A 128,021-nucleotide genomic window follows, 5' to 3' on the forward strand; every position below is an offset into this window, starting at 1 on the left:
GGGTGACAGGGACCAGAGGGACAGCTGTCAGAGGGAAGGGGGGATGAGGGGATGGGATCAGAGAAGGTGAAGGGATTAATGAAATTATATATACATAACACGGAGATACAGATAAGAGTGTGGTATATCCCAGAGGGAAAGGGGGGAGAGAGTCAAGGGAAGAGGGCAGAGGGGTATAATGGGGTCACGTTGTTTGGGGGTGGGGGTGTTATATTGAGTGGGACACTTGAATCCATATTAACACAATAAATTAAAATTAATTTTAAATGAAAAAGTAAAAAATGTTTATTTTCTAAATAAAAATTTTAAATTTACTAACAATATGACTAAGATCAACTCTTTTTCTTCTCATGTTGATTTCTCACGAAAAAAGAAGTGAATCTTTTCCTTTTCCCGTGTAACACTTTGCTCTCGGTATTTCTAACGTAAAATCTCAAACTTTTCTAGTTTAAATATGATTTATAAATGTTTTCAACCTGAAAAATAAAATTCCATAAAGGGAATCATTATGGGGCCAGTAGGGGCATAGTGAACTGGTTGTGGCCCCAGAGATGCAAATTACCTTGATAGAGTTTTCCACCTGGGGAAAGAAACCTGAGAATAAAGGTACTAGAAGGCCTTATACCAGGACTGAAGGTCTGTGAATGAGCTCCACTATCAAAAATAAAAGCTGAGAGTACAAGTTTTTGAAGTTCCCTGCTGATGTCTTATAAGTCTCCTTGAAATATCATAAAGTTCCCATATTCTGTTTTCAAAGAACTTTAAATATTTCATTGTTTTGCTCTGTGAATATTTAGCTAACATTGGCTTTCCCAACTGGACTATCAAACTCCAGGAGGGTAACTCTCCTGCCTATACCCTCCCCCACTCCTTTCAACCTATTCTGGCCTGGTACAGGTATGATTGCACTCAATAAATATTATGTATTAATTTCTGTCATTACCACAAACTTTATGACTTGAAACACAAATTACATTATATATGTAGTTCTGTAAGACAGAACTCTGACATAGGTTTCACTGGGCTAAAATTAAGGTGTTAGCAGGCTACTTGCCTCTCTAAAGGTTATAAAGGAAATCTGTTTCTTATTTGGTTTGTTGGTAGAACCCAGTTCCTTGAAGTTGTCGGTCCTAGGCTTGTGGTTTTGTGAGGCTATAAACTGAGGGCTAGTCCTAGCCTCCAAAGGCCACTGGATTCTTTGGTTCAAAACCCTCTTCCTCCATCTTTAAAAAAATGGCAAGGGGAGTCCTCACATTGCATCTTTCCAATACACTCTTCCATTGTCACCTTTCACTTTTAGGATTGGGCCAGGGCAATCTTGCATCTCAAGGTTCTTAGCCTCAATCTTAGCAAAGTCCCTTTTGCCATATAAAGTAACATATTTACAAATACCAGGGATTAGGATATAGATATCTTCACAAATGAGGAGAGTTAGGCCTGACCTGTGGTGGCGCAGTGGATAAAGCGTTGACCTGGAAATGCTGAGGTCACCGGTTCGAAACCCTGGGCTTGCCTGGTCAAGGCACATATGGGAGTTGATGCTTCCAGCTCCTCCCCCCCCCTTCTTTCTCTCTGTCTCTCCTCTCTCTGTCTCTCCCTCTCCTCTCTAAAATGAATAAAAAAAAATGAGGAGAGTTATTATTCTACTTACCACACATTTATTGAGTAAAAAAGCCAGAAACTCTAAATTGGTAGATTCTTTCTTCATACATTGTGGGCACTTTGTAAGCTTTTGTAACTAGTTTTAAAATTTGTTGTTACATCATTTCTGTTCCTTTTAAAGAGTATTCTTACTATAATTGGGGGTGACACCCTTAAAAACAAAAGATGAAAGTGTTCTGCTTTAGAAAATCAAATGATAAAGCATTTATTAAACTAAGATATACCAGGTATTTGGTAATTCTTCAGTTGCATCACTTCATTTAAATTTCACAAACCCTAGGAAATGAATACAAGTATTATGCCCTTATTTTGCAGATGAAGAAGCCAAATTTTAAATGTTTAGTAAGTCTCTTAAGTTCATACAGCTAGACACTAGTTGAGGAACTAGTATTCAAAACCAATTCTGACAAAGCCCAGAACAGAAGCATCTACCCAACGAGCAATGCGGTCTGGCAAGAAAGAGGTTATGTAGGGAACTCCAGCATTAGCCCTTGGTTAGTCTTTTTGAACTAATAGCCCCAAGAGATGCAACGGATGATATCTAACTACCAACAGAGAATAAAGAATCCTCTGTGGCCTGAGAAAATGAAAAAAGAAGAAGAAGAAGAAGAAATGAAACAAGGCTGAAACTGGGAGTGAACAAGAGGAGCTGAGCATGAGAAAAGACCCAGTAACTGACATCTGCCTCTCTATTGAAATTTTATATATGTATTAAATTTATTTTTGTCATTTTAAAATCTTCTTAGCACTTATTCACCAGCATTATTGAGATATAGTTTATATGCTATAATATTCACCTTTTAAAGTGAGCCATCCAGGGGACATCAGCATCATGGCAGAATGAGAAGACATTTTTGTTTCTCCTTTTAAATTTACAAGTCAGATAATTATAATTCAATAAAGGATCCCCAACTCAACAGATAAGCACATCTGCAAGACCCATGCATCAGAACATCTGAAGGTGGGTGCACTGCCATGAGGAGGAGAGGCCAAATGGGAGGAGAACAAGGACAGTGGTCACAGATGCAGTTAGGGACCCACTGCAGCAACACAAGCATGTAGCAGTTGAACAGGCAGGCTACAGCCCTCACACTGTATCCTATAATGTAAGAAGGGCTGAAGCACTGTTCTTTCAGAAAAAGCCCCCCCCCCCTTCCCTCTCCCTATCATGGCAGACACAGAAAGAAAAGGTTGAGAAGCCTGAAACAGTACACAGCCTTTTGCTGGCCAGGGACAAAGCTGCAAGACTGTGAACTTGTCCCCTTCGCCACACCAATCATAGCAGAGGCAGTAAAGATGACTCCAAAAACACAGTGGGGTCAGCAGCCATTAGTGAAAAGAAGATAGCACCAGGAGATAGCAAAACCAGAACTGAATTACCCACCACACTCCCCCACCACAGTGGTGCTGTCCCATAATCAAAGTGAGCTTGTCACAGAGGGGTCACTCACCATTCCAGTGGGTTTGCAACATTTTATTTAACTAAAGTGACTCCAATCTATTGCAATCACAGAGGCACAAGTTGTGTAGGTATGAGAAAACAAAAACTTGTCCTCTAACACTACTTACTGGAAAAGAAATAATAAAAGTACCACACCTATCAAAATGCTGAGTTGCTGAGAGCAAAACTGTATGTAAGCAAGAAAAGAGTTCACTACGTCAAATGTGCAGACAGAGAAACAACCCATCAAATACCACAAACAACCAAAGTAACATGGAGCACAGAAAGAAAGTGAAAAGTCTCCAGATACCAAATTCAAAGTCATGGAGGACTGTGACTTCAATTTAAATTTTCAGTTATGAAGCTCTTCTTAGCACCTGAGTCAGAGGCCATGGAGCCATCTTCAGTGCCTGAGGCCAACTGGCTTCAATTGAGCCATGGCTGCAGGAGGGGAAGAGAGAGAGAAGCGAGAGGGGGAGGGGTGAAGAAGCTGATGGCCACTTCTCCTGTGTGCCCTGACCAGGAATCAAACTTGGGACATCCACACACCTGGCTGATGCTCTACCACTGAGCAAAACAGCCAGAATCTAAAAATTTCTTGGAAAAACATCATTAATCCAAATTTGAAAGAAAACAGATTTTAGCCAAGCAGAAGATTGAGTGTTTTCTTTGTTTGTATTCTTGCCCTTTGTCTTGTTTGAGAGTATTTTAAAATTTAATGCTGTATTGTTTTGTCCTCTGACAATTGAGGTCTAATTACAATTAAATTGCTAAAATTCTATTAAAGAACTTCTGTCTAGAAATGAAAAATCCTTGTCAAATGATATCAAATAAGTGAACAAAGTAGGATGTAGGGCTTACAATATCTTGAGACAAGTTTTGTCCCACAAGATTTACTTTTTTGATAATGTACTCCCCATTCCCTCTAAATAGCCCTTAGCCTTGACATTTATGGTGAGCTGCAGGAAGTGTCTCCCACTTGCAGCGTGTGAGCTGAGGTAGTTAGGGTTGAACCTCAGAACTGAGCTGGGTCTTTTGACAGATCACAAGACACATCACAGGGCCTCTGCAGTCATGGTGACTATTCTCAACAGAGCTTTGAAGTTTAGAACCCTTACAGGATAGACATCTTCTCTTGTGCTGTTGGGACTATCGGGTCCTAGCTCCTGGTTTCTCACCTTCAAGAAGCAACTACGTTAAGTCCTAAATTGCTGTCCTCTCCAGCGGCTCCCATATTGCTTTGTGTTGGGTAATAAAACATCTACTTCTTCCTTTCCATCTTTCACCTAAGTTACCTCAGTGGGTCCACAGAAGACTTGGTAGTACCGTAAAAATGGCTACCCATTACTACAAGCATAAGTTTTCCATAGGCTTGTGCTTGTAAAAAAAAACAAAAAAAAAAACCCTAGTTCAAGGTCTTTAGGACTGGAAAGGCAGCCCTGGGAGATCTGGAAAGGCAGAAGGTCACTGTGAAGCCATGAGTCTTAAAAGTGCATGAGTATGACAAATATATGCTACTCATACACTCAAGAACATCCAACTTCTTTCCTAAGTGAGCTATTTCATAAGGTTCACCTTGTTCAGATCATTGAGTTGCTGTTCAGGCACTAAAACTCTAATCATTTTAAACAAACCCTTTAGATTGCATTACAAGTTTTCCTGCCTTCTTAAACAGAAATGATGTATTGAATATGATTTGAACATTTAATTAATGGCTTGAGGTCATCAGTTTCATTACCGCTACCAAAACCATAAAACTTTTTGTTTATCTCAGGAAAAAGGCCTTTGTTTTATTTGTAGGCAGAATCAAAGTGTATTAGAAAAGTAATGTTCAGATCTGTTCAGGAAGAACTTTGGGGATGTCATGAAGTACTTGCATAATTATTTCAATTATATGAACTAAGCAGTCCCATTTGTATAGAAATGGCCTCATCATGTGAGAAAGGAAAGAAATGTTACATGCTGTCTCTTCAACTTACTGTGGGCACTTCTAGAGCAAGGACCATGTCATACTCTGCTTTGCATCCCTGATACAGTACATGAAACATCATAAATATTTAATAAATGTGGTTGAATGGATAATGATTACTGTTATTTATAAATTAGAAAATCATGTTTCTATTTAAATAAGCCATAAAATATATTGAATATTTACTGAAAATATATGTTAACATAAAAAAACACTCAGAAGGTGTGTGTGTCCCTGGTATATTATTATGTTTATAAAAATAATTCATTTTGGTTTCAGGAGAATAATTAGAAAAATTAATTATTTTGAGGATTTGAAGAAAGTGTTCTTTTTGTGCTGTCACTTTGTTCAACAGTAAAACTTTATTTTCAATGTCTCTACTCTGCAATGTTTACATTTTTGAGGACTTTTTAAAATCACCTGCAATCTGTAAAGAATGTATATATTCTCTGCGGCATCTCAGTTTGAAAAGACAAGGTTAAACTTGACCTTTTGATAATCACTGTCTGTTCTAAGGGTAAATTGTTAACGTGTACTTCATGAATGTGTGGCTCTCAGTCCTCAGTTTGTCCTATGGTATTTATTGAAAGTCCATATAGTAATGGTGCACAGATATTTTTTTCCATAAGTCTTATGATTGTGCTGTAATTCACTCTTAGGATTTAACTTGAAGATTGCTGGTATGTGATGTTTAGCAATAAAAGAATAAATGTGTACTAGCACTCTATACCTTATCATCAAAAAAGAAAAATAAAAGATATATAAAAAATTTCCTTTTTGTAAGTAACTCTTTTATTTTTCTGGTTCTTATATTTACCAACTCCTTCTCCACTTCTTTGATCTCTTTTTCCCTTCAGTTTTATTGATATATAATTAACATATAACTCTTTTTTTTAACTTTTAGGTGTACAGCATAACAATTTGATATATGTATATGGGGTGAAACTATCAATACAATAAGTTTAGTTAACATCTATCACTTCACATAATTATTATTTTTCTTGCGACAAAAACAAATATTTTTAAGATTGTATTTATTGATTTTAGAGAGAGGAGAGAGAGAGGAGTGGAAAGTATCAACTTGTAGTAGTTGCTTCTTCTATGTACCTTGACTGGGCAAGTCCAGGGTTTCAAACAGGTGACCTCAGTGTTCCAGGTTGATGCTTTTATCTACTGCACCACCACAGGTCAGGTGTGATGAAAATTTTTAATCTATTCTCTTAGAACTTACAAATATGCAACACAAATTTTTAACTATACTCACCATGTTGTACATTACATCCCCAGAACTTACGTACTTTATAACTGAAAATTTGTATCTTCTGACAGCCATAACTCATTTCTTCCACATCTATTCTCTGTTGCTATGAGTTCTGTTTTTTAGATTTTTACACATACATAAGATCATATAATATTTGTTTTTCTCTGTCTGACTTATTTCACTATATCCTCAAGGTCCATCCATGTTGTTACAAAATTAGTATTCTTTCTTTTTAATGGCTGAATAATATTCCATTATATATAATGATTAATATATATAATATAATATATAATGAATAATATTTTATTATACATATATTTATATGTATATATTTACATATATACACATATGTTCTTTATTTATCTATCAATGGACACTTAGGTTGTTTTCAGGTTTGGCTATTTTTAAAATGCTACAATGAACATGGGGTGCAGCTATCTCTTCTAGATAGTGATTTTATTTACTTCAGCTATATACTCAGAAGTAGAATTGCTCAATCATACAGTATTTCTATTTTTAATTTCTTGAGAAAACTCTATTCTGTTTTGTACTCTGGTTGCACCAATTTATATCCCACCAGCAGTGTATAAAAGTTCCTTTTCTCTACATCTTTGCCAGCCTCTACCTCCCCCCCTTTTTTTATGACAATCATGCTAATATGTGTGAAGTGATATCTCATTGTGGTTTTGATTTGCGTTTCTTTAACTATTAGTGACATTGAGCATCTTCTCATGTACCTGTTGGCCATTGGAATGTCTTCTTTGAAAATAAAAATCTGTTTCCTCTTCCCATTTTTTAATTCAGATTGTTTGTTTTATGCTGTCGAACTATATGAGTTGTTTATATTTTTTGAATATCAACTCTTTATCAGATATACTATTTGCAAATATTTTATCCCCTTCTATAACTGCTTTTTTATTTCATTTCTATGCCTAGAAAAAATAAATTTACCATGCATTTTGTATATCACTCTAGAGTTTATAAAATTAAATAAATATAAAATATGAAAGCACCAGAGTCAGAATAGATTCAATTTTTCTTCAACAAAACATTCCAATGAGAATAGATTGTGATTTGTTGTACAAGTTCACATGTTGATAAGTGCACTATGTTAATACCCCACAGCCAACTTACCAACTGGATCTCTGATACAGACCCTCTCTCCAGAATCCCCTGTGCATATAACTGCAGTTTTCAGTGATAAACTGGCAATAATAAATTTTAACATTTTTCAAGTACTAGTGTAAAACTTTACTCATACTCTTTATATTTTTTGGTAGAGTAATCACCAGACATGCCTCGCATTGACACATTAATTTTAGTCCTCATCAAATGAGTTAGTTATCCAAGATGAGAACATTAATTTAGTGAATGTAAGTCAATATCATTTCAAAAATCTTCTACCAGTGCAGTGTGTTAGCTAGTATTATCACATAATAAAATCATGACACAGCCACTTAATCACAATTTTCATTTTTAAGTGTCCTTCTTTAATGTAACAGACATCTCTTGGCTAAAGGTCCATCTCATAATTATTTTTTCTCTGAGAATAGTCCCCAGTACACAAAGTTAGACTTTCAGAGTTAGTCCTTGTATGTACTAACTGTCCTTGACCTCAGGGTCAGAGTTGATCATCCCAGAAGTGGGCACCTGACCTAACCTCAGCCAATAAAATGGTTACTCAAAGGGATCTAAAAATCTGGAAGTAAAAACCCAGAGATGAGGATGAGGAGTTGGAAGAGAGCCAGTTCATTGCAGTAGCTAAGGAGAAGCTTCACGAACACCTGCTGCTCAGGTTGTTGGAGATTTGTCGGGTATTTCTATTTCAACTTTTGGTTGCTTTATTTTCTCTTGGATTCTGTGATATAACCCATTATACACTGCCTACTAACTGAGATTCTTTGCTTCAAAAACCCAGGTATTTTTAATGATGTTCTCATGAGATAATGTAATTGCTAAGACTTTCAAAACAATGTAGTTAATCTTTGCCAGTTACTTTACTTTTTATTTTTTTCTTGCACCAAGGGTGGCCATATGAGCCACTTAAAACTAAAGATACATAAGAGAAGTTTGGGAGAGGAATTCAGGACTACCTCTCCCTACTGGCCTTGAATTCAGATATAGTGCTTAGAACTGCAGCGGCAACAAGCCAACACATTAAATATGGTGATGTAGAAAGAAAAAAAACAAACCAGATCGTTGATGGACCACCCAAACCTGATTTCACTGTCTCCAGATTTTATTTCATCATAGAAAAAAAAACCTTATTTCTTTTTTCACTATCAGTCAAGTTTTCTACTTTCAGCTTCAAACAATCTGAACTAATGTTCTATATGGTAGGCAAAATAACATTCTTCAAAAACAATTACAACTTAGCCCCTAGTACCTATGAAGAGGTTGTATTACATAGAAAAAAGAACTTTGTAGATGTTTCTAAGGTTAAGGACTTTTGGATAAAGAGATTAATTGTCCTGGTGCAATCTAAACACATGAGTGGAAGATGAAAGAACATTGGGTCAGAGAGACGCAATGTACAAAATACCAACTTGCCAATGCTTTGAAGATGAAGGAAGAAATCGAGAAAACTCTAGAATCGGAAAATGATAGCCAGCAAGACAACACAGGCATAAGTCCTACAACTGCAAGAACTGAATTCTGCCAACAAACCAACGAGGAGGAACAGATTCTCAACTGCAGTCTTCAGAAAGAAATGCAGCCTGCCAACATCTTTTCTTTTCCCCACTGATGAGTGGGAGAGAAAGTATCAACTTAGTTGTTTCATTTAAGTGTGCACTTATTGGCTGCTTCTCATACACGCTCCAACCAGGGATCAAACCTGCAACCTCATTGCATCAGGAGGGTGCTCTATCCACTGAGCCAACTGGTCAGGGTCCCAACATTTTCATTTTACCCTGGTGAAACCCATATCAGACCTCTAACCTATAGAACTGAAAACTAATAAATTTGTGTTGTTTTAAACCACCAAGTTTGAGGTAATTTGTTAAAACAGCAATAGAAAGCTAATATATACATATATTATCATTTTATTAAATTTAATTTATTCTCCCCTAGAACTAAAAGAATATTCAGTAATTGAAGAAATTAGGTTCTTAAAATTAAAGCCATATAGTCTCTGAATGAAAAAAATATATAGGTGTTGGCTGGGTGGCTCAGTGCATAAAGCATCAGTCAAGCTTGCCAGAGGTCATGGGCTCAACCTCTGGTTAGAGAAGTAGGAGGAGCAATCTGTAAGTATACAACTAAATGGAACAAAGACTTGATGCTTCTTTCTCTCTCTCTGCCACTCTAAATCAATGTAAATTTTTTTTTATTTTCTTTGTTAGTCCATACTCTGAGAAGACAAGTTTATATTGCTAACTATTCTTCAGAATTATAACTGGAGTTGTGGTTCCTCTTTGTTGTTTCCTCCACCGACTCAGATAAACTTGGCAAGCAAAGACATATTTAGCAGGTGTTCCTCCTTTAACAGAATTAGAATCACAGTAGATGTCTAGAAATGTAAATATATGAAATTTAAAAAAACTCAAAAAAATTCTAATTTTTGATTTTATTAATCAGTTCAACATATGGAAACTTTGTTAATACTATTAAAAATTTAAAACAATTTTATTATTCAAATAATAGTTATAAGAATTCTATGTGGGGTTGTTCTGTGGTTATTTTTAACAAAATACACTATAGTGAGTAAGTATGCATAATACAGAGAGTTCACATTAGAGTAAGGTTAAGTGCTGGTGCTCTGAAGTCACATGGCCTAAGATCAAATACCACTCCTTCCACTTACTCAGTTCATGATTATGAGGAAGTATCCTCTCTTAACTTTCAGCCTTTGATTAGTTTAGATGGGAGTATAGTACTTGACTTGTAGCACCATAAACATTGAATAAGTAAATATATTTAAGGCACTTAGAAAAGGTCTGGCCCATAGTAAATACTTAATAAATGAGATTATTTATTACACTGGGGAACAAATTTTTTTCCATTTTCTATTGTTTTAGAACTGTTTCTATATATTTCTGCATCGCTGATTCCAAATCTGAAATCTGTTTTTTGGTGCATGCTCTAGTTTTTATGCAATTTTAATTTCTTTTTGTTACAGTGAATGGCATGCCTTGGTTTTTAAATTGGAGTTAAAGGGCAATGATTCTTGGATTGAACATAACCACAAAGCAATTAATGTTTTACAAACATCACTTTTACATAATTGTAGTTGTTTTTAAATGTAAAAAATTGTTATCTGATAAAAACACCCTCTTATTTTGTTTTAAGATTGAATCGTGGCTTCTTCGAGTAGGCATAAATGTAAGAATAGTTCTGACACCTTCTGTTATATATGTGGCTGTTACACACTTCAACGTCAAAGGCACAATATCTCATCATTTGTGACACGTGCATATATTGCCTATTTTCAAGTTCCCCTTGGTGATCAAGACAAGAATTGGGTTCCTCATATTGTGTGTCATAATTGTGAGGAAATGCTTCATGACAGGACAAAAGGAAAACGCAAAGGAATGCCTTTTGGTGTTCCCATTGTTTGCAGTGAACCTAAGGACCACAGCAGTGACTATTATTTCTGTTTGATCCATACAAAGGGCAATGGCAAGAAAAAACGGCATATGATCGCATATCCTAATATTCCTTCAGCAATACAACCTATCCCGACCACTCCCGGTTCTAGTTTTCAATGGTTTTATTTCTTCTAAGGTTGAAGAAAGTGAACATGGTGATCAAGTGTATTTTGGTAAGATACATGAGGAAATGGTTGTAGAATCTGAATGGTCTTCTTCTGATGCCAAGTAGTCATTAACCCCTCAGCAGTTTAGCCAACCCGAATTGAATGACTTAGTAAAAATGACATAAAAATTGTCCTCGACTTTCTGAAGTATGAGGAGCATAACTGGATCATTTGTGTGGATCTTAAAATGGTAAATTTCCTGCTAGGACAACAGAGAGGATTCACGAAGTATCCTTGCTTTCTGTGTTTGTGGGACAGCCGAGCTTGGGAGAAACACTGGACACAGAAGGAGTGGTCAAAACGTGAAGCTCTGGAAGTAGGGATGCAAAATATTGTGAATGAACCTGCAGTTAATCGAGACAGGATCATTTTTCCTCCACTTCACATCAAACTTGGCTTAATGAAGCAGTTTGTTCAGGCTTTGAATAGAGAAAGTGAATGCTTTCAACATATTATTTCTGCTTTTCCTGCCTCATCTTTCGAGAACATAAAAGCAAGTGTATTCGATGGACCTCAAATTTGAACCCTCATACATGACGAAGAATTTGCCAGAAAGATGAATAAGGAGGAGAAAGCAGCATGGCAGTAACAAAGAACTTCCTTGGCAACAAAAAAACAGAAAACTATGAAATTCTGGTTCAAAGGATGCTGTTGGCTTTCTGCGACATTGGATGTAACATAAGTGTTAAGATTCACTTCCTGAACAGTCACCTTGATAAGTTTCTCGAAAATCTTGGAGCTGTGAGTGATGAATAGACTACTGCTGGAGCATCAAATGAGATTGTCCTCAACAAGTACACAACACAAGAGCTACAAACACAAATTTTTGCCTGAATAGAATTTAAATACATTTCATGCAAATTTTATGATTAAAATAAATGTTTTAATATGTTCTATTTTGAAATTGTAGACAAATTCTGATGCAATCATATCTTTTATTGTATTCGTGTATTTACTGCATTATATAAATTATTATATTTTCACAAAGATGATGCCCAAGAAGACATTCTACTTCATTATTTTAAACTAAATATTGAAAATTTTACAATAAGATGAAAACCTAAAATCTTGAATTGCAAAAAAACTGTAGCTTATAGAGAAAAACTAATGTCAGATTTGAGATCAGCACACTCGAATTAGGTAAGAACAAGTGTTTTTGTGGATGCAACAAAAAAATTGTTCCCCAGTGTTATTATTCAATGAACATCTTATGAAAAACATATTTTAAGTGGATATTTCAAGTATCTTCAATGAGCTTTATCATCCTGGATTGATAAAATTATTTTATTTTACATTTGGACATCATTACGGAATATTGTTGTCAAAACTGTAGCTTTCCTATTAGTTAGGATGCTTTTAGCTATAAGTGACATAAAATCCAACTACATGTGCTTAAACAATAAGGAAATGTATTCTTTATTCAAGAATGCTAGTTCCTTTGTCTTTCTATATAAATTTTAGGACAAGCTTACTGATTTCTACAAAGACTCCTTCAGGGATTATAAATGGAATTGTATTAAATCTATAGATCAACTTGGGAGCATGGGACATTTTAACAATGTTGGGTCTTTCAATTTGTGAACATGGTATAATCCTCCATTTACTTAGGTATTATATGATTTCTTTCATCAGTGTTTTGTTCATTTTAAATACATAGGCCTTACACATATTTTACTAAGTTTACATCTAAGTATTTCTTGCTTATTGGTGCAATAGTGTAAAAATACTATTTAAAACATTTTTAATTCCATTTTTTCATTGTTATTTTATAAAATAACAATTAATATTTTATACCAGTCCTGTTTTCTATAGCCTTATTAACTTTGCTTACTAATTGTAGCATTTTTTTTTTGTATATTATTTGAGATTTTCTACATGGGTAAGTATGTTTCCTGCAAGCAGAGACAGTTGTATTTCTTCCTTTTCAATCTGTACTCTTCCCTTCTACCCCCACCCTTTTTTTAGTGCACTGGCTAGCAACTTTAGTATGACGTGAGTAGGATTGGTGAGAGTGGACATTTTTGCCTTTTTCCTGATCTTAAAGGAACAACATTTGGTTTTTCACTATTAAGCATGATGTTAATGGCAGGTATTTAATAGATTCCCTTCTTCAAATTGAGAAAGTTCCCTTGTATTCCTAGTTTGCTGAGAGTTTTATAAGAAATATTTGTTGAAGTCTTTAAAAAAAATTCTGGGCCTGACCTGTGGTGGCGCAGTGGACAAAGCGTCGACCTGGAAATGCTGAGGTCGCCGGTTCAAAACCCTGGGCTTGCCTGGTCAAGGCACATATGGGAGTTGATGCTTCCTGCTCCTCCCCCCTTCTCTCTCTCTCTCTTTCTCTCTGTCTCTCTCTCTTTTCTAAAATTAATAAAAAATAAAAATAAATAAAAAATAAATTATATAAAATATTTTTTAAAAAATTCTGGATCTATCCAGAGGGTCCCTTTATTTTCTTTAGTCTGTTGATGTGGTGAATTATTTTGGTTGATTTCTAATATTGAACCAGCATTGTCACTTATGAGGTAAATCTCAGTTGGTCATGACATACTTTTCAAATATCAGCAGATTTTACTTGTTAATATTTTGTTCAGGATTTTTTCATTTATATTTATGATAAAATTGGTCTGTAGTTTTCTTTTCTTATATTGCCTTTGTCTGGTTTTGGTACAAATGCAACACTGGCTTCACAGAATGTTGAGAAGTGTTATTTCTCTATTTTTCTGAATACTGTGTGTAAACTTGGTACTACTTTTTCATTAAATGTTTGGAAGTCACCTGAGCCTGAGAAGTTTTTTTGAACAATATCAAAGCTTATTTTTCATGATAAAATATACATAAAATTTACCACTCTGACATGAAGGAGTACAACAGGTAGACAATAAGACCATCTTGGATGTCCCTAGGGGCCAAACTTAGATATGCTTTAGACAGTTTAGTAAGTTTCCTTTATTTCCTTTATTTAATGTTAAATGACATTTAAATGTAAAATTTAAGTAATAAAGTTATATATAATATATAATAAAAAATTAAGTACATTCACAATATTGTACAACCATCACCACCCTCCACCCCGACACTCCACCCCAACGTTGCTCTTGCACCTCACAATCTACACATGACTCTTTCACAAGTACCCCTGTGTGGGAAGAGAGTTGGCAGCACATTGCATCCAGATACCACCAAAACAATATAAGCTGTGAGCACAAACAAGCAAAAGAAAAAGGAAACTTACTAAACTGGCTAAAGCATATCTAAGTTTGGCCCCTAGGGACGTCCAGGATGGTCTTATTGTCTACCTGTTGTACTCCTTAATGCATGAGCTGGAAAACTTGCCTCTTAGTCTGATTAAATGCCAGTTCAGTGGTGTTTCAGAGACTAAACCAGGACGAATTCATGTGCTTCCTAGGATGAGTCAATGGTAAATGTGGGGAATTCAGAGTATAGGTAGCAAACACATCGATTCTGGACACCCACAAAAGAACAGCCCACTGCAGAAAGGAGCTGTAGGCACCTGTATAAGTGTGGTAAGACAAATGAGAGAAAGGAACAATGAGTGGAACATCTTTGCTTCTGGCAGGATGCACACTGTTGTGCATTTCTGCATCAAAAGGGTCACACTATGTGGGGCCTGGCCAGGCTTACAGTACCAGGCCCATGCCTGCCTCCTCCCTATCCTGCTTCCCTGCAGAGAGAGAGAGAGAAAGGAGGAGCTCTGATTTGCCATACAGAGGCAATATAAGTGCCCCTCAGTATTATGTCTGAACCAGGATTATGACACCAGATCATGGTGGGACATGTCTCTGAAACAGTTGGCTGTAACTGCAGGTGTTATGCCAAACCCTCTCCTGAGGGGGAGACCAGAGAGCACCACTTGGGGCTGCTTTGCACTGTCCAATCCCAAGTCAGAGTGAACCACCTGGGGAAACATCCTGAGTAGTGGGTAAGAGCATGTTGTCTTGTTGTCCCTGTCCCAGTGTGAGGTCTGGACTGGCACAAACCTGAGTACAAATGGGCACCACCCACAGTTGGGTTAGCAGCACTAGTGTGGCTGCCTGTCCTCCTCGTGGTTGTTCATTTAGCATCTGAATGGCATCTGTCAGTCATGCTGTCCAACCCTGGAAGGACTCAGTGTCAGTCTGTAAGGCATTCTACAAGAGGCCATTGTAACACTGTATGAGACCGGCCCCTGTTGGGTTGAATGGGAGGTAGAAATGCCAGTCATTGTGGAGGGCTTGAGCCCATTCTTGTATTAGATGAACTGAAGTGGGAGCCTTGGTCACTTTCAATGACTTGTGGAATGCCATATGAGGTACACAATCCCCCAAATAGTTGCTCTTTGGTTAGCCTTTCCATTTGGGTAGGCCTGTAGAATACCCGTGCTGATGTCAACACAGGTTAAAGCAAAATGAGGTCCCATGCTATGCAGTAAGGGTCCAATGTAATCCACCTGCCAAGTGGTTAGGGGTGTCCCACTCAGTGTATCTTCCCACTGTCACAAGAGAGGTGGCATGGCGCTTTGTCAGCACACCATGGGCTTTACTGACAGGTAGTCATCACCTCTGTGTATCTTAGTGGGAGGTGTCAGGCCTTAACACATGGTTCTTTGACCATGTGGCAGTTTCCCAGATAGCCACCCAGCAGTGTCTACTCTTGGAGCGTCTTCCAGTCCACGAACTCAGGCCAAAGCATCTGCTTCGTTGTTGCCTTGTTGCCTGGACTCTGCAAGGGTTAGTGACCTCTGATGCGGAATATAGTCACAGTCTTTTTGTGGCACATGTGCCACAGGCCCGCCCACGTGGCCTGTGCACAAAGGGGTTTCTGCTGTATTTTCCATCCTGCGCATTCCCAGGCAGGGGGCCAAAGTGTCGGTTCTCAGTGTACTGCTCAACTGTCAGTACAGATGGCTAGTGGTCCGAGCTCCCACGTGATGATATCTATGCCACTTGGAGTTCAGCCTTTATGTTTAATACTATTTTCTACTACTGACAATATGACTTGACTGGGATTTATAAATAGTTCACATCACCAAACCTGTTCAAGTTGAGAATTTTGAGATATACTATGAGCACATTTTTTGTATACTTAACACTTCCATCCTTTTTGGGTTATGCCTTTGTCTTATTTTTGGTACTCTGTCAACTTGTCCTGGAAGTCTCTGTCTTATTCAGCTTTTTCTGTTACCTTCCCATCTCCCAACACTTATTTTGGTACTATATGCAAAATTAGAACTTAATTAATGGTTTGTTTAAAAAATAATTAAAATAACATGCCTATAATATGACTTAACCATGGTGGTGTTTGCTTATCTCTTATAAAAAATGTAGGAAAAATATAATTTTTTCAAGAGCAATCAACATATTGCAATTTATGCTATAAGACACTTAATAAAATTTAAGTCATCATCATTGGGTTTTCTGGGTTTTTTTGTATCACTTGGCTCTATATTTTCTACTTAGATAACCTAGAGGCACCTGACATTCAGCTTGGTTAGACAGCAAGGATCATTTTCCCACCAAGTCTTTCCTCCTCTTGCATTCCCAGCCTTTGTAGATGACATGCATGCAGTTTCCCAAGCTAAGAATCTGGGAGTAGCCCTTTGCTCTTCTCCTCATTTCTCATATCCAATTAGTACTCAAGTCCTATTAACTCTCTCTCTTCCCTTTCCTCCAACCAGCCCTGAGAATCTTTATTTATAGCCTTTATTATTTCCAATCTAGCTTTGTTCAAAAACCATTTAACTGATTTTTCCTATCTTCAGTCTCATTTACTAGAATGTGGCATCTTCCACAAAGCCAGCCCTCAAGATGCTTATTCTAAAATCAAAAACCTTCAAAAGTTCTCCAAGTTTTCCAAGATGTCCAAACGACCTGGCATAGCATATGAGGATGTTTTTCATCCTGCCCCGCCCCTTTCTGCTCACATCTCACCTCTCTCTCCCTTTGCACTCTATACTCTCAGTTTGGTAAACCACTTCATGAAAAATGCCTTTGTGCCTGTAACATTCTCTTTGAAAATGTTCTTTGTCCAGGCTTCATTATCTGGCTGATGACTATACCGTCAGGAATGCCAGGCAGCCCTGAGTGTGAAAACTAGCTTAGCCATTTACTTACCTTTTGGAGCCTAATTTTCTTATCTGTAGAAATGGGGAGAATAATATCAGCTTCCCCAGATTGCTAGGAGGAACTAAAAATAATAAATAAAAATGGGTCTGGAGGTGAAGACAATAAAAATACCATACATAGCTCTTATTGTGGGCTAAGTAAGATTATGAATGCTTTATTCATGTTCACTTCTTTGTTATCCTAGATTCAGTTCAGGAGTCGCTTCCTCTGTGTACCGTTCTTGGTTTCTGAAGACTACATGGATAGCTTTGTTGATTATTTTCTATTTATCACCTCTCCTAGCCTGATCTAGTCATACACTTCTCTGTACTACAAATGACCTGGGAGACTACATACACAAAACACATCATATGGGCCCCTTTGCTGGCAGGTGGTTTTAGCTTTTGAATGATATCAGAGAGTAATTGGGGAGAGAGACCAGAGCATCTCTTCCATATGGTCTCCCTGATCAAGTCATGTTTCTGGGAGAGTGGTGATTTCTTTCTTCATGTTAGTTTGCTAGTGCTGCTACCTTAATAAAGTACCGTATTTCTCCATGTATAAGACACACCCTTTTCTGAAAAATTTGGAATCTAAAAACTGAGTGCGTCTTATACAGTGGTTGTAGATTTTCTACTTGCATTTCCTGCTTTTTTGACAGTGATGAAGAGTTGTATAAATTTTATGATGAATAAAACTTGAGTTCAATAACTTTATGTAATACTTTTTTTCAAATTTCAGGCCCCAAAATGAAGGTGCATCTTATACATGGGAGTGTCTTATACATGGAGAAATACTGTACCATAAACTGGGCCAACAACAACTATTCTTTTTCATATATATATTATATATAATTATAATTTTTATATATTATATATAATTATAATATAGTGTGTCCGTAAAGTCATGGTGCACTTTTGACCAGTCACAGGAAAGCAACAAAAGATGATAGAAATGTGAAATCTGCACCAAATAAAAGGAAAACCTTCCCAGTTTCTGTAGGATGATGTGGCAGCATGTGTGCATGCGCAGATGGTGACGTAACACCATGTATACAGTGGAGCAGCCCACGGCCATGCCAGTCAAGATGTGGACGGTACAGAGAAAAGTTCAGTGTGTTCTGTGGCTCACTAAATTTGAATCCATGACCAAAGTGCAATGTGAACATCAGTGCATTTATAACAAAGCGCCACCACATAGGAATAACATTACTTGGTGGGATAAGCAGTTGAAGGAAACCGGCAGTTTGGTGGAGAAACCCCTTTCTGGTAGGCCATCAGTCAGTGACGAGTCTGTAGAGCTATACAGGATAGCTACCTAAGGAGCCCTAAAAAATCTGTGCGTGAGCCCACATCAAACTGCACTGAGTAGGTATGAAACTGGGAGAGGCCCTGGCCGGTTGGCTCAGCGGTAGAGCATCAGCCTGGTGCGCAGGGGACCCGGGTTCGATTCCCGGCCAGGGCACACAGGAGAAGCGCCCATTTGCTTCTCCACCCCCCCTCCTTCCTCTCTGTCTCTCTCTTCCCCTCCCGCAGCCAAGGCTCCATTGGAGCAAAGATGGCCCGGGCGCTGGGGATGGCTCCTTGACCTCTGCCCCAGGCGCTAGAGTGGCTCTGGTCGCGGCAGAGCGACGCCCTGGAGGGGCAGAGCATCGCCCCCTGGTGGGCGTGCCGGGTGGATCCCAGTTGGGCGCATGCGGGAGTCTGTCTGACTGTCTCTCCCCGTTTCCAGCTTCAGAAAAATACAAAAAAACACACAAAAAAAAAAAACCCAAAAAAACAAAACAACAAAAAAAGAAACTGGGAGAGTTTTCCTTTTATTTGGTGCAGATTTCACATTTCTATCGTCTTTTGTTGCTTTCCTGTGACCGGTCAAAAGTGCACCATGACTTTATAGACATACTGTATTTTATATATAATTATATATATATAGTCTCACAGTCCTGGAGGCTGGAAGCCCAAGACCAACATGTCATCAAGGTGGGTTCTTTTTGAGGCTTCTCTCCTTGACTTGTAGATGGGTGTCTTTTTCCTATGTGTTCACAGGGTCTTCCCTCTGTGTCTGTGTCCTAATTTCCTCTTTTTATAAGGACACCAGTCAAATTGGGTTTGGCCCACCTCAATGGCCTCATTTTACCTTAATTAAAGATCCTATTTCCAAATACAGTCACATTCTCAGGTACTGGGGGGTTAGGGATGCAACGTATGAATTTCAGGGGACACATTTCATCTCATGCCACTCGTCAACTACAGTTCTGGCCATGACTTCAGCTTCTACTGGGGTCTGATCAATCTATTCTTCCTCTAACCACTTCAGGGCTAGGGTTGGCAACAGTTTTCCACGATAGTCATCTCCTGCTGCTCAGCAGCTACTCTGGGTTTTCTCAGTCCTGACACGCTGTTTTTCATGAGATAATTCACCATTGCAGTTACCTAAACTATTTTGTTGGATTCAGTTACCTGTTAGACCCTTTTTGCCTGTGTTCCCTTAACCACTTTATGCAACTGTTCCCAACACTTGGGATACAGTATAACAATTATCTGACTCATTGCCCATGTTCCCTATGGGATTACAAATTCCTTGAGAGGTGAAAACTAGGTCTTTTTATTTTTGTATCTTTAAGGCCAAGCCTGGTATCTGGTGTATAGAGGGTGTTTGAAGTTTGTGATACAATTTAGTCTCCTTGCCCCATGGTCCCCATCCCCTTTACCCAGTCTTACTTCTTTGGATATCTAGTGCATCACCTCTAGACAATGGAAATAGCTTCCTAGTAAATCTCACTGTTCCCCGTTTTGTCCATCTTCAGTACTAATAACAGATTAACTTTCCTAATAAGTGATCTTCAGAGAGATGGTGCATTCAAGGCCTTAACCTCCCTTCAATTTCTCGTGGTCCCACTATAGCCACCATCACCATTCACTTTCTAATCTGGCACATACCTCTGCTGCCAGCCTTTGTACCACTGCTCACACACATCCCTCCACCTGAAGCAGTTGTTCTCCTTGCCTTTGGTTGGAATCTCATCCTGCTTTCTCAGGGTCAATGGTCAAAATACTATTTTATCATGATTACCGACCCTCCCAAATAAAAGCAACTTGAAGTAGGATCAGGGTTTTAAATCCCAAAGGCTTTGACTTGTGCTGACAGTTGGTTATCTAGTTGCTAGACGTTGGGATAATCCAGAAGAGGGTCCTGAATAATAAGGGGAGAACTCGGAACAGCAAATATTTTCTGATACTTACTGGGTGGCCCTAAAAAAATTATTTAATGCTTTTGTGCCTCGGTTGCCAAGTGGCTTAGATTAGAATCTTATGATCTTCTAAGTGTTTCAAGATCTGCAATTCAACTTTCTTCTATATATGCCAAATTGATTTGCTGATTTAGCTCATTACCAATCATCTATCTCTTGAGGTCAAGTTTTCCTCAAGAAATACAGGTGAAAGTTTTCCCTTCAGAAGGCTGAATGTTTCCCAACTGCGTATGAGTGTAATTATATATAATTATACTGATTTTATTTATTTGCAACTTTTCTAAAGTTGAAAGCTTTCCTTGAAAGTGGTATCTTTGAGAATCCCATAAAGGGCAAAGGGAGGGGAGGGATGGTGAGAGGTAGGAAGCCACTAAAATCAGTTTTGACTAATAAACAAGAGCACATTCTGGTATTGCCTTTATTATGTCTAGGATAAAGTGCATACATCATTCCCTACATTACAACACTCTTGGAAATGATACCCTATGAACCAAAAGTCCCAGAATGTGGTACTAAGACAGGCTGATCTTATATTCCTGCCTTGAAATAACCGAAATCATATTTGAAACACATGATTGTATATTTTGAAAATAACCTGCCTACCAGAAATGCAGAAATATAAGGATGCCTACTTTTACAGAACAGAAGAGCTAGCTGAGGAAGTTCGAAGAGTATCCTCCCCTAAATTCTAAAAGCAAGGTTTATATTCAGAGTGTGCCACATTACATGGAAGTTACTTACATAAAATCCTTCTTTCTCACTGACTTATAATAGATGTGAGTTAAGTGTGGGGAGTTTTATTTTTATTTCTGTATCCTCAGCTTCCAGAAAAGGCCCAGACATAATAGGCTTGCAATCAATTTTGGTTAAGCAAATAAAAAAGCCAACCTCAATGCTCGGAGATGAGGAGTGTGCATCAATCATCCAAGACAGCATTACCTGAAGAACAGTGACTGGGATGCAGGACAGTGGGCAGGAAGTGGATTGAAGATGAGGAAGGATTAATATATTTATGTACCCAAACCTTACACACTATGAAAATCTAACCACTTTCTCCATTTCCTTGGAAATAAGCACTTAGTCTTTCAAGTACTGTGATCTCTTCAATCTAATATTATAAGAAAAAATCTATTAGGCTGTCATGGTTATTCTGAGATAGTTTCTAAGGAAGATATTCAAATAGAACCTAACACAACTATGACTTGGTTGAGGAGAGATCAAACTGTATTTTTCTCCAGGGAGAAATACTGACATTGACTTTTCTGCGGCCAATATTTTCCTTCTGGGAAAGTATCAGTTCCCCATTACAACATTTTAAGAGGGAATAGTTCCTGCTTTGTGTGCAAGGCAGCTGAAAACTGCCTGGTCCTGCCCAGTAATGAGAGGCACCTGCTCCTTTTTGATATTTCATTCACAGAACCATTTGCAAATATAGAGGAAGGTGCTTTAAATAATAATTATTTTTCTCATTTAAAACTGATGCATATTTCCCCCCAAATACACCCTAGCTGTAGGCTAATCAGCTGTCCTGGATTGCTCAGGACTGAAGTGCTTCCCAGGGCACAGGACTTTCAGTTTTAAAACCAGGAAAGTCCTGGGCAAACTGTGACAATTTGGTCACCCCATATAATATATTGTACCATGTGAAAGAATCAAATTGCTTCCTCTTTTTATATAATGAGTAAATATCTTAGAAATAAGAAATTCTACAAAATTAAAAAGAATAGAAAGTGATTGATTCAAACAATGACTATATATTTCTTTAGGAAATAGGTAAAGAGAGATGAGGAATTATTATCTTAATTCTGTAAAACCATTACACTTAATTGATAACTAGAAGGAAGAATGGTCTGTTTCAAAGTAGTTTTGCTGACCATGTGCTGAGACATTTTACTTCTGCAGCTTATTTATGATAGTCAGATATGTAACTCTGGCAATCAGAATCAACACTTACACTGACTTGGAAGTTTTACAGTTGCTATTACTCAAAAAAAGAAGCTTCATCAATGGCTTAAATAAAATAACCACAATGCAGAGATCCTCCTGCTTCATTTGTTTAATTGTTATGACTGCAACAAAAATAATGAGACTTTAAAAGCAAAAGTTCATTTTAAGTTGTATATATTTTAAAAAGCATTGCAGTGGTCCTGGCTGATTGGTTCCATGGATAGAGCACTGGCCTCAGGTGCAGAGGATGGTTTGGTTGGTCTGTCAGCCTCAGGCACTAAAAATAGCTTGGTTGATTTGAGCACTGACCCCAGACAGGGGTTGCTGGGTGGATACCGGTTGGGGTACATGCAGGAGTCTGTCTCACTATCTCTGCTCCTGTCAATTAAAAAAAAAACATTGCATGAGAAAAGATGTCCACATATCACATTGATTTATATGCCTTTCTTTCTATAAATCCACAGCATTTGCTCACCTGTGAGGCTGCCAGAGAAAACCTTCACAAGCAAGAGAAGGAACTGTCACTTAAGACACCAGTTTTTTGCCTGGCCAGTGGCAGCGCAGTGGATAAAGCATCGACCTGGAATGCTGAGGTCTCCGGTTTAAAACCATGGGCTTGCCCGATCAAGGCACATATGAGAAGCAACTACTATGAGTTGATGCTTCCTGCTTCTCCTCTCTCTCCTTCTGTCTCTCCCTCTCTTTCCTCTTTCTAAAAATCAATAAGTTTTTAAAAAATTTTTAAAAGAGACACCGGTTTTTCTTTCTGTAGAGATAGAGATCTCATATCACCTTTTAGACAAACTGCCTTTCATAGGGAAAAAGCACCTGCATGGACCCTTTAATTACAAGAGGTAAAATAAGCACTCCCTTGTATTATATTTTGAAGCAGAATGGGGGAGAAACTGACATAATTATAAATCCAAATACAAATGAGTTTAGATTGAGACATTGTTATAGACTGTCCAGTGTGCAAGTTATGCATCAGTGAATCAGAGCAAACTTTGGCTTAGATTTTCTACCGCCTTTTAGGGTTTACTGAATATGAGATGTGAAAGAGAAATATACCCTAACTTCCTGTGAACCAAATATGTGCTCCAGTGCTTATCTTCTTTGTAGTTGTTCTTGTGTTCTTGTTTGCACACAGATGTGACTAAGAAAGTCAAAATACAAGCCAACTGGCACTTAGAGGATGTCAGTCTTTGAATACTGACATGTAGCTCTGGGTGAGACGTCTTGTCTGGATAGGGGGAGGTGGTCTCCTATAGACCAGTGAGAAAAATACAAGTGCTCTGGTGTGGATAAGAAAGAAACTAATCCTGGTCTGTGGTCTAGCCTAAGAAGCACTTTATTAATGATGGCTTTCTCATAATTCACAGGGTTTTAATGATCAATGATTAATCAAAATAATGGTAAAGAGTAACAACTGTAAAATCCAACAGAGTGTTAAATAATGACACCATTATGTCATATAAAATGGGCTTCCCCTCTCACAAGTGAAATTTCTCCTGGGGCATTCCATTCTCTGAGGAAACCCCCCTCTCCCAGCAGCCCCCTACCCAGACATTTTTTAATGTCTTCAGATATAGTTCAATATATTTTACAAAAAACAAAACAAACCAACATAAACTCTTCACTAGGGAACAACTCTAAACAACATTTAGCAGATGGTTGTTAGGTTGTCTAAGGAGAGCTGCTCTTGACCAATCATTCCCCGAAGCTGGGGCTTCCCTTGCTGTTTTCCCTTGTGTCTTCACTTCTGGGCTGCCCCCTGGCCCTTGCAGGCATTTGAAGAAGCAGAAGTGCGCCTCTGAAAGAACATCTGGTCTGTGCAGGTGTGGTGAATGCAGAGAGATGAGATCCTCCGACCAAGGATACTTAGGGACTATCCCACTCTACACTAGATTGCAAGCCATGTGGTCACTTTGAATAAGGTTTTATAAATCTTTGGAGACCATGATCATGGTACTATACAGAAAGCAACTAGCAAGGGTTGCTGGGTGTGTTTCTTTGTGCCCAGGTGAATTAGGGAAGGAAGCAAGGCCCAAACTGTATCTTATACAGTTCTGTCAGACCTAAATGAAAAAGATGACTATTCTACTGAGTCCAAAAAGATATTACTAGTTCAGATTTTGGCAGCTTACATCATCAACCATGAAAAAAAATTTTAAACCATGAAAAGTTTTAAAGGCCCTGTTTGCTATCCCTGGTAGACCTTCCTTGGCAGAGGTAGGGAAGTACATAAGTCAAATCAAACTACTCCAGACAAGGAAAATAACCATAGCCAACCTACAAGATGGGTGTTTATAAACCAGGAATGGTTTCTTAACTAAAGATCAAAGCACAACATAATGTTAAGGATACAATTACAGAAAGTACTGGGCTCTGCCAATTACAGCTATGGCTGCAGTCAAGGGACCAAGTGCAGGAACATGACATACTGTGTGCAAAGTCTCTCTCTCTCTCTCTCTCTCTCTCTCTCTCACACACACACACACACACACACACACACACACACCAGGGTACACTGCATCAGTTTTAAAGAAAACAAAGAACAACAGAACTTTGGTCACTCCTAGACAACAGAGCCATCCCACGTGGACATTGCATTGCTCTAGAAAAGTAAAGGTAAGTCAATGCAGTGTTGATGTAATACCTGGCGTGTAAAAAAGGATGAATTACTGGTGAACTTAACTTCACACCTGGACAGATGTAACAACTTCCCAGCTGAGTGCTCTTTCCTCAAGGAACCAACATCTGAATATTTCCCCACACTGCAGGAACTATTTTAGGGGCTGAGTACAAAGGCTGATGACAATTGGCCTTGCCCTGTTGATACTGATGATTTTGGAAACTAAGTATACTGATGATATAAAGGAACGTTATGACCTGTAAGCTGACAAAAATGTCACCTTCCACCCAACTTTTAGGAACAAGGGTTATGCCTTATTTCCCCTTTGATACTCTGCTCTAAAATCTGCTTAATAACTTCGTTCCTCCCAGACTGGTCTGGCTTCTGCAAACTCTCCCAGAAACTCTACATACTGACAGACCTTAACAACTCTCCCACTAAATGCTTGCTAGCATCTCTCGATTCACCTCCTCCCAGATTGTCCAACCCCATAACTGCTCTGCTGGCTTACCTAGATATCTACTCTTCTTGCTGTTCTTCTCTGTCCCCACCATCTTCAGATTTCTGTGCTCTGACATTCAAGCTCTCAAAACCTCTCATATATATATTTGGGATATATATATATATATATATATATATATATATATATATATATATACATATATATATTAATATATATATCCCAAATCTCTTGAATGTAAAGAGGAAATCAACTTCATAATCAGAAGATACCTTGGAGGGCTGGAAATTGGTGGGTGGTCTTTCAAAGGTTGAGGTCATTGAGAGGCCCATCCTCATGGTTAGGCTGCTCTGCATGGCCTGAAGCAATCAACTTGGAGCCCTCTTTCTGGACAGTTCTGGGGAAACAGAAGATGTGTTATGCTTTTACTTTGGTACTTCTAGACACTGCCCTCTTTTCTTCTTTCCACATTCATTAGTTTCTGGCTTTCTGTTACTTTCAGTCATGCTTTGGCTAGATTAGCTCTTCATTTCTTTTTTTTTTTTTTTTTTTTTTTTTTTGCTTAGCAGTCCAGTTACCTTGGAGTTTATTTAAACTAAGAAGAAAAGGTCATAATGTTTTCATGCAATACATACTTGGTTCTTTAAATAACAATTGTGACAAATAACAGAAAGAAGTAAGGAATGCTGCACTTGTGATCCATACAAAACACCAAAAATTTGGGTTGTACATAATTTAAAATGTTTCAAACACTTTTTGAAATACTGTTGTAGCCAATGCTTAGAGGCATGCCTTAGGTGGGCATAGGAATGCAGTTTAGAAAAGAAAGAAAAAAATCACACTGAACTACTCAATTTCTTCAAAATCACTGAGCAAGAAAAACAACATTGAACCATCATACTGATTTCACACAACTTCTATACAGTACCTTGACTTAAATCCAAGAGCAAAAGTTAAGACTCTCCTCCTCTATTTTTGGTAAACAACTGCATGGTAAACTTAGATGACTTTTCCCCCTGGATTTCACCTGGGAGTGGCCTTTAAAATTATTTTATTTAAAAGAGGGCAGGTTTGGCACTTTTATACTGATGTCACCAATGTTAATATTTCTTGGGATCTCAGGAAGATTCATATTCTTTACAGCTGATACAGCACGGGCTGGAGCTCCCGCTAAGCCAGCCTCAGATTTCTCCAGTTTATTTTGTGCATCAATTTGTGTAACAATCTCATTCATGTTGGTCTCTAACACCATTCCCCCCAACACCATTTCTGCAAGAATATTGTGAACCTTGTCTACATGGAAAATTAAATCCATTTCACAGACATTTTCTAAACACTTGTCTAATGTTTTCACAAATACTTGAATTAGATCTAAAATGCCAAGTTCACTTTCTGAAGAATCCAGACAGAAGACAAAATATAACGTTGCATAATGTCTATAAGTCAGTTTGTTGTCAGATCTGCCGATTAATAATCCTCCTTCTAGGAAATTACAAATATTTTCATCTCTCTTAGATACCAAATGGAAAGTCTCCCTGATGATCTGTTGTTGTATATCTTCACTGTAAGGCTGGTAGAACTTAGCCGCGGCTTCCCGCGGTTGTTGAAGATAAGGATCGCTTTGATCAAAGCTGAGCGGGATTGACCCGGTGGGCGCTGGGGGCCAGGGCGGAGGCGGGAGCTAGAGCCTGGCCTCGGGATCTCGCCAGCGATCCTTCCCCGCCCGCCCCTTCCCGCGCGCGCGGCCCCCTTCGTTTCAATTTATTGTTCTTCATTTGTTTTTATTGGATAGTGTAACCTAAAAATTTTGCAAAGAACTAGTGTCTGTTAGTGTAGATTTAACTGGCTATCAAGTGAGAAAAAGATAGAGGGAAAGAATCACAGAGAGAAAGCATGAGAGATTTCATTTCTGTGGCCCCATTGTACATTAATACAACATACAGGTGGTACAGTTTGCTCTTCAAGGGCTGAAGAAGACATTTCTGGTTGTCATAATTGAGGAGTGCTACTGACAAATAGTAGTAGAGGCCAGAAATACTGTCAAATATCCTACAATGCAAAGGACAACCTCACAATAAAAAGAATAATAATTATTCAGCCCAAAATGTCAGCAGTGCTAAAAGTTGAGAATCTCTGGATTACAGTATGTTCAAGGGGCCAAGAAAAATTACATAACTAATTCTCACTTGGGCAGAAACTTATTTCAATTCTCTGAAATTATCAGTAACACCCCTAATGATTTGGCTGACTGTAATGGTTAAGCTTCTGCTTGTGGGGTTTCACACATTCTCACCTTAAAGTTCAAAGAATTGCTCACTAACTAGTTATCCTTTACCACATATGTATAGACCTGGCCCACATGACTGACAGATCACTTCTCACTGGGCACATAGGAAGGCTTAATTCTTTAGGAGTTGTTGCCAAAAATCTGTAGTGTTGGGTGTGCCGAAAGACATAAAAACGGCAGGAAGGAAAGTGGAAGTAAAAATCTTACATGATGTAAAATTTCACTAGGCTTATCATTTCTTAAAAATTTTATGAGTGAAGAAATGCAAATATATTCTCCTTTAAATAACTCTAAAGGAGATTCATGCCAGCTTTGACTAGGAGATGCCTTCCTTCCCTACTTTCTATCACCAGGAGCTATGAAAGAAGAAAGAAAGGAGCTTGGAAGTGGGTAGGCTATCAGGTCAGCAGGAGCTTCAGCTCCAACTGGGTACTGTGAAAAGAGAGACAACCAGGAAAAGTTGCCAAATTGAATTGGACTTTCCCTTTTCTTTTTAAGTCATAAAAATGAAAGACTTGACAAGCTGATAACAGTGAGGAACAAATTTTTTTTCATTTTTTATTGCATGAGGTTTTAGAACTGTTTCTATATATTTCTGCATTGCTGATTCCAAACTGAAATCCGTTTTTTGGTGCATGCTCTAGTTTTTATGCAATTTTAATTTCTTTTTGTTACAGTTAATGGCATGCATTGGTTTTTAAATTGGAGTTAAAGGGCAACAACTCTTGGATTGAACATAACCACAAAGCAATTAATGTTTTACAAACATCACTTTTACATAATTGTAGTTGTTTTTAAATGTAAAAAATTGTTATCTGATAAAAACACCCTCTTATTTTGTTTTAAGATTGAATCGTGGCTTCTTCGAGTAGGCATAAATGTAAGAATAGTTCTGACACCTTCTGTTATATATATGTGGCTGTTACACACTTCAACGTCAAAGGCACAATATTTCATCATTTGTGACACGTGCATATATTATCTATTTTCAAGTTCCCCTTGGCGATCAAGACAAGAATTGGGTTCCTCATATTGTGTGTTATAATTGTGAGGAAATGCTTCATGACAGGACAAAAGGAAAACGCAAAGGAATGCCTTTTGGTATTCTCATTGTTTGGCGTGAACCTAAGGATCACAGCAGTGACTGTTATTTCTGCTGTCTGATCCATACAAAGGGCAATGGCAAGAAAAAACGGCATATGATCGCATATCCTAATATTCCTTCAGCAATACAACCTAACCCACACTCTGAGACACTCTGGTTCCAGTTTTCAATGGTTTTATTTCTTCTAAGGATGAAGAAAGTGAACATGGTGATCAAGTGTATTTTGGTAAGATGCATGAGGAAATGGTTGTAGAATCTGAAGGGTCTTCTTCTGATGCCAAGCAGTCATTAACCCCTCAGCAGTTTAGCCAACCCGAATTGAATGACTTAGTAATAATGACATAAAAATTGTCCTCGACTTTCTGAAGTATGAGGAGCATAACTGGATCATTTGTGTGGATCTTAAAATGGTAAATTTCCTGCTAGGACAACAGAGAGGATTCACGAAGTATCCTTGCTTTCTGTGTTTGTGGGCCAGCCGAGCTTGGGAGAAACACTGGACACAGAAGGAGTGGTCAAAACGTGAAGCTCTGGAAGTAGGGATGCAAAATATTGTGAATGAACCTGCAGTTAATCGAGACAGGATCATTTTTCCTCCACTTCACATCAAACTTGGCTTAATGAAGCAGTTTGTTAGGCTTTGAATAGAGAAAGTGAATGCTTTCAACATATTATTTCTGCTTTTCCTGCCTCGTCTTTCAAGAACATTAAAGCAAGTGTATTCGATGGACCTCAAATTTGAACCCTCATACATGACGAAGAATTTGCCAGGAAGATGAATAAAGAGGAGAAAGCAGCATGGCAGTCTTTTATGGCAGTAACAAAGATCTTCCTTGGCAACAAAAAAACAGAAAACTCTGAACTTCTGGTTCAAAGGAACTTCTGGTTGGCTTTCTGCGACATTGGATGTAACATGAGCGTTAAGATTCATTTCCTGAATAGTCACCTTGATAAGTTTCCCAAAAATCTTGGAGCTGTTAGTGATGAATAGACTATTGCCGGAGCATGATAGGAGATTGTCCTCAAGTACACAAACGCAAGAGCTACTAACACAAATTTTTGCCTGAATAGAATTTAAATACGTTTTGTGCAAACTTTATGATTAAAATAAGTGTTTTAATATGTTCTATTTTGAAATTGTAGACAAATTCTGATGCAATCATATCTTTTATTGTATTAGTGTATTTACTGCATTATATGTTATTATATTTTATCATTCACAAAGATGATGCCCAAGAAGACATTCTACTTCATTATGTTAGACTAAATGTTGAAAATTTTACAATAAGATAAAAACTTAAAATATTGAATTGCTAAAAAACTGTAGCTTACAGAGAAAAACTAATGTCAGATTTGAGATCAGCACACTCGAATTAGGTAAGAACAAGTGTTTCTGTGTATGCAACAAAAATTTTGTTCCCAGTGTATTGTTGTGATGGAGGGAGGTGGGGTTAGGTCTAGGTTAGCATGGAGGGGAATGCAGGGGGACCCCTCACACACACACACGCACACACACACAAAATAAGAAATTTACAAAATCTGAAAATTGACAATATGAAATCTAAAGTTGAGCCTGTGGCTCTTATAGGGCCATACTGAACACAGGGCAGAGTGCCACTTTGACTATTAGAAAATAGCCACAGCAGTTTCTGAACCTCGAAGAGATTACTACACTGTCGATCTGAATTAAAGAAACACATTGAGAAGAACTGAATAAGAGAAAGGACATGCTCAAAATAAATGACAAAAGAAAAGTTGGAGAGGGTTTGTCACTTATGGGCATGTACCAACTTAAGAAGTAGTTGTGTTCTCGAAAGTTCTACTGGCTACTGGAAGCAATAACAGCACACGTAGAGTGATGGAAAACAGAAATCGTTCAACTGATCCCTGGATTGGACATTCAAAAATTCATTGTCCAATGCCTATATTAAGGAATAAGAAAATGGTCAGAAAAGGTGGTCATCTTTCCCACGATCACTCTGAGATTTGGGAACAAAGGTGAGTCTTGAAATTCCGCTGGCAGTCAAGAAGGAAGCCAGTAAAAGTAATGACAGTGGGGAGCAGAGGCGTAAGAGGTTGGCTGCCCAAGTGAAGAGGAAGTGAAGGTGGTAGGAAAGAAACACTCCAAAAGCAAGGGGCACAAAGTATGATGCCTGGTCTGGGTCCCATCTGACCAATAGTAGACAATTTGGGTACACTCTGAGTGGCAGCTTCCTACATGCAAGGATTTGGTACCTGTTGTTTCGTACCTGTTGTTTGGTACCTGTATGATGTGGCATACAGGAGAGAAATGGCCAAGCTGGAGTCTGCAAGTTCTTTTCCAAATGTCAGCATTTCTCACTGCTGTTTTCTCAGCCCCCGAAATGTATTAATTTATTCAACAAATATTTACTGAACTCCGTTTGACTAGGTACTGCCTATAGTAGTGATAAGATGGGCACGGTCCATTTTCTCTGGAGTTTGCTTTCTAGTGAGGCAGAGAAAAAGTAAGCAGATAAATATGATGCTGTCTGATCACATTAAGTGCTATGAAGAAAAGACTACAGGGTTAATATGGTGACTGGAGAATCTACTTTAGATGGGGGGAGGGGGGTGGTCAGGAAAAGCCTCTCTGGGGAGGTGACATTTGGTGGTATGCAGAGGTAAAGATTGAGATGTCTAGGTAGAGATCACAGCAAACACAAAGGTCCAAATATGTGACGAAGCCTGCTAGTTTCAGGGAACACATAAAAGCCAATGTGGTTGTAACTTTGGGTGAGTAAGGAGGAGCAAATGAAATGAGGTCATCAGTGGTGAGCTTAGACATAGTAGAGGGATGCACATGTTCATTTAACAAATATTATTAAGCACCTGCTATGCCCAGGGCATTGCTGAGTATATAAAAATGAAATTGAGAAACCCCAATATCAAGGATTGTCCCCAGAAAGTTCAAGTTTAGGAAGGGTGACGGAACACTCAAAACTGCTACAGATGGAACGTGCTCCATTCTCGACAGACACTATGTCGCTTAGAAAGGACAGGGGCTTTCCAAAAGCAAGTGTCCCAGCACGACCATCCACCTAGACTAGAGACACTTTATAATCTAAAGAAGGGGAAACACGGAATCCAAAGCCAGGGTCTGAGATCGGCCCTCTGCTCCCCAGCGAAAGGACGTAGGGTCATTCCAGACATGACTAAGCGAGCCCCCCTTTCCTAAACGGGTGCGCTTCTCGGTCTCCGTGGGTGGGGGAGGGCCACAGGAATCCCCCGATCAGGGCCTAAATCTGCGCTTTCAGAAAACCCGGGGCGGGCGGCCGCGGTGATGAGCACCTGATTCACCCAGGCAGCCCGGGCGGGGCGGCGACTGCCCGTAAGAGCCGCCGCCGCCGCCGCCCCCGCTCCACAGGCCCACTCCAGGGGAAAAGGTCTCCCGGGAGCCGGCCCGCTGACGCTCCGCCACCGGATGGGGGCGACACCTGCGCGACCCCCGCGCCCCGCCCGCGGCTTCCCGGAATGCGCGTGCGCGCGCGCGCGCCCGCCCCGCCGCCCTGACTCCAGCCCGCGCCCTCCCCTCCCCCTCCCTCGCCCCCGCCTGGCCGCCAACCCCACGTCCCGCGGAACCGGCCGAGTACTGCGAGCGCCGCGACCGGGTGTCCGGGTCAGCGCGACATCGTTTCCCCGCAGGGACGCCGCCGTTCCGTCCGCCCGCCCGCGCCGGGAAGTCCGGGGCGACGGGCGGGAACCCCTGGAGTCTGTCCCGGGCTCCGGGAGCCACCCCGCCGCCCGGACGTCCCGGATTGTCGTTGTTGTTGTTGTTGATACTTAGCACGACATTCCTGCCCAGCCTCCTCCCTCCGCCCCACCTGCTCCTCTTCCTCCTTCTCCTCCTCCTCCTCCTCCTCCTCCTCCTCCTCCTCCTCCTCCTCGGGTGGTAACGCCATCGGGGAGCCTGCGCCCTCTCTGCCCAGGGTGCCGAGCGCGCACCCCGCCACCATGGGGAATGGGATGAACAAGGTAACGTGTCTTTCTCTCGTTTCTGCCCTTTCTGCCTCCACTGTCAGCCTTCCCTCCGGCCGCTGCGTGTGCGGGGAGAGCCAGGCCCTCAGTCGCCCGGTGCGCGCCCCCTCTGCCTCGCGGGGTGACCTGGCCGTGGGGGAGGGGCAGGCATGGGGGGCGCCGGTGAGGCTGTGTTTGGAGGCCCCTCCGGCCCCGCCGCTTCCGGGCGCGCCGCGCTCTGGGCTGGCAGCCCGCCGTGCCCTTTAAAAGCATTGGGAGCTGCTCTGTCGACACGTCGGCTTTGCTCAGAGCACTGCGGTTTCTTCTTTCTCTACTCCCCGCCCCTTCACTCCCAGACGGGGCTCTTGAAGCGTCACCACCCATGCACTGGAGTAGATAGGTGTCTTCCAGTCTAACTTCCTTCTCTCCTCCAGATTTTGTTTTCCCCTGTGTGTCCAGATACCTCTTTCTGGTGGACAGAGAATTTGACGAGAGACTTAAGTCCTAAGGTGTTTTTAAATACCTGAGGTTGGTGGTGGGGGCTAGGGGACAAGAGAAGGGATTCAGGGCTAATTTATCCTGGGTTAGGTGGCTTCTGCAGCAAGTGCAGCCTGTTGGCCGACTTCTTGTGCTGATGATGCGTTCTAGAAAATGCAGCGCTCTTTGTTCTGGTCACCACCCTTTGCTCTCATTTCTACAGACACCCCCCCCCCCATACACACACACACACACACACACACACACACACACACACACACACACACTTTTTAGGCTTTGGGATAGTCTTTTACTTTTCTTGCCACGGGAACGTACCAGATTCCAGCTGTAGCAGTTGTGAGTTGCCTGGAATGTATGTATTCCTGTAAATCACAAGGTTAAAGGGTTTCTGATCTGATACTGCTGATTTAAGGGAACAGACTTAGAAAACTTTTTTTAAAGCCCTCAACAAAGACAAATTCACAGGTCTTTGAAATGGTTCTTGGCCAGAGATTAACTTCTGGTCTTCTGCTTCTGTTCCCTCATTGAATTCCACTCACCCACTTCTTCACATACGGTGAAACTTGCATATTGGGTGGATGTAACAGTGGGCTTTCTATTTTGATTTGTCTCAGCACAGGGATCAGCACTGATTTGGTTCTTTCAGCTGGAGGGTTAGATGTGGAGTAGGAAGTGTTAGGCGACAAGGTGGGGAAGGAAAAAAGTGCAGTAGAGATCATCCTGCGTACTTACTTAACTCTTTTAACTTGCCCAGTTTGTATTTCGTGTGTTCTGCAGATCCATTTCATGAAAGAACTATTGTGTGTTTTGGGCCTGCATAAGGTTTTTTGGCAACCAAAATCATTAATTGTGTGTAGGGTGTTTTCGTATAGTGGGGGTGGGCATAATAGGTGGGCCCTGATCAAGTTTGGAAACAGACTATGTGTCTTTTGGATAAAGACTTGCATCATGTCCCCATTATTAGTATGGGACTCCATCAGCACCGTGAGTCTTCTGCTTTTCAATCAGAACAGAACAAAAAAACTGCTTTCCCAAGTTTGTGGGCCATATCTGCTTTCCCATTAATGGTGGTCATACCTCAGCTCTCCTTTGGTTCTTTCTACCGTTTTTTTTCCCCACTTAAATTGTTCGCGCTCCACTTCTTTCAATATTTAATTCATTACGTTTATATTGTAATTCATAGAACATATTTCAAAATACAAATGATTGATTGCCCAGGGGTTCAAAATTAATTTCAGGGTTTTCAGCAAAAGCCATCATAGTCACATAATAATCTTACCTTTCAGAGAAAATAATACATTCCTTGATGGTATTATTATCCTAACCACCTTGTATTGTAAATGGAACCACTGTCTCCAATGTAGAGATGGAGAAACAGATGTGCAGACAGATATAGAGACATCCTTAATTCAACAAATATTTATTGTGTACTTGCTATTACAGTGGTACCTTGAGATATGAATTTAATTCATTCTGTAACCGAGCTCGTAAGTCAGTCAACTCATATATCAAACTGCTGATACTGGACCCATGCGCCAATGTGCCAACTAGCTGCAGCTTCCCAAATCACGACTCGTATCTTGGAATTTCGCTCGGATCTCGAACAAAAATATGGATGGAGTCGCAGCTCATATCTTAAAAATATTTTGTATGTTGGTCTCTTCGTATCTCAAGGTACCACTGTATAGTCAGGTGCTGTGAGAATATACTGGTAATGACACAGAACTGGTCCTTCACAGAACTCCAGTATAGACCTGCAATTGCCCAATAGAAATATGTGAGCCAGCCTGACCAGCCAGATAGAACATTGGACTGGACTCAGAGGACCCAGGTTCAAAACCCCAAGGTTGTTGGCTTGAACGTGGGGTCGCTTGCTTGAGCGTGGGATCATAGACATGACCCCATGGTCACTGGCTTGAACCCAAAGATTGTTAGCTTGAGCCCAAATGTCGCTGGCTTGAAGCCCAAGGTTGCTGGCTTGAGCAAGGGGTTGCTGACTCGGTTGTAGCCCCACCTCCCCCATCAAGGCACATATGAGAAAGCAATCAATGAACAACTAAGGTACCACAATGAAGAATTGATGCTTCTCATCTCTCTCCTTCCTATCTATCTGTCCCAATTTGTCCCTCTCTCTGTCTCTCTTTGTGTCTCTCTTTCTAATATATATATGTGAGCCATATATTTAATTCAAATTTTTTAGTAGCCACATTTAAAAAGTCAAATTAATTTTAGTAATTATTTTATGTAACTGAAATATATGCAGAATATTGTCATTTCAACATGTAACTAATATATAAAATTATTCATAGAATGGTTTACATTTTTTTGTACTAAATCTTTAAAGTCTGGTGTGTATTTTTTACTTAAATCATATCTCATTTGGGAATAGTTACATTTTAAGTACTCAGCTACTGTGGCTAATGGCTACTGTATTACACAACACAGGAGAAAGAGAGCGAGCATGCTGACACAGGGTGGGGAGGAGTGGAGACAGCAAAGGATAAGACAGGCAATTTCAGGATCCTGGGGTATGTAGATGTGATGAGAAGAAACTAGCAGTGTCATTCAAGCCAGGCCAAGGATCCTGCTGGGGTACAGATGTTTAAGCTGAGATCAGAATGAATTGCTCGAAGTTAGAAGGTTAGTGGCAAAGTAGGCTGCTGGAAGCCAAGAATTAAAGTCTTCACTAAATTTGTTCATGTATTACTGTGTGACTTGGAACTAGGCTTCATAGTTTCCCTGTATGTAAAAAAAAGAAGAAGAAGGGCTGATTTGTATGTAGAATCAGTGGAATTATTATATGGTGCTCACTATAGAAATGCTTTTCCGAGAACTTTTTATGAGCTACATACAATGCCCTTAGAAGTAAACACATAATTACAGTATGTGTGTCATGATGTTACTGGAACAAGATTTCTTTCCAACCTTAGTCAAGTTGGTTATCCTTGCAAAAGGAAACTTAAGAACTAAACAAAGCAGATGCTGTCCTGACTGCTTTGAGTGTAGCAGTTTTTATATCTATTTCATGCCCCCCATGGATCTTATCCATATGTTCAGTCTCCTGTAGGAGAACGTCATGACTGTCTCAGATAGGTGTACACAGTGTGTTATGCAGAGATTGTAAGAGAAAGAGGCTTCTGGAATTCTCGCCAGTTGAAGGTAATGACATACAGAAAAAAAACAAAGCAGTTGTGACCTATTAGTTTTATAAGCCTCATATTATGTGCCTGCAGTTTATAAAATCTAAGCCGCACCGCAGCCCTGGGAGATCAGTCTGTCTTTCCTTTTTGTACAGATTGGGAAATGGAGAAGTGGAGAGATTTAATAGCATGACTAAGGTCTGTTGGGGACCGAATAAATAAACGGTATTTTTGCAATCTGGACAGAGGTGCTGGGCCCAAACCCCACCTCTTTTGCCTAGTTAACAAAGAGCTACACCTGATTCTCATTTGTCTCACCCATGTTCTCCGGAGGAGGCTGTAAGCTAGTTTCTTATTAGTGTAAAGTAGATTTGGATGGTATGGTGGGGGTTGTCTTTGAGTTACCTTGGAAACTTAATTGAATTGCTGATGGACTATATTTTTTCTATAAATAAAAGTGGATGTGTTTATGGGAGCAGGCGTGTTACGGCTAAGGAACAGTAGAGACTGTTTGCCGTGGCGTCCTCTTGAACCCATCTGTATATATATATATATATATATATATATATATATATATATATATATATCTTTAAGTCCCTGTCTATCATTTATTTCAATTCCATACCTTTTCCTGTTCGAAGACCCCGTAATAGACTCGTCGTGGCTGGACTGTGACAAAGGTCCTAATGCTAGGAAGTGTCAGAGCTGGGTTGGGAACCCTGTTCCCACTGATTTTAAAGATGGTAGAAGTCTTTCCTTTGAGCTCAGATGCAGGTTCATCCCACTGCTTTCATAGGGTAAGGGAGCTGGAAGTCAGACATCTTTGTGCTATCAGATGCTGCTGTTTCTATCTGACTTGGCTTCCTTTATAGTTCATTTGGTTGTCTATACACCCATTCATGAAATTATGTTATTGAACACCTGATATTGTCGAAGCACTGTGCTAGATCCTGTAGTAGGAAATAAGTGTGAAAGACAAGAAGTTCCTGCCACCCAAATTAGTCCTTCTGTGGGAGGTGAGTGTAGTATGAGTAGCACACCTATGCAGTTGTGTCTGACGGGCTAATGGACACATGGCTTCATGACAGTGGTCTCCCAGGGTATGTTCTTTCTCCAATGTTGCAGTTTTATTTAGTATTGAAGAAACAGATGCTTAAGGCATGTAAGTGTACAAAGAGTAGTCTCAGATTCTTACTTTTATAAGTGCAAATGGGTTAAGTCTATAGCCAAATGGCATTAAGCATTTGTGATATTTAATCCTTCAGGAATCCACCAAAGTTCTTCCCCTCACCCCTGGCTTTAAAATTCAGAAAGTCCTCCCTGACTGCTGGAGAATGACAGGCCCTCCCACCCCCATTACCTTGTACTGCTACTTGAGCAGGAATTTTCTCCCTTACATCTGTTTGGGTGGTGGTCTTAGATTCCATGGCACCCTGAAATACTAAGAAATATTAAGAGAAATGTTTAAAAAGTAAACTCAAAATATTCCTTGCCTTAGAAGCAGTATTCTTTGTGCTTAAGAGCTTTTTTTGTGGCTAAGGGTGACCAGTGTTAGGAAAGTGTGGATATGAATGATGTTGATCAGGGGGAGCCATCAACCATGGAAAGCGTTTAGCATAGTCGCAAAGTATTATTACTTTTCATTATCTATCTCCAGATGGTCTTTTAACAGAAAATAATCTTTTTTGACCAGCGGTGTCAGAGAGCATCTTCCTTCTGTGATAATCTTTTCATGTGGCAGGTTTTTGGTCACAGTAGGGCACAAGATTGACATGCCCCCTGCTTCAAGGTCAATCAGAAAAGTAAACAAATAAAATAACTTTAGGCACTGATTAATGTGAAGAAAATAAAACACAGTGATGTGATAGAGGAGGGTGTTAGGGAGTTCACTGGTTGGGTAAGACCTCCTTACAAGCTGTCCTCTTATGGGAGACCTAAGTGACAGGGAGCCACAGAGGTAAACAATGGGGAGAACATCCTTTGCAGAGGGAAGAATTGTTTCTAAGGCTCGGAGGTGATTAGGGACCAATTCTGAGCTTATTCTTTTATAGTCATAGAACATTCCCGGGTCGTATGTGCGAACTTCTTCGTTTGATCTATCTTTACTTCCTACCAGGTGGTGATTATTTCACTCCTGCTGTGTTCTTGCTTCTGGCTTGAGTTCAGATGCTGTGAATTCATTGGTCAGCCATGTTGTCCCAGATGAATATTCACCTCTTCCCCAGTCTCCTCTATAAGCCATCTCTTTGCTGGAAAATTATTTTGTTTCATTGTATTTTCTCTTTTTCTGTATTTGGGAATTACTAACCACAATAAAATTGGAGAAGTCAAGTCAAATTTTTTTTTAGTTTTAAGTTTGAATTAACAAGCTGATTGGTGTAGAAGTTTAACTATTCATGGTCTTTTTATTCTTCAAAACAAAAATGTGAGGTTTCTCCCTGCCAATGGCCAATTCTCCAGCTTTTCTTGATCTTGTTTTGTAATGTTATACGAAAGAAACTGAGATTGAGCAGTTTGCTTTTTATTTCCAGTCTTTGAAACTCTAGCTTATTCTTCTGGTCTGGAAAATGAAATTAAAAGTTTACACAACTCTGTCCTCTCCTTGTACTGTTTGGAAATATGTTTAAATGCATACAAAATGTCCATCTTAAGTAATTTTTAATAACTTGATGTCTTGATTTTTGTAAGTTCAGACCTCTGTCTTTGCCAGCTGTCAGCCTGGCAGTACTCAGGGTGCTCCCCCGCAGGGAGCATCCAAATGGAGACCTGGCCAGGGCAGAAAGAGGCAAAGTTTGAGCTTGTGGGTTTCATTCATCATTGTTTTTCATATCTCTTCTTTACTTGCCTCCTCCTACCCTATTCACATTATTTACATGTTTATTGAAAAAACCATTTACTTGAGTACCTACCAATCAAGATAGAGAAACCATATTCACAGATATGATGCAGGCAGCAGATAAATTAGACTGGCATGGGCCATAGTTAGTCTGCAGATGTGTTTATTTAGCTATTGCAATATTTAAGGGTTTGTTTTTTTAAATATAGTTGACAGTATTTGAAAATTGGGCTGTTTCCTTTAAAACCTGGGGGCTGGAATTGGAGGGCCTCACCTGTCTTTGCGTCCATGGATGTGGGGAAGATTGGGAAGGCGGTAGACATAGGGCAGAGGCTGTAGCACCTTAGTCCTTGAAGGTGTCACTTGCTGAGGTATTGAATTCGGGTGTCATCCTGATATTATTTGGAACCCTAAGAAGATTTTAACCTGAAATACTATATGATCGACTTTGCATGTTGGTGGAGGCAGGGTGAGGAACCCTTTGAAGCTGGCAAGCCCAGAGGCAGGATGACATCTAGTAAGCTGTTGTAATAAATAAGAGGGGAGAGCGTAAGAAACCAAACAAGGGAGCTGCACAAAAGTTCCAAGAGGAGCAAATAAATTGAGGGGATATTGAGGAGAAGAAAGTGCTTAATGAGGCACAAGTGGAGGCCAGAGGAGAGAGGAATCTCCTGTCAGAGTGACTTCCAACTGCTTCTTGGAGTTCCGGTGGTGCTGCTGCTTTTGGATGGGTAGGACTTTGCTAGTCTATGACTTATTTGATGTCTGTTAAGCTTATTTGCATTTGTGTATTTTTTCTGGATTGGAAGGTCTCGACAACAGCATGTGCAAGCATGGCTGCTTTAGGTAGAACAGGTAAGAAAGCCCCTGCAGTGATTTGCACACAGGCCACTTTTTAATAAGGGAAAAGGTGCTTGAAGAAGTCCATGCCCATGAAGAGCATTACATGAGCTGCTTTCAGATTTCTTGGTGTGAGTGCACAAAAATAGGAAGTGTGAAGTAGAGGGGGGTGTGGGCGGGTGACGCTGAGGTAAGATGTTGCCTGGGCCCTGGGGTCTGCAGTGAAGTATCATCAAGGCTGGTATGCTGCCTGCATTTGGAAATCATATCAGGTGCTGTAGCTTCCAAAGCAGTGTCCATGTTTGAATTTCAGAGTTTCCATACAAAGTATTGGCAAGGCAAGAATTAGTTTCTAGTTTTATATTTTACAAACTGTTTTATATTTTGCAAATTGATGGGTGCTTGTTAAAATACAGTACCTGGTTCTCATCTCCAGTCTACTGAATCATTCTGTATAAGGGTTGGGGGCTTATCCAGAAATTTGAATTTTTAACACATTCTGGTGATTTTCTGATGGATAGTTTGGTTTGAGAATGACTGTGTTAGGAGAAGTAGATGTTTAAGAGCAAATGTGTGTTCTTAATTATTTATTTAATTGAGAGGAGGGGAAGATAGACTCCTTCCTGCACATTCCTTGACCAGGATCCACCTGGCAACCCCTGCCAGGGCTAATGCTCTGCCCATCTGGAGCCATGCTTGCAGCAAAGCTATTTTTAGCACCTGAGGTGGGAGCTTCACGGAACCATCCTCAGCACCCAGGGCCAACATGCTCGAATCAGTCGAGCCATGGCTTCAGGAGAAAAAGAGAAAGAAGTTGAGGGAGAGGGGTGGAGAAGCAGATGGTCACTTCTGTGTGCCCTGAGCAGGAATCGAATCTGGGAATTCCACATGCTGGGTTGATGCTCTACCACTGAGCCACCATCCAGTACCTATATGTTCTTAATTAACTTGCACATTCGACAGTCCATTCATTCATTTAGTGCAGGGGTAGTCAACCTTTCTATACCTACCGCCCACTTTTGTATCTTTGTTAGTAGTAAAATTTTCTAACTGCCCACAAGATTCCACAGTAATGGTTATTTATGAAGTAGGAAAGTAACTTTACTTTATAAAATTTATAAAGCAGAGTTACAGCAAGTTAAAGCATATAATAATAATTACCAAGTATTTTATGTCGGATTTTCGCTAAGTTTGGCAGAATAAATCTTTCTAAAACAACTTACTATAGTTAAATCTATCTTTTTATTTATACTTTGGTTGCTCTGCTACCACCCACCATGAAAGCTGGAACGCCCACTAGTGGGCAGTGGGGACCAGGTTGACTACCACTGATTTCACGCATGAATGATAATCATGAGTTAGGCCCTGAGCCAGGAGCTAGGTATGCAGCTGTGAGCGACAGGATGTGTTTGCTGCCCAGAGAGTTTTCCTGTCCAGCAGGGGGGACGGACTTTCATCTCGTAATGCCCTTGTGATGGTATCAGTGTGAGGGTTGCACAGCAGACCGGGCACTGAAGCTGGGTCTATCCCAGACTTGGGATCAAAACAGGCCTCCTTTGAGCATGACTCAGAGCTGCCTAACAGTGGGAACAGCATGGACAAAGGCCCTAGACAGCAGAGGGCAGGTTTGTTGGAACCGTGAAACAAGCCTGGGAAGTGGAGGAGGTGTGTAGGGTGGTGGAGGGGTGTGTAGGGTGCAGTGAGAAAAGGAGGAGTCATGGGGAAGGGGCATGCAGGGAATGCTGGAGGCACCTGGGTTTGGGGCTAGATTCAGGATGCCAGAGAGCAAGCCTTTAAGGGGCTTGAAGTAAGAAAGGAACAGGAATCCGTGAGGTCTTGTGATGGTTCCTGGTCCTCCTAGTTCTGTGCATTGATGGGCACCAGCCTGCTTCTATCCTTAGGTTGTTTGGGCAGGCTGACTACTGGCCGTGGACAGGCCAGAGCCCTGGAGACAAGGATACTTAGTTTTACATGCTGTTTATCTAGGGAGGTTCTGGAAGCAGATGTGCAGGGGGAAGGCCTGAGCTATGCTCTCAACTACTCTGGTGAGGACCCAGCTTTTGTGCTGAAACACCGTCAGCTTCAGGTTGTGACACTCATGTCTGGTCTGTGTCTCTCCCCTAGATCCTGCCTGGTCTGTATATTGGCAACTTCAAAGGTGAGTTCTCTCTCTCTCTCTCTCTCTCTCTCTCTCTCTCTCTTTTTTGGTTGTTGTGGTAAAATATGTGTGATATAAAATATGCCATTTTAATCATTTTTAAGTGTACAGTTCAGTGGGATTAACTACATTCACATTGCTTTGTAACCATCACTACCATTCATCTCCAGAACTTTTTCATCTTCCCCAACTAAAAATTAGTATTGATACTTTAATCCCCATTTGGTACTAATGATCATGCCTATTACACACTACCTCCTCATCCCCAACCCCAACCCCAACCCCTGGAAACTGCCATTCCACTTTCTGTCTCTATGAATCTGACTACTCTTAGGAACCTTATATAAGTAGAATCATGCAGTATTTGTCACTTTCTGTCGGGCTGATTTCACTTGGTATAATGTCCTCAAGGTGCCTCTCTGCAGTAGCAGGTGTCAGAATTTCCTTCCTTTTTAAGGCTGAATAATATTTTATTTTATATATGTACCATATTTTGTTCATTTATTCATCTGTGGATGGACATTTGGGTTGCTTCCACCCAAAGGTAAGTTTACTTTTTGAAAGACCAGCTTTAGCCTTTTCCTCCTCATGCATGAGAAAGCCGAGGTGAAAAATTCAGCTTATACAAAGGCTGGGCTGGATGTGGCCACCGCTTGTGTCCAGGCCCCTTGCTGGACCCTCATTCTCATGCCCCAACCCCTTGGCCAACGCTGATGGAGTAGGGCAGAACATGCACATTCCAATTTGACCTCTGATCTTCATTTTAATTCTACACACATGTTGGAACATGATCTAAAAGAGATGGCTGAAAGACACACTTAGCAGCCCTGTCATTTATTTATAATCTTTTATCAATTTTTTCTAGTTATTATTAGTATATTTCCAGAAACGTATTTTTTTAATCACCTGAGAAAAATAAGTGGCAGTTTTATTTTTGCCACATTATGAGCTGCAGTCAAAGAGGTGAGTAGAAACCCAAGGAGCAAAGTGCATGGTAGCAAACAGGTAGGTTGTTTGTTTTGTTTTTTAATTTTTGTATTTTTATTGAATCACAAGGCATTGAAATAATCTAAACAAATCAATATTTAGGCTAGGCTGTGAAACAGGCTTTTGATTTCCCAGGAGGGGCTGGGTTCCCATGCTGTGTGATGCTTTCAGTGTATTTAAGTGGGAACACCAATTCCTTAGCATGGAGACAGGGTGTTGTACTTAATAGGATGGAATGCACATGGGAAACTTGCAGACACAGGTCCGCCTGTGCTGGTTTGAGAGAGCCAAACTCTGTCATAGGCGTCTGAAACTCCGCCCTCCTCAGACAAGTCAGAACACACTGCTTGCTGTCAATTTTCTGGTTGACTAAATTTGGGAGTTCAGATTTAAATTGATTACAAAAGCAGTGTTTATGATTTCTCTGCATAATGTTTATTCTTTTCTCTGGAAGGCTCTTAGCACTGCTAGTTCACCTCAGAGAGAAGTAAGCACAGAGAAGTAAGATAGCTAGCTGCTAATTGCTACTAGAAGTTGTGAACAATATAGTACTGGAGTTCCTAAATGAGTAGCTCTGTAGTTCTGAAAAAACACCAGTGTTTTGTGGTGGGTAGCCAGTGGAGCTGTGTACATTAAAGACCAAATGTCTTTAGGGTCTTATTTAGTGCATTATTGTTAACTGCTTTCATGAAGGAAATATCTTTGTGTTTGAAACAGAATATAGAAGAAATTCTTACAAGTAGAATTACTAGAGGAAGTGTTTACAAATTAAAAATTGTAGCAAATACCAACAAAAAAAAAATACTTCTGCCAACAGTTTGTGAGAGTTTTATCCTTCCACATAGGCGGTTCCTTTCCTATAGAAGAGCATTCTGCACAACTTTAAGGGATACTAAATCTCTTTTCATACTAACATGTAGACTATTTTCTAAGTGTTCAGTGACATCGGAATCCTTCACAGTTTCCGGATTCTTGCTCTGCAGGTTTCACCCATTAGAGAACTCTGTAGCACTCACACCTGTCTTTATTCAATGGTCCGTGTTTGGCCACTGACTTCAGTTATTCTAACATTTATCTGTGGTTGGTTTTATTCACACACTAACTCACAAGCATGTCTTCAACACTTGTCACATGTCAGGCTCATCTAAGACAAAGGAATCAGAGTGCAATGAGTACATAAGAAGCTGGAAGGAGGTGTTGTGTCCATATATGTAATTGCCTGTGAATTAACCCATTTGTTCCACAAACTTGTTGCAAGCACCCAATGTGCAGGGCACTGTGCTAGGAGTCTGATGTTGACATGTGTTCTGGCCTTCAGTGGTTCAGCGTCAGGAGCAGCAGGGACAGAACAAGAGGGCAGGTCCTGCAGAATGGAGAGAAGCTGTGGGGTGGGCTTGTCTTAGAATTCACTTACCCTACAGCCCAGGAGCTAAATGTTTGCCCTTGACACTTTAAGCAACCTCTGTGTGAGCTGGGATAAAAATGTCAGCCCTGGGGCTGTGATGAGGTTGAGCCAGACAGTGCAGCTGAAGCACTCACTGCATGCCTGGTCCACCATAGTTCAGCAGGGTCAGGCCCTCCTCACCCTGCTGTCTGTGAAATGGGAACCATACACCTACTTTGGGCTGCTGCAGGAAGGAGGTGGATACTCATAAACCCACTCCATGCCAACTGGGCAGTAGGTGCTGGTCAGCATTAGACAGCAAGTATGGAAACCCAAAGTTCAAGGATCATGACTCCTCCTGGAAAATTACCCTAGATGTCATCTGTGCTTAGTATGATGTCTTATTTAGTCATTCCCTTCGCTTTTTAAATTGCAAATAAACACGCACAACCACCAACATAGAAATGGATGGACCTTGAGAACATTATACTGAGTGGAATAAGTAAATCAGAAAAAGCTAAGAACTATGTACTCTTATTGCTCATTATCACCCTGTTAAACTTAATTTTCTAGATAAAATTTAAAAAAATATTATGGACTTTTTTTTATTACTCTCTGAGAGATCTTTATTTTTCAAAGAGTATGACTCAACACTACCATTCAGGCCTTCGGTCTAGTGGTCATCAAATGGTCTTTACCCTCTCCTTCGTCCCTTCCCTCCCCTCCCCTCCCCTCCCCTCCTCCCATCCTCCCATCCTCCTTTCCTCCCTCCCTCCCTCCCTCCCTCCCTCCCTCCCTTCTTCCCTTCCTTCCTTCCTTCCATCCATCCATCCATCCATCCATCCATCTATCCACCCAGTGGAGTCCTTCACATGTCACTCTGCAACTTCTTTGTTGTTGTTTTTTAACTTAGCAACAAATCACAGTTTTCTATCACTTGGTGATTTTTCCACCTAAAGAAAAACCCACAGACAAACCCAGCTTCTTGTTTCCCATCTTTGATGAGAGCCTCTCACTTGAGATGCCTATCACTGGCTCTGCCCAGACACGAGGAGTACAAGGCGGGGCGTTGAGACTCAAAGATCAGCCCCTCCCTAGGCCAAGAGGGTAGGGTTAGCTGCTTCCTCAGAACTTAGCAAGTGCAAAAGTGGGTGTCAGTAGAAACAGGAAGCCCTCATTGTTTGGAGATGTCCACAGAAGTACAGAAAAGTGGGAAACAGGTTCGGGCACTGCCTTGCAGGTGATGTACAGAGAGACGTTTGAACTCTCAGAGCTTTGTTCCATGAGAATGCCTGTTGTTCCCTAGTTCAGACGAGACAGAGATGGTGAGCCACTGGGCACTGGCATGGTGTGGTCTGCTGTGAGCTTAGCCAGGGAGAGCTGGGTGTTGAGTGCTAAGCTCCAGGTGGTGCAGTGAGAGCTGGGAATTCGATGTCTTTGAAGTAAGCATGTGTTTGGAATCATTCAGAAGTGATGGAAGTTGCAGCCTTGGGACCTAATCTGGCCATGATGATAATAATAATGATAGCAACAAAAACATTTACTACATGCCAGCCAGGTACTGTTCTATGCATGTTGTGCCATTTAGTACTTCTGACTACCCTTCAAGGTGGTACTGTTACCATTTTCCCACTTTATAAGTGAGAAAAGTGAAGCACAGAAAAATTTGCCCAAGTACAGGACCAATAAACGTCAGAGCCAGAATTTGATAGAGAGGGGAACATGTAAGAACCGCTCCATTTTGGCCCCCAGACCAGTTTGGAAATGTATCCACTTAAAGGTAGAACCCACTACAATAATAGCTAATTGATAAATAGCAGGTCTTACAATGCATAGTAATTTATAACTTTAGAAGTCATGCAATTTTGCAGTGGGAAGTGTAACTGAAAAACTGGTTGGGATCTCTTGCCCATCACTTAGCGGATTTCAACTTGGGAGGGAAAAGTTGGTTTGGAAATGACTGAGAACATGGCTTGGGGTCCGTTGCCAGAGCAGAGGGAATTTGGTCTCTTTAAAACAGAGACCTTCCTTCTCCCAATCCACCCATCACAGCTGTCCTTTCAAGCCCACAGATCAGTGCGGCAGGTGCTTTGAGTATTGGAAGGGTATTACCAAAGAAGCTTTTTCTTGAGCATGTGTGTTGATAGTGTTAATTTCTAATTCTTCTTGACTATATTTTTGTTAATTTTATTCAGAGGATATTCTGCTTGACTTTGCTGGACTGGCTTGTTACCCCGCCCACCTTCCGTATCAGTACAGAGTGAAGGCTTCCCTTCCTCAGGAATCGAGTGGCTGTCACTCTGCAGTTTAGGGTAGCACCTTATAGGAACCCGCTGGCTACCTCAGTGAGATGTGCCCAGTAATGGGTGGGGTCTTCCTCCCCGCTGAACAGGGAACATTCTATAGCAGAGGACAAGGATCTGTTTGGTATTTCTGCTTCAGTGCTCCCATTCTGTGAAGGTGACATTTGCTTTTTAGAAGGCAAGCTACAGCAGAGCAACAGGGTGGTGACCGGTGATGGGGCAGGTAACAGGAAACAGGACAAGAATCAAGGAGCCAAGAGAGATGTTGGCAGAGAGAGGGAAAGAACATGGTTAGCTGATTTTACCAATAAGGGGTTGTCTGGTCTTTTTACTTATTAATGCAGTTTATGTTGAATGAATATGTGTGTGTGTGTGTGTGTGAGAGAGAGAGAGAGAGAGACAGATAGGGACAGACAGGCAGGAAAGGAGAGAGATGAATAGCATCAATTCGTCATTGTGGCTCCTTAGTCTCCTTAGTTGTTCATTGATTGCTTTCTCATATGTGCCTTGACCAAGGGGCTACAGCAGAGTGAATGACCCCTTGCTCAAGCCAGCAACCTTGGGCTTAAGCCAACGACCTTGGGTTTCAAGCCAGTGACCTTTGGGCTCAAGCCAGCAACCATGGGGTCATGTCTATGATCTCACGGTCAAGCCAGCGGCCCCGTGCTCAAGCTGGTGAGCCCGTGCTCAAGCCTGATGAGCCCACACTCAAGCCAGTGACCTCGGGGTCTCTACCCTGGGTCCTCCACGTCCCATCTGACACTCTGTCCACTGCACTACCACCTGGTCAGGCTTGTGTTGAATTTTATGAGCAGTAATTTTAACTTTTGTTTTTCTTCACTTTAGAAGAAATGCAGACTCAGCAGTTAAAATAAAAATAAAAATTCTAAATCCAAGCATGATGGAAATATATTAGAATGAAAAATTCCTAAAACCTCACATCCTGAGATAACCATGGTCAGCAAGTTTTCCTCTAGATTTTTTTTGCCATTTCAATTCTGACCTGTAATCTTCCCATTAATTATATTAACAGTGACTTGTGTTTGTGATGGTAAATGGCTGTGAATTGTTTTCTAACTCAGAAATGGCACTAACATGCTGCAGTGGGGAAAGGGCACCATCCAAGGCTGTTACCTGGAGGCCCTTCAGGGCTCCCGACAATTCTTCTAGGATTCCTGTTCACATGCAGGTCGTGAGTGTGTAGGTATGTTGTGGGCTGGGAGTCTGTATTTCTAGCATGCTTCCAAGTGATGTCCTACTTCTTCTGCTTGGCAGACTTAGTTTGAGCAGCAAGACTAAGTTCTGCCCTGAGACTCTGCTGATAGCCAGCCCCATAGCCAGCCAGTCCTACAGACAGACGCATTCATCACTCATTGCCACGGTTGTAGGCAGCCAGCCAGAGACATCAAGAACCTGTAGTCCTGAGGAATAAAAGCTCCTGTGTCATCCATCAGCTTTGATTAAACATTGTATGCACTTTCAGATAGGTGGACAGAGCATGTGCTTATGGGAAAGGGTGACTCCAAAGTGATATATCCGTGTAGACAGCACTGTAATGAAACAGAAAGGAGCAGAGAGCAGAAGGAGCTTTGTCTGCCAATAACGCCATTTTCTATGGAGTCCAACAGTCCCTTGTCTCATTTGTGGTACTGAGTGGTCTTCTGTATTCACATATCTATCATCTTATTCCCAAACCACTTTTTTGTTGTTATCTTCATCTGTGCTACAAAAGTATATTTATGAGATGATGTAAACATTCTAAAGTAGACCAGTAATAATTGAACAACTCTGAATGTGCTAAACTTGAATTGTACACTTTAAAAGTGTGATTTTTTTTGTCATATGAATTATCCCACTAAAGCTGTTTTTGAAAGAATAGAAGGGAGAGAGGGAGGGAGGGAGAGAGGGAGGGAGGGAGGGAGGGAGGGAGGGAGGGAGGGAGGAAGGAAGGAAGGAAGGAAGGAAGGAAGGAAGGAAGGAAGGAAGGAAAGGAGAAGAGGAGAGGAGGGGAGGGAGGGAGGGAGGAAGGAAGGGGAAGGGAAGGAAGAGAAAGGAAGAGAGAGAGACAGAGAGGAAGGAAGGAAGAGGGGAGGGGAGGGTAAGAGAGGAGAGTATATTTAAACAAATGGCCTTTAAAATCCAAATCTTGGGCAGGCTCAGACTCTGAGTGTCCCAGGCTTGTCTTGCAGAGCTCCACTGCTGCCCTGTCTCTGCCTCTTCTGCCCCATCTGCCTGGTCGCCTCGGTGAGCAGTGGAAGCTCCAGCTTGCTTTTTCTTTACTTCTGAATTCACACATATACTTACTGGTGGTGACTAAACAGTCACTTTTTGGTGAGAAAGTGGAGGTTGACTGCCTGTGGGGTCTTAAACATATTCACTTTAGTTCCTGCCCAATTCAAACCTCACTTGTGCTGTAGCCTGCAACTTGGTATTCACTGGGTGGGAGAGGCAGCTGGACTTGAGTCCCTTGTGAGTGAGGTCAGTGGCTACCATGCACGTTGGAGTGGGAAGCTTGAGATGGTTGGAACAATAAAGAGAGCCTCAAAACCAACATTTTAATATTACTTGTAAAGATTTCTTTTTCTTACTCTGAGTGGTGCATGCTTATTGAAGAATATTTACAGCAGTGTTCTTAGGTTTTGCTTGATCATCAAAGCTTACTAGAAATGCATGTTCCTCAGCCCTGTTATAGACCTTGAACTAAGTTGGATTCCAGGAACCTGGTGCCTTTTTAACAAGCCCACTAGAATCATGCTCATAGGCATGTTAACCTTTTAGAACCACTCATGTTGAATATACACAAAAATATGTAAAAAAGAAAAAAATTGAAAACATTTGTAATCTACTCTTAAAGATTACCACTTTGGGGGGCTAATTCCTTATAGCAGTTTTACCCCAGTGTGTGTGTACATGTATCTGTCTTTATGTGTTTTTACAAATTGAATTTGTATTATATTTATAGTTTGTACTTATTTTTATCTTCTGCTTAACATTATATTCAAGTATTTTCCCATGCCACTAAATATTCTCCAGAAATGTGATGATTAAACATTTACCTTCTGGTCCATTTTAGCCTCTCTCATTTTAAAAAGCTCATCCCAGGCCAGGACAGGGGCAAAGGGCAAATGACCACCTTCTTTCTTGCTGGACGCCTGTTTTGTAAATTAGCAGAGATTCATGCAGACTTTTCTTCTATAGGTGGGCACATTGGAAAGGAGGGTAATTTGGGTGTCTTTTTAGTTTCATATGCAGATAATTTAATAGCCAACTCATAACTTATGAACAGTTCTTTTTGGAATTCTAGAAAATGTTCCATTTTTACTTTTGCCCTAAAGTGAATATGTTGTGAACCACAGTCTTGTCTACACCTGAACCCACCGTGCTTTTGACATAAGGGTAAAGTCACATCTGGCAGGTTCCTATTTCTTATACAGTAACGAGTTTCTTGTACATAATTTTAACTTAGATTATTAATTATCAAGAGGTAATTTTTAAAAGTATTTTAAACATTTTTATTGTTTGCAATTTAACAAATGTCAACCACAAAATGATCCCACTGGTTCACTTCCTTTAAATAGCAGTACTAATGATTTTAATGTTTATTAATCTAAATACCTCTCAAATTGTAGATCACTACTTTCTATCAAAAGATGTGCCAATTGAAAATAATCTTAGTTATCTGGAAAATATAGGAAAGAGATAGCTCTAAATTCTCTAGGTATAGATTTTTCTGGGTATGGTCAATTAGGAAGTTTCAAAAAAGAAAGATGTAAGTCATTTTGTGTTTGTTTGTTTGTTTTCTGAGTAAACTTTGAGAGTCATTCACTTGCAGAGAATATTTAAATGTCCATCCTCTTTCTTCTGTGACAGATGCCAGAGACGCAGAACAGTTGAGCAAGAACAAAGTGACACATATTCTGTCTGTCCACGATAGTGCCCGACCTATGTTAGAGGTAAGAGAGCTGTGTTCCTGTGGGGGTGCAGAGGACACAGGTGAAGGCAGCCATGTTCTCTCTGACACCATTGCTGGCTGCATTAATTTTGTGCCCAGGCCAGATGTAGGTCCATCCTCTGTCCATGGAGTGGTGGAAGGGTATGTTGTTTTTCAGATTGTATTCCTGTTGCACTGCTAGGTTGGCTTCCTGGCTGTGTGCCAAAGAATAAGCTGATGCTGAATTTATTCTCCTCTGGATTTTAAGAACATTTAAAACCCATTTTATTCCTTTCAAAATTTTCTCTGATTTAAGAATCCAAAGGAATCTGGGCTGCTCATTTCCTGATTTTTTTTCTATTTCAGCTCAATTATATACGGTTTACATTTGAAAATAAAAGACAATGAAAGAAAAGTTGTCAGTGGAGACTTCCCAAGGCTTCTCTGGTACAGAGGTGATCAGTGTAGGCACTGTTGTTTCATTTTTGGTTTTTAAGTTAGCAAGATGTATCTGCCTAGACACTCATTTTGAAAACATCTTCAATATTACCCTAATGGACTATTTGAGTTGTTGGCCACAAGCAAAATCTATTTCTGTTCATTAGCCTTGACAGAGCCCAAGTTCCCTCTCTTTAGAAAACAATGCATGTGTGGTTGTCATATGTTTCGTGTTTTTTATTTTAGGGTGAGCTGTTGGAGACAATGGAGTGACTTGTTTTGAAAGAAATAATCCTAATTCAAGCTGTTTCCATTTACATTTACATTATACATGGATAAATAATATATTTTTTCTTTTAAATCTATTTTCCTTAGCCATCAGATCTGCCATATCTGCCATATTTCAGTTAGTGTAGAGCAAATGAGGACATGGGTTAGTAAGTGATTCCGTTTAATGTTAGGGTACCAGAAACCCATTGGTGGTAATCAATGCTCAGTTCATTTATCCAGCTCTGTGAGCTCATACTTCCTTCTGTTGTCTAGCTCATGGTTTCTTGTTAAGGTGCTATAATTTGTGTGCAACAAGATTTTATTGAAAACCACAGCAGCAACAATAGCACATTATTTTTGGAGCAGAAAGGTGCTTTTGAATATGGCCACTTCATTTTTTTCATCTACTAATGTCAATTTATATTTAAAGTATAGTCAAGCTATGGCCATGATGATACGTTAAGTATAAACTGGTCATGATTGATTTCCTCTTAAATCATAATATGTCGCTTGATGTTTCCTTTATTTTAATAAATGACATAGATGTCACCATGCAAGCCTGCCTCCCAACTTTATACTCCATTTAATGGAGCTTGTGGTCGTGTTTGAGCATGGCCCTTAATTAAGTCTGTTTGTATTGTGACTCCTGTCTAGTTACAAGATCTTCAAGGGTTAGAAATAGAAGAGCTCTAGCCCCTGCCTGTCCAACCTCTTTATTTTGCACATGGGGAAATGAAGGGCTAAAAAGTAAACAAGCGGGGCTGTAACCTGACATAGAGACCACTGTTTATGTAAAATCCTCAGAGCTGTGGGCAGTGTTCCCATCGATAATACACTACACATTTCTATTTATTCCCTCTATATCTCAGTCTATAAAGACAGATTATGCCCTAAAAAATGAAAGAGAAACTGCACCTGCTCTTCACAGGGATGGCTCTTACTCAGTGACATCCTGTTGTATCTTTGGTACTATTATTACCTCAGCTTGATAATAAGCACTTTCCCATGATCTCATATTTGTCATGATTGGATCACTATTTTATAGCATAACATAATTTAATGTTGCCACTCTTACTGTATTCATTTTTTTAACTTCACAATTGACTTATTAATACATTCTTATAAAAACTGAGGCACCGAAAGTTATTGCAACTGACATGCTCATATCAAGTTATTGGAATAGAGGAGACTCATCAGGCAGGGATCCTGACGTTTCAGGCCTTTGGTTGGCCCTTGCCTGATGCTACCCCTATTTTAAATTCCACATTTAGTTCCAGAAGCTGCAGTCTCACTCAGCCTGAGAGAAGTCAGGGACATTGTTTGTTTAGAGTAGGTCGGGAATTAAATGGATTTTATTCTGTAGCAGCTTCATGTTATGCTGACCTTTTGTGACATCCTGGTATAGATAGAATAGGCAGTATGGAAGATTACACAGGTTTTGTGCCTCTTACTTCCTCTTAGGTGTAATATGTTGCAACACCTGGCCAATAACAATACTATTGAATTCTATCCACCATGAAAATCCTCCTGAATATGCTGAAGACATTTCTGGTTATTATGCATTTATTGATTTTATTTAGGAAAAACTTTAAGGAACATGGTTTATTTTAATTAGATTAGACTGGGTTTTCTATTATTTGGGTTATATTTGGAGGGGTTTTCCAATATATATTAGCAGGGTCTCACACTCTTCCTAGCAACCCGATAGGCAGAAGAAAATGGAAGACATTGTTCTTGGACCTCTAGAGTGGCTAGGCCTTGCTTGCCTCTGGTCAAGTGGAGCCAGAAAGTCTTTGATGCTGTTTTGGTGGATGAGACAAGATTTCTTTATCTTCTGAACCGATGATATGAAGCGAGGTTGTCAATTAAGGGAAAAAGGTCTGAAGCTTCAATTATTCTGTCTTCTGAAGAGTGTTGGAGGAGCAGATCCTCCAGAATGAAGACTGAGAAACTTGGTAGACACTTGGGGAACTTCATACTCCCTTGAGTCAGCCCTAAACCACCATATGATATTCTGAAGAGCTCTGATCCATTTTTATGCCAGCTGAACAGGGTCCTAGAGATTACCTACTTCATCACTGTGTGCACAAGAAAGCTGAAATTCAGAGACACGAAGAGACTGGCACTTGATCCTGTAGCTGGTATGTGGCTTCATGGAAACCTAGATCTTCTCTCTCAGGCTGAGATTTTCCCAGAGTGCCTCAGTGCCTTGGTCCTCTGATTCCCCTGATTTTGCTACCAGTATAGTAGATATTGCCACATCAGATTTGGGAAGATTGTACCATTTTCACCCTTATTAGCAGTATATGAAAGTGTGTGGTTCCCCAAGCCATCACTAACACAGAGTTTTATTCTTCTTTACTTTTTATTAGCAACATTTCTTTCCTCACATTGTTGAATCACTTGTCTAGACATTTCTTCCCTTTAAAGGCAGGGAGTTAAGGATTTATTGTTTTCTTGAGCTCTTACTACATGCCAGGCCCTGGGGTAGATAACAGTAAGACTCAACATTTGACCTGGCAAAGTCCTTAGTGTATAAACAAGATATGTATTATGGTTGTTTTACATATGTATGTGAATAACAATGACCGGCACTGAAAAAGGAGCTCTGGCTCTGGGCAGGCACTCGGAACCAAGTAGGACAGAGGTTGTGGGAGCTCTGAGCATGAGGCCTGTCTTCTGCCATGTGAATCTGGAAGCATTTGCAGTGACCAGCCATTTGATTGAGTCTTTGGAAATAACTGGGATTTTGGGAAATCTGGTTGGTAGCATTCCAGCCAGGAGAGGCCGGTGGACAGTGACAAGACATAACTTCTGGTGAGGGCCCTGACTCTGCAAGGTCACACCTATTTAGTTCAGTCCTCTCAGAACTCTGTGAGCCCAGCAAGGCATCATCCTGGTACCTTCATAGCATAATTAGGTCTGACAATTTGCTCACATCACCTGCTAGCCAATGGCAGAGCTAAGAGGAAAAAATTATCATTGCCACACACATAATTTCAATAGGTGTTAAGCCTAGACCTGTAATTGCCGTATTCTTCGCTCCATAAGTCGCATCTGACCATACGACACACCAGGGTTTTAAGGAAGAAAATAAGAAAATTATATTGGAACCAAATGATGTGTTAAAATATTTAATAAAATACCGTATTTTTTGCTCCGTAAGATACACAGGCATTTTCCCCTTCACTTTTTTGGGGGAAAGTGCGTCTTATGGAGCAAAAAATAGAGTATAACATATAAGTGGGGAAACCCTTTTCTGTTTCTGTGTGTAGGACTCGGTGGGGAAGTTGCATTTGGTCAGAAGTGTTTTCTTATTTGTGAGCCTAGTCTTGAGCACCTACTGGCTGCTTCAGATTTGAGAAGCAGCGGAAACTCCTGTCACAAAGACAAGGCTTTTTAAAATCAGAAGCCTCACATTGTTAAAGCTGCTGAGGAAGTAATATTGAGTAATGAAAGGTCTCTCCCTTCCCCTGAAAAAAGAAACAGAACTCTATCTTTCTAATGTAAAAAATTTCAGAGTTTGTTTCATTTTTCATTATGGGTATTTAACCAGAACACCTGCAGGAAACAAAACTATTTTTCACTATTCACAAAAATGCTTCAAAAAAGTAATCTCATTCCTTTACTGGCCTAATAAGCCATGGATTTTTAATTTTTAATTAATGTTTATTTTAGGATCAAATTGAACAAATATTGTTTGGTCTCTTCATGTGTGAAACAGTGTCTCTTGATGTGTGAAATAGTTAACCCCTGTACATGTAAAGCAAAGCATGGTATGTATACAGAGAGGATTTTGAGCTTGAATTCAGCTTGGATATTCTTTTCATTTTAAATTGAGACTTTTATATTTTGAACCGTTCAAGTTGCAGTTTTTTAAGTCATAATCTTTTAAGGAATAAGATGTTTTCATTGGTGGGCATTTATTCCTGGTGATTCTATTTTATATTTCCTTGAACCCCAAAGACATTCCTTTTTGGAGGTGTCCAGGTTCAAAATTTAATTTTAACAGTTTTGTTTGTAGTTGGCCACTTGTCCTGGTTCTAATATTTACTGTTATCTATCTGTCCGCATTGCTGTTTTATTTGTGAGGAAACACCAGTCTGCTCAGGCTGTGGTCTGAGAGTCTGTGAGGCTCCTAGAAGGACCTCATTCACCTGCCACATGGCTGTTGGCTGACCACCCCCATTTCTCTCCTTCCACCTGCAAAACAAACAAGAACCAAGTTTTTAAAAGGCATTTGAAGTATAAGAAACTGTCCTTCTTTGTGCAATTTTTTTCTCTCATCCTTGTATTGCTCACCCAAGCACTACCCTCCCCTCAAAGCCAGTCCAGCTCTCCTTCTGAGAAGGACACTCCCAGTGCCCTTCAACCTCGGGGCTTCTTCCCTTTTTTCTATAACCTGTGTGTTTGTACCCTGTTGGGTTGTGATCTTTCTTTGTTCTGTGGCGGCTTCTTTCTTCTTTAATACATCAAGTGGCCACTTGACCCCTGTTTGATTATCCGACTCTTCACTGCCTCTATCCAGGCTCCTGAGCTGGTCTCAGGGCTCCTGCTGGCCGGTGCTCCATCAAGGTCCTCCTGCCCACCTCGAGGACTCAGCCTGGTCTGGTGCACAGGGTCCCTCTTCAGATGCTTCCTGAGAGTAAGAGCCACATGCACTTTCAACTCTGTTCCAAAGTGAGATACTGTGTCTTTGGTGACTTGTAGCTCCCTGGGATGGAGGTGAGGGTTGAAAGAAGACATATGCTAAGAATGATATATTAATCGCAAGTGATCTATGAAACCAGAGGGTCTGCTTAACTTATTGTAGCTTTGTTTATGTGGATTGTTTGTGCAGTTTCTTGCTTACAAGCATTGGCAAATGCAGATGTCCTGCTTTATAGAGCTGCTGTGTCCTATGTATGTTCAGGATTACCTTGTGCTAAGTTATTACAACCAAGAATCCCCTGTGAGACTTCTGTGACCTCCTGATTGATCTCTTAAGTGTTCTTCAGCTACCTTTGGTTGACATTAGAAACATGGTCCTTTAAAAAGAACAACACTACATCAAAGACACAGCAGGTGAATAAGAAATGAGAAGATGTGCCGCAGCAGTGTGCTCGAGGTAGAGGCAGAGTTGGTTGAAATGTTGTCTCAGGTTTCAGGGAGCTTATAGCCAGATCATGAAAAGCTAAGAGAACATTCAGGGCACAGGGGCACATGTTCTGGCTCACAAGCGAGAGCCTCCGTGCCTATGGTCCTCCTCTGGTGGCTACACAGGCAGACTTCAGGACCTCACCCCAGGCGTGCCTTTCTTACTGGTGACCACATAGTCTTCAGCTCTCAGGACCCACAAGTTCATTCTGTCCATGACCTTCAAGTCACAGGAGCTATAGACCACATTTCCCCTGGCACAGAAAGATAACTGCTGAAAGCTACATGTCTTATCTCGTACACAGAGAGGTATGGGCAAGGATGTTCATTCACTGAAGCTCTATTTATAATAGCAAAAAATTGTAGCCAACCTACTTGTTCAGCAGAAGTTTAAGTTCTGTTATAATATATCCACATTAAGAAATAGTCTGCAGAGGCCTTGGCCCTCATCTGCAGTAGAGCATTGGCCTGGTGTGTGGATGTCCCGGGTTCAATTCCAAGTCAGGGCATACAGGAGAAGCGCCCATCTACTTCTCCACCCCTCCAGCTCTCTCTTTTCTCTCTCTATCTCTCTCTTCTCCTCCCGCAGCCATGGCTCAGTTGGAGCAAGTTGGTCCCGGGTGCTGAGGATGGCCCCATGGCCTCACCTCAGGCACTAAAATATTTTATCTCACTTGCCAAGCAACAGAGCTTCTGCTCCAGATAGCAGAGCATCGCCCCATAGGAGGCTTGTCAGGTGGATCCCGGTTGGGGCTCATGCGGGAGTCTATCTCTCTGCCTCCCTGCTTCTCACTTAAGAAAAGAAAAAGAAATGTGCAGCAGAAATTCAAAAAGAAGGGTAATGTTTATATGTGTGTACAGAAAAGATTAATTGTCAAGCAAAAGCAAGTTGTAAAATAATATCTACAATGTGATCTCATTTAAATGGAATTAAGTACCAATTATATATTTCTGATGGACATATGAAAGGGTGTAAATGCACACATAAGTGTTGGAAAGAACCTTATCAAACTTCTAAGATGGTGAAGAAGAAGTAGATTAGAAGGAGAGAAGAGGGTGGAAAGGATGAGTTTCACTTTTTCTCTATTATTATTTATTTTTTGTAATGGGAGTGTCTTCATAGTATCTCTCTAAATAACAAAAGGTGAGGACGGAAGATAGGCAGGTGAGTGGCCATACTCTTGGTGTCAAAGTAGTGACAGGAGGTTGCATTTGGTTGTTCAGACATGGCTAGCATGGGTTCTGTGTTTGGTTAAGAGTGTTCCTGTGGATTCATGTGTGAACATGTGACATCAGACAAGCTACATCCTTGTCAGTCATGGTCAGTAGGTACAAAACATTCATTTCAGTCATCTTAATTGTTAGAGGGATAAGTTAGCACAAGACACAGATTTTGAATATATCAGTCATGGTCAGTAGGTACAAAACATTCATTTCAGTCATCTTAATTGTTAGAGGGATAAGTTAGCACAAGACACAGATTTTGAATATATAGATTTTATTTTCAATATTAGTTATGTTCTATTTCATTGTTCTAGTTAAATAAGTTTATGACCTTTTTTAGGATTCCTAATTCCCTTAGTTATGTAGTTTGAAGCATTGAGCAAGATTTCCTATTTGGATTAGCCATTGTTTCCAGTGTGGATGAGTTCAGTTATTTTACTGGCATTGCAGAAAATAGCACACTATGCAATCACTAATGAGGTGCAGGGCCCTTGAAAACAGATCATTGTGTAACCTGGGATGGTTTCCAGATTGGCAGTGGTTTCCAGTGAGCCTCAGGTGTTCTCACCTCTCTAGGAAATTCTCTTTGATGACACCCAAATATCAGTGGTACCCACTATATACCAAAAGCTCACAGCACCTTTCATGTGCTGAGGTAGATTTGTTTGAAACCAACCTCAGACTTAAATAGAAATGACTCAAACAGAAATGATCATGGTAGGTATCGAAAACTATCTAGTAATTGCTCTTTCTTGAATCAAGCTGTATCTGAGTTCCTTGTGTGTGGGCGTAAAGTGCATGAGAAGGCAGCTACATCTCGCTGCTGACCCTCTGTCACAAACTCATTTACAAGTGGAGTCCTGAAGCCAGAATCGCAACAGGAATGGACTGGAAAGGGCTTTAAATCTTCTGGTACTTCCTTGAGTCTAGAGATGAATTGTTATTTTATTTTTGTCTCTAAATTAAAGAGATCTGTGTTAACCTTCCTTTTGCCTGACTTTCTAGAGCACCCTGCACTTTAACTGTGGACCTTTATTTAGTATTCAAACTTACCAGCGTCTCCACGTAACTGAAGACTTCCTCAAAACATGTTTCTTACACTTTTTCTTTAAGTCAAGTCCCAGTTTCTTCCTCATTCCCTGCTGAGGTCCCTCTGGTCCCACCTCTCCTGCCCCCCGCCCCCCATGTAATTGAGGACAAACACATGGTGTACAAATGCTGTGTTCCCAGAATGTGCTTACCTAGTGTGCATTCCTCCCAGCAGCAAGACCTGCCAGGATCTCCAAACCAAAGTCTCAGGAGAAGCATGTAGCACATGGTCTGTCCTCTGTGTGGCGCTGCAGTGGTCGTAGACACTGACTAGGTTGCCATAAGTACTGAAGTGCATGGTGTGGGTGGTATGGTAGTGGTCCATGCCCATGGCCTGGGGGATTTGGGAAAGACTGTGAAGAGGGGTGTTTAGGCAACCTTGTAGGACGAATATGGTTTGGTTCAGTGGGGAGCTATGTCTCAAGTAGGAGGAATCATTTCAAGCTGGTCAGGAAGGGGAAACAAGACCAAAGCCACTGGAGATGCACAGAAGTCAACCACTTATAGACTGAAGAAGGCCTGGTAGGGTGAGGTGGTGCCATCGTCAGTTCTCCTTTCAGCAATACTGGGGATTATTCCTTCAGATCCAGCAGAAGTTTATTAACTACTTATTTATTAAGTAACTACTGTGTGGTAGGAGTTGGGGATAAAATACGGTACAAATAGGGGTAAGACGGGGTCCGGTGTTAAGAAGGGACAGGCACAGATTTCCTTACAACTGTGTCGAGTTGCAAATATGTAACAGGTGAGGGTCCATGGGGCACTCAGGAGAAAATGGCTAACTCTTCCAGGTCAGCCAGGCTTTGCCAAGGAGTTGACACTTTTGTGCCATACTAAAAGATAACAGGTTAGCTAGGTAGTAATGGTGAGAAGGGGGTAAGAAAGCAGTGCGTACGGGGCATGCGGGAGCACAGGCACACAGAGGCAGCGTTGTTCTGGGACTCGTGACAAGCTCCTTGGAGCAGGTCTGCAGGTGGCCAGGCTGGAAGAGGAGGCCCAGAGCAGGTTAGGAAGGGTTTTACTTGTCAGGTTGAGGCTAAACTTTATCTGTGTGCATCAGAGACTTAGCAAAGGTTTGTGAACAAAGTCAGGTAACATTCAGATTTTTTACCAGGATTTTGACTAGGGAAAGAGATGGAGTGAGAGAGATTGATACCGAGGAAGCTGTAGGGACGCCCTTACCCTTATCCTGGTCAGAAGTGATGATGGTTTGAACTGGGATGCTGGGAGGTGGGATATTTTCCATAGAAGTAATTTCCACAAAATGACTCAGCAAGGCTGTCAATAAAAGGATGGAAAAAGATTCCTAGCATCCATGAACCAAAAGAAAGGTGAAAGCAGTAATCGTATCAGCTAAATAGAACTGAAAGCAAAAGAAAAGAAAATCATTGCAATCAGGGGAACAGTTCATCAAGAAGTTACAACAGCCATGAACTTGTAGGTACTTCATAAAGCAGCTTCAAAATATAGAAAGCCATTTCTCAGGTGGGACAAATAGGAGTTGTTCACTGGTTGGACATGGGGAGTGTAGCGGGGGGGATGTTAAGGATGTCTGAGGTCACAGCTTGGTGGACTGAAAGAATAGCTGTGCCACTGAAGGATGTGAGTACTCCAGGAGGCAGAGATGGCATTGAGAAAGAACCAAGCTCAGTTCTGAGTGAGATGCTCATGTGATTCCCAAGCAGATAGATGTTCGTTGGTACAGGGCTCAAGAGAGAGACCTAGGCTGGCAGTGAAGGCCTCGGCATCATCAGCTAAGCCGTTGGGGTTGAATAAGACCATGCAGGAAAATGCTACTACACCATGACCAAGAGGTTAGGCGATGAACAGAATCCTGGGAGGCTGGAAGCACCTGTCTTTAAGTGGTGCTACAACATTCAAACCATGTAAACATGGGATCCCATCAGTCACCATATGTTGTGAGGTGGATACATCTTGATTACTATTCCTAAGACCATACCTCTTGATGGGTTTTATTTGATCTCAGATCTTTGGAGTATATTCCTTGGGGTTTCCTGCATAGGGCACTGCAGGACACGAAGACACTGGAGAGGAGTTCTGGGGCAGATACTCTGCAGCTCTTTCACCATTAACCGTTAACAAGAAGGCTCTTGTGGATGGCCATATTGAGTCTGTGGACACTAGATGGGACAGAGTAAGTGACACTGGGGCAAATATGGAAAGCTTTAATAGGGGATGCATTTTGCCAAGGAGTTTAAAAGGGAAGAGCAGCCTAGTGTACTGGAAAGAACCAAGGAGAGGGTTGTGTTTGGGACACACTGCCCAGCATGTGACTACAGAGCAGCAGGACCCCCGAGTATCCTGGTGGGCTGGCATGGCAGAGGCTGTCTAGCCCCGGAAGACTGAGTTGGTGTCAGGCTCCTTGGGTGCATGTCCTTCCAGTCTGCAATCAGATGTTTGAGAAGTTATAAGTGGCTGGTTGGTTAATACTCAAAGCACTGTTAGTGGCTTTATCATTGCCATCATTGTTTTTAGCCATAAGAAAAAAAATGACTTAAATGTAGCCTGGTTTACTGAAGTCTGGTTTAAGCAAATTTGCCATTTTCAGGTGCTCGTAATAATTCAGTGCTGGTAAGGACTGCAGGTGGACTTTGTGCCCGCCACACCTGCAAGGGAAGTGATCCAGTCTGACTTTGAAGCCGAGAGTGAAGCAGTGGCCCCGAGCTGGTGTCATCACTTGGTGCAGGCTGAGAACAGCTCGTTCCCACACTGCTTTTTTGAAGTATTTTTCCTTCTCTTTCTCTGTGGTCTGACTCTTGGGATGTTTTGGAGACCTTTTTGTGTGTGCTGTGGCAGAGTTTAGTGTCGAACCCATGTTTGAATTGAGAAATTACTTCTCTCCTTTCAGTTATCACCACAGCTAGTAGGGATGTTAAATTTCAGCGTTCATTGAGCAGGGCTCCTGCAGAAGACGGGGAGTGCAGGTGACAGTTCAGGGTGGCCACTGCTGTGCACAGCATAGGGAGGGGGAGAGAAAGTGCATGTATCTGATCTGAGTTACAGCCTCCTCCTCTTGAGGGCCCACTTGTGGACATGCTTATTTAGTCCTCAGATGTTTTCCCCATTAAGGGGGTGAGGTAACCTACAAGTATTCTTAAGCAAGAAACACAGCCTTCTGCCAGGAAAAGGAGAGGGCATTTGGGAAAGCTGCCCTCAGGCCTACCCTTTATCATTCTAATGTCTGCAAACAGACTTTCCTGACAATTGTGTGATCACGAGGTGAAATGTCTCAAGCCCAGACTTTGTCTTCAGCCTCCTGGTCTTGGAAACTTTTCCTAAGCAGAGTATCTTAGAGATCATTGCCAAGTGCACTGGCCTTAAGAGCAGGCGGTCAGGGCCTAGGAATGGGTCACTTGAATTGACCTATTTAATGAAATACATTGTCGGAGACCAGCCCCTCTGCACCCAAGCAGAAGGCAGTTCCAAATCTACTGTGAGTGATTGCTAATTTTTTTTTATTTTTTTAATTTTTCTGAAGCTGGAAACGGGGAGGCAGTCAGACAGACTCCCGCATGTGCCCGACCGGGATCCACCGGCACGCCCACCAGGGGGCGATGCTCTGTCATGACCAGAGCCACTCTAGCGCCTGGGGCAGAGGCCAAGGAGCCATCCCCAGCGCCCGGGCCATCTTTTGCTCCAGTGGAGCCTCGGCTGCGGGAGGGGAAGAGAGAGACAGAAAGGAAGGAGAGGGGGAGGGGTGGTGAAGCAGATGGGCGCTTCTCCTGTGTGCCCTGGCCGGGAATCGAACCCGGGACTCCTGCACACCAGGCCGACGCTCTACCACTGAGCCAACCGGCCAGGGCCAGTGATTGCTAATTTAAACTGCAATATAGCATGCCCCAAAGACAAAGTAAATCTCATAGCTAACGAAGTAAGAATTACATTTTCAAGCCTTTGATCTTTCTAAACGTTCCTTTAAACCGAGGCTTTGTACCTTTTCTGATGGAAGCCTCTCTTGCTGCTGCTCCTACATGTGCAATGACACCATGGTTCAATGGTTTCAACCAATCATCTCAAGGTCCTACAGACCCCAGTGAGAGACCTCTGACCTCCTTGGTGGCCTGTGGTGTGTGTGTGTGTGTGTGCCTCTTTCTCTCTCTCTCTCTCTCCTTGTGAGTTCCCCTTGCACAGGCTCTAACCAAGGTGGCTTGGGACTTCCTTCTGTGCCCAGTGCAAGAGGATGCAGCTGTCAAAGTAAAAATAGCCCATTGGATTGCTTTCAATGGCAGCCGTTGGGGAAAGAGGATTTCATGAGTGCTGCCCCTTTGAAGGAAGGACCTGGAACACTGACCATCCAATACTTAGAGCAGAGCAAGGAAAGTGATTCCCTTTCCTGTCACGTTTGGGAAGTAGAATACCTCACACCTGCTGTATGTGAATGTACCATGAAACTTAGAAGTTTAGTACAATCTCTAATAACCCACATTCACCTGCATTGTCATGGAATGCTTTTCCTTATAATGAGGAGAAATGAGAGAGCTCCTATTCTATGCTTTACTTCTCTTCACCCCCGGCTCTGAGTTCCGTAGCTCTTCCTATGCAGCTCACACCTGACCTTCACCGCGTCCACCTTTTGCATGTTGTTTGCCAGCCCGTGGGGGATTGGTCGACTCTAGAGCAGTGTCCTGATCTGTGTCAGTGTGTGCTTCATTCTCGAAACCATTGCCAGGGTCTGATCCCAAATGAAGGATGTGACATTAGGCCCAAGGGATCGTGAATGTTATTTAGGAAAATCTTAAGTTATGTGAATTGTGTCCAAGCCTGAAGACAGTCTACAAAGCCGATAGCTCACCTTGCAGTAGGTTTATCATTCTGTGTCCAGTGAGGGGGTCTGCTTGTGTTTGTGTTTGGTCATCTGTGTGAGAGACTACAGTGCTGTACTGCGCCCTGAGTAGAGAGCTATATTTAAGAAGGAAAACAGTCACCCTGACAAGATAGTGAACGCGGCTCAGGCATGCGCACTTCTCCAGGTCTCAGGGACAAACTGAAAAGTGAGCGTGGCTCTCTGTGCTGGCTTTCCTGGCTCACCTGCTCTCAGCATTCTGCCACCTGGCCTGTGCAGCCCGTGTGTGCTGATAACAGCGGACTGCCATCAAGTGGAGGCCATGACAACAAACTTGCCTTCCACCATCTATTTAGCACCTACCAACTGCACCTAATATATTGCATATAATTTCCTTGTTTAAAAAGTTCTATAGTAGAGGGAAATTCCTCTGTCTCATTCTCTTGCAGAGTAGGAAGGGAACTAAACACAACTAAGGATTGAATGTTTCTATTCCAAGAAGGGGATGTGCTATATCATATTTAAACATAGAGGGCACACAGTAACTTTGTCAGATATCAGTGTCTAGATCAGGGCTTGGCACCCTCTTTCTATCAAATCCCAGACAGTAAATATTTTGGGCTTTGTTGGGTCGTAAAGTTTCTGTGGTAACTGTTGTCCCCTGTAGTGCAAAAGGAGCTCAAGACGATGTGTCAGTGGCCATACATGGCTGTGTCCCCAAGGTCTCAGCTGGTCAGCTCTGCTCTTCATGGCCAGGTGGCTGGGAGCATAAACTGGAATAGATCTTACTGACCAGGCCGGCATTGCCAGGGGTCTGTGATAGGCCTAAAGCTTGCATCTGCAATGTAATGCCAGTCTTGAAAATTTCTTAGCATTTTACATGCCTTCACCTTAGTTACAATTGTCCACTGTTAGTGAGACCAGTCACAATATCCTGCTGAGACCATTGAGAAGAGTGGTTTTGTATGAATATTACAGAACCAACATTGGGGTGGTTAACTCTTTTGTGGATCTGTGCAGACCAGCAGTTGAAAACCACTGATTTAGAGCACGTAGAAAACTAAAGATGGAGGCCTAGCCCTTTAAGGTGACTCACACCTGGCCTGCATCGCTCTGGAGCCAGCTCTAGGTGCCTCTGCCCAGCCAGGGACAGTGCTTTGAGGGCACGCTGGATTGGCGGCCATGTACTTAAAATTGTAAAAGTGAATCTCCCTTCCCATGTATTCCTTCCTTTACTTCACAACATTAATGGATGGTCTTTGAAGAGAGAAGAGCTAGGATACTGAGAGAAAGATGACTAAGATAGAGTCTGTGCATTCGAAGAATTTGGAGTCTAGAGAGACTGACCATTCACCAGCAATGACTACCCTCTGTCCTGGGTCCCTGGTGCATTTGTGCTGGCTTTGTGTTGTGCTGTGTGTTGAGGGGGCATTTAGAACAGGCAGCTGGAGTCAGTCTGAGGGGAGGGAGATGAGGTCAGGGGAGGTTTTATTGAGGAAGTGTTACTGGAAAGAGTTTGAAGGACAAGGGTACTCCAGAGGGAAGAAACCTCAGGAACCCTGAGGAGGGTGGGCAGGAAAGTATAAGACATTTGGAGAGGCTCACAAGCAGGTCAGGATACCGAGAGTTTGGTGAGTTGGGGGGAGTCACAGGGGGCAAGTATGAAGGTGAGGTCAGGTCAGCTGTGGACAAGTATTAAAGGACTGTGGACAGGATTATTTTTATTTTGCAGACAGGAAGGATGCACTGTTGTTGAGAGACCAGATGACAGTGTACCTTTGTATCAAGTTTTATAAGGAGAATCTGTAGAATGCTCCTGAAGTTTCTACTGTTGACTTCTGATAATTGCTAAGCATCAGTGTTCATTCACAGTAATAATTTTAAATAGTCATTGAGCATTAACATTTATTAAGTAATACTGTGCAGTTACTTGGTTTGGAGACTGCTGAAACTTGAGTCACATTGAGTACATCAGCAAGTCCCCAGATAGAACTGAAATCACAGAAGAGGGCTTTCAGTGGTAGGTTTGAGCTGGTGTGAACCTTCCTCACTGTCTTCCTTCCCATAACCCGCCCTTGTTGGCTCAAGGAAATCTGATGTGCTGACTATGCCCACTTTAGCCTTTCATTGAAATAGCTTGAGCAAAAATAAGCATTTGGGTCCTCATCTGTTGATCTGACGAGTCAAATGTATGTCATTTTTTGACTAACCTGAAAGAAGTTAACAGGTGTTAGAGGTTTCTCATTTGCATTTTTTTCTCACAAAATCAAACTAAGAGCTAAATCTTATCTCTCCACTCTGACCTTACCACCACTCTCCACCCCATCAAGCACCACAGAGTTCTTGGAAGTTGTTATTTGTAGTAGTGTTTCCTAAATTTAGCTGGTACAGGAAGAATCAGTGGCAAATAGGTACCTTAGGAAGATTCATCTTCAGTTTAGAACCTAGACTTAAAATAAGAATTATGTATCACAGTTGAAAAATGGTATTTATCCTCTGTGGTCATTTTCTAGTTAGTTATTTGAGATTTTTGTTACGGTACAAATAGTTAAAAAGAGAGGTAGCTGAGAATCTCACCCATTAGCCCTTACTAGCTTTTGTGTTTTATGCTAACTTCCAGTTTTTAGTCCACAGACATACATGTTTTGCAGATGTAATCTTACTATGTATATACTTTTGTATTCTACCTTTGCCCTTTAAAATGTGATTGGCCATGTGAAAATTCTTAAACTCAGAAATAATAGTCAAAATGCATGTGCCAGACACTGGGTTTGGCTCCCACACACATAAACTAGATGGGAACTTTCATATGCTTTCTTTGGAGCGCAACACTCTGTGAGCAAGGGGCTTGATAATGGAGACTAAGGCTGTCAAATCTACCATTTGTATCTGAAAACAGCTTCAAGTCTGTGATGGCCATTTCCTGGGTCTTTAAGAGTGTGGCCAAACTGATTTTTTCAGGGTCAAATTACCTGTAGGGTTATATAGAGGTACAGGAGTAGTCAAATTCAGAGACAGGAAGGTGAAGAAGTGTTATCAGGAGCTGGGAGGAGGAAAATGTGAAGTTGGTGTTTAATGAGTACAGAATTTTAACCCGGCAAGATGAAACATTTAGGGAGGGGGTGGATGATCGAGATGTAAATGTGAGTATTCTTTTATGCACTGAACTGTATACTTAAAATGGCTAAAATGTTATATATATTTTATAATATGCTATGTATATTTTTACCACAATAAAATAAAGTATAGAGAGTGATTGTCTCAAGAGGGAGTGGCTTTTGTTTTTTGTAATAGTACACTAATTCCTGGGGGATACATTCCAAGACCCCAGTGGATGTCTGAAACTAGATTGTACAAAGTACGTTTATCTTACATACACTTCATCTCTCCTCACTGGCATATTCAAATTGCCAGCATCACTACGATTGCACTTTGGGGCAATTATTAAGTAAAATAAGGGTGACTCGAACACAGGCACTGCGATACTATGACAGTCGATCCAATAACCCAGACAGCTACCAAGTGACTTAACGGATGGGAAGCGTCCACAGCGTGTGGATGTGCTGGATGAAGGGGTGATTCCAGTGCTGGCTGGGATGGTGCAAGGCATTGCAAGGTTTCATCACACTATTCAGAAGGGCGTGCAATTTAAAGCTTATGAATTGTTTATTTCTGGAATCTTCCATTCAATATTTTCGTACTGTGGTTGACCGCAGGTAACTGAAACCGCGGACAGCAAAACCTCAGATAAGGAGGGACTACTGTATGAGCTGTGGCCTTGGTCAGGTGTGGGACAGGTCCACATTTAAATTTATTTTAATTTTATGTTTCTTCTTTTGGAGTCAGATTTTTTGCGAGTATTGTGAAATTAAGCTCTTGCTAGGATCCCTAGTGTATTTTGCTCAACTCGCTAATGGGTGTTAGATGATCAGTGTTAATAAAGAGCTCTGTATTTGGGAACCTCAGAGTTCAATTCAGCATGCCACCCTGAGAACTCGTAAATGTGATGGTCAAAGAAAAAATAACTTTGAAGAGGACCTCACCTGTGTGCACACCCATGTTGCTACTGGTACCTGATGGGATAAGATGAAAACCAAGGTTTCTATATGTGTCACTTTTATTAGCAGCTAAAATAGTTCTTCCATTGCAGAGATTTCTCAATTCTTGCCACTTCTTGAACTCCCTCTCCTTTTAGTATTTTCTCTTACGTTTTGGTTGGTCAGAGAGTAGAATTATACTCTGTAACTGGTTTCTGCTAGCTTTCCCAGAAAACAGGTTCTGAAGGGCTTGGTCTTTCTTTTGAAAAGTAAAATATCAACTAAGCCCTTCAGATGACTCTTACTTACAATGTTTCAGAAAGAAAAGACCAGTGAATTTTAGAAATTGTACTTGAAACAAGCGAGAGTTTGATCTCTTTACTAATCCTGAGATCAGATCTTCACCTGCTTTTAAGTACTTGCCTACATACCATTTTAGGTGTACACTTTAGTTTCAGGCCCAAAGAAAGGCTAAAACTTACTTTTGGTGGTTACTGGGCTTGTTGAAACAGAAAACTAAACAATATTAGAACTTTTGAGAATGTGCACTTAGAAAGCTTTAACCTTTTGTTCAAGAAGAGCCCCTGGGATACTTTCTAAACTCTCATTTCACCCAAGTACTGTCTATTGTTTCTTTCAAAGGCCGATACAAAAACTTCTTCAAAAAGTTTTAGTTGGCAGATCTCGTATAACTCTTACTTTTCTGTATTTTCCTAATTTTTTTCCACATTATGTAATACTAATTGATGTGTTGCTTGGTATTATGAATATTCAGTGTGTATGAGGTCAGTGCATATAAGAGGCTTTTTCATAATCTCCGCCTTTTTTCTCCCTCAGGCCCCCATCACATCAGTGTTGGTGCGATTCTCTAAACCTGTTCGTCCAAGCAAATGGCCTTACCATCGAAATAAATTAGCTGCTTGTTTCCCCCTAGAAATCATGATGGTCTTAAAGAAGCAGAGACTCAGTTTCTGGGGGTTTTGTTTGTTTGTTTGTTTTTATATTTCAGTGCAGTCTTGGGCCAACTGGTAGTTGTAACTTGACATTTATTAGCTCCATAAAAGTTTAATATTAGTTGGATTTATTTAGTAAGAATTTTATTTCAAAAAGAAGATAACCAATTTTAGTTTTATGGATTTTTTAATATTAGAGATAATATAAAATAGTAAGTTCCATAAATGCTATACTAATAGAAACACTGCTACTATTTTTTAAATTAATTAATTAATTTATTTTAGAGAGGAGGGGGGAGATAGAGAGAGAGAGAGAGAGAGAGAGAGAGAGAGAAGGGGGAGGAGCAGGAAGCATCAACTCCCATATGTGCCTTGACCAGGCAAGCCAGGGTTTTGAACCGGCAACCTCAGTGTTTCCAGGTTGATGCTTTATCCACTGCGCCACCACAGGTCAGGCGCTACTATTTTTGATAACATGAATTTTTCAGATTGTTATAGAATGTTCTTTTGTGTTACTCTAAATTTGCTATACTTGCCATAATTGAGCCGAAGACAGATATCTCATCCCTTTTCTCTGTCTCTACGAAACTCAGCACTAGAGAATGGTCTTCTGTTTAGGTCCAATTGATGAAAATTGACTGCAGATCACATTAAAATATTTGCAGAACCCAATCTCTTTACTAGTAAGATCATTTTAAGTTCATCCAGATTTCTTGTAGCACTGAGGTCCTTCATGCTGCCAGCACTCTTGCTGCTTTCTGAATTAGTAATTAACCGCCATGAATTGCACACGTGTGCAGGCATCGAAGCATTTTTTCAGGTACCTTATGTTCTACAGTCTGTAGCCTCCAGGGAAGATATTTTTCGTGCTTTGTTAATGACTAAGCCAAGATAAATAGATGTTCTTAGGTGGCGAGCAGCTGAACATTTCGACAGTTTTGACTCCTTTCTTTGCTACATTTGCATAGTTTGTCTCCTTATGATTGTAGTTCAGAGTGAGCTGCTCCTCAGCGTGTCCCGTGGAATAGACAGTCAGGAGACTGGTGCCTGGAGCAGGCTGTGCAGGTGCCCGTCACACAGCACGGCCACAAGTTCAGCCTTGGTTCTGGGGTCACCACAATACAGCGTGGGCACTTGACAATATTTCTCTTCCCTTGCTCTAGTCTTGTGTTGTGATCTTTATGCTCATTGTTTTTCATCTTGTTCTCATCATTCAGTATACATTTAGGGAGTGCCTACCAACTCCGTACTAGGCACCATTTCAAAGAAGGTTAGTGTCATATCTTTGAGAGGACATGATCTTTTTTCTGCCCTGCATAATCGTTCGGGATCCCCAAACTTGTGGCTAGGAGCTACTCTGTTCCTTAGAAGCTTAGAAGGCTCACAGAAAGGAAGCCGTAGATGCCACACACCGATCCCAGCTAGTGAAGGTGAGGGGCCCACCATGGACCAAAGTTGCCTGCTCACCCTCTGTAGCTCAGGAAGAGAGGAAGTCTCCTCTGCCATTTTTGTAGTTTCTTCTACTTCTGGGGCTGGCCTGCTTTTCTTTTGTGCACCAGGCACCACAGAGGGGAATGTGATTCCATTTAGGGTCACATTGATGCCTGAAGAATGCACAATGCTTTGCAATCACACTGCTGTTGACAATTATCGTGAATGCTCTTAATAAGCTAAGAGTTTTTTTGCCTTCCCTTCTGGCCAGTCTCTTCCTTTTCTTATTCTTTTTTTTTTCTCTTTCCTCCCAGTATATGGGCTGGGCTGACTTTAGATCCTGCTAGAATTAAATGGCTGTTAAGTCAGCCTGTATGACAAGCAGGAATTTCTATTCTGTCCTAGAGGAGATCACCTCAGCGTCCTTGATTAATTTATGTTGCTCAGACTGATGATCACAATGGAAGGGAAGGTGAAGACCTGAAAGCCCTCTCATCCCCCTGGAGGTATCATTCTGAAAGAGGTTGGAGGAAGTGTCCGGGAGGAAGGGATTTCACAAGCTCTGGGCCTAATCTATGGACAACTTTCACTTAAGAGTAAATGAAAAAAGTGAGTCATTTCAGTGGTGGCTGTCAGAACTGGATCAGACTATGTTTCTACACCAACAAGCCTGTTTGGAGCAAAGGAGTAAAGTAACCTTTTTTTACACTGTATTTTCCTTTTCCATTTTCTTTCCCTTTAAATCATTGCTCTAGCTCTGGCTGGTTTGCTCAGTGGTAGAGTGTCAACTGGTGTGTGAAAGTTCCGGGTTTGATTCCTGGTCAGGGCACACAGGAGAAGTGACCATCTGCTTCTCCATTCTTACCCCTTCTCTCCCTCTCCCCCTCGTGCAGCCATAGCTCAAATGGTTCGAGCAAAGTTGGCCCTGGGCACTGAGGATGGCTCCATAGCCTCACCTCAGACACTAAAATATCTTGGTTGCCAAGCAATGGAGCAGCTGCCCTAGGTGGGCAGAGAGCATCACCCAGGTAGAGGGCTTGCGAGGTGGATCCTGGCCAGGGCACATGCAGTAGTCTGTCTTTCTGCCTCCCCACATCTCATTTAATAAAATAAAGTAAAATAAAATCACTGCTCTACTACCTGAGTTTGGAGGTGCTTGAGAACTTCAGACAACTGCCTCAGTGCTTCCCACAGAGCATGGCACCCAGAATCCAGGGAAAACGAGGGCAGAGACAGAAGGGGGCAGTTACGAATGATGAAGCAAAACTTGAAAGAGGAAGAATCTGCTGCTTCACTTTCTTCTGCTAGCAGCTGATCCTTAATTTTTATCCTTGGCATATGAACGCCCGTGTGATCTCATGTGAAATGTTCCCATCTGGATAAGCAGCGGTAAAACGTATCTTCTTCACAATCCAAAGGATCTTTTGTTGGGAGATGAAATGATTGGCTCAAAGCTGAAAATATATGTATATATCTATATCTATATACGCGCGCGTGTGTGTGAACTAAATAGGAAAAAAAAATTTTTTTCTGGCCCGTCATAATGACAACAGATTTCGTCTACACCACTGTCAGCAGTAAGGGGTGTATTGAGAGCTGATAATCTCTGGAGAAACAGGGTTTTAGCTGAAGTTCCAGGAGCAACACCCAGACCACACCATACAACCATCTTGGTGAGGTCTGCTGCTGCCTTTGCCACCGTCTGTCTGTACCTGCCTGCCAGACAGGTTCTCTGTACCATCTCACTCTTCTTTGCCAGGTTTCCAAATCTGCTGCTGTTGGTGTGTCAGGTACTGAAATCCAGTCTCGCATCTGCACCCTAATAGCAAAGGAGGCTGAGTAGTGTAGTTTGTGTGGGTCATGTATTGGGACATTGGGGTTCACCATAGGAGAGAACACCCATATGAACCTGTGACAGAGTTTGGGGGAACCACAGATTTAGATATTCCTTACAAGACTACATGAGTAAATACAGCACAGATATTCCTCTTGACAGAAGTTAATAGTAGAACTTTAGTGATCAACTGCAAAATTTTCAAATTTCTAAAAGACATTTTATGATTCTGTCTGCTGAGGAACCTATGGTTGCGTACGTCACTATGCTGTACATCTGCCCTCCTCTTACTCTCATAGGTTGGTGATTGTTCTAGTTTCTGATGTGTTCTCACACACATTTCTTATCCATTACATGGTGGCAGGATTGTTTGACATTCGTCTACCAAGAGAGGAGGGTTTTAAAAATGGTCCATCTAAGTCTTTATGAATCCATTTTCTTTTGCAAAGGTTGCTGAGATTTCTAGATTTTGTAGTTTTACTTGACATTGAAGACTTTTTAAACTATACTTTTAAGTCCCTTTGAAGAAGAAACAATCATGTTTTTAATAAAACAAATTTAACATGATTTTTGTGCAGCATGAACTTAACATAAAAATTTTTATAGATTTTTGTTCATAGAGAACTATTTGAAGTTTGCTGTTTTTCAAACTGTTCAGTTTTTTAAGCCTTTCAGTTTAATAAATAAACTCTTTTCTGGAAAAGAAGCAAAATCACATTATTTCCAATGTGTTGAAGCTCCTATCAAGTGTGTCAGTGAAATTGTAATCTCCGCATACTAAAATTTGGTATAGAAAACTGTAATGTAATACTATAAATCTTATTTGTCTTGCATCATAATATTATAATTTTTACTAACAGTGGTCCTAAATGAAATAGCAAAAAAATGTGAATAAGCTTCTAAAGTGATAGTTTTGAAACTTAACACTTACTGGAAAGTACTTAGTTATTTTACTTTTTTGTGTCCTGTCTACAAGCTGTTTCCAGACTAGAGCATGAATGCTTGTACATGTGATCATGGAACATAACCAGGAACCTAATTAAGGAGTTTTCCCCAGTTCCTTGGCAACAAAAGATGGGTGAAAAACTTCTGCTTTTTATTTGATTTGATTTGATTTTTGACCAAGTAAATAGTTCCTTTAAATATTTTTCTATACTGGGTCTCATCTTTTTATTTTATTCTTTTATCATTCTATAGGGGGTTAAATACCTGTGCATTCCAGCAGCGGATTCACCATCTCAAAACCTGTAAGTTTTTTTGTTTTGCTTTGTTGTTGTTTTTCTGTATTATTTGGAGATTTAATAATGAACGAAGGTCTCTAACAAACTAAGTAGAGTGAAGTCAAGGGGTCAGGGGGACCCTTGCTGCCATGCTCCACCGCTGCCTTCCGGGGGGGCCATGAGGCCCACAAAAGTTTGTGCTGCCACTTGGGCAGAGCTTAGCTGGGGGCCTGCTTCTTGCTCACCAGTCCTTCTCCACTAACTGGTGAGTGTCTGTAAGAGTCTAATTTTATAAAGAGTACCTCAGGCCAAACTTTTTGACATATTCACCCTTTCTCCAAAACAAACCCTTAAAGAAAGTGTTAGGTTTTTCTTTTTAATTTTTTTTATATTTTAAATATTTTATTGATTGCTTTTAGACAGAGAGAAAGAAGAAAGGGGAGAGAGAGAGAGAGAGAGACAAACATCGATTTGTTGTTCCAATTATGTTTGCATTCACTGTCGGGTTCTTGTATGTGTCCTGACTGAGGATGGAACCTGCAACCAGGGTGTGTCGGAATAGCACTAACCAGCTGATCTACCCAGCCAAGGAGAAGCTGTTAGGTTTTAGCTAAAACAGCACTGTCTGACAGAAGTAGAATATGAGCCACAAATGCATGTCCTCATGTAACTTTAAATTCCCTAGGAGGCACATTGAAAAAGGTAAAAAAGAAAGAGATGGGAATAATTTTAGTAATATGTATTATTTAACTGAATATATTCAAAATACTATCATGTCAACCATGTGCTCATTTTTTTTTTAACGAGACATTTTGCATCCTTTTTTCATATGAAAAAGAATGAAAAGTCAGGTAGCTTTTTTAACAGTTAAACAGCGCATCTCAGTTTGGATCAACTTTATTTCAAGTACTCAACAGCCACATGTGGTGAGTGGCCTCTTTGTGGAACAGCTTATCTTTAAAACCTGTCTGGGTTGAGTGAATAGATTTTTCTGGTTTGGGGAAGTCCAGTCCTCTCTTTCTTTCCAACTGAATACACCTTTGACACCATTTTGTCCCTAGAAAGATAAATTTGTAATTGCTATCTTTCCCAGATCACAGCAGTCATGTGGAGACCCATAAGATTGGGCTTTTGCAGCGTGGGGGACAGGTCTCCAGAGGCCCACAGCAGTGACAGCTCTAACATTCACACCCTTCAGTTTGAAGACGTGACCCAGAAAGACCATGTAGATTAATGTTTTACTGAAGCCTGAATTTGAACCATGCAGGCTGAGAAGCTGGGGGCAGAAGTCGAGTCAGCAGCCATTCAGTGTCCACTCTGCTTCACAGGCTGGCCATGTGCTGCCATTGGAGGTCAGATACCATGATCCTCGTAGCATTATGTATTACTGCTTTTCATCAGGGAAGTCATAAGCTATGGTGGTGTTTGTGAATTTGGAAGTCCATAGGCTTGTCAGGATTCATCCTTCATGATTCTCAAGTTCTATTGCCTACAAAATTTACATATCAGAAGTGCAGACCATGCAATCTTATATGCGGTATTCCAACTATCCAGCCTCTCTGGAAGCTGTCAAATTGGAACATTAGCCAACCATGAATTTTCACTGCTGCAGAGAAGAGATCATAGGTTATACAATAATTTTATGGGGTCTTCCTGTTTGACAGAAAAGAAAAAAAAATGGGCCTGGATTCAGATAGTTTGATGTGAGGAAGAATGAAGGGGCTAGATGAGGGGACGGGTGGCATAGAGCTAGATCAGGAAAGGGCAGAGGCTGGTTGGCAGTGGGGAAAAATACGTTCCACCCAGGCTTGTGTTTTCACAGTGACTCCATATTTCACAGGAAAGGTCAACCTTTAAGACTGCAAGAGGAAGGCTTCTACTGCAGTCACTCAGAAAAACAATAGTAGCTTAGGTCTGGAAGGAGAAGAAGCTTTAGAGAACTTCCTTGGTTACTAGTCGTGTCAGGAAACAGAAGTGGTTGGAAGGGCATGGTGTGTACGGAAGGAAGTGAGCCACTGCCTTTCTCTGAAGGCCGCAGCGATCTTCTGCCTGTGTTTTGGTAGCTATTTTTAGAATGGTTGCTTTACTCTTATCTCAACCTGAGATTCTAACATGATGTTGAAATTGTCAATACCCTGATTGGCACTTTGACTCTGGAAGAATCAGACTGTATAACACATTTTGGGATTTGTTGTCAGAGCAGATGACCACCATCTGTACTTAAGCTGCCCCAAGATTTAGCTTAGCTTGGAGCCAAGTAAAGACAAAGTTCTGACTTAACCAAGTGTAGACTGACTGTTGAGTGTCCCTGCACTATATAGACAAATAAGCAGTAGACCTAGAATTAGATAACTCAAATTTAAAACCAGTTTTGTCTTCACTGGGTAAGTCGTATTCATTACCCCATCCATACCTCAATTCTTTCATCTGAAAATAAGGCCTGCCTTTAGAATTTTTGGAGATGAGATCATGTATATGAAAGTGTTTTCTATAAACTCTAAGCACTTTTAAAACTACGAGTATATTACTATATCTTGAGACTTACAGAAAAGGGAGTTGAAAATAAGTTTTTGTGCTCAGGAAGCCTGCTTCACTTGGAAGATGTGCTTATGTGGAAGAGGGTATGGCAGCGGCTTCTCCAAATTCCAGTGTCTCATTTCAGATCTTCGGGCGAAATCAGCCCAGATACAGTCACCTTAGGGCCAAAGGACTAACCTGTAAGAGTTGAATTAATTCTCACATGTCCCAAATGTGTACAGTGATGTAAAAATATGTGGTTTGCCTTTTGAACCCTTTCTTTTAAGTGTGGTATGGGATACCAGTTTTCAATAAGGAGTGATTGCAGCATCCGTGTCCAGGGCTAACAAAAGAACTGTGCAGAGAACGCACCACGCTGCTATTTGGCATGAAGTCTTACGAGAGTATGACCTCTGTTTCATTTGGGAAAGGAAGTCATCAACAGGCAGAAAAACTGGCATGCTGCTGGGAGTCATACTTATATAACTATTTCTTGCTCTACTGAAGTGATATGGAGATAATGGAGTTAAGTTTGAACTCTGAGTGTGCTTGTATATTGAATGAGCCAGCCTATAAAATAGCTTGAGTTTCTCTATGCCTATTATAAACGTTTCATTGAAAAGCATAACATGCTTTCTAATAGGTGAGCGTGTTTCCATAGTAAATCAGACTGTTAACCTAATGTTTGCAGGCAGAACGTTTGACTATGTTTATATGACCTACCTCATTTCGTGCTGTCTGTAAATATTAGGAGCATATGAAGGCTGAAATGAACCTTCATTTCTCCATCATCAACCAATGTGGGTGGTCAAAAGGTATATACTCTTAATGCTCTTGCTAATAAAAGTGAAAGGGACCATATCTGTCACTTGGAAAATGTACTCTGGGTTACCCAGTTAGAACTAGTAGTTGTTTAGTCTAGCCAGTTGTAATTTCTGATGCCTGAGAGTTCCTATATTTAGTGACAAAATAAATTCTATAAAACTGTATTCTTTATTGTTTTAAACTTAACTGTTGATTTTTAAAATTATTTATAACCTTGGATATAGCTTAAGGTTCTATATCCTAAACCTTTACCCACAAATTTTTATACCATAGAATTCTTCTGGCTAGTTATGCTTACTAAGAGGTTTGTGACCTTTTGAAACTAGCTGCTTGCACTTGGCATTTAGTTGCTGCAGACTAACTGCCCAGAAAGGTCAGGCTTCAGCCTTGGACTTAATATCAACTCCCCATCTCATCTTCCAGGAACTCAATGTGCAGACACCATCTGAGATAATACTAACACCTAAAATTTCAGCTCAGTTTCCCCAACCACCTTGCCCTGTAAAAGTCAGGAAATATGAAAGTTTAAGTTCTTCTAGTCATAGTAACCCCCTCGTACTAGGCTGTCACGTTTCGCATGATCTGTCACAACTAAAGATGTCCTCGAGTTTGTATCCAGCGCACACACTGCGTGTTCCCCAAATGGCAGATGTTAGTTGGGTTGGTGAATTAAGGCTTTGGAAATATTTGCCCTTGCTTTCTTCCTCTCCTTTCTTAGGCAGGTTATTTTAAGCTAACTTCTCTCACTGTAAAGTACTTGTATCTCACACAATTCTTATAGTATGACGTGAGATAAGTAAAAGTGTTTTTCTTTATGAACACTAAGCATCTCCAAAAATAAAATTATATCTTCAGGTGTATTCAAGTTAGGAGTATTAATGTACTTTGAGAATGGGTGGTTAGATGTATAGTAGCTTGTTTTGTTCATTTTTATTTTAATGTTTATTCATGTTTTGTACCTAGCCATTTTTAAGAGAATAATTACTGTTTTCTACCTTCTGCTGCCAAGTCCAGGGGAATGTGGTCTGGGCTGTGGAGTCAGCAGCATTGCATCATTACAGTAGAGGCTTTGTGACATTCAGTGGTTTGAGATCAAGCAGATCTCTAAATTCCTTGAGGTTTTCGTGAGAAGAGGCATTAGCAATATGGAGAGCTTATTTTTAAAATACCAGTAAAATTTCCTTGCCCTATTCCACCTTTCTATCTTGTTGTGCATATTTCTGTAGTTTAGCTGATATCTTCTTTGCTCCCTCTTTTTACGTTGTTCTCTATTTGGCATTATTTAAAACGTGGTTTGCAAGATCAGAGCCAGGTGGCTCTTAGCGGCCCTTCCAAAAAGGTGCACACATGTGTGAATACACATGTGAACATACACAGACATGCTTACACACAGCTCCTAAGGACTTTGTAGTCTACAGAAATGAGAACTATGTGAAGAATGTGTATTGAGCTTTTCATAAGGCTTACCTTATTTAACTTGAACTATTTTTAATTAGATTATATCCACCTAGTTTTCTTAGTGTTGCACTAGTCTTTGTGAAATGATTTTGTACTAGGTGGTAGAGAGGTTTTGTTTTTGTTTTGTTTTGTTTTAGTTTGCTTTTTTTTTTAATTTCTGTTTTAATTTTTTTTTATTTATTCATTTTAGAGAGGAGAGGGAGAGACAAAGAGAGAGAGAGGAGAGACAGAGAGAGAGAAGGGGGGGAGGAGCTGGAAGCATCAACTCCCATATGTGCCTTGACCAGGCAAGCCCAGGGTTTCGAACCTGCGACCTCAGCATTTCCAGGTCGACACTTTATCCACTGTGCCACCACAGGTCAGGCCTAGTTTGCTTTTAAAATAACTTTATCTCACAGTATAAAAAGTAAGGTACAGCCCTGGCCAGTTGGCTCAGCGGTAGAGCGTCGGCCTAGCGTGCGGAGGACCCGGGTTCGATTCCGGCCAGGGCACATAGGAGAAGCGCCCATTTGCTTCTCCACCCCTCCGCCGCGCCTTCCTCTCTGTCTCTCTCTTCCCCTCCCGCAGCCAAGGCTCCATTGGAGCAAAGATGGCCCGGGCGCTGGGGATGGCTCCTTGGCCTCTGCCTCAGGCGCTAGAGTGGCTCTGGTCGCAACATGGCAACCCCCAGGATGGGCAGAGCATCGCCCCCTGGTGGGCAGAGCGTCGCCCCATGGTGGGCGTGCCGGGTGGATCCCGGTCGGGCGCATGCGGGAGTCTGTCTGACTGTCTCTCCCCATTTCCAGCTTCAGAAAAATGCAAAAAAAAAAAAAAAAAAAAAGTAAGGTACAAATAACCTAAATGAAAAATGGTCAGAGGATATGAATAAATATCTTTCCAAAGAAGACATATAAGTTGCTAATAGGTACATAAAAAGTGTTCAGCATCGCTAATTATTAGGGAAACACAAATCAGAACCACAATGAGTTACCACCTTACACCTGTTAGAATGGCTATTATCAATAATACAATTAACAACAAGTGCTGGTGAGGATGTGGAGAAAAGGGAACCCTTGCGAGCTGTTGGTGAGACTGTAAATCAGTGTAGCCATTATAGAACACAATATAGAGGTTCCTCAAAAAATTTTAAGTAGAACTACCATATGACCTAGCAATTTCACTTTCAGGGTGTTTATCCAAAGAATATGAAATACTAATGTTAAAAAAAATATATGCAGCCCTATATTTATTGCAGCATTATCTGCAATAGCCCAAGACTTGGAAGCAACCCAAGTGCCCATTAGTAGATGAGAGGATAAAGAAGATGTGGCATTTATACACAATGCAGTGTTACTCAGCAATAAGAAAGAATGAAGTCTAGCCCTGGCCGGTTGGCTCAGCGGTAGAGCGTCGGCCTAGCGTGCGGAGGACCCGGGTTCGATTCCCGGCCAGGGCACACAGGAGAAGCGCCCATTTGCTTCTCCACCCCTCTGCCGCGCTTTCCTCTCTGTCTCTCTCTTCCCCTCCCGCAGCCAAGGCTCCATTGGAGCAAAGATGGCCCGGGCGCTGGGGATGGCTCCTCGGCCTCTGCCCCAGGCGCTAGAGTGGCTCTGGTCGCAATATGGCGACGCCCAGGATGGGCAGAGCATCGCCCCCTGGTGGGCAGAGCGCCGCCCCATGGTGGGCGTGCCGGGTGGATCCCGGTCGGGCGCATGCGGGAGTCTGTCTGACTGTCTCTCCCTGTTTCCAGCTTCAGAAAAATGAAAAAAAAAAAAAAAAAAAAAAAAAAAAAAAAAAAAAAAAAAAGAAAGAATGAAGTCTTGCCACTTGGGAAAACATCGATGGACCTATAGTGTATTATGCTAAGTGAAATAAGAGAGAGACAAATACCACATGATTTTACTCATGTGGAATCTAAAAGACAAATAAAATAAAAAACTAATTCATAGATACAGAGAACAGATTGGTGGTTACCAGATAGCAATGGGATGGGATAGGGGAGGGGGTCAGTTATATGATGGATGATAACTAGATTTTTGGAGGGTGATCACTTTATAATGCATACAGATGTCAAATTATAATATACACTTGAAACTCATAATAAAAATAATTTTAAAAGGAAAGAAAAAATATATACACATCCCTCTTTTTTTGAAATGTTGACTTTATAGGAAATATAAAAGCTGGGGAATCACTGATGTAAATGTGCATTAGTTTTATGTGTTTAATGCTGTGTGCTGATAGGAAGTCCTACTATTGTCTGTGTGAATGAAGTCTGTTCCTTCCTGCTTGGGTAAGAGACTCAGAGTCAGTGTGCTAGCTAGAGGGGCCGGACAGGACCTAGAGTTCCTGGACTGACTTTGCCCAGGAGGAAGCAGCTCTCTGAGCCAAGCTCACCTTCCAGTGCCTGGGGCCAGATAGAACACTTCCCCCATTTGCTATTTTGTTGTTGTTGGTTTTTACCCATTCCTTTCTGAGGACAAAAAAAATTGAAGGGTGCTTGCCTTTCTGTTTTTTCTCCTTTGCTTTCATGTACACATGTACATGTGCATACACACATATGTTCATGCTCTGTTGAGGGGAAGGTGAAGCTTCCTGGACGCTGTGGCTTTGCACTCAGTACGGCTGGTTGAGGGCAAGCCCAGCTGCCATTCCGGGTGCTTGGCTACACCTTTGGGCTTTTGCTCATGAAAGTGGAGTCCTCAGCAGGACAGGACTGCCTCATACCCCACAGCAAGAATCACAACAGTCAAGTCTTGCTATCTTGAAGTATGAAGAAATTATTCAGCTTCAAAAAAATGAACCCTAAGTGGTGTAGCTTTGTGAAATCCATCCACCATCCTTTCTGTGAGCTCCCTGAAGGTCAGAAAAACCTGGCAGGCTCTTGTTTTGGCCTCTGTGGGGAAAGAGAGGGGTTGGGGATGCACCGGTCCACTAAGAGGCCTAGCACAAACTGAGGAGGAAGAAGACGACGGAGGCCCGGCAGTGGCAGCGGCCCAGCGGTTTGCTGAGCCCCCCCCCGTGGAGGACATCTCTTGGTAAAGTGCCCTTGTGTCCAGGCCAGGGTGTTCCCTCTGGGTCAACAGCAGGCAGCTTTGGGTGTAACACCTGTGGGTTGGGCTTGCCTTTTGGTTAGCACAGCTGGCTATGCAGGGACAGAACGTCTTCCCCAGGCTTTCCTATGGAAGGTACAGTGAAGAGCAGGAGGGAACCTGTGAAACAGCCTGTGGTGGGACGAGGCTTCAGGCTGGGCTTCTGCTTCCCATCGAGGGGTTGAGCAATATCAGCACCAGAGTCGTGGGTATTTCCCACTGTGGAGGAGGGAGATTAATGACCAGGGCTGCGCTTATGTCATGAGCTTCCCTGGAAATAACCCCCCACTCCTGCAACACACCAAAGCAGTAGTTAGCACGCTTGCCTCCGGCTTTTCTTGGAAAAGGCATTTCTAGGAATGTCTGCTAGGCTTGGCCTCCTGCCTAATGTGTTCATGAGTCAAGTTTTATGCAGGGCTCTGAGCGGCACCATAATGATGCTTCCTCAGCATCATTGTGCTCCCAGGCCAGGGCTGTGGGCGGCCCTTGCACAGGTGCCCGGGGGCTCTGCCGTGCTGCTCGGAGCTGTACATGGCTCTCCCCTGGACTTAACCCTTGAAGCAGACAGAGCTGAAAGAATAAGGTCTAGTGGGGGCAGGGTTGGACACTTCCTCAGCTCCTTGGCCCCTTCCCATACCTTGTCTGGGCTCTGGTAAGCCTGAAGGTTGCCCTACTGACCACACGCACACACCCTTCACACTCTCCTTCTGAGCTATGACAAGGCTGACTCGTGAACCCAGGTATACCTCACAATATTTAAGACCTGGGTTCCATTGTGCATGTAGTTTGGGCCATGCAGGTGTAAAAATCGGACATAAGAAGGTGTTCCCATTCTGAAATTTTCAGAAAAAGGATTCATTTGTCATCTTTGCAAGATCTTGGAGACACCAAAGCACTGACCATGTTCCCTGAGACACCGAGGCTTGCTGCCTGCTGGAGCACTGATAACTTTATATTCTGGGAGGCCTCACCGAGTTATGAGGCAGTCTGTGCTTTATTCAGTTATTGAAGCAATTGTCATTTATTCCTAGGTTTGCTTTTCTTTTTCTGGTAGCTTGCTCCTTCCTGCCTGTCTTGTCTAAGATGCAGCTCTCCCACAGAGGACAGGCGGGAGCCTGGGCCACGGCATGAAGAGGCTTCTCCAGAGCCCTTGGATGACCCGGTGTGGTGGCTCATGGGCAAAGATGTGCACCCTCCCGCTGTAGCGCTCAGTGGCTACCCTTCAGCTGGGGGTGTCCTGGGTTCTAGGCCACCCGCCCATCTGGGCCCTGGGTCCACCGTCAGACCCAGCTCCCCTGGCCTGCCTGCCCTGCAGTAGCCTACAGAGGAGTGCAGCTTGCACCACACAGACTGTGAGGCAGAGTGCGGGCGGGCAGAAGAACTGGCTCAGTGTTTGTAAAACTTTTGAATTAGTTGTTGATGTTAGGAAGGTTGTATTTGGCTGTAAGTAACAATATATGATTAAGAGTGTTTTAAGTTATAAAGGCTTTTATTTAACACCTGACCAGGAAGCCTGGGTGGAGGTGGGTGCTCCCAGGCCTGGGCAGCAGCTCTCTGGTGTCACCTTTCCGTCCTGTTGCCCTTCCCCCTGGGGCCTCTATGGTGACAGGTGTCTGGCACAGCTCTACGCAGGTGCTCCCTCCCAGTGCCCTGGCGGGAAGCCTGGGGAAGAGATAGGTAGCTTTCCTTTCATCGGGAAGGGAAATTTTTTCAGAAGTCCCCACTGCAAGCTTTTTTTATATATATACTTCTCTGTGGCCAGCACTGGAGAGAAGACGGGATGTTCGGAGGGACTGGGCACTTTGCTGCTCCAGATAAAATCAGTACAACTGAAGATTTCCTTCCACAGTTCCAGTACTTCAGAATCAGAAGAGTTTACTACAGCCTGGACTGGGTTTTGCTTGAGAGACGGGAAACTGAGCTCTGAGCCTTCACCCCTGCCTGCTGAGCCTTGCCTTTGGACTGGGTTCCTACAGTCTCATTGCCCCTGTGCCCACACCCCTCCACATAGTCTCACTGCCTGGCTTCCATGGGTTTCCACTCCACACCCTGCTCTGAGGATTCTCTCAGTACTAACACACCAGATTTCAGGATTACAACAGGAATCTTTTTCGACCTGCTTTATACCAACCCCAGTCTCTGGGTATAGAGTTGTAATCAGTCAATATGTACATTTATATCTGGAAGCGTTTGTCCCTGGGAAATTTCATAGAAGCATGTCTTGTGATGCTCTCATCATCAGAAACTTGAGGTGAGAGTCTGAAGTCCTTCAGTTGGACCTCTCGGACTTGACATGCATAGTAGCGTCATGCTGCATGTTTGGTTATGGAACGTGTGTGCCTGCATCCACACTCACAGCTTCTCTATGGCCTGCCTGCCCTCGTCCATCTGGGCACCTGCACTTGGGTCACCAAGTTTCCTCTTCAGTTGGTACCTGGCGGAGTTTATTATGCCACACGTAAATTTTCATTCTTAATAAATTCATTTGCCTTGTCATCCTCCATGAGACAGTAGACCTAGTTTGTGTGGTTGGGAGCTACCTCTTCTTCATCTCTGAGTCGATTGCAGCTTAGCAGGGTTCCTGGTAAGTAGTCAGTACTCCGTTAGCGCTTACAGGGAGATGAATTTAGTCCAGGGACAACTTGAGATGTTTTGCTGTGTTAGAAGCCTCTCAGAGGTAGAGGATCTGAAAAGCATTTAGTAACTCCATAGGTGCTCTCAGAGTAAATATGCTTAGCCCACCAGCCAGTGCAGAACCTGCTGGGAGGTGGCACACACATGCAGAATGAACAAGTGGCAGGAGGCAGGGTGGTGACAAAGCTCAGGGTCAGGAGAAGTAAGGGTTGTGGCTTCATCATCATGGATGACTTTAGAGTCTATAAAGCATATTAGCATGTAAACCATTATTCCCATTTTATAAGCCAAGTGACTTCCCCAGGTGCCACAGCCACTAAGCTCCTGAGCAGGTATTGGAGCTACAATTACCGTTTCCACGTGGCTCTTCAACTACACCAGACAGGACCTAGCAAAGCCAAGGGAGGCCAGTGTGGGAGAGTATCATTGGGTTTCTCAGACTGTCAGAAGTCCTAGTTTTTTTTTTGTTTTTTTTTGTATTTTTCTGAAGCTGGAAACGGGGAGAGACAGTCAGACAGACTCCCGCATGCGCCCAACCGGGATCCACCCAGCACGCCCACCAGGGGCGACGCTCTGCCCACCAGGGGGCGATGCTCTGCCGCGACCGGAGCCATCCCCAGCGCCCGGGCCATCTCTGCTCCAATGGAGCCTTGGCTGCAGGAGGGGAAGAGAGAGACAGAGAGGAAGGAGGGGGGTGGGGGTGGAGAAGCAAATGGGCACTTCTCCTATGTGCCCTTGCCGGGAATCGAACCCAGGTCCACCGCACGCCAGGCCTACGCTCTACCGCTGAGCCAACCGGCCAGGGCCAGAAGTCCTAGCTCTTAGGACTTGGGATGCCTGCACGATGTGGGCACCTCCCTCACCAGAGCATAAGGGTCCAGACTGGCCCCGGAGCTGGGCAGAAACCACCCCACCGTACTCAGTGGTACCTGGGTATTTCAGAAATCCCTTGTAGAGAAATTCTGAAAAGCCCAGAAGATGGGAAGCCCTCCCCAGGCCTTGGTGTCGAGTGTGATGGACTCTAAAGCCAAGGCGGCTCCTGCCCATCCAGTGTAACCTGTGGCAGTGTGGGGGCTCTGAGACCTTTGTAGCAAACCTCAGCTGGGTTTTTCTTCTCATCATGTGTTGAGTAGACAAATGTCACTTCTCTCTTTTTTTCTCCCCTCAGGACAAGACATTTCAGAGAAAGTATTAAGTTCATTCACGAGTGCCGCCTCCAGGGAGAGGGCTGTCTTGTGCACTGGTATGTACGCCCCTCGCCTAGTGACAACGTAGCATGTTCTGCTCGGCCTGGGTCCCCGTCAGCTGTTTGTCTCTGTGTGGTCAGTCGTTTCATGTCCTAACAGTTTTCTCTACCCTCTAAATCTCACACACACACATCCCAGCTGACCTTTCCCGTTTGTTAGACATTGTTTGCTCTTCTGGAAAGACAACCCTAACATTTCATTTTAACTTAGGATTTTCATTTTCACAGTTAGGGTTTCTGTAGGAACTGTCAAGGCTACTGGACAACAGAAACTCCTTTTTGAACCTACTTCTAACATTCCGTTAGAACAGCCCCTTCCAGAGAGTCCATATTTTGTAGGCTCACTCCTGAAATTTCAGTGGTCTTTCAGAACACTGTTTTTTCTGAAGAGTTTTGATTGCGTATGTGGATCTTTAGCATTGCATCACTGTAACACCAGAATGACTGTTTCTTCTTTATTTGTAGGTTGGGGCTTTGAGTTTGGCTTACTACTTTGCTTTGAAAGGATCTGAATAGACTCTTAGAATTAAATAGTTATATACATTTATCTACCTGAATTCACCTTTACATACATACATACACCTTTATGTATGTATGTATATGTATATATGCATATGTATATATACACATTGTGCAGAGAAAGATGTTATAACACACATACCCCAAGGAAAGCATACATAAAGCTCTTAGTACTGAACCTGGCATGTGGTGAGCTCTCTGTGCATGTTGCCTCTTGTTTTATTATCTCTAGTATTCGTTCTGATTGCATAACTAATTTGTGTAGGGAATCAGCAGCCAACATTCTAGAACAAGAGAGCTCTGCTGTCAAAGTGTAGACTGAACATGTCTCCTCACTATCTTGAATGAGGCTTCATGTTATTTAGCAACTTTTTGTGTTCCCCCAAAGAAGTTGCTATAGCCGTGAAAGCTCTTTGGAAAATGCACAGTGGTGTCCCCTGGGGAGTGTTGCTGCTACGGTTGGTGGCGGTCCTGCCATGACAGAGGGGAGCCATTGCACGGTGTCCAGAGGAGTCACTCATGAAAACTTAATATGTTCTAAGGGCCAGTAACTCATACTGAATGTGGGAGCACAGTTTGACTGCTTTAAAAAGGGTATATCCTTCAGTTTAGTGTGATTTTTCATTTTACTTTTCAAAAGAGTAGAATACATTATAAATACAAATGGTAGGTTTTGTAACATCATTTATATTTGCTTTAAAGCACTTGAGGTGGGGGGAATACAGTTGCAGCCATTTAAAGGGGCATCTTGAGCTCCTGTACCTGCTGAGAGTCTCCAGGGTTGCAGCTCAAGTGGATATATTTTTTAAAAGCTCTCGTTTTGATATAAAAAGCCTTAGGGAAGAGCTGCCACTTGAAAGTGGTTTATTAGTATTACTACTACTATATTATTATTATTTATATTTAACTGTGCGTGGGTCTGATATTCTAGGAACTTGTATTTTGTACTGTTGTGTAAATCTGAAGATAGGCTTTTCTCAAAATGAGAAATGTACTGAACTTCCCCATCCTAAACCGTTGCTAGAACACTCTAAGTCTGACACAGCACAGCCTTTCTGCGACTTCCTAACTTTGCATATGCATTTAAAATTGGTCCCTTACTCAGCCTGCTAGAGATGCTTAACCGTCACCTCCGGCAGAGCGCACACCTTGACTGAGTTTCAGAGCACATGTGGAGCATGCCCTCTGTGATGCTCTGCTTAGTCATGTCATGGAGATCACAAATTATTTGGTAAGGCATTTGTATTTAATGGCTTTTTGTTTGTTTGTTTGTTTGTTTCTAGCAAGATAGAGGAAGAAAGAAAGAAAGAGAGAGAGAGAGAGAGATGAGGAGCATCAGCTTCTAGCTATGGTACCTTAGTTGTTCATGGATTGCTTCTCATATGTGGGGGGCTTTAGCCAAGCCAGTGCCCCCTTGCTCAAGCCAGTGACCTTGGGCTTCAAGCCAATGACCATAGGGTCATTTCTGTGGTCCTGTGCTCAAGCCAGCAACCCCCCAGTCAAGCCAGCAACCTCGTGCTCAAGCCAGGTGAGCCCACGTTCAAGCCAGCAACCTCGGGGTTTAAAACCTGGATCCTCAGCATCCCAAGTTGACGCTTTATCCACTATGCCACCACCTGGTCAAACTTTGATGGGTTTTTTAAATTATAGATTTAGCCCTCACATATTTAAGAAAGCCCACTTCAAAAAAAATGTAAAGGCTTCTAAACTGCTACAGGTTATAAATGGATATCTTGTACATATGCCAGACCTCTCAAGTTTCTTTGATGTGCTCTACTTATTCTATCTGTGTGGAAAAATGGAAGATCTCTGAAGAGGGACTCAGGAGAGAGAAAGCCAAAACACTAAAGTGTCTGGAGTCACAGCCAGCAGATCTATAAAAAATCTATAAAAAATGAGGCTAACACAGATAAACAATGCCTGAGAGTCTAGTGTAAGAGAGAGAAGCTTGTGTGTTTCTGCATAATTTCCAGGTAACATACTGGTTTGTTGTCTACTCATAATCCAAGGTAGGGAAACTTTCTAAAATGAGGTCCCCAGAATTCCTTGCTATAGATGGATTAGAAGCTAGCCAGGGGTCTCAAACTCGCGGCCCGCGGGCCGCACAAAATTATTTTGAACTTCGTGGATTAGTCTGCGTGCCGCACAAAATTATTTTGAACTTCGTGGATTAGTCTGCGGGCCGCACAAAATTGTTCGGCGGGCCGCATGCGGTCCGCGGGCCGCGAGTTTGAGACCCCTGAGCTAGACTGTGAATGCTAAAGCTTCCTTGCCCATGTGGCATTCTCTTGGACCTACAGCCTGGCCGGTGTCTCCAGGAGTGTGACTCTGGTGATCGCATACATCATGACCGTCACTGACTTTGGCTGGGAAGATGCCCTGCACACTGTGCGTGCGGGGAGGTCCTGTGCCAACCCCAACCTGGGTTTCCAGAGACAACTCCAGGAGTTTGAGAAGCATGAAGTCCAGCAGGTAACCACGGTCAGAGGACTTTGGTGATCTAGGCAGCAGGCCCTGGGAAGATGCCTCAGTCTTTCTGTACACCCCTAGAAGCATGGAAGTTGAAGTCAGGGAGGCTCACAGAGGCCATCTGGTCCAGGGACACCTCACCTGCATCACACATTGAAGTCACCAGCTGCAGGCACAGGGTATTGTCCTGTTCCTTCTTTAGGCCCCATGTTAGCTCGTTTCTCTCTCTTTGGATCAAGTGCCATTTTCTTGGTTTGCCTTACTTCTATGTCCTCTGGACACAACCTTGAAGGAGCAGTAACTTCTCCTTGATTAGTGTCTTGATTGACACTAGTAGGTAACCACAGGTCTATGATTGCCCAATGCCCATTTATTTCCCAGTTTAGATGTGGCAAAATTTGTACCGTTAAATAATACCTAAAAGTCTGTGTGGATGCAGGTATGCATATGTGACATTCTGGTTTTCTTTTCAACCTCTTCAGTATCGACAGTGGCTAAAGGAGGAGTATGGAGAGAGCCCTTTGAGGGATGCAGAAGAAGCCAAAAGTATTCTGGGTAAATATAAAGAGCAAAGGCATATGGAGCCCCTGCCTGGTGCGTGGAGGGGGAGCAGCTTTCGGGCCCTGTCTCCTCTGGCCTACAGCAACTATACTACGGAAACCTAACACTGCTACCTGGGCCTGCCTTTCTGCCAGGCGCCCTCCTCTGCTGATTGCCGCCTCACCTAGGAGAACAGGAAGGGAGAGTGGTAAAGAAGGTAGACTCAGGCCTGTCCCCAGGACCTCCCTCAGACCTGCCTCAGGCCCCGCCCCTCTGCCTGCTCCTGTCTCCCCAAAACCTGCTGTACTGTCTCACACCTTTGCACGGGTCAGTGTGCGTGTGTGAGAACAGTGCTGGAGCAGGCACAAAGTCCACGCTGCTGGGATTGGTATCGCCACCTGTCCCTTTGTCCAAGAGTCCGAATGGAAGGCTTTAAAGTCAACATCTGCAGTGCTGCTGGGCGGGAAGCAGCCTGTGCCCGTGAGCGCACACTGAGAACCCAGGGGGCGGGGCAGCTGAGAGCAACAGCCTCCCTGGATCCCAGGGTGGGCAAGGCAGGGCTGCAGGTGGCCAGAGTTCCTCCTGAGGGTCATTCCAGGGGCCTCGGGAGGTGATGTAGGTTGGTGCTTTGAGCATTCCCGAGAGCTTAATGAAGGTGCCCAGGCCCTGGCTTCCAGCTGCCTCCAGTCAAGGCCTCCTCTTCAGCCCATTGTGTTCTCAAGTTCTACTTGGTGTTTATTTTCAGTGCACAGACTGCATCTTAGTTCCACGTCGAGTACACCAAGTCAGCCAGCACTGTGTGCCCACAGCGCCCTTCCTTTCTCTTCCTATTCAGCTTCCCTGACCCCAGCCTCTCGCTGTTCTCATGCTGCAAGAGGCTTCTTCAGAAGGTTTGCATGCACCATTAGGGATTGGAATGAGAACATTTGTTAAGCACTGTAGTGGTTTGCATTTGAACATACGTTTTAAAAAGTCTGAGCACTTTTGTGTACGCTGTGGATTTGATAGTTGATCTCAGCTACCTCATTAAATGTTTTTTGAAAAGGTGTTTTTCTTTATTCCAGTCAACTCTGCCTGATAGTTGAAAATGTTCAACCTCGATTGCTTTTGAAGCCAAAGGGGAAGCATCAATACCACTGAGCTACTTAAAGTTTCTGATTTGGGCTCCAGTAGTGCTTTCTGGAGGGTAAAATTCCACATTCAGGCCGAGGCAAGCAGGCCAGAGAGCACCTACTGTTTGCAGCTTGGGCAGCAGCGCCCTGGCATGTTGCGTGAGCAATTCTGTGGTTCAGTCCTTTATACCAACATAGATTGTTTAAGCACACAGAGCCACAAGCATGAAAAAAATAACCTGGCTTCTCCCTAAAAAGATGTTGCAATCTCTTTCTCTGATTCTACCACAAAAAGAGCCCCTGAATAAGAACAGCAGTTTCCCCATGGAGTTAGAGGGTGTGTCACAGGTGAGCTCTACGGAGACCTGGAGAATGAAGTTACCTGAGTCTCCACACTTGTACAGGCCCTAGATATACAATGAGGAAGGGAAATGTGGCCACAGAATTATCCATCTCCAGATGAAACAACTTGCCTATAAAGTACATTTTTTTTCTTAAACCAAAAAGAAATGTAAGTATATATGTTAACTGAAAAAGTATTGAGGATATCCGCTGGAATGTTTAAATATTTGTGCACTTGTGAATATCTAAATATGTTTCTGTAGGTCTCGAAATGTTGCATTACTATTTGTTGTCAGTAACGCTTTTTCTCCCCAGCCACACCTCCAGGAATTCTGAAGTACTGGGCCTTTCTCAGAAGACTGTAATGCACCTGAAGTTTCTGAAATGTTGCAAAGCCACAGAGTTTTGTCTGGTGCTTCCAAAAAAGTAAAGCAACCTAGAGTTTATTTTTAAATATCTAGAGTGATTTGTAAACTTGTTTGTTCTTTGTTTTAAACCGAATACTCCTGTAATGGTGTTGTTCTATGTTGGGAACTAAGGGTACTCTTTAGCAGAGATACATTTTTACCTTAATTTCACTGCTATGGCTGTTCCTTTACCTCAACTCTGTCTGTGAATCAATCTCAGCAGCTGCGGTGGTGTTGGGTGACTGTCAGTGATCCTGACTGCTTCTCATGATGACTGTGCTGCACAAACCCTGCTCACGTGTTCTTAAACTTCCCATCTCAGGATAGCTCTCTGTATGTGTTTTATCCATGGGGTGTGTTCTCCGTGGTGGCATTTACCAACAGCTGCACACTTTTGTTAATAAAAGCAACTTAGCCACATTTAACATTTAACATCATGTGCAGTGCATTCTTCCTGAGTCGTGGGTGTCACACGTGTTTCTGCCTTGCGGGTCACTAAGCAAGGTCGGAGCCCGGGCCTCTGGCTGTCCTGCCGGTCTTGTTGTAGCGGCTGTTTTCCTCCCAGAGGTGGTGCAGCAGATGAGAGAGATGGTGGTCCTCCACATGAGCAGACAGAAGCGGGTGTGGGAGCTGTGTGTCCTGCCCAGTGTGGGGACTGAGTGTCGGCTCCCTGGGGACGACTGAGCTCACTGGAGGGAAGCAGCCCGCACTCTGTGGACATTTGCTGCATATTGTTGAATGCAGTTCTTCTAATTCCATATTCAGCTTTCGATTTGAAAAAAATGGCTCAAAAAGCAATTTAAGTCAACTTTGTACATTTTCCTTGTCTAAATCTGGGGGATTAGGGGGAGAATGATAAGTTTGGCTTGAATTGAAGGCAAGTATCCCTGGGCCCTTTGTAGGTGGCAGGCTGGCCACAGGCTCTGAGTTTCTGTTTCTGGAGCCTGGAAACTCCTGGCAAGGGGCTTGGGGAGAGCTGGGGGACAGCTAGGAGCTGAGTTGGGTGTTCTGGCAGCAGCCTCTGATGGTGTGACAAGACGTGGCACTGATCAGTTTGGGGCATTATAATGTTATGAATCAACAGGCTTGCCTGGGTGGAGCATAGGTACCTCTGGGCACTCCCATGTGCCCAACCTAGAAGCCCAAGACATGTCTGTTAAAATAGTCTTGACCACACTTAGGTGTTGCAGGCACAGACACCTTCTCTGTCCATGGCCAGACCAGGTGTTTGGGTCATGTTTCAGGTGGGTTACAGTGAACTGGTCCAGGGCATGGTTTGTCCAATGAGGAAGTCATGGCCTGGGGAAGTTTTCTTAGGCTATTTTTTCTGTGATTTATTTTTTCACAGAGATCCTTTCTAGTGTGGAACTCAGACTTGCAGCCTATAGTGGAGGAGACTTCACCAAGCCAGCTGCACTCACTTCCACTTCATTCAGCTGTTTGTCCATCCACCTGTACTCACTGCACGCTCATCACAGTTGGATGGCATTCATACAGGATGCACAGACACACTCCTGAGTCCCAGAAAGGCTCGATGGGTTGGCAGTTAGGAAGACTGGCCATTACAGAGCAGGTCATGAGGACTGGATAGGTACTGGAGCGTTGTGTGGAGAAGGGAATGGAGAAACACCATTCCGGTTCTGGGGCGAGGGAGGTGGTGCTCAGGAAGGCATCTCAGAAAAAGTGATACCTAATGTGAGACCTGAAGCCCAAGTGCTGGAATTCGCTGGGCTGAGTGGGAGGACAGGGGAGTCCAGGCAGAGCCCCAGCACTTGTTAGCCTTGTGGAGTGTGAGAGTACAGTGTGACTAGAGCTGTAGCTCTATGGGAAGCCATGGCGAGTGGTGCTGACAGAGCAGCTGGCACAGGTAAGGCCTGAGCGGCAGGCTGTTGTTATCACAGTAAGCCTTTGATGTGTGCTTACCCCACAGTCTATAGCCCGTGGGGCTGACCCAGGTCAGAGGTCAGGTGCTCCTCTAGCTCCCTGCAGGTCTCATTCCCAAGTTTGGAGCCTTGTAAGAATGGATGCCATTCTGTAGACATTGTGTATGGCGATTGAGGGAAGACGGGGAGGATGAGAGGGGAGTGGTCACTGAATGTGTTCAGCAAGCGGACTCCATGACTGGTGGGTGGGTGGGTGGGTGGGAATGGGAGTGTCCAAGGTGGCGGGGGCAGTCAGGAGGCAGCTGTTACAAGCATCCAGATGATAGTGGATGGCACCCTGAACAGGGTCATGTGGAGATGAAGAGGAACCAAGGAGGGAAATGGACTCCCTGGGGGGGGGTTGGGGAGAGGGAAGAAAGCACTGGTGCCAGACCAGAGGCGAGAGGCCTCAGAGCTGCTCTCTGGAGCCTCCTCACCCGCTTCATGCGGCACCCGCACTGGGGTGGTGGGTGCAGGCTCTGCGTTGCCAGCTTAGACTCACAGCGACTGCTGGATCTCTAGTAGGGCTCATCCCTGGATGTGACCCAATTTGTCTATGCACCCAGACAGACCCCCAGGAACAAGGTGTGTGACAATGTGGAATTCAAATGTCCAATTTCTTAACTTCTTGTAAAAGATAAAACATTTAATTATATGAAGACTTAATTTAACCCCTAGCCAGGCCATCTCTTGTCAAGATTTTTGGAAATCAGCACATGGTACACCTTAGACTTACATAATGTTATATGTCAATTATATCTTAATGAATCTGAAATGGAAAGCAAAACATCTTTTAAAGCATTTAAAAACAAAGAAATAAAATGATTTTCAGGAGGCCAAATTAGTCTTATCACAGGCCTTCTCCTGTGAGCATCAGCATGGAGCTAAGCACAGAGGGGGTCCCTGACCTGGCATGTGCGTGATCACAGTGCTGCTGCCACCGTGCGCCCAGCCCTCAGTCTCCCCCAGCTTCTGCAGGGCTCCTGCTTGCTCCCTAAAAATCACCTTTTCTGGGTGCAAGGTAGACCACCATGTTTATATACTCTCTGCGCCCAAGGTAATTCTTTTACTTAAATCATGTTTTTCAGAGTACCTTAATTAACCTTGAGTGTCCTCGCATGTTCTCAATAGCATTTTTGCTTTCCTATGAGGATGGTTTCCCACTAGCAGCTTTTTTAATTTACTGAGTTTCAGTTCTTTGTAGTTTCTGTCTCAGCAGGGAGCCCTGCTGTCAGCTTCTGGGACTATTTCATGTTATTCACGCATAGAGACAACCTGTTAATTCTAGTCATTGGTGTATGTGTGCGCGCGCACTTGTGCAGACAGCTGTTTTATTTTTATTTTTTATTTTTTTAAGGTTTTATTTATTGATTTGAGAGGGAGGGAGGGAGATCAGGGGATTGTAGTTGCTTCGCTCTAGTAGTTCACTGATTCCTTCTCGTATGTGCCTTGACCGGGCAAGACAGGAGTTTCAAACCAGTGACCTCAGCATTCCAAGTTGACGCTCTATCCACTGTGCCACTGCAGGTGTTTTTAAATTTGTTTAGAGAAATTCTTAAACTTCAGAAGTCATGTCTGCAACATCAAGGGGCATGCTGAGCTCAGGAGCCCAGGCGCCCAGGGCAACGTCGGAGCTCATTGTTGCACAACCAGAGTTGGTCACAAAGGCTGATCGGCACACCAGTATCTGGTCATAAAAATGGGGAACACGCTGTCAAAACCCTGTGATCACACACTAGATGACTCCTCCCATCCTGACTGAGTTATTAATAATTTTATCAAGAACGTGCTTTCAACACGCTTGTATTTATATATGTACTTAACAAGAAATCACCAAGACTTCAGAGGCAAGTTCCTCTTCCCTTTCCTTTTTATTGCCCAGAGAAAGGGAGAAACTGAGAAGAAAAACAAAAAAGTAAAGGAAAACTGGCTTTGACTTGTTACTGGAGGCTCGAGCATTCCCTTCCCTGCTTAGGATCCAGCAGGGTCTCCTAGGCCTCAGGCTCACCAGCACTGTCAGAGCTTGGAACCGTGTAACCCTCTGGTGTGTTTCATCATGCAGACAGACCTTGACACATTGCTGTCTTGCTTTGCTACTCCCACTAGAGATTTTGAGACCTGTGACTATAATAACTGGCCGTAATTATTTCAGCTAATATCAGAATTAGTGTTCTATTTTGCAGTTCAGGCTCAACCACCTTAAGAAACATCTTACTGAAGGTTGCACCTGCTATGTCTGTGTCTCTTTCCATCAAGGGGAAGAATTACAGCACATAGTTGAGCATCTGCAGATTTGGGTTTATTTTGGCTTTAGATCTCTATGCAAACTGTTGATCATGAAGAGTTAGTAGTTCCTGAACCTTCTAGTTCAGTTAATTAGAGTTGGCATCAAGAGCGCTATTTTAATAGGTGACTGAAAGTACTGGACAGCTCAGCATTCTCAGTGTGTGTTGACTTTATTTAGAGGTAGTGTTACTGAAAGAAACCTTTTGGATGGGATCCTTTGTACAAAGGGCCTGTTTAAGAAAACTAGTTAGGAGTGGGGTAGGGGGTTGACACTTTAGGGTTAAATATTCCCTCTGGGAATGATGTAGTTTAAGGACGGCTCTTTGAAACCATGCTGATCACACCATTTCTCCTGCTTGACCCAAGGAGACCACATCAGCTTACACGACTTCTCATTTGGCTGCTCAGTCCTCCAGGACACACATTAGCTACAAGTGACATGTGTGAATGGACCCCATCCACATGGTGTTGGCCCTCTTTTCCCTACATGTTCATTTATTGCCGACTGCCTTCCCCTTGGCCTCATGCACCCACCCCCAGAAGCAGTGGAGCCAGCACAAACAGGAACTGGACTCTTGTGAGCAGGTTTGCCTTCTGTTGGTCGCCCTGGGTTTCCCCAAGGCACTGATGGGGAGCCTTATTGGAAAATAAAAATCAAAAGGTCTCTACATGTGCCCTAGAGAAATGTCACCTTCTGCTTTGCAAAAGGGTGTGTCCTCCACAGCAAGAGGCCCAAGTGGTACAGAGCTTCTTCAGAATGGGAGTCCCTAGAGAGGCTTGTCATGTGCCAGGGGTCAGATGTTCCGAGTCTGCTTGGCTTGTGTTAAGTCAGCCACACTAGTGTGGTGACAGAGGGAAGGATGAAGAGGTGTGAGGAGAGGAGCATTGCTTGTCTGTCTGCAGCAGCTTTCATGACTCTCCAAAAGTGCATGCCTCCCAGAACCATGCACCAGGGGTTGGTGGAAACCCACTTCATGCCTGGTACTCACTGGCTCACAGCAGAAGGGCCTGCTCCCTGCTTTGCCAGGACCCCTTCCTGTCCCCCATGTCTTTGGAGTACACAAGTACAGGTCCCATGAAGTGTGTTGTAGAGAAGGGGTTGTGCTTAGCAAATGAGAGGCTGAAGTCTTAAACCTGTGACCAGGCAGGCCTGGCTAAGGTCCAGTTTGATTCTGGTTCTCTGGAATACCTTGGGGAAGTTCTGGAGGAGGCAGCCCACGTATGTGAGGAACTTCTCAAGACTGGCATGAAAGAAACTCCCTAGAAGGGATGAGCACTCTGTTTAGTGGCACAGTGATGTGGTCAGGCCAGTCTTCCTTACAGCCTTCCTGTGACAGTGTATGTGTCTAGGAAGGCCCCTTTTGATCCCAAAAACCTTTCATCTAGGGAGCATGATGGTCAACCGTTGTTGAGCACTTAATGTGTGACAGAAGTTGGCATTAGGACTTTTTATTGAAATTGTGTCCTCATGACAATCTTGTGGGATAAATTTTAATATTACTCTGTTTTTCAGATGAAGAAACCAAACTCTAGAGAACTTGAGCATTACCCAGTCTCAAGGCTTAGAAAAGTGGCCAAATGAAGATTAGAATCCAAGCAGTGTGACTAGGGTGTGTCTATAAGTTACCACTCCTTTCCAAATGCTAGTGCCACCAGGAAGGTTAAACTAATGAAATGCTAACCATCACGGGCATCCATGTCAAAGCTGTTTTCTGAAGATGGGTTTACATTAAATTAACGGCCTCGTGTGGAAAGTAAGGTGGAAGACAGTGGCACAAGGAAAATCAGTTCTTTCTCTTTTTCCACCAAATCCTGCCGTGTGTGTACATTGTGGCCACCATGCACGCCTCCAGTGGGCATTTCTGACTTAACCGAGAGCAGCAGGCAGGGTCTGGGATGTCCTGGGGCCCCAGGAGGCCCTTTGCAGGAATCCACGTTCTTCAGTGTGTGTGCAGTACTGGGACCCGTGCCAGGCACTACCCGTACCAGATCGTGTTCTGCCCCTGAAAAGCTGTCATTATTCTGATTGAGGAACTCTGATGTCTGGTGAGGTTTTTGCAAAAAGCTTAGGGATTTGCTGTTATTCAACTCAGATAACGCAAATGGAGACTCACATCACAGACAGAGACAAGGGAAGCAAGAGTGGGCATTGAAACACCCAGACTGTCAGGGCCTCCTAGCCCATGGGGTTGCGGGGCAGTGCTAGGAGATGGGTTCCCAGAACCCATAAGTACAGGAATGTGCAAGGGTGCCCCACAGAGCCTGGACAGGGTGAATGTTTAAGAAGTGTTGGATAGGGGGAGGGTGCAGGGTACAAGTGACCAATCCCATGTCTTCCTGTCCTGTCTCCCCTAACCAGATGGGAAACTGGCCAGCGGTGGAGCCTGCACGCTGTGGCCCACAGGGGATAGAGTAGGGAATTGCCTTATAACAAGGCATCGCTGGCCCTTGGCCAGGCCATGGATGTGACAGAGACTGATGAGATCAAGGAAGTGCCATCTGCTTCCAAGTATCTGAGTGTTAACAAGCTGATACTGAAAGTGGGTATGATTTGGGACCCTGGATTCTCCTCATGCTTTGCCCCAGAAGTGTGCTATCTGAAGCTTTGACAGTAAGTCACTGATTTGATCTTTAGAAAGCACTGCAGAAGCATCCCTGCCTGCCAGTATGTCCCCCTGATCTGTGTGTACCCAGACCTTTCTGGTCAAGTGACACCCTCTAAGGCAGTGGTAGTCAACCTGGCCCCTACTGCCCACTAGTGGGCATTCCAGCTTTCATGGTGGGCGGTAGTGGAGCAACTGAAGAATAAATAAAAAGATTTAACTATAGTAAGTTGTTTTATAAAGATTTATTTTGCAAAACTTAGCGAAAATCCAACAAAGTATTTGGTAAGTAATTATTATTATATGCTTTAACTTGCTATAACTGCTTTATAAATTTTATAAAGTAAAGTTACTTTCCTACTTTATAAATCACCATTACTGTGGAACCGGTGGGCGGTTAGAAAATTGTACCACATACAAAAGTGGGCGGTAGGTATAAAAAGGTTGACTACCCCTGCTCTAAGGGAAGGCCATCAGAGTCCAGAGGCATCTGAGCGTCTGCTGTGCACAATGCCCTCATGACAAGACCCCCAGCCTTGAAAAGCAGGGTGGGGGGGAGAGACTGTACAGTGCTGCAGCCATACCACAGTGCCACAAGGCAACTTTGAGAAGCAGCGCTGTACAGACTGCCAAAAGAGAAAGGAGGAATCAGGCAGGGCAGCCCTGTCTTCAAAGACTTTTTGAGCTGAGAGGAGAAGGCTTGATGGAGTGTACCCTGACCGGAGATGAGGAACTTGGAGGAAGGGTCAAGGGCATTCTGGACAGAGGGTAACATGCAAGTAAAGGCACAGATGGGAGTGAATGCCGTGGACTTGGAAGCTGTCTTCGGACCTATCCTTGGGAAGGTTACTGTGAGAGAAGGCAGAGGCTGGGAAGTAGAAAGGGCCAAATTCTAAGTGCCAAAGTACGTGCGTGTTCTGTAAGCTGTGGGCAGCCATGAGAGGACCTTGGATTTCATTTGGGCCCAGCTGAAGGCAGAAAGAACAAGCAGTTTGGAGGTAGAAGGGACAGGTGTCATAGCCTGACTGGATGCTTCATTGGACTTCTCTACCAAGACTCATCTGCTAAGTGAGGTGACCTCCATAGATAGTCGCCACCTTAAATAGTGATAAGTAGCACTGCCTGGTGTTCAGAAACAGTTAGGGGTGCAAAAGGTTATTGGCAGGTAGCACCTGTAACCAGAGTGGGGGAGGGGGCTGACAGGGCAGAAGGCCAGCAGGCCACAGGCCTTTCACACCTCCTCTCAGCCTGAGGAGACTGGGGGCAGGTGTGGTCATTCACCTGGGGATTGGGGCTTTGTAGCCCTGAGAGGCCAGAACTCAGGAGCACTTACCAGGCGGGATAGCCTGGCTGCTCTCTTGGGCACCTGGTGTTAACTTGCAACCTTTCAGAGAGACTTCTCCACAAAGTCTCCTACAGTAGGACTTCCTGAAATGTTTGACTCAAATTCCAGCACTGCATCTCAAGCCTTGTAATGTGGCTTGGTCACTGGGGTGTCTCTGACTTCACACCCTCCCACCCTCTCCCTGTACTCCTCCCCCTCCCTGTCCCTCTCCCTCTCTGAGATTAGAGCTGAGTGTCCTGGCTAAGCATGGAAGCAGCACCAGGAATTCAGGAATTCCATGTGTGCCTCCTCAGCGGCCACCAAGAGTACAGCAGTTCCCCTCTACTCCCAGTACAGGAGATGCAGGCGCAGTGGGTGGAGCGTCAACCTGGAATGCTGAGGTCGCCAGTTCGAAACCCTGGGCTTGCCGGGTCAAGGCGCATATGGGAGTTGATGTTTCCTGCTCTTCCCCTACTTCTCTCTCTCTCTCTCTCTCTCTCTCTCTCTCTCTCTCTGTCTCTTTCTCTCCTCTCTCTAAAATGAATTAATAAAATCTAAAAATAAAAAAAGAAGCAACTACTACAGTTGATGCTTCCTGTTCCTCCTCCCTTTCTAAAAAAAAAACCAAAAAAAAAACCAATTTTTAATAATTCACTAAAAGTCAGTCTGTTTTTTATTCCCACCAAGAGCCAGCAATCCTTAAGAACCAATGATAAAATATACCTCCTTGCAAAAATTTTGTTGATCTAAGTTCTAAGTCTAAATAGTGGGTGTATTCACTTAAAGTTTTAATAATAAACTTCTATAACGGCACCTTTAATTAACAATGCTTTCTGTATGGAACCGAATGTGGAGAACTCCCAGTTAACAGGAAGGGTTATCACATAGGAAATGACCTTGTCAATAATCTTTTTTGGGTTTTTTTCCCAGTAAATTCAGAATGATTTGAAATCTAAGCTTCGCGGGGGCAGTTTTGTTTACAGCTCCTTTGTTTACATTTCTGCACTTGTGGAGTAAATTTTAAATAGCACAGTCAGTTACTTCTGTCTGGTACTTTGCGTGGCCATTGGCATGTTTATTTGTCTTTAAAATTTTTTTGACAGCAGTGGTACTGGAAAGCCACTAGAATTGGTCCCAAGGAAACATAGACATGCTATTTATGGAATTTGATGTGAAATGTGATTTTTATGAATCTCTCCTAATCTCATCATTTTTGTTTAACACTTTTCACAACTATTTATATATCTGCTGCTTAACGTGAAAGAAATTTTTCAAAATTCAAATAAAGTATTTAAAAGTGTTCTGTTTAATGAATGAAGATAGATTGACAATCTGACAAAGAGAAGTGCAGTTTTGGCAAACTTAGAAGTTTGCAGAAATCAAGGCTCAGAAACTAATTGTAATTATTCATTAATATGATAGACCAACGTGTAGGTATGTTTTCCCCATTTTTCAAAAGTAATAATTGTAATTAAAAAGTATTAGTACATGAATTTTTCCCTTTGTTTACTGTGATATTTTATTTTTGCTTTTATTTATTGTCATGATAAATATAAAATTAAACAAAGTTTTTACAACATGTATTTCTTTTCTATCCCTTGTTATTCTTTGTTTCATTCCATAACTATTAATGATTGTCATGTAGGTGACTTGGGTGTCAAACACAGTAAGTATGTACCTGTGTTAACAAGGTCCTTCATGGGAAACAAAACAAACTTTTATGTGCTTCACTTTCTTCTTTCTATACCAACACCCTCTTAGGAAATATTGGGTCCCTGGAAGCCCATCGGATGTTACTGTGGCCAGTGTCAGTATGTGTCCTGTCTCCTAATTTGGTTTTATCACATCTCCTGAAACTTGACCAACTCATTTTTTCTTATAAAGACAGAGATAAAAAAGAAAATGAAAATTCTATTTTTGCATGTTTCTTTCATTTTTTTCTGGTTCTTTCTTCAAAGATAATTGGAGACTACATGTTTATTTTTGAGGCTCCTGGTGAGAAAGTTGCTTTATTTTTTCTTGACTCTGTTCTCCTGTGGTATCCCTTTTATTAACAGGGTCAGTATTAGAAAATCTACATTTCACAAAGTATTAATGGAGGCTGAAGCTTTCCCCTTTCTCTTTTGCAAAGAATTCCCAATATAAAGTGTATCCTTAAATTGCCAATTTCCATAGTGCCTTACAAAAGAGTCAGAATTATAATAATTCCATGTACATACAGTTTATTAAGACTACTTTCTCTAGCCTGACTAGGCAGTGGCTCAGTGGATAGTCAAACTGGGACGTGGAGGACCCAGGTTGGAAACCCCAAGGTCGCCAGCTTGAGCACAGGCTCGTCTGGTTTGAGAAAGGCTCACCAGCTTGAGATCAAGGTCACTGGCTTGAGCAAGGGGACATGCGCTCTGCTGTAGACCCCTGGTCAAGGTAAATATGAGAAAGTAATCAATGAACAACTAAGCTGCTGCAATGAAGAATTGATGCTTCTCATCTCTCTCCATTCCTGTCTGTCTGTTCCTATCTGTCCCTCTCTCTGTCTGTCTCTGTCTCTGTTACAAAAAAAAAAAAAAAAAGACTACTTTCTCTATTGCAAAAAGCACAATATACCTTTATCTGGCAATGGGACCTAATTTGAAATTTGTAATTTTTTTATAATTCCCAGTAATAAAACGTGCCCTTCCTCTGTGTTGAAATTACAAAGTGTGATTCTCTAACACAGGACAACGAGGCTCTGCCATGGACTCCGGCTTCTTGAGGGCAGAGCCTGGAGCAGGTTGGGCCATTCACCCTATTCTACTGTGAACTCTTGTCAAATCACTGATCCTGTGGTTTTCTCTACCCCACCCCACCCCCCACCTATCATCAGAGCCTCCCAGTGGCCTTTACTTTATTTATTCAGGCTGTCGCTGACTCCTGGGGCTAGCAGCATGGGCTCCTGGCCCCTGGCTCCCATCCTTACCCTCCAGCCTATAACCTGGAACCCTAGGGCACTGTCTGTGCTCCACACTCCACAACTTCTCCTTATTCCTCACAAGTGTGTGTGTTCTCCATCTCTTTCCTTTTGTGTTAAGATTGAGCCACCTAAAGGTGAACAAAAGCTGGCCTGCTCACTGAACCTTTCCTTCCCACCAGTCCAGTCTATAGAAATATGCTTGGCATCTTCTTTGCCTCCATGCAACTTAGCACAATGGGAATTATAGAAATCTGAACACACTGTGACATGGGCACAGCCTCATTTAACTTACCTGGAGCTCGTAATCTTCCCTATGTGCTGACATCTTTTGTTTCTGAGCCTTTCTTCAAGGATAAATAAGAATCAAATGTTTTGGGAATTGAATCTAAGCCTTTTAAACTTTTTTTACAAGACATTCCCCTAGCACCTAGCATCCTAATCTTGTTTTATTTTTCATCATTAACTAAAAAAAAAAAAAAGCAAACAGAAAAAAACACTTATACTGACACGTTTATTTCCTTTTTCTATGTTTAAGTCAATCAATCAAAATTACTGCTGACTCCAGTGTTCATTCAGCAGTGGGCCAGACGCCTGCCTAGCTGACCCCACGTCGGGGTGGTCGGGGCCACTCGGGTCCTCTGTGAATCTTTCCTGCAGCCCCAGCCAGAGCCCACCCACACTTTCCTGGCACTCCCTACCTTCTGTGGCTTGTATTGTTAAACTGTTATGTATTGATATTGTTGACCTTATTCTTATCACCTTTCACTCACATCCACGCACACACGTGCTATCTGATAGTGTTGTTGTATTTCCTGGATTTCTTCATTCATTGCCTTTCTCACAATTTACACTCATTTCTCAGAAGAGTTTGATGCTGATTGCTTGTGTGAAACTAGCCCTGGACAAAGTTCACAGTACCCGTTAAAAACGGTTACTTCAAAGCAACTTTTCTTTTAGAGATACACAACTCCTGATACTGAAGTCCCTCTCTATTTCTAGACAAGAGCTAACATTGAACTGAGCGAAGAGCCCTAAGCCAACATGTTGACAGCCAAGGCTCCCATGCAAACTCCTTATTCAGGTCTGAGGTGCCTTTGGCTCACAACAGCATGCAGAATATACATCTCCTTTAATTTTACAAAATCTTTTCTTCAGGTTTCTTGGGGAAAGGGCAGATTTTAGGTTTTCTGTCTAGCAGCTTCTGCATGATGAAAATTTGTCCCTCCCCCAATAAAAGAAGTCTACAATGGAATTAAAATTACTTTTGCTTAGTCAATTACATAATGTTTTATCAAGTATTTTCTGCATATAGAGCAGTTTCACATATTTATTCATTTTTCCAACAAACCTATGGGATTGCTAGCACCCACATTTAGCTGCTAACTAGCAGAACCAGATCTAGAATTCAGGTCTGACTCGGTCCAGTGCTCTTTGCCCTACACTGTGCTAGAACCAATGGAAAACGAGCGCTTCGTGTGAGCAATCTGCCAGAATAATTTAGAAACAAAGGTCGGGGACATAGCTGGTTCTCAACGGATTAAGTAGTTTATGAGTTAATAGAACACATAAATAGTAGAAGAGGCCACAGTTAACCACTCTATGAGAGTGATATCTTCATAAGATACATTTATGCAGTAAAAGTGCTTTCCTCGAGGACTTTGAATCTGAAGTTGTCTTTGAACTGGTTGTGTCCTGGGATCCACTGGAGAAGTCTGGACAAGCCAGTGAGTGGCATTCAGATTCAGAGGGGCAGCAGGTCGAGAGAGAGTGTCTGAAAAGAGGGACAATGCCAATCAATCAAAATTACTGCTAGAAGAAACAAAGCTAGAAGAACCAAGAAAAACAAAGGTGCAGAGAGAAGCAAGAGCAAGGCAGAAGCTGCACAGGAGAGGGAAGGAGGTTAGTGAACCAAGAACTGAGCCAACAGGAGGAGGGGATTTGATCTGAGCCAGGACAGAGATTGCACAGAAACAAGTGCTCAGATGGAAGGGGTGCTCGTGTGCTCCTGGGGGTCTATAGCTCGGCAGGTGGCAGGTTGAGAGTTACAGTCTAAGAAACAATTCTAGATCAATGACACCTATTCAGTCTTCTATCAAATCATCAGATATAACATTAACATACCTTTAACACCATAGAGTTCATCTCCTTTTGCCCAGATGTAAGAATTGTTTTTCTCCACAACTTTTTTAGAGTGCGACAGATAGGGACAGACAGATAGAAATGGAGAGAGATGAGAAGCATCAATTCGTTGTGGCATCTTAGTTCGTTGATTGCTTTCTCATATGTGCCTTGACCGGGGGGCTACAGCTGAGCCAGTGACCCTCTGCTCAAGCCAGCGACCTTGAGCTCAAGCCAACAACTATGGGGTCATCTCTATGATCCCACATTCAGGCCAGTGACCCTGTGCTCAAGTTGGTGAGCCTGTGCTCGAGCTAGTGACCTCAGGGTTTCAAACCTGGGTCCTCAGCATCCCAGGCCGACACTCTATCTACTGCACCACCATCTGGTCAGGCAGCCCCAAAACTAAAAAAAAAAAAAAAGAATTTTAGTAGGACAAAAAGCAATGGGGCAACTGAAGATTAGTTATGACAACTATTCCAAAGAGACAATGAGTCTCTTTAGAGACTCATGTTAAAAGGTACAAGGTGAAAATATCTGACTTTCTTAGCTAGAACAAAGATAGTGAAGATGTTGAATTATACTCTTTTCCACTTTGGTTTTTGTAAGTTTAACTGAAAGATTAGAAAGCAGAAAATGATAATGTTCTTCAGAAAAAAAAAGACAACTTGGTATTTTGGAAAATAACCTAACCTGCACCACTTAGGTACAAGGACTTGGTCTTGTCCCAGCCATATGCTTCTCAGCCTGATTGATCATGGAGCTTGACAACTGTCAATATGTAAAAAGAAACCTTTTTCTAAAAAAGCACTCTGGCCCTGGCCCGTTGGCTCAGCGGTAGAGCATCGGCCTAGCGTGCGGAGGACCCGGGTTTGATTCTCGGCCAGGGCACACAGGAGAAGCGCCCATTTGCTTCTCCACCCCCCCCTTCCTCTCTTTCTCTCTCTTCCCCTCCCGCAGCCAAGGCTCCATTGGAGCAAAGATGGCCCAGGCGCTGGGGATGGCTCCTTGGCCTCTGCCCCAGGTGCTAGAGTGGCTCTGGTCGCAACATGGCGACGCCCAGGATGGGCAGAGCATCGCCCCCTGGTGAGCAGAGCATCGCCCCATGGTGGGCGTGCCAGGTGGATTCCGGTCGGGCGCATGCGGGAGTCTGTCTGACTGTCTCTCCCTGTTTCCAGCTTCAGAAAAAAAAAAAAAAAAAAAAAGGCACTCTGGATCTTCTCTAGTGATGTCACCTTTAGTGTCCATATTTTAGGAGCTGTTTTTTCTTAAAATGTGTTAGTTGCCTGAATTCTGCTCAGCACACTGTCACTATAGAGTTATGATGTGTACATTCCACAGAACATGTGTGTAACAAATACCATTGGGATGGTCTTTCAGTGCCTGTTGTTAGAGTTGATCAGCAAAAGTCAAATGTACCTGACGTTTTCTAGTAAGCTGGTAGGATTTAACCAGGTAGAACAGCACTCTTCTTGTCCTCAGCCCCCAGGCTGCAAGTTGGGCCTCATCAGAACTACTTACCATTTCAGTTATTTTTCCTGATGCGTTGTCAGGTGTTGTCGGGCACAGCACCATCCCGGCTGCCTTCTTGCTCTGGTCCAGTGGGATTTCTTTAGTCCTCAGTTTACTAGTCCTTAAAATAGGGACAGAATTTCTCAGATTTTTCAATGTTCTGTAATATTTCAGATGTAGAGTCATTAAAAGAGAAAAGAAAAAGAAATCTGGCCCTGGCCAGTTGGCTCAGTGGTAAAGCGTCAGCCTGGCGTGCAGGAGTCCCGGGTTCGATTCCCGGCCAGGGCACACAGGAGAAGCGCCCATCTGCTTCTCCACCCCTCCCCCTCTCCTTCCTCTCTGTCTCTCTCTTCCCCTCCCGCAGCCAAGGCTCCATTGGAGCAAAGTTGGCCCAGGCGCTGAGGATGGCTCCATGGCCTCTGCCTCAGGCGCTAGAATGGCTCTGCGCAGAGCGATGCCCCAAGATGGGCAGAGCATCGCCCCCTGGTGGGCATGCCGGGTGGATCCCAGTCGGGCACAAAATCTTTGTGTGTGTGTGTGGCCTTATGAGGGAATTTAAATTGTTGAAATTGGCTCTTCCATGTCCCCACAGTGGTGGGTGGGGGTGGGGATAAATTTGCTATCAACACATTCCTTTGCCCCAAACTTTGCTTTGTTGAGGTCTTGGGATAACTTACCCAACATCCTCAATTTCTAACCAGTTTCTTTCTTTTCTTAGCTCCATCTGAAAATTCTAGAAATATTAAGTGCTGCCTCATGTACGGTTGTATGTTTGTAACTTAACCAGGAGAAACTCTTCTTTCACTCCACTTGCTAACATGCCCAAACAGGTCATGAACCCCCTGGAAAGACTAAACTTCTAAATAAAGAGTGAATATAGTATATATTTTTACAGTAAATTTATAGCAGCTGATATTTTCCATAAAGTAATATGCTCAATAAGAGCGTCCCAGAATTTATTTGAATGGTCACAACAGCTATTATTTAATGCACACCAAAGGAAAATTTGAAGTTATTTTGGTTTGTTTATTTTTATACTATGGCAGAGGTTTACATGGGCATACTGGAATTCTGAGTGGTTTAGGACCTTCTCCCTGTCACATATGTCACATTAGACATGTTTCATCATGAATGTGAGTTATTTTATGTTCTAACAGAAAACATAGAATGTCTCACACAACAATCCCCCACTAATCATCCTGTCTTCTTCCTGGCCATGATGAACATGGGTGACCATGCATGCACATTATTTTCCATAGAGAAACACACACTAGAAGTAATTAAACAGCCCGTTGAGTTGCATCAGGTGCTAACAGTCATGCAGCTGTCTGGCTGGCAAAAATATTGTGAGCTTATAGTAACGGTCATTTGGGTTGATAGAATGTGGAGAATTTAATCTCTGTTTTTAGGAGACTACTCCCATGGTTAAAGGAAATAACTGGGATTAGGTTTACGTGCAGTTTTGATTCTCTCCTGCAATACAATTTACTCTCCTATTTTTAATGTGTTTTTTAAAAAAACAAGGTCAAATTCACATACATAAAATTCACCCATCTAGAGTGTACAAGTACTGATTTGTTAGGAAGTCTACCAAGTCATGAAAGCTGTCACCATAATCCAGATTCAGAACATTTCCATCACTCCAGTAAGATACCTTATCCCCATTTGTAGTTGATCCTCATTCCTACCCCAACACTGACAACAACTTGTCGGCTTTCTGTCACTCTCTGGATTTGCCTTTGCAGGATATTCCATATGAATGGGATTGTGCAGTATGTAGTCTTTGTGTCTGGCTTCTTTCACTTAGTGTAAGGCTTTTGCAATTCATCCATGGTGTGACATGTATTGGTGTTCCTTTTCTTTTTAGTGAACCACCTGGCTTGCTTTTTATTGGAGTTAAAGGCTGACGGCTAGTGGGTTGGACCAGTGGCTTTCCATTAGGGCCAATGTGTGGGATGACTGGAGGCATCTTGGAATGTCACAGCTGGGATGGTGAGTGCTACCAGCATCTGGGAAACAGAAGCCAGAGATGCTACGAAACATCCTGCAATGCACAGAACAGCCTCCACAACGCAAAATTATATGGCCCAAGTGTCAATGTGCTGAATTGGGAATCCCTATGTTAGATTTGACTGAATTTCTGCTTATCTTTAGGCTACATGTTTATAACAAAGTGTTTGCATGATGGAAATCTTTCCTTTGATTGTAATACATGTCATTGCATTGGGATTCCATTTGTCTAATTTTATGTGTTCAATGAACTTTAGAAATGATCCCTGAAAGTATAGTCTTTATGTATGTTTAAAATATTAACTCATTTCTGAAACTGCTTGTTTTCTTAACACTTGGGAAAGTTCTGGAGTCTCCTAAAATATTATACAGCACGTTGCACTGTGCAGCAGAGGAAAAAGTGATGGAAAAGAGTATAAAATTCTTGTTTCCTGGCTGATGTCTTAATACAACCTGGTTTTGAAAATCTAGCAATGACAGAAGTAGCAAACAATGTTGGCTTGTATAGCTTAAGTTTCCAGGAAACTGCAGAAACCATTAGGAGGTTTCTAATAAAGGCATTTAATAAATTACATTAAGTTTATATAGCAACAAATTGCACCATATTAAGGGCCAATATTATGCACTCTAGTTATGTTTTGCCAGTTCAACTTCAGAATTTTGATCCACTATATTATTCTTAACATTGGTAAATTAAGTTTATGTGGGAACAGAGGTTAAAAGAAAACAGATCTGTAAAAACAAAACTAAGGAAGTCCTTAGCACTTAGCATGTGGTACAGCATGAAGGCCCTCTTGGATTTAATAAAAAGAAATCAGCCAGAATTAAAATATTTGTTTTATTTAAGAGCAAAGACTGGGGTAGTTGAGATACCAAGAGGTGAAGTCTAACTCTTTGTTCTTTGGAGCTTTGTGTGATCATAAACTAGAAACAAGGCACTCTGTCTGTCTAGATCTCAATAACAAAGAGGGGACTGCTGTGATGTGGCCAAGGGTCCCTTTGGGAATTTGACAGACAGTAATGTTTCAGCTGCCCTAGGCCACTTCTCTCTCTGACTCCTCTGTGGTTCCCATGGGCAGCTCTGCCTCAGCTTTTCAAGGCCCAGCCAATGATGGAGAAAGGCCAGGATGGGGAGGACCTGGAGTGGGTGTGCTGGTTGGGAGGAGAGAGCAGGCACAATGGGGTCTTCTGGCAGTTCTTCTGCATTTTAATGTCCTTTGTCATCCAAGATTCATTAGCATATCACTTCTTGTCTACACTAACAATAATCCATATCAAAAATATATGATGAAAATAAACTGAAGGCAAAGTACACACATGCACACACATGTATACCTGCACATTTCATTTGTGTATATACAAACGTGCATATATGACATGTATGTATGCACACAGGTACACATGTATGAACATGTACACATTCTATATGTGCATGCACGTGTGTGTGCACACTCATGCATGCATATACTCTTCAGAATTACCATAGACCCTTTGTACACATTTATTCATCACTGATAGATACTGTGTTTCTATGTTATAGTTGAGGACACGTTCTCAGAGGGATTAAATAATTTGCTCAGAGCCACACAACTGGCGGGTACTAGAGCCTGGACTGAAATAAAATTTTCTCTAAAACTGAATTCCAAAGATAAAAGAAAAGCAATACAAAAGAAAATCTTGCCTTTAAAAAGCTGTAATTTCAACAATAAAAAAAAAAGAATCAGTGCCTGCAGGGGTGAGGGCTAGGGAAAGATGACTAGGCAGAACACAGAAGCACTGAGGTACTCTATATTGTAATAATGGATACATGTCATTACACACTTTCCCAAATCCACAGAATGTACAACACCAAGAGTGAGAAGCAATGTAAACTATGAATTTTGGGTGATGTGTCAATGTATGTTTTGATGTAACAGATGGACCTCTCCGGTGGAGGAAGTTTATAGTAGGGGAGGCTGTGTGTGAGTGTAGGAGGAGGGGACAGGAGGCATATTGGAAATCTCTGTATCTTCCTCCCAATTTTCATAGTAAACCTAAAACTACTCTAAAACAATAAAGTCTGTAAAAAAGAAAAACAACAACAACAAAAAACAATATAGTAACTTCATACATAAATGTTCCAGGTCAGTCATTCCAACACTGTTCGAAAAATATTCAGCTTGGTTGATCAAATGCTCTACCTGAATTTGAAGCTCGGGAACATGACAAATGTTAGTCTGTTTCTCTCTCTCTCTCTCTCTTTCTTCAAATGAAAGCAGGTGTGTTTTTTTCCTCCTACACTCACACACAGCCTCCCCTACTATAAACATCCTCCACCGGAGAGGTCCATCTGTTACATCAAAACATACATTGACACATCACCCAAAATTCATAGTTTACATTGCTTCTCACTCTTGGTGGTGTACATTCTGTGGATTTGGGAAAGATAAAAAATGACATTTGCTAATTACTGAAATAGTACATATGTATATGAAGTATAGTATTTTTTTAAAAGTAAAAATTACCTTTACCTCTTCATTTAGAGATCAACACTCTTAACATCTATTGACTGTTGCTCCTACTATCTAGGCAGATGAGATTAGATAGATAGATAGATAGATAGATAGATAGATAGATGATAGATAGATAATTGACAAGAATTTTATATAACTGATGCCATAGCATAGAAACTGTCATATAGCAGTATTTTTTTACTCAACAGGTTAGGTCAGCATTCCCTGTCAATATGACTAATTCTATATCATCATTATAAGAGCCACATTGATTCATAACTATGATCTATTTGACTTATATCCTCTCTCTCTCTCTCTCTCTCTCTCTCTCTCTCTTTTCCTAAAGCCCTCATATGAGAGTAGGGCAAGACAAGTAGACTTCAAAAGCCTAATATTTGAGAAAGAAATCAACAACACCATCTGCATAGAACAAACCATCAGCAAGCCAACACCTCTTGATTTCTGATTACTTGTAACTGTAGGGTTATGTTCAGCCTAAACTCTTTAAGTCCCGATGAACCTGATAAAGTCTGAATTTGGGCTAATGCCAGTTTCACATCAAAATGAATGCAGTGGATACATATGACTTTAAGAATCACACTGCTCCAAGAGCATTCCTTCCATTCTACAGAGGAGACCGGCTTACTCTTGCCTCACCTGAAGTTCTGTCACCTCTCTGAGCATCACCCTCCATTCAGAAACACTCCAGGATCTTCTGCTTGACCTCCTTATTTCCATCCATGTGTTTCTGGGAAGATATGCTCTCTCTCTTTTTTTTTTTTTTTTTTGGACATTGAGATTAGAATCAATTTTTTTCAGCATTAGTCATTTACTCAACATATATTAACTGACCACCTACTCTACATCATTCAATCTTCTAGGTCCAGGGATACATTGGAAAATAAGACAGATGTGAATGCTAGTGGGAAGGGAAAGAAAGTTAATTTTCATGTAAGGAAGTCAGGGAGTGCAAGGTATACAACCTCCAATGAACACCCTCCTGAAACACATTTCTGCCAGTCTAAGTGATTTTTCTCCTTAAGATCATTATCCAGAACTTCCATCCTGAATCAAAGGTTCTGCATATTTACCCTCTAGAAATACCAAGTTAAACTGTACTTCATACAACAGAACAGAATGGTGGATTATGGCTTTTCATTTAAGTCTCTCTCTCTGTCTCTCTCTCTCTCTCTCTCTTTTCTTCCCTCCCTCTCTTTCTCTTTTCTTCCCCACCTTTTCCACCAGGCAATTAATGAATGAACATCACTTTTCACTCTTTCTTTTAAAAACAAACTCTTCTAGGATAAGTATTTTGATATTCAAAAGTGGGAGGCATACAGAGAAGGTAAGTGTTTTGAAAATTATCTTCCTGTTCATCCTCTCTCTCCAGACTGACTAATGGGTGCAACTCCCAGTGTGCTGCTTGTTGTCCCTTCTTGTTCCCTTAAGAATGACTGTCTGTTCTTCCCTAATAGGAAGTGGTTGCTGCCAGTGGAAACCTAAAAAAGATCTTGGAGCAGGAGACTCTCAGTTCAGTAGGGAACTATTACTTTGTGGAACTTTAGCCCAAACCTGCATTCCCTGAACAGAGTTGGGCAGTACCTCAATGGCCCCTCCAGGCCCCAGTACCTCCGCTTTTCTAAGCCTGACTTGTAAACTCTTTCATATTCTTAAGGTCTTCTTTGGAGGCATTTTATTTTGTAAATAAAAGGATTTCAATTACCATTATTTTTTAAATGGCACTTGGGAAATATTTATCCTGTAATCTTTGGAGACACACAATGATCTAAAGTGCAACCAGTGGAGAAAATTGATGTTGGTTTTAAATGGCAAAATGTCATCAAGCTGTCCAACTTTCCAGACTCTGGGCTCCTGCACCTCAAACTGAGAGGACATGTTCTTTGTATTTATGTACCATGTCTTCTACCAAAGAACACAAAGCATCTTGACAGAAGTTTTTTTTAACCCCATAATATTGTCTAAGGAAAAACATGCTCTTTTCATTGGTCCTGAAAGGAAAGGAGATTTATTTCATTTTTACTTCATCACAAAGAGCAGGATTGATCACTAAAGACAATGGCACCAACCACTTCCTCCTTCCCAGGCCACCCTCAAGGGAGGTTAAAACCCTTGCTTAGAGTTTTAACATCCTTATGCCATTCAGGGTCAGGTGAATATTGATATTCCCATTCTCAGACTGTCGGGAGATCGCACAGTCACATAGTTGCAAATGCTGCAGGTAGGAATGTGCCAGGCCTTCTTCCATGCTTTATGAGAGTACAGGCACTGTGGGGCTGAGGCAGAAAGGCTCCCCCAAGTTCCTGCTCTCCCACAACTTCCAGCTCTGTCCACCAGGAACCCAGAGAGCACAGATTCTGGGCCCCGACAATGGTGACTTGCACTGAATGGTCAGGACTACATGGCAGCTTCAGGATTAGTGCCTGACCCACCCTTGGTGAGCTCTCATGTAACCAGAAGAGATGACGAGGAAGAGTTCTGGGTTCTGAACTGGATTCTATTCTGGATTCTGGGGTTGGGTTGTGGAGCAAGGCTGTCAGCCACCTGGAGTCTTAAATTTTACCAGCTTTTTAAAAAATGAAATACAAAGTATACAAAGTACAATAAAACATATACTCCAGTTCCCTCTGTAAGAATTGACAGCTTATTTTTTCCATTAGACACAAAGCATTACAAATACAATTTCACCCGAATAAAATTAAATTTAAAAAAATTTGTCCCTCTGTTCTCTCATAGGAGGAGCCTGTCTCATAAGAAGACAGCTCCCTCTCCTCCAGGACTCAGCTCCTCATTTCCAAACCGTCCCTGCTCCTCCAAACATTCCTTGTGGAAACCACAGAACTTCATCCTGCAAAATTTTTCTTGTGCAATACTTATCACACTAGTATGCATTGTGTGCGCAGTTTGCATGCATGTGTGTGCATGTGTGTGTGTGTCTGAGAGTTCCTTGAAGCCAAGGGTGATGTCTTACCCGTCTCAGCACCTCCAGCTTTCAACATTCTGCCTGGAATAAGTGTTATCAAATGGACTATTCACTTAGCACAGGGTTTGGGTGATTCTAAGCCTGTGTACTTTTACACAATGCATCTTTGTTGAACACTTACCATAAGATCTACCCCCTTAGCAAAATGTAAGTGTACAGTACTGTATTGCCAGCTATAGGCACATGTTGTACAGTAGGTCTCCAGAGCTATTCATCCTGCATAACTGAAACTTTGGACCCTCTGACCATCACTTCTCCCCCCCACCCCCAGCACCTGGCAGTCACCATTCTACTCTCTGCTTCTATGAATTTGGCTCTTTTAGAGTCTTTTAGAGTCTACGTGTAATGGTTGTCTTTCTGTATCTGGCTTATCTCACTTAGCATAATGTCTTCCAAGACCTGCCGTGCTGCTGAAAATGGCAGGATTTTCTTCCTTTGTAAAGGCTGAATAGTATTGCATTGCATGTATATATCACTCTTTCTTTATTGATTTATTATAGGTATGTTTTCAATCTTTGACTTGTGTATTCCTCTTGTAATGCCCTATTATCCCTCCACTCCCTTTAAGTTTTAAGGGTCACTTTTTCTTTTTCTTTATTATTTTTCACAGGACTTAAAATAATGCTCTGCACAAAGACAGGCAAAATGAAATCAAGAATTCAGGCAATTTTTCAAATCAGGCTAATTTTTAAAACCTGCTATTGAGAAAAGTAAGTAATTTGAGTTTCCGCTATCCTAACTGTCCATCTACATTGGCCAAGTTCAGATGCTCTTCCCCTCAGACTTCATTTTATCACAGCAGGCCTCAGAGGCACGTTCTACTTGGCTCTCAAGTTTCCAGTGATACTTTTAACCAGTGTCACTCCAATAAAATTCAATTTAAAAAATTTGTCCCATTTTTGTCTCACAGGAAGAGCCTATCTCATAGAAAGATTGCTTCCTCTCCTCTGGGACTCAGCTCTTCATTTTTCTACCAGTTTGCTGGTTCTCAATTGGTTTATAAATTTGGTATGTCAGTGAATTTTTCAGAATTTATGTCTGTATTGCACATTAAGTACCAAGCTTAATGATGAAACAGTTACTGAGATGTTCTATGACATATCCTTGTTTCCTGACTATTTGAAATAGTCATTATTTCTTCTTCTTCTTCTTCTTCTTCTTCTTCTTCTTCTTCTTCTTCTTCTTCTTCTTCTTCCTCTTCCTCTTCCTCTTCCTCTTCCTCTTCCTCCTCTCCCCCTCCTCCTCTTATCCTTCTTTTATTTAGAAATTAAATTGAATGGGGTGACATTGATCAATAAGAGTACAATAGGTTACAGGTGAACGTTTCCATAGCATTTGAACTGTTGATTTCATTGTATGATTGCATTGTGTGCCCATCACCCAAAGTCAACTCATTTTCTGTTGTCATACATATGTCCCTCTTTACTCCCTTCCTCCAGTAACCACTTCGCTTTTATCTATGTCCGTGAGTCTCTGTTTTGTATCCCACCTAGATGGGGTATACATTTGTCCCTCTTGGATTCTGGTGGGGGGGGGGGTTGTTTTTTTTTTTTAAGATTTTATTCATTTTAGAGAGGAGAGAGACAGAGTGAGAGAAGGGGGAGAAAAACAGGCAGCATCAGCTCCCATATGTGCCTTGACCAGGCAAGCCCAGGGTTTCAAACCAGCAACCTCAGCATTCCAGGTTGACACTTTTCCACTGCGCTACCACAGGTCAGGCACAGATTCTGTTTCTTTAAGAACTATTATTAAAGAAATGAGAACAGAGACCTGATTCCTAGTTTTAGGCTCCCCAGGCTGGCAGAAGGTGGAATTGCTTTAAACGCACCTTTGCCTTCTGTGACCACTCACCAGAAATCTCTGCTAAATGATTAGAAATCACCACAGGAGAAAAGAGTGCACCAATCTCTGCTTGTTCCTCTAGGAACACCTGGCAAGCTTCTAAGCTGAGTCAGGTGCTGTGTTGGGTGCCATAGGAATAGCTATACACCAGCAAGGCTTCAGCTCTCCTAGGACTAATGTCTCCATCAGAAAGTGTGAATACAATGCAATTATGATTGTGAAATAGAGATTTTAAAATATGAGGGGTAGATTTTATGGAGAAGCTGTTGATTTCAGGGTTGAAGCAGGGAAAACATGGGATGAACCTGAGACTTGTGGGGCCAGAAAATAGAGAAGTGTTTGAAAAAGAAAGAAACATGCCAAGTGGACCCAGAGCCGACTTAAGGAACTCCCAATGGCCAGAACTGGAATAATTTGATCTACAAAAAAATAATGGATTCTAATCCATGAATTAGAAGTACTGGAGTCTAATCCAAGGAATAAAATATTCATGAGTGCATAGTGATATAAATAAGGGACAGAAAGGGGCAACTTTTTCTTACAGAACAATTCAAGTTAAATATGGAAGGAATGAGGAAAATACAAAATCACCAATAGGCAAACAATACATAAAGCTAAAGGAGTGCATCACTGCCAAACCAGTAGTACATGAAATGTTTTAAAGTGTCTTCTTTAAGAAGAAAAAAGTATAAAAAAATGATGATAAAATAGCAATAAATATATATCTATCAACAATTGAATCTAAAAAACTAAACAAGTAGAACAGAAACAGATTCATAGATATAGAGACTATTTTGAGGATTACCAGATGGAAGGGGGACTGGAGGCTGGGTGAAAAAGGTGAAGTGATTAAGAAACACAAATTGGTTGTTACAGAATGGTCATGAGAATTTAAGTTATAAAATAAGGAATATAGTAAATAATATTATAACTATGTATGGTATCTGATGCGTTCGAGACATCAGAATGTTCACTTAGTAAATTATATAATGTCTAATTACTGAGGTGTACACCTGAAACTAATATAATATTGTATGTCAACTGTAATTGAAAAATAAAAAATTATTAGAAAACAAATAAAAGGACTAAAAACATCTTCTCACCCTCCAAAAAAAGTAGTAATCATTATAGACAAGATCCACTGATGGATATGAAAACCACTGGGCTAATCTTTGAGACGAAACAGGATATTTTCATAGTCTGAACTTGTCACCCCAAGAGATTGATCAATTATAAAGAGAAAAATAGTAACTTTATTGTAAAGAAACTTTGCAGCCACCTTAACCAAGTGATTAAGGTAACATCACCAGGAAGAAGACCTATTGGAGGAGGATGCAGTATCATTTCTGTGGGGTTTCTGTCAAAAATTCATCACCTCAATGTAATCGATAAAAAAACATCAGACAAATCCAGATTTTGAGACTTTCTGCAAGGTGACTATAAAAATATATCAAGGGCATGAAAGACAAGGAAGGAAAGACTGAGGAACCATCACAATGGTTCTAGTGATCTGCTCTCCTAAAAAACAAAAAGGGTTGGGTTCAAGAGATGCTCTTTAACCCTGACATGAGTTGTATATCATTTGGAAAACTTGAGAGCCAAGTAGAACGTGCCTCTGAGGCCTACAGTGATAAATGAAGTCTGAGGGGAAGAGCATCTGAATTTGGCCAATGTAGATGGACAGTTAGGATAGCAGAAACTCAAATTACTTACTTTTCTCAATAGCAGGTTTTAAAAATTAGTCTTATTTGAAAAATTGCCTAATTCTTGATTTTATTTTGCCTGTTTTTATGCAGAGTGTTATTTTAAGTTCTGTGAAAAATAATAAAGAAAAAGTGACCCTTAAAACTTAAAGAGGGTGGAGGGAAAATAGGACATTACAAGAGGAATACACAAGTCAAAGATTGAAAACATACCTATAATAAATCAATAAAGAAAGAGTGATATATACATGCAATGCAATACTATTCAGCCTTTACAAAGGAAGAAAATCCTGCCATTTTCAGTAGCCCGGCAGGTCTTGGAAGACATTATGCTAAGTGAGATAAGCCAGATACAGAAAGACAAACACTACATGTAGACTCTAAAAGAGTCAAATTCATAGAAGCAGAGAGTAGAATGGTGACTGCCAGGTGCTGGGGGTGGGGGGGAGAAGTGATGGTCAGAGGGTCCAAAGTTTCAGTTATGCAGGATGAATAGCTCTGGAGACCTACTGTACAACATGTGCCTATAGCTGGCAATACAGTACTGTACACTTACATTTTGCTGAGGGGGTAGATCTTATGGTAAGTGTTCTTGCCACAAAATAATAATAAAAGAGACAGGAGGGGATTTGAGGAGGTGATGGATATGTTTACAACCTTGACAGTAATGATCATGTCACAGATGTATACTTATCTGTGTTAAATATGTACACCTTTTACATGTCAACTGTACCTCCATAAAGTGGTGTAAATATTAAATAATTAATTTTTAAAACCATGTCCATAGATATTACATATATTCTGAGGTATAACTTTGTGCTAAGAAAAGGGACAGCCCATCAAAGATGAATGGGACATACTAGATCAGCTCAGAAAGAGGAAGTTGGAAACCGTGGTTGAATGATTGAATTAGGGGCTGTAAGGAGGATATTCTGAGATGAAGAGAGACCTGCCTTTTTCTTCTAAAGACAGAGCACTTGAATCATTAGGAAAGGAACTTATGCATGGTAGAGGTGAGAAGCAGCAATGAGTTTCACAGTTTTTGTTTGTTTGAAGAAGGCAACATAGGCCACTGGGCCCAAAGTTCTGAGAGTAATTGGTGTCATGAAGATAAACATCTTTTAAGTATTTGGTCAGATAATCAGAGCTCACTCAAGAACATTTTGAGGCCCAGAGATTCTGAGTAGGAGGGAAGGAGTTCAGTGAGATGCCCCACAGATCGTGAAAGTGCCGATTACAGGTGTGGAATGTCCCTGAAGACTAGACCAGGGAGGATGGCACAGAGAGGGGAGCTGGTCAGCCTCCACAGAGAAGCTAAGGGGCCCAGAGGCTCAGAAAAGGAATGAGGCCTTTGGATTTCTGCCAGAAGACTGTCATCGGTGGTTTGAATAAAAATAGTTCCTCTAAGGTGAAGACCAGAGAACTAAAGCTACTCAACTGAAAATTTATTGAAGGCAGGAACCATGCTCTAATATATCTTTGTATTTCCCTGAAATAACAAGCCCAGATTATCACCTTTAAATTTTGACAATGGGGTTCTATGTCACCCTGCCAAGAGCTTCAATCCAATCTAGAAAAAGGTGCCAATATAAAAATAAGAGCAACTTACACTGATGACATGTTTAAGGAGTAAATTTTAAAGTAAGAAGAAAAAGAATGGACGGCTGGCATAGACTGAGGAATTAAGTAAAAGTGAAGGTCAATAGACATTTTGATAGTATTGAACAGAAATCTACACGAGTTCATCTCATGTATGCTAATTTTCTGCTCTTAAAAAAAATAAATTTAATACTTTTATATTTTCTTCTTTAAAAAAGTACAAATTTCAGAAAGAAAATGGAAATGAGAACAATTTATACCAATAAGGTGTGACCTCACCACACATTCTGGGGTTTTCCCTAACTCTTGTGTGTTTTTCTTAGATAAGATTGTATCATGCATGCAATTTTGCATACTGCTCTTTTCCCTTAACTTCATAAAGTATTTTTTCCCAATTAACAAAAACGTTCATAAATATAATTTCCCAATGGTGTGAATGTACCAAGTTGTATTTAATTGTTCAGTGAAGATTAAGTATTTAAATTAATTCCAAGTTTTACAGTAACAAATGCTAAGGGAAACATTTTTGAAAAAGAGTGTCCAATTGCTTGCTAGAAGAGTGTGTTCCTTTCAGCCATTCATTTGTTGTCTTGCGCAGTCCAAGTTAAGTGGATATGAATTTGTTTTCTCTTTTTAATGGTTAGTCCCTCATATATTTGTTTATTTATGAAACATTTACTGAGCATCCAAGATGTGCAGGTCTGGTTCTAAGTGTTGGTGACGCAATGAGCAAACGTGTCAGAGCCCCCGACCTCATGGGGCACACACTCTAGTGAGCAGCAATGAGCTAATCACAATGCCAGCAAGTAACAGAAGTTGATTGTGAAGATCTAAGAAGTGCTCTGTGGAAGATTAGGCCAGTGTGAGTGTATGAGTGTCCAGAGTCTTTGAGTAAAGGCCTAGAGGACAGCAGTGAGCAGGCACAGAAGGCAGAGAGCCTTCTGGACCAGGGGTCCCCAAACTTTTTACGTAGGGGGCCAGTTCACTGTCCCTCAGACCGTTGGAGGGCTGCCACATTCAGTGCTCATCTCACTGATCACCAATGAAAGAGGTGCTCCTTCTGGAAGTGCAGCGGGGGGCCAGATAAATGGCCTCAGGGCCACATGCGGCCCGCGGGCCATAGTTTGGGGACATCTGTCAGAGGGGTGGGGCATGAGACTGAACATGTGTTTCCATATGGCTCACACTGGGCTCATTTCAAAATGAAGCAAGTAGCCAAGGGCTGTCCTTATTGCCTGGCTTGTTCTGTTGACATCAGGTACCTCTAAGAACCCCTCAATGTCAACACACTCATCTCTAAAATGAAACCAGAATGCCCGCTTCACTACTGCACCAGGTGTAGGAAAACACGACTAAGAAATCAGTGAAGAAAGTTCCACTTAATAAGCCACTGACCAGATGTTAGGTTGGCCCCTCTGCAGCATACCACCGAACGCTGATCCAAAGTGACACTATTGCTTTTGTGGAGACTCTGTCCTTCCCCAAAATTCACCTCGGCTGAAGGAATAGGTCCCTGACTGAATGTGTGACCCCCCAGATTCCCTCCTCCAGACGGGAGCAGAACAGCTTCATGTTGCAAAACAGTTTGGGAGAACAATCCTCCAAAAAGTTGCCGTATTCATAGGAAGCTTCCCAAAGTTTGCATGCTTACACCTACCTGTACACTGGCTGCTCCCAGCACCAGTCCGCTCTGATGGGCTCTGACAGGCCTAGCGTATGGCCAAATTTCCTTCCAGGGCAAAGTAACCTGCAGCAGGCCTTAAAGGAAGTTACCTTGGGTTGTTCCCACCCGGGGCTGCTCCAAAGCCATGCTGAATGAAACCTCTTGGAGGGAAGTGATCAGCATCCATGGTCAGAGGAAACCTAGTTCCTCCTGACCTCCCCCTGCCCCCATGTCTACAAGTTTGAGTCAGGCAAATAGAGAAGCCTGTTCTTAACCGCAATATCCACCGTGTTGAAGATGGTTGGTAAATTCTCTGCTGCCTCCGTATCTGACAGTGAATCCCATAGGTGCGCACCCAGCCTGGTCCCCGACTGACACTGCTTCTAGCATGAATTCCAACTGCTTTTTACAAGACAATCAGACCAAACAGTCCTTTGGTACCTTTAGCCCAAGTTTCCAAGTCAGATCTATTACTTTCCATCCTAACAATCACTCTCTCTCTCTTCATGCCCTACCCCTGGCTCTCAGCACACCTGTTGTCCTCACAGCACCTTGTCTTTCATCCTTCACTCCTCCTGCAACTCCAACCCATGTTGTACCTACTGCAACATCTGTCACCCTGCAACTTGAGTTGGGTTGTGTCACTTCCTGCTCCCAAACTGACAACGTGCCTCCTCACTGCCCCCCTTTACCTCATCTGTGTTGTACAAGAGTATGGCCTGTGACCTCTAAATCACAATACCCCACTGTCTGGTAGGAAAGCAGATTCCTGTGCCCACTGAGTAAGTCTGAATCTCCAGGAGCCCAGTGATGTTGAGGAACCAATTTCGTGCCAATAACGTACAAGCCTCTTAGATAGTTTTGAGGTCCTATATGTCTTCCCTGGTTGGTTTCAAGCCTCCTTTCTGGCCCCTTTACTCCGAATCCCCACCTCCACCCCAGAGAATGCCTTCCTACTATCATTCCCCTGTCACAGTTCAGGACTTTGACCACCCTGGCCTCAGCCTAGACATTGAAACCTTCAGACTTCAAGGCTCAGGCCCAGTGCCAACTTCATGATACCCTCTCCCATTCCCTCAATTACACTTCCTCTTTTGTATTTGTCATAATTTTACTTCACTCTTCTTTGTCTTTTCTCCCATGCGTGAGTGGTATGTACAAAGTCCAGGCCCATAACTATGGTGTCCTCCACACCATGGTTACCCTTGTGTCTTCCATGGTGCCCTGTTCTGTGCTTCACAAAAGTTGCTGATTGAAAATAAATCGCAGAATCTCAGAAGAAAACCAGCTTTGTCAAAACTCAGGGTGTGAGTCCAGTTTGAACCTGGTGCAAGAGAAATGCTGTGTGTTTGTGGCCAATTTCCAAATTCTGCTTCAGCAAGTCTTGCCAACCCCAAGGGCACTGCAGCAGAATGTCTTACTACCCTAGACAGTTCACAGGGCCACTCTGGAGAGGGGACTCAGAAAAACACAGTGAAATGTTCACTGGCACATGGGGAGGACAGCCCATGACACCTTAAAGAGGAAAGGAATAAGAGCAGTGGGTGTGCAGGATGCATTGTGTCCCCAAATTATATAAGGTAGGCCAATGGGTCCTTTTTGTGCTTATATGTAAGAGACCTGGTCACACGATGGAGGTCACAGCCCCTGGAAAAGTAAGTGCCTCTTATCATTATATTATTGCATGTTGAGACATCTTTCTCAACCCGAGAAATGGAAAAGTAAACAGAAACCTCCCTCAGACAACCAGAAGAGCTGTGAGGTGGGGTGGGAAAGGTGGGCAGGCCTCAGCGGAGTTCGTGGAACCTGGTCACAAAGACTAGGGAGCCATGTATCTATAAAACCTATGGCAAGGAGAGTGACAAAATTACTGAATCTGTACAGGATGAGTCAACATTTCAAAAATAAGCTTTTAAAAAAAATAAATCATTGATTGATTTTAGAGAGAAAGGGCAGGAGAGGGAAAGAGAGAAACCGATTTGTAGTTCCAACTATTTATGCACTCATTCATTGATTCTTATATGTGTGCTGACCAGGGATCAAACCCACAACCTTGGTACATTGAAACAACCAAGTTAGCAACCCAGCCAGGGCAATAAATAGACTTTTTCAGAAGAGTATTCAAAAGGCTAATGCAAAAAAAAAAAAAAAAAAAAAAAAAAACAACAACCCAAACCCCCACTAAATATATACTCATCAACTGGGTGTTTTAATGTGGAAATCAAAATAAACACATCCTAGAATGAACTTTGCTGGTAAAACCTGTAGTTGATTTTTAAAAGGAAGAAACAGGGAAGGAATTAAGGAAATTATTTGGGGGGAGAAAGAATATTGATTTCTAATCTATAAAGATTGAGTCACAGAAGAATGTAATAAAGGGCCTTTCATTACAAATACAACAAAAAGAAACTAGAAATGGTAAATTTTACGCCCCCAAAAGGGACAGCATATTAATTTATAAAATAAAAAGTTCTTATAAATCACAAATTAGAAAAATGCAATATTTTGACCCTCCTCAAAATTCCATGTAAGTCACCAGAAAGAACATGTTCACATGCAGGTGGTAAGAATTTATTTATGAACGGTGACACATTGATTGTTTAAGATAAAAGCAAAATGTGTCTGCTAAAGAAGACACATTAAAATGTCCATAACATAGCCTCTCGCAGTCCTCATTTTCTATGTAAATTGTTTCCTTTCTACACTTGACAGATAACACCAGGTAAAGACAGAGAATCGAATTCAGTGTTCAGAATCAAACAAACAAATCCATAGATTCATTCATTGCCTCCTGGCTTTAAATGATGGTTTTGTAGCCTGACCTGTGGTGGCACAGTAGATAAAGCATCGACCTGGAAATGCTGAGGTCGCCGGTTCAAAACCCTGGGCTTGCCTGATCAAAGCACATATGGAGTTGATGTTTCCTGCTCCTCCCCCCTTCTCTCTCTCTCTCTCTCTCTCTCTCTCTCTCTCTCTCTCCTTTCTAAAATGAATAAATAAAAATTTAAAAAAATGATGGTTTTGTAAAGAGCTGAAAGAAAGGGTGCCATGTTTAGAAGAGAAAGGTAAATTCTGAAGGGAGTTTCAAAACAAATTTCAGTATAAACTGGATGAGGGACACAGGTTAGTTAAAAAATTATTGAAAGTCTTCTGTGAGCTGGGTTCCCCGGGAGGTAACTCAGGAGTAGAAGATAGCCTGAATTGCCCTTTTCACAGGAGGTCCCCAGGGTAATGGGGATTTGCTACACAAAACAAAAGGCCAAGGAGTGAAAAAAGACAGGGACAATTAAGTTCTCACAAAATCAGTGGGGCAGGAGCAGGGGCAAGGAGGGGGTAGCAGTCATATCTCGCTGGACGTCTAAGACATATCCATGCAGAATTGTACTGTTAAGATTCTCTGCTGCTCACTTAAAATACTCTTATCTGGTGCTGTCAATAGCCTTATGAAAAGCAACTTATAACAACATATACCTTTCAGGAATGCCAGACATCTTGTGCCATGTCCAAACTGTCCCTTTCAGTTGAACGCCACCAGCACAATGTGTGCCCATTCCCACAGAGTCATGAGGACCTTCACTTGTCTTGTTACCCCGCTCACACGTGCCCTTTCAGAACTTTGAAGGTTTGAGATGAAATGGCTAGACAAAGGCCAAAGCACACCGAGCAGGTGGGCCTGACTGCGACGGGCATTTGGAAAGAGACAGAAGCAGCACCATATAGGTGCCTCTGACTATTTTGTTATTCATTCATTCAGCCATATCAACAAGTTGCCAGTAGACACAGAAACCTCCTCCAAGACAGGAGGAGAGGCTGGAAAGGATGCTGCCCAGAGAGTCACATCTCATGTCCAATCTCTCCCTACAGTCAGAAGGTGAGGGTGAGAAGCAGGCTCTGCCCTGGGACATTACAGGCTGAAAGAAGTGAGTTGGGGAGAAAACATGGGGTGTCCAGAAACCTGGTTTGCGGGCTGAAGCTAGATAGTGCAGATACAAACCAGGCCAAGTCTGTGTGGCTTTGCTTCCGCAGGACCACCTGAGTGAAGAGAGCAAGGGGAGGTGCAGGAGGGGTGAAACGTCGGAGGCTAGGGGGCAGTAGGCATCAACAAGGCGTGTGGCTGGGGGCTGTCTTCACTGCCCAGTCCATTCTGTTGACACTGGCAACTCTAGTAACTCCCTCAATGTCAAGTGTTCATCTCTAAAACGGAATCATAGCACCTGCTTCACTTCCTACTGGGTTCCAGTAAAACTGACTGAGGAAACTATCTCTAAACATGTCACAAAGCCTCTCTGAAGTGTCAGCAACAAGGCCTAGTGTCACCAGGCGGCTGCTGCTAGTGGATAAGCATTGAGTGGGAAGACGTCATGCTATGCCCATGGGCTCAGAAAGGGCACAGATTTTCATTTACAGTCAAAGCATGTCTGGGAAGCAGGCCTGGTTTTCAAACCAGATGGGGCAGGCCTCGTGTTACCCTCTGGGTCCAAAGAAAAATATCCAGGCTTAGATAACTGTGTGGGTTTGTGGGCATATGGATGCCACACTGCCTTTGGGGAACCCCCCCGACAGAATCAGGAGGCTCTTGGAAGCCCAGCCTTTTTGTTCTAGTTCAGACATCCAAAGCAGGAATTTCATAGCAAACTTTTGAAAGTGCCTTTTCACCGCTCTGGTGGCTTTGCAGGATGCGTGGAGGACAGTGGCGGGATTCAGCCAGTTTGCACTGGTTTGGCAGAAACAAACCTAATTTTTTGTTGAGTTCAGTGAACCAGTTGCTAAAATGGCACTTGTTATCAGGGTGGCCTGTGAAGCTACCCAATATGGCAATCACAAATCCACATTCCTTACTCTTTTTTTGATGTTCATCTGTGCAACAGCGTATTCTAAGCACCCATAGTAATGTTCATTCTGTCCACAGGTAAAAACAATAGCAAATGAGGATGCCAATCAAGAAGCAATATGGAAATATGTTAAATAACAGTTTTATTGATTTTTGTCTGATAATATTTAATATTTTTTACTAGTATTTTAAAACTCTTTCTTACAACATAATCTAGTTTTGTGCACCTCTTTTATTGTCCTTATTTAAATATTAAATGCATGAAATCATAAACTACCTTTTAGTATATTGTTTTTTTATTCTTAAAATGGTCATTAGGGCCCTGGCTGGTTGGCTCAGCGGTAGAGCGCCGGCCTGGCGTGCGGGGGACCCAGGTTCGATTCCCGGCCAGGGCACATAGGAGAAGCGCCCATTTGCTTCTCCACCCCCCACTCCTTCCTCTCTGTCTCTCTCTTCCCCTCCCTCAGCCAAGGCTCCATTGGAGCAAAGATGGCCCGGGCGCTGGGGATGGCTCCTTGGCCTCTGCCCCAGGCGCTGGAGTGGCTCTGGTCGCGGCAGAGCAACGCCCCGGAGGGGCAGAGCATCGCCCCCTGGTGGGCAGAGCGTTGCCCCTGGTGGGCGTGCCGGGTGGATCCCGGTTGGGTGCATGCGGGAGTCTGTCTGACTGTCTCTCCCCGTTTCTAGCTGCAGAAAAATACAAAAAAAAAAAAAAAGGTCATTAGGGCAGAAAACCGGTTGTTAAATTATTGGAATCCCAGCACTGGTGAAGAACATATATCTAGCCCCTGTCCATGATTAATTGCCATCTGACTTGGCTTGGGTAGCCCTCTCACACTTCTGCAGCAGGACAAATCAGCTGCATTCAGAATTATCAGTCATAGGATATTAAAAGAAAATATTTTCAGATTTTTCTTTAAGCTAAGCACACGTGGAGGGAAATTGAAGGAGGATTTTTTTTTGAGTTGCCTAAATATCCAACTTAAGTAAACTTAGCAACTCTCGCTAAAATCAACTAATGTGTGCATAGCACTTAATATATTCTGTGTAAGAGTGTGTTCTATCATTAAAGCACAAAGGACAAACCAACAATTTCCATGCTAAAACACCCTCTTCAAACCCTCCCCAAGCGGCGAGGGGGACAGCTTTCTTTCCCTGCCAACTCCTCATCTGCCAGCTCCGGGCACTATAGGTCATTCCAACCCACCCCAGATCCTACAACAGGTCTTGGGCTCCCTGACCTGTTTGTCATTGCCCTGGTTCCCCCACTCAGAATGCTTCTCCACCGAGTCCTGCCTGGAAAAACCCAGCTCTCCCATCAAAATTCTGTTCAAAGATCACTTCTCCTATTAAACCCTCTTGCAAATTCCCAGCAGCCATGCCACAGGACTTGGTTCTGCAAAGCCATGCCTGCTATCTTTCTGCTTATCTCACTGAGAGGTGCGACACCCCAGGACATGCTGGAGACATACAAGGCAGGGAGTCAAGGGGTGGAATTAGGAGCAGCCCCCTGTCACCACTCCCAGAAGCCACTGGTGAGTGTGTGCTTCTTATCTCTGCAAAGCTGGGCTCTGCAAGGTAAGGGTTCCTGGTCCCAAAGGGACATAGTGAAAGTGCCACTGAGGTCTAAGTTACAGCAGCCATCTGAGAGGCTCCTTGGCAGGTGAGAAGTCACAATCTCACCTGCTCAGCAGGAGATGTGGAGTGCTGTTATACAATAATCTTTGAGGGAGTGTCTCATTTGGGCTCCTCTTCTGTGTTCCCTTGTGCAGTTTTGATGGCAGGCAGTAAGCAGGGGTACAGTGCCCTGGAGTCCATTGACCAAGGTTCAATGCCCTCAGGCAGAAATGAAGGTTTAACTCTTGCCACCAAGGCAGCCCCTGGCCCAGCAGAGTCGCTGGCTAAAGGTGAAGGGGTCTGGAAATGATGGAGGAGGAAGCACAGTTAATTCATTTCAGTTGGGGCCTCAGGACCAGCAACAGAGGTGGGTTTATAATTTGCTGACTAATCTTCCTCTTCTAAGTTTCTTGCATGATAGGGTTGCCAGGTAAAATATAAGATGCCCAGTTAAAATTGAATTTCAGATAAACAATGAATAGTTTCTTTAGTGTAAGTATGTCTGTAATATTAGTCTGAGACATGCCCACACTAATATATGTATGTACACTTATTATTAATCTGGAATTCAAACTGGGAGTTTTATATTTTTCTTTGCTAAACTTGACAACCTTACTCCAGGAAGAGAAAGCACTGGAAGCCCGGAGCTGGTCCCAAGATCTGTAAGAGGAAGTGAATCAAAGTAGATCAAGGAGTAGACTTGGGTTGATTCTGTCATGTACTACTCAGATACCCACTGGAAAGTGAAGGAATCTCTGCCTCAGCTACTGAGCTGTTTCTGGAAGATGGTTCTCAGCAGGCAGCTCTGTTTGGAGGTTGCCTCAGTTGAAGAGCATGCCTCCTTTCAAGGGCAGTAAAAGGACACTGCCTTTGTGACTGACACTGTGTCCTTTCACTCCAACTTGTAGCAGGCTTTTCCTAGATCCAAAGCTCTGTGCAGCATGGACCGAGGCTGCTGGTAGAGCATCACATCTGAGCTTCTCTTCCTGCCCCACCCTGCTTCTTCCCCCTGATGCCACAGGAATTCAACTCCAGGGCACACTCTAATAAACATCCCACAGGCTAGCTGCCACTGTCCTCCGGTTAGAGGCTGCGGGCAGCTAACACACCACTGTATTCTTGTACCCCAAGCATGCCTTTAGAGCAGTGGTCCCCAACCCCCGGGCCGCGGACCGGTACCATTCTGCAGAGAAAGAATAAATAACTTAACATTATTTCCGTTTTATTTATATTTAAGTCTGAACGATGTTTTATTTTTAAAAAATGACCAGATTCCCTCTGTTACATCCATCTAAGACTCACTCTTGACACTTGTCTCGGTCACGTGATACATTTATCCGTCTCACACTAAAGGCTGGTCCGTGAAAATATTTTCTGACACTAAACCGGTCCATGGCCCAAAAAAGGTTGGGGACCACTGCTTTAGAGGCAAGACAACTTCATTTTTAGAGCTCATTGCTTTGATGCACTCAGCAGTTTTAGATGCTGTAGTTCAATGTGATCAAGAGACACTTGTGTTTCCAAATGTAAGGAGGTAAAGGGACAGTGATTCAAAGGAACTGCAGCACCTGCCTACATCAATCTGGATATTGGGATGTCACCCCAAACGTTCCCTGCCTAGTCCCCCATAAATTGGTTCCTCCTCCAGACTTCTTCATATCGGTTCTTTATACCGTTCTCCTAATCTCTAAGCTTGGGAACTCTCCGAGGATCTTTGACTCCTATCTCATCGCACCATATCCACCCTGCTCCCTGTGCATGATTCCTTTGGTCCTCTATCTACCGGTACTTACTCCTCAGTCCACCCCTCTCCTGTACAAGAGCTCCCTGCCTCTTATCTGAGTTCTCCTAGGACTCCTGGCCTTTCTTTTCTCCCCTATCTTACCTACACTATAGCCAGGCAATCTTTCCTTCACTACAATTCTTACCTTGTAACAGGTCAGAATCTGAGTCATGGTGGTCTAAAGTTAAAGAACCAGGTGGTCCTTGTGTCCTTTTTTTATGCCATGTGACCAGGAACATTATGAATAGATACTGCCTGGCCAGCCTGTA

At 42.3% G+C, this 128,021-nt stretch overlaps 1 protein-coding gene and 1 pseudogene across 4 annotated transcripts; one reads left to right on the forward strand and one right to left on the reverse strand.

The window, feature by feature from the left end:
- Positions 1-26,048: 26,048 nt before the first annotated feature.
- On the reverse strand, positions 26,049-27,459 carry LOC136398366 (AP-3 complex subunit sigma-1 pseudogene; annotated as a pseudogene).
- Positions 27,460-32,393: 4,934 nt separating this feature from the next.
- Positions 32,394-107,772, forward strand: DUSP22 (dual specificity phosphatase 22). 4 transcript variants are annotated; one of them, XM_066376901.1, is made up of 8 exons: positions 32,399-32,864; positions 42,285-42,318; positions 50,863-50,945; positions 73,337-73,386; positions 85,033-85,107; positions 87,930-88,101; positions 88,581-88,653; positions 107,082-107,772. In XM_066376901.1, the coding sequence occupies exons 1-8, from the start codon at positions 32,844-32,846 to the stop codon at positions 107,126-107,128; spliced, it is 555 nt and encodes a 184-aa protein (XP_066232998.1). In that variant the 5' UTR covers positions 32,399-32,843; the 3' UTR covers positions 107,129-107,772. The 4 variants fall into 4 exon arrangements, with proteins under 4 accessions (XP_066232996.1, XP_066232998.1, XP_066232997.1 ...); XM_066376900.1 differs by lacking the exon at positions 107,082-107,772 and adding an exon at positions 90,408-92,557 and having other exon boundaries at positions 32,408-32,864; XM_066376899.1 differs by lacking the exon at positions 107,082-107,772 and having other exon boundaries at positions 32,394-32,864; positions 88,581-90,400.
- Positions 107,773-128,021: the final 20,249 nt, after the last annotated feature.

The sequence above is a fragment of the Saccopteryx leptura genome, chromosome 3, assembly GCF_036850995.1.
Source record: "Saccopteryx leptura isolate mSacLep1 chromosome 3, mSacLep1_pri_phased_curated, whole genome shotgun sequence".
Lineage (NCBI taxonomy): Eukaryota > Metazoa > Chordata > Mammalia > Chiroptera > Emballonuridae > Saccopteryx > Saccopteryx leptura.

Bases quoted from the DNA above. Each gene is read 5' to 3' on its own strand.
- DUSP22 (XM_066376899.1), top strand. From the start codon at position 32,844: ATGGGGAATGGGATGAACAAG. The intron at 42,319-50,862 runs GTGAGTTCTCTC...CTTCTGTGACAG, and splicing joins GTATATTGGCAACTTCAAAG to ATGCCAGAGACGCAGAACAG. The intron at 73,387-85,032 runs GTAAGTTTTTTT...TTCTCCCCTCAG, and splicing joins GATTCACCATCTCAAAACCT to GACAAGACATTTCAGAGAAA.